Source organism: Lupinus angustifolius, chromosome LG12, assembly GCF_001865875.1.
Source record: "Lupinus angustifolius cultivar Tanjil chromosome LG12, LupAngTanjil_v1.0, whole genome shotgun sequence".
In the NCBI taxonomy this organism is placed as follows: Eukaryota; Viridiplantae; Streptophyta; class Magnoliopsida; order Fabales; family Fabaceae; genus Lupinus; species Lupinus angustifolius.
Genome location: NC_032020.1, coordinates 15,697,188 through 15,823,603, shown reverse-complemented (window position 1 = coordinate 15,823,603; position 126,416 = coordinate 15,697,188). Strand labels below are relative to the sequence as shown.

The 126,416-nt window shown below is 32.6% G+C and overlaps 13 protein-coding genes, 1 non-coding gene and 1 pseudogene across 31 annotated transcripts in view; 7 read left to right on the top strand and 8 right to left on the bottom strand.

Annotated features, from left to right (window-relative positions):
* LOC109361442 (pectinesterase/pectinesterase inhibitor-like) lies at positions 14,152-16,858 on the top strand. The gene is made up of 3 exons (XM_019606895.1): positions 14,152-14,773; positions 15,226-15,771; positions 15,966-16,858. The coding sequence occupies exons 1-3, from the start codon at positions 14,296-14,298 to the stop codon at positions 16,712-16,714; spliced, it is 1,773 nt and encodes a 590-aa protein (XP_019462440.1). The 5' UTR covers positions 14,152-14,295; the 3' UTR covers positions 16,715-16,858.
* LOC109362024 (RING-H2 finger protein ATL2-like) lies at positions 29,807-30,789 on the bottom strand. The gene has a single exon (XM_019607597.1). The coding sequence runs from the start codon at positions 30,672-30,674 to the stop codon at positions 29,964-29,966; it is 711 nt and encodes a 236-aa protein (XP_019463142.1). The 5' UTR covers positions 30,675-30,789; the 3' UTR covers positions 29,807-29,963.
* Positions 34,361-36,480, top strand: LOC109362882 (bifunctional epoxide hydrolase 2-like). Its single transcript, XM_019608949.1, has 3 exons — positions 34,361-34,904; positions 35,288-35,529; positions 36,026-36,480. The coding sequence occupies exons 1-3, from the start codon at positions 34,434-34,436 to the stop codon at positions 36,363-36,365; spliced, it is 1,053 nt and encodes a 350-aa protein (XP_019464494.1). The 5' UTR covers positions 34,361-34,433; the 3' UTR covers positions 36,366-36,480.
* On the bottom strand, positions 36,502-39,103 carry LOC109362883 (acylpyruvase FAHD1, mitochondrial-like). Of its 2 annotated transcripts, XM_019608951.1 has the most exons (8): positions 38,893-39,103; positions 38,639-38,804; positions 38,424-38,476; positions 37,753-37,815; positions 37,300-37,350; positions 37,059-37,176; positions 36,734-36,882; positions 36,502-36,672 (listed from the first exon to the last, which is right to left on the bottom strand). In XM_019608951.1, exons 1-7 carry the CDS (start codon positions 38,998-39,000, stop codon positions 36,767-36,769), a joined length of 675 nt encoding a protein of 224 aa, XP_019464496.1. In that variant the 5' UTR covers positions 39,001-39,103; the 3' UTR covers positions 36,502-36,672; positions 36,734-36,766. The 2 variants fall into 2 exon arrangements, with proteins under 2 accessions (XP_019464496.1, XP_019464495.1); XM_019608950.1 differs by having other exon boundaries at positions 36,502-36,882.
* On the bottom strand, positions 40,489-44,978 carry LOC109362821 (calcium-dependent protein kinase 10-like). The gene is made up of 7 exons (XM_019608855.1): positions 44,186-44,978; positions 43,782-43,925; positions 43,533-43,685; positions 42,494-42,609; positions 42,215-42,382; positions 41,265-41,495; positions 40,489-41,083 (listed from the first exon to the last, which is right to left on the bottom strand). The coding sequence occupies exons 1-7, from the start codon at positions 44,859-44,861 to the stop codon at positions 40,910-40,912; spliced, it is 1,662 nt and encodes a 553-aa protein (XP_019464400.1). The 5' UTR covers positions 44,862-44,978; the 3' UTR covers positions 40,489-40,909.
* Positions 58,186-68,497, top strand: LOC109362190. Of its 5 annotated transcripts, none has more exons than XR_002109377.1 (16): positions 58,187-61,177; positions 61,266-61,394; positions 61,475-61,666; positions 61,748-61,794; positions 61,914-62,220; positions 62,369-62,516; positions 62,603-62,815; positions 63,998-64,099; positions 65,198-65,394; positions 65,508-65,723; positions 65,799-66,074; positions 66,179-66,332; positions 66,424-66,557; positions 67,279-67,365; positions 67,444-67,620; positions 67,705-68,497. XR_002109377.1 is itself a non-coding variant. In XM_019607812.1 (16 exons), the coding sequence occupies exons 2-16, from the start codon at positions 58,496-58,498 to the stop codon at positions 67,528-67,530; spliced, it is 4,971 nt and encodes a 1,656-aa protein (XP_019463357.1). In that variant the 5' UTR covers positions 58,187-58,365; positions 58,452-58,495; the 3' UTR covers positions 67,531-68,497. The 5 variants fall into 5 exon arrangements, 4 of the variants coding, with proteins under 4 accessions (XP_019463360.1, XP_019463357.1, XP_019463356.1 ...); XM_019607812.1 differs by having other exon boundaries at positions 58,187-58,365; positions 58,452-61,177; positions 67,444-68,497; XM_019607815.1 differs by having other exon boundaries at positions 58,186-61,177; positions 66,430-66,557; positions 67,444-68,497.
* Positions 70,090-71,599, top strand: LOC109362193 (LOB domain-containing protein 27-like). 2 transcript variants are annotated; one of them, XM_019607826.1, is made up of 2 exons: positions 70,090-71,120; positions 71,316-71,427. In XM_019607826.1, exons 1-2 carry the CDS (start codon positions 70,327-70,329, stop codon positions 71,347-71,349), a joined length of 828 nt encoding a protein of 275 aa, XP_019463371.1. In that variant the 5' UTR covers positions 70,090-70,326; the 3' UTR covers positions 71,350-71,427. The 2 variants fall into 2 exon arrangements, with proteins under 2 accessions (XP_019463371.1, XP_019463370.1); XM_019607825.1 differs by having other exon boundaries at positions 70,095-71,120; positions 71,311-71,599.
* On the bottom strand, positions 72,472-84,230 carry LOC109362191 (zinc finger protein BRUTUS-like At1g18910). Of its 4 annotated transcripts, none has more exons than XM_019607819.1 (14): positions 83,827-84,230; positions 83,008-83,068; positions 82,739-82,896; positions 81,184-81,378; positions 80,763-81,112; positions 80,366-80,594; positions 76,963-78,647; positions 75,931-76,155; positions 75,671-75,808; positions 73,969-74,203; positions 73,819-73,878; positions 73,166-73,237; positions 72,957-73,067; positions 72,472-72,778 (listed from the first exon to the last, which is right to left on the bottom strand). In XM_019607819.1, the coding sequence occupies exons 1-13, from the start codon at positions 84,106-84,108 to the stop codon at positions 72,966-72,968; spliced, it is 3,792 nt and encodes a 1,263-aa protein (XP_019463364.1). In that variant the 5' UTR covers positions 84,109-84,230; the 3' UTR covers positions 72,472-72,778; positions 72,957-72,965. The 4 variants fall into 4 exon arrangements, with proteins under 4 accessions (XP_019463364.1, XP_019463361.1, XP_019463363.1 ...); XM_019607816.1 differs by having other exon boundaries at positions 72,472-72,665; positions 72,930-73,067; positions 83,827-84,229; XM_019607818.1 differs by having other exon boundaries at positions 72,472-72,782; positions 83,827-84,229.
* Positions 88,732-94,747, top strand: LOC109362192 (WW domain-binding protein 11). 4 transcript variants are annotated; one of them, XM_019607821.1, is made up of 9 exons: positions 88,732-88,981; positions 89,205-89,298; positions 90,831-90,916; positions 91,868-91,917; positions 92,000-92,060; positions 92,163-92,244; positions 92,362-92,750; positions 93,259-93,777; positions 94,236-94,747. In XM_019607821.1, the coding sequence occupies exons 1-9, from the start codon at positions 88,901-88,903 to the stop codon at positions 94,452-94,454; spliced, it is 1,581 nt and encodes a 526-aa protein (XP_019463366.1). In that variant the 5' UTR covers positions 88,732-88,900; the 3' UTR covers positions 94,455-94,747. The 4 variants fall into 4 exon arrangements, with proteins under 4 accessions (XP_019463366.1, XP_019463365.1, XP_019463367.1 ...); XM_019607820.1 differs by having other exon boundaries at positions 88,735-88,981; positions 93,253-93,777; XM_019607822.1 differs by lacking the exon at positions 88,732-88,981 and adding an exon at positions 90,389-90,444 and having other exon boundaries at positions 93,253-93,777.
* Positions 96,075-96,146, bottom strand: TRNAP-AGG. Its single transcript has one exon. It is a non-coding gene; the product is annotated as a tRNA-Pro (tRNA).
* LOC109362749 lies at positions 97,152-103,937 on the top strand (annotated as a pseudogene).
* LOC109362748 (AAA-ATPase ASD, mitochondrial-like) lies at positions 104,234-109,049 on the bottom strand. Of its 5 annotated transcripts, none has more exons than XM_019608755.1 (2): positions 107,759-109,049; positions 104,234-105,020 (listed from the first exon to the last, which is right to left on the bottom strand). In XM_019608755.1, the coding sequence occupies exons 1-2, from the start codon at positions 108,683-108,685 to the stop codon at positions 104,439-104,441; spliced, it is 1,509 nt and encodes a 502-aa protein (XP_019464300.1). In that variant the 5' UTR covers positions 108,686-109,049; the 3' UTR covers positions 104,234-104,438. The 5 variants fall into 5 exon arrangements, with proteins under 5 accessions (XP_019464300.1, XP_019464301.1, XP_019464302.1 ...); XM_019608756.1 differs by having other exon boundaries at positions 104,234-105,041; positions 107,780-109,048; XM_019608757.1 differs by having other exon boundaries at positions 104,234-105,064; positions 107,803-109,048.
* Positions 114,187-117,397, bottom strand: LOC109361471 (hydroxyproline O-galactosyltransferase GALT6-like). Its single transcript, XM_019606936.1, has 7 exons — positions 116,485-117,397; positions 115,843-116,075; positions 115,459-115,749; positions 115,249-115,377; positions 114,988-115,161; positions 114,509-114,616; positions 114,187-114,424 (listed from the first exon to the last, which is right to left on the bottom strand). Exons 1-7 carry the CDS (start codon positions 117,266-117,268, stop codon positions 114,215-114,217), a joined length of 1,929 nt encoding a protein of 642 aa, XP_019462481.1. The 5' UTR covers positions 117,269-117,397; the 3' UTR covers positions 114,187-114,214.
* On the bottom strand, positions 118,959-122,623 carry LOC109361723 (polynucleotide 5'-hydroxyl-kinase NOL9-like). Of its 2 annotated transcripts, none has more exons than XM_019607259.1 (8): positions 122,211-122,623; positions 122,075-122,108; positions 121,330-121,499; positions 120,997-121,180; positions 120,738-120,918; positions 120,436-120,535; positions 119,775-119,902; positions 118,959-119,273 (listed from the first exon to the last, which is right to left on the bottom strand). In XM_019607259.1, the coding sequence occupies exons 1-8, from the start codon at positions 122,473-122,475 to the stop codon at positions 119,190-119,192; spliced, it is 1,146 nt and encodes a 381-aa protein (XP_019462804.1). In that variant the 5' UTR covers positions 122,476-122,623; the 3' UTR covers positions 118,959-119,189. The 2 variants fall into 2 exon arrangements, with proteins under 2 accessions (XP_019462804.1, XP_019462805.1); XM_019607260.1 differs by having other exon boundaries at positions 118,959-119,255; positions 122,211-122,620.
* The window catches only part of LOC109362518 (transportin MOS14), a 12,960-nt gene continuing 11,262 nt past the window's right edge, over positions 124,719-126,416 (top strand). Inside the window, exons 1-5 of the mRNA XM_019608350.1 lie at positions 124,719-125,063; positions 125,427-125,504; positions 125,644-125,706; positions 125,952-125,999; positions 126,128-126,274. Of these exons, the coding sequence (XP_019463895.1) occupies positions 124,941-125,063; positions 125,427-125,504; positions 125,644-125,706; positions 125,952-125,999; positions 126,128-126,274 (459 nt within the window). The 5' untranslated portion in view covers positions 124,719-124,940. The remainder of the gene's footprint in view (positions 125,064-125,426; positions 125,505-125,643; positions 125,707-125,951; positions 126,000-126,127; positions 126,275-126,416) is intronic.

Below are 126,416 nucleotides of genomic sequence, written 5' to 3'. Positions count from 1 at the left end.
ACACCTAAAAGGACATATTCCTTATCCAAAAGGGTAAATAATACCCTGGGTAATACCAAAAACAACTTCAAAATTAAACACATGCCCTGGTTTCAAACAGTGGTACCAAGCTTGCCAAATAAGCTTGAGATGTTGATGCTTTGTCTTCCTAGTAAAATTATTCTTTTCAATTTTTTTGGTCAGAGGGAACATCTTAGGGTCTATTAGTCGGCAGAATAAGGAATTATTTTTGGTATAGCATTAAACACAGTGTAGGAATAAAATTGCATGCATTGCATTTTATCCAATATAATGTTGATCATGAAACGGATTAGGTTAGAACAAAACAGCTAAGTGCTTCAAGCTTCTAGTATGATCTATGAGTTGGAATAAGGAATACATGTGACAACTTGGGAGTGAGTTTCTCTGTGCTACTTGGTGAATCCAGACCCAACTCACCTAAACTTTTGCTTAAAAAGAATCTAATTTCGCAATTATACCTTGAGCTGATTATATTCATTTTCCTTCTCACTAGATAGTATATTTAGTCTATGTTTGCTGAAAATTTCGCCTTTTATTCATTGGTCATTCCTGTTTTATAATGTTTTAAAGAGAATAAAGATGAAGAAAATGAGATTGTAGTTGACACTTCCTTGTGGAATAAGTACCCTACAGCCTTCCCTTATTAGGTACATATTCTTAATCAAATGGTATATGCGATTCCACCCAACCTATACTGTTTTCAATACTTTACGTGTCCAATTTGTTTAATAAGAAAATTTCTCAGAAACTGGCCCCTAGCAACACTGAACTTTAATTTGAATAAGCTTATACTCTTATTATGCAGATATATTCTTTTTGGTTAAAATGGGGGTTTGTTTTTTAACCATGTTTCTAATAGTTTATTAGTAAGTGAATTATATATACTAGCGTGTCTATTGGCACTCTATGCAATTTAAATATAAGAAATGCAATATATGAACTTAATATAGAGAGTGAAGATATAAATAAGAGAATGTATTGAAAATTAATGATATATATAAAATGAAAAAAACAATAAAAAAAGTAATGTGTGAAAGTTTATAGTAATTACTAATGAGAGAGGTTACAAAAGATAAATTTAGAATATAAAAATTATGTTATTATGGATAATTACTTATTTTGACTTTATTAATACTAGTATGTACAGACACTTTGTGTCTGCCGAACAATATTACATAATATTATATATTTCATTTTTTATAATTAGAATATATTTGTTCAATGTACTTTATATTATAATTTTTGTGTGTTTATGATAACGTATAGTTTAAAGTGAGAGATGTGGTTAATTAATATGTTAGTGATGATTAATTAGGATTATATGAGTTTTTTGTAAAAATTAAATAATGTGAAGGGCAAAATAGGAACTAAAAATTGCACTATAATGGAAGTTACACTATATTCTACCTTTATATAGTATAGATATAGATTATAAGATATATATTAATGAAGGCCAGGTCATCAACTAATATTAACAAATACTTTTTATTAAGTGGACTATATATCTTATTAACTCTCACCTTGCTTATAAAATTCTAATTATATTAGTTCATTAGCTAGTTTTCCCTATGGAAGCTGTGTAAGTCAGTGAACTCATTTATTTAATAAAAAAATAATAAGTTGCATATGCTGATGTGTGTTAGAGTTTCAAAAATTGTATTATAGTAATCTTAAATTCTCAATCGCTTCCGGCATGCATATAAAAAATGTTATCAAGAAGACATATAAAATATGAATGGTATGTATATATGTAAGGTGTAAAAGACTTATATGAATGATGTACATATTATTAAATTATCAAGAAAAGGAATAGCCTCCTCTTGAAGGCCTAATATCACAAAAATCTGTTGCATATTTGTGGTGTTTATTACATTATTTAATCTGAATCAGTGTATTAAATTGTGGACCACACGATGCGGCCGCAATATTGCGGTTGCGGTGACCGTCGCAACTGCATCACACCGCAATTGTGGTGTGATCCTGATTCACAGTGATGCGACCGCAATAGGCCATGATGCAACCGATCAGACTCCATTTAGATAGCATTGGGCCACAATGGAACCGCATTAAACCGCATCGATGTCAAAAATATATTTTTTCTCACAAAATAATTCACACCGCAATGGTCACAATCCACATCGCAACGGTCATAATGACCACAATTACAATAACCACAACCGCTATCACGATCACAACCCAATTTAAAACTAATATGAATGAACCACCAATTTGGAGTCTGAATGGCAGATAACTCTCCTCAAAACCAATTCCTTGTACAAACCATTTTCCTTTAAATATTTCAATCAAAAGATAAATGTTCACCATTGATTTTAAATAATATTACTCTTAATCTTAATTAATTTGTGTGACACTGTTTAGCATGTACAGAAATATAAGAAAATGATTATTGGATAGTAGCCAAAATGAGAAGATGAGATTATTGAAAATTCTAGTTTCATTATGACACTTCAGTTTTAGTACACCAAACTAACAGGTACATGTAGTCCCAAAGATCCAGCTTCAGAAGACAGTTCATTTATAATTTGCACATCTTCGAGCTTCTTCCTAAACCCTAACATAAGTAACATACTCATATTTATATTAGATTATTATACAAGACACATGAACCAAGCCAGAACCAAAGTGCTTAATCTAACCACAACGAACTTGTGGTTTTCCCTTGAAGTAAGTAACATCTATTACACCACCAAATCTAGCAGCAACCTCTTTACTATTCATGACAGGCTCTTCCAACTCATCATGGGGCACTTGGACCACCCATCTTCCTTTTCTTGCAGGAAATACACCTTTTGTATGGGACCTTCTTGGTACTGATGGTGCACCATAGAACCTGTCAATAAGAGCAAAACCTTCCAAACCAATGTCTCTAAGGGATGCTGAAGGTGCCATAGATGATGAAAAAGATTGAGAGAATAGTATTTCTTTGTATAGATAATGCTTTATGTGTGTTTCTATTTGCTACAAACAAGACTGTGTTTCACAACTTTATATAGAAGCTAAAAGTGGTTCTTTAGCTTCCCCTACAATTGCAATGCAGCATGCATATGTTTAGTGGAACAAAGAATATTTATTTCTTAACTATGGTTAGATTAGAAATCAATCATTGCAGTGATCTATTCTAACTTTTGCACGCTTAAAAAATATATGAACTTTTGCTTTTTTAACGGATAGGCAGAATATATTCATATCTATCACCTGAGTTGTAGGCAATAACATTTTTTTGGACAATAATGGTGAGATAATATTTTATTAACTTTATGATGGGCAAAGATTTAGAAAACATATTAAAAAATAGATGATTGTTTTTCATTTGAATCAAAATATTGATCAATTATTATAGGAATATATGGGACATTTTAAAATGATATATGAAAGTAAATGAAGATGGTGTTAAATATAATATTTCAAATTTGCATGAGGTCAAACAAGTAACTTTTATGACACTTTTAAACATAATAATAAATATCAAAGCAAGTTCCTAAAATCATGGAACACCTTTGCTCTCTCGAAAGTTAAACGGACTATTTACTTCTTTTGAGATAAAAAAAATACTAATACACATTAGATTTTCTATTCTCATTTATTTTTGTAGGGGCCAATCTGAGGGACTAATAATTTTGCCAAGGATTAAATTGGTATATGATTTACTTTTTACTAATATATTTTTTATACCACTATGAGTATTTCATATTTTGAGCAAGGAACTAATCAATTTTAAAGTGAATAAATATCTCTCCCAATAAGTATTGTTCTCAGGAATTAAACCTTTAATTTTTTGGTCATCATAACGGTCTAGTAGAGTCTTACACCGTAGACATAACCTTGACTTTTTACTAATCTTTTTGACTTTTGCTAAAACTTTAACTTAAACGCACAATATTGGTTTGGGAATGTCCCAATTTTACTAAGCACTGCCTTATCGTCCAACTACTTTGATTTCTCCATAAGCACTAACATGCCTCATGTTTCCTTTTTTTATAAAATGTCTTATTTATAATTTTGGAGGAATAAATGTTTAAAGAGAAGACAGTTTCTATGTACTAAAAATATAACACATGTTATATCACAATTACTTATGTGTTAACAACTATTGACACATAATGAAAATATTATACATGAATAATCAATAATAGAATTATAATATAAAAACTTCATAATATCATAAATATTAGTCTCGTGTCTGATTAATTTATTGTTGTTAGCACCAAAATGTCACATACTTTTTTCTAACTTTAAAAAGTTGAGTTTGGTTCTTTCTATCGTTTTATTTTTTTACCACATATATAAAAGGGAAGGTTCTTCCTCAACATTTGTGCTTTTTTGGGTCAAGAAAAGAAGTTATAATCCTCTCTATTAATAAAGAGACAAATTTCACTTGCCTCTCAAGTAATAGAGAGAATCTTAACTCTAAGATAAGAGACACAATTGATACTATATGGGCCATAGGTTATTTTCAGCTCAAATTATTTGCAATATTAAATGGAAATACATAATAATTTTTTGTGAATATTTAATTTGGTCCCTTGAAATATTTTGTGTGTACCAAATTAATTTAAGGGCTAGTTTAATAAAATTTAAGATCTTTGAAAATGAAAATCAATTTAGACTTTTAATTTATTATGGACCAAATTGATAATATAAGTATCTTAAAAAGCAAAACTAGTGTTTCTTATTTTTCTTTCTTTCTTTTGACAAGGTTACAATATCCTAATCCAAGGAATTTGATGAATATGATACCATTTATCTTCTCTTCCTTCTTCTTTACTCTTTCGATTTCGATTAATAGAGAGATAAATATTACAAAAATAAAGGAAAAAATAATATAATAAAACTATTTTTCATCATTTTATATATAATAAAATATCACTTTTGTCATTAAAAATATAACAAAAAAATAAATATTTATTTCTTCATTACTCAACAAGATCATTCATGTGGTGACACAAGCACAATGACGAAGTGTTTCTATTTGATATTGTTAAGAAAGGAATAAGTTTCAAAGAAGAAAGAATAAACGATACTTTAATTTTAATTTTATGTAGTTATCATCATTTTTCTGTAATGTTCTTACCAGCAGATATTCTTATAAGAGATGATAATGAATACTTTTTTTTAGAAATTATATATATTATGTCACAGTATATAAATGTGTTAAAAACAAGGGTTTGAAGGATATCATTTCTCAATATGTAGAAACTTTTTTCAAAAATTTTGTAGTAGTATTCTTTATTAAGGCACTTAACTTTTGTGACAGTGAGCCTGTGACATTCCATTGAGAATAGCAAGTAGTAGCAAGAATTCCAAGGGTTCGATCGATGACAAAGTCAAACAGGAATCCTAACTGATAATTGAATGAATAAATTCTTTTGAAAATATTTTGTTGATACTATTAACTGTATTTTCTTAGCCCATCATGAATTATTATTTTTTGTACGAGAATGTCTCTTAATAAATGTTACTTACATAAGACTTTATACCTTTTAATCTTTCTAAGAATTTAATAAAATTTTATACAACTAAACTAATGATTTATTGGTCTTTAATAGACATCAAAGATAGGTAATATCTCATCGGATCAAATTTGGTAAAAGTGGGAGGGGCAAATTGTTATTTTTGGATTTATAAAAGTATTATATTATCATTTTTTATTATAAAATGTTATACCATTATATCTAAATAATAAAATTATCACATTCCTCTATTTTCATATATGATATACTTAACTCTATAGTATTAAAAATATCCCTCAAATTTGATATCACATACTTTGTCTCACTGTTGGGTTTATTCAAGTGTGAAGTCTCACATTGGATATGTAAGGAGGAGTGAAAGAGTTTATAAAAAGGAAAAGTCCATGGAACTAATGCCTTAAGGTTTTGGTTCAAGACGTGGTGTCTCACTTGTGACTTTTCCCATGCCCATGTAACAATGAAACTCCCCGGTCGCAGTCTAGGTCCAACACTCACCTGTCAAAGTATATACATATTTTGATTATTACATTGATATTTATATCTATCTATATCTTCTCTACATATTAAAGCAATGGGCTAACACAATTACTAAAATAGAATTCCATATGCTTGACAGTTACCATTTAAAGGGTTATATTTGTAATAACATGTTTTATTTGTTTAAAAAAATTGTAAAACGAAATTATGAAATGACAAAACTAAACATTTCAACTACTTCACATTTTTTGTTTATAAGGGACATTTAAGTCTTTGAGTGAAATTTTTTTCTCTCCATCAAGTTCATTTAACGCAAGAAATTTTTAAACATTTTTCATTCCATCAAATTCATTTAACGCAAGAAATTTTTAAACATTTCTCACTCCAACTTTCACTTAAATATCTATCTATATTCTATTTTCTATATTTCTATATATTATTAATGCAATGGGCTAGCACAATTAGTAAAATAGAATTCCATATGCTTCACACTTAGCACTTAAAGGATTATATTTGTAATAGCATGTTTTATTTATTTAAAAAATTGTAAAACGGAATTATGAAATGACAAAATTAAATATTTCAACTACTTCACATTTTTTGTTTATATGGGACATTTAAGTTTTTGAGTGAAATTTTTCTCTCTCCATCAAGTTCATTTAATGCAAGAAATTTTTAAACATTTCTCTTTCCAACTTTCTCTTTCTCTCCTAATCATTTTTCTTTTACTTACTTATTTTTACATATTCTTCCATTCAATTTTTAGACTCCTAAATTTCTATTACTAATATAAGTAAACTAATAATTGTATGATGGATGGCAAGTTAGTAAAGTAGTTAACAGGAACCTAAAACTAATTGGTTACAAAACCAATTGAAAAAATGATTAAATTAAAAAATAATTGAAAACCAAAATGTTATTTTTTGGAGATTGGTTATGTAAAAGTTTAGGTGTACATAAGTGAGTCTATAATTAAACTATATCTATATATTAATGCAATGAGCTAGAAAAATGACTAAAATAGAATTCCATATGCTTGACACTTAGCATTTAAAAGGTTATATTTGTAATAACATGTTTTATTTGTTTAAAAGAATTGTAAAATGGAATTATGAAATGACAAAACTATACATTTCAATTACTTCACATTTTTTTGTTTATAAGGGACATTTAAGTCTTTTGAGTGAAATTTTTCTCTCTCCATCAAGTTCATTTAACACAAGAAAATGATTAAATTAAAAAAATAATTGAAAACCAAAATGTTTTTTTTTGGAGATTGGTTATGTAAAAGTTTTGGTGTACATAAGTATGTCTATAATTAAACTATATCTATATATTAATGCAATGAGCTAGAACAATTACTAAAATAGAATTTCATATGCTTGACACTTAGTATTTAAAATGTTATATTTGTAATAGCATGTTTTATTTGTTTAAAAAAATTATAAAACGGAATTATGAAATGACAAAACTAAACATTTCAACTACTTCACATTTTTTATTTATAACGGACATTTAAGTCTTTTGAGTGAAAATTTTCTCTATCCATCAAATTCATTTACTGCAAGAAATTTTTAAACATTTCTCTCTCCAACTTTCTCTTTCTCTCCTAAACCTTTTTCTTTTACTTGATTATTATTACATATTCTTCCATTCAATTTTTAGACTCCTAAATTTCTATCACGAATATAAGTAAACTAATAATTGTATGATGGCAAGTTAGTAAAATAATTAACATGAACCTAAAATTAATTGGGTTACAAAACCAATTGACAAAATGATTAAATAAATAAAAAATTGAAAACCAAAATGTTATTTTTGGAAATTGGTTATGTATAAGTTTAGGTATACATAAGTGTGTCTATAATTAAACTATTTTTGATCAATGTATTTGTTGCGGTGTTAACCCACATTTTTATCACAAAATCATATAAGATAAAATATAAATTGAAAATAATAAGATAATGAATTTAGAATTTCCTTTACTAAAAATATAAATTGAGTTTATTAAAACTATTATGTTGATAAATACGTCCAATCTATATTTTATACTCTAATTAATATCACATGTAAGATCAATTTTAAAAAGTGAACTAATTACTAATTACACATTACCTAAATATTGAATCTATCAACAAAAATTAACGAAAAATATTGGAAAAAATTAATATTTACTGATAATAATGAGAATTAACGAAAATGATATGCAATAATTGTTTTTATCTATGAATAATAAGATTTTTTTAGAATAAGCTTATTGAAAAGGAATTTAAGTAAAGGCATTCTCTACTTTTACCATATTTTACCGCTTAAAATAACATTTATTTTATGAGTGTAACATATATGTACTATTAATGTAAAGATTTATACACAATTCATACATCATTCACTGTTCATTTGTATTATTTTTTAAAGATGCAAGAATGACAAAAAATGAATGATAAACAATGAACTAACAGTATATCAAAACTCTTACACTTTCACTTCATTCATTTTTTTCTCATATTTTATACTAATATTCAATTTTGTATCAAATTATAGTTAAATCATTTAATATGTATAGGTTGACTTTAGATTTCGTAATGATAGTTTAAGAATACAAAAATGAGAAAAAAATTAAGAAAAGTTACTCCAAATTTGTATTTTTGATATAACAAACATTTTGATTTTCTACAAAAAAATTTTATTTTTAGATTATTAAGAGTTTAGTTTTTAAAAAAACCATTCATTTTTAACACTATCATATCTTACACGCATATATAAAGATGACACCAATAAAAACAACACCAAAAGGAAAACTGATCTTAGAAGAAAATTTATTCAGATTATTTTAATAAAAAAGGTATATTGGTAATGATATGTTTTATTTGTTTAAAAAATAAAAATATTATAAAACGAAATTATGTTTAGTATATTACTGAAAAATATATATGACTTTATACTTATGTCTTTAGTATTGATGGAGATAATTTAAACATTTCATAATTATGGATACAATAAATTAATGTTACATGCAGACTCATTTATTATTATGAGATGATATTATTAAAATGAGTAATCCTCTATCTTCTGATACATTTGATTGCGGGGTTAGAAATGTAATTTGGATGAGGGATACCTGAAGCTAAAATCTAAACATTTTCCATTTTTTCTTTCGCAAACTTTTTTCTTCATCCAAGACTCAACTTATTTACCCGTGAAACCGATCGGTGGGTTCTTCGATGATATTTCCTTACAACTTTTTTATCATCAAAGCTTATAACTTCTATTTTTTGTATTTGAAGAGTTGAATAGTTAATGTTTCAAACATCTCATACTCACATATGTTTCTACACATTCATTCACTCAAATATATGTTTTTCATATATGTTCCTACTATATTGGGGTATATGGAGTTGGACACATCTTGGGAGATAAGATGTGCTCTCATACATTGGCTAATGAAGGTAAATCTAATGCACATGATTCTAATTAATCTAAATTGAGTTAAATAGCTAACGTTTATATAGTGTCATGTCTCAGGGTTTAAAATGATAACTCTGATAATATAATATTTGTTTAAATTTCATGGTTAGTCTTTATCTTTTATAGCATATTATGAATACAAAAATGAATTTAGAATTTATGGAGAGACTTTGCCATAACTAGTTGTAAGAAGAAAGTTGTCATTCACAAAAAAACATAAAATATAGATTATTAACTTCTTAGTAAAGATGATATTTTCTTCCAATTATTCGTCTAATTGAATTATAGCAAACACTTTTTGTTTAAAAATGTTTATGAGAAGAATAACATGTTTTTAAATGAAATTATGGCAAAATTATTCTACGCATAGATGAGAATAAATTAAAAAAAAATGTACATAAGGTTAGTTATGAAATTTAGATTACTTTCTTGAAGAGTCAATGACGATTATATATGAATGATGGATGATATAGTGAATATATAGAACTTATAATTGTTTGTGCATAAATTTTTTTCTCTTATAACATTAGTATTTTCATTTTAATGATTTATGGTGAAGTTTGATAGTTTTCATGTTTATGTAGATGTTAATGATTTAGTAAGGATATTGAAATGGACTACAAAATCACATTTTTCTTCTTCTCCCATTTAATTTAGAGTGTGTTGGGGCGTGATGTAAATAAATGGTTGTATTTTTTATTATTATTTTGGAAATAAAAATGTAGAAAGTGTGAATATTGAAGTAAATGAATATATCTATCACAACCGCTTCTATGGATTTATTTTTAGTTATTATTTTGAAAATAAAACTTGAATTTTTTGCACTTTGTACAACATATTTAGGTCTATCACAATATCACTCGCAAAATCTCAAATGTGTATATCACTCGCAAAATTTCAAATGTGTATATCACTCGTAAAATCTCAGATGTGTATATCACTCTTACATTAGATTTGAAAATATATAAAAAAAAACTCTATGTATAAAGCAAAAGACAAATAATTGTATAACTATATTGGAAATATAAGTATAATGCTCTACAAAGATATCTTTAAAATAATTACTCATGTTTTATAGTAGGCTCCTTTGGAAAAAGACTTTGAAAAATCAAATGTTCTGGAAATATATTTTTATTGTTAGGCTAAACATTTCAAAATGCAAGGTTAACTTGCACTGTATATTGTCTTAGTGACTTTACCAACAATAAATAATTCATATTTTTCAACAAAATCAATTGCTGAGATATTTGTGTCACAAATAAATAAATAACAACAAGTAGTACTTATTAGAATGACTTAATCATTTTATTTGAGATTTAAACAACTATTGATATATAATGTGGTTAAGATTCACATATGCTATGGAAAATACTAAGTCCATTACTATCTATAAAAAAAATACTATGTATAACCTTATGCTATAAGGAAAATTGGATTGAGATAAAATAAGGTCATATTTCTCAAGTAATTTTATTGTCAACCTAAATATTTAAAAATATCGGACAACTTGGTGATTCCTTAAACTTCATTTTATACTTCTTCCAATTTTAGTTTAAGTTGATCAATAAATATCAAATACCAGTTGCATATGTTAACACTTTTGTTTATCTCATTCAATTGTATTGCTTCAAATTGTTGATTATGAATTATTTTATATTTTTTACTCTACTATTTTTACTTATGTAAAGCTATGGCAGAGCAACCCATACGATTGTTGATCAAACCTACAACATTACTACTAGGATGAACAATTTATGCAATATAGAGCAATACTTGTATTAATAATTGAGATTGTTGATCAAATCAATGAATATGTTGTGAGTAAAGTTTCACGTGAATTTTTTTAAATGTCTTTAGAATTTCATTTTGTTCAACATAATACATTATTAAACATATACTAATAAGCATTCTAACGTATAACTATAGGAGAGGAAAATAAATATCTAAGTTTAGATTAAGTTGATATGTCTCATGCTAATGAAAGTGAAATATTCAACATACTAAATCCTGAATTTTTAAACTCACTTACAACCTCTTACAATGCTATTGAGGAATTTAGACTAATACGAATAAGTTTTCTAAAATCTCTAATATGTATTATAAAACTTATATTAAATTGTATTCTAAACTTTTGTTCATAGTAATTTATTTTTTATTTAATACAACAGGTTCTACACTATGTTATTTAACCACAACTCTAATTTATCATTTAAATACATAAACATCATCTTTCATAAAGTAATCATCAATAATTTTTTAATTTATAAATTACTTTTATACTATTTAAATAAATTCATGCAAAATATGTTATCATCCGTGCGAATGCACGGATAACCTACTAGTATAGTATCTAGGAACACAAAGTACAAAAGGTTTCTTAGATATTTTAGCAATATGAGATAAATTTGATGTCTTACCGATGCTTCACTCTTTTTTTGAAGGAAAAGAATTTAGAGATATTACTAATTTTAAAGGTAAAAATATCATTTTATTATATATAATGATAAAAGTATTATATTATATTATTTTTTACTTTGCTTTTTGCTTTTGATATACTCCTTTATTCGTATTAGAGATGATCTTCACCTCTCCTTTAACATTAAAAAAATAAAATAAACAATAATATGATTTAAATATTTGAGTGATACACTAATAAATTGTAAAGAAAACATGACTTATAAGTCAAACCAAATGATTTTACATCTTATAAATCATGACTTATAAGTTTATTTGCATCATTTTACATTATTAGCTAGTTAATGGATCAACAAATTTTATAAGAAATACCAATTAAATTAACTAACTTACTGATATGTTTTGAATAATAATATTACTACCTGATGGCACCAAACTCCCACTTTTGCAAAATAAATAAGATAAATTCAATGTCTCGTATTGTCATTTGCATTTTTTTCTTCTTCTAAAGTGGAAAATTTCCGCTTTTGGAACTTAGCTTGATTTACTACCGTTTTTTTAATGAGACAACTTGATATTTCTACAAGCTCAATCCATTTGAATCACTCATGATTCAACAATGTTTTTCATTAAGGAAATGTGTTAACCTTGATGTGCTCTGAAGTCTCGGCCTCAATTATATGGTATGATTTATAAATGTATTATATTAATCATTTTAATGTCAAATAGTTTTTGATATGGAATGATAATATGGTATTATAATTAAAGCCCTTCATCATGGGCTTTTTAGAACCTTTCCCCTTTTGTAGCGTAGGCTTATGTAAAAAGAATATGTTGGATGTCTTACATTGCCTACTATAGTTATCAAAATTGTATCATATTGTTTGGTTCAATCAAAAAAATCAGTCATTGTATAGATATGTTACAATGATTATATCAGTCATATAATCATAATGGTCAAAACTGATAATATTGATTGAAATTCATTTAAACCGTACTGGTCATATCAATTGATTTTTATTTAAAATTATAAGAAAATTATGAAAGTTACTTAATTTTTAGTGTAATGTTATTGTGGTGGATCAAATATATAATGATTACCTTTGTTTATACTTCTAAAATATGGGTTACCACCAAATCACACATGTACTTCTAACGAATAGTGTCAATAAAATTATTTATCACATTATTAATAATATATACATATATTCACTTTTGATGTTTAATTAGTGAAGCATCCACAATGGTGTAACAATTTTTCATTCTTAAATGTGTTCCACTGATTATTTTATATTTGTTTGCACATTTTAATAACTTCAACAACTTAAGCCAAAATCACTTCCAATGGTGCAACTCTATTTTTGTTCTTAAATAAACCTCATAAATCTATCCCACATTTATCTTCTTCTTCACTTTTACTTTATTTTATTTAATATTGATTTCTTCTTTCTCTTCTAACAATTTTTTTTTCATTTTTAATGATTCTCAAGTATAAGAAGTGTCTATTTTTGTTCATTATTGTGAAATAAACACAAGAACAGTTCTTCTCCAATTGTGAAATTGGAATAAAAACATTTTTATTTGACTATAAACTTAGTTTTTTTATCATTGTGGGTGCTCTAAGTATTAGTAACATTGTTATCTACCACAATCTTCATAGTATATTATATAGTTATTGGATTATTTTTTGTCATTGTCAGCTAATTAAAAATAACATTGTATTCCATAAAAGCAACATCTTGTTATAATAAAATATTCTTGCCTCATTACACGAGATGGAAATAACTTGCAACTTGAACCCAATCTTTAATATCACCAACTTACATGTAATAATTTCATAATTTGAAAGGTTCCTGGTTATAGCTACACTTTTTTGTGTAATATAATTTTGGTCGAGTGTAACAACAGATAACTAAATGTCATATAATTCATATATAATTATGTATATAAACCAAAAATATAATTTTACATTAAATTCGGGTTTTATGTTACTGCAACGGCCATGCATGCAAATGCAAGCGATAAGAAATGACCCCAACTTCCATTTTCCTGGCTCTAAAATGAGTGCACAATTCAAGGATCTCCACTAATCCCTTTTACCTTAACAATAAATAATAGCCAATGATTAAATTTCGGTTAATTTTTGCATGCCAAGTATAGTAATAAGAAACCTTCAGTCCATATTTTGTGGACATTACAACTAAACTCTATTTCTGACCTTTCATTCATGGAGAACTCTTGTTGTATAAATACTACCATCACCACAATGTTTCATTCAGACACAAGTTCCCGGGCTTTCAAATAAACAAAGGAGCCCAGAGGGACAAAATAAAATCATTGGGATTGAAAATACAAAAGGAGAAAAAAGAGTAAAAAAATAAAAATAAAAAATAATTTTTTTCTTTAATTAAGCTGTATAGAAATCATGGCAGGGAACCAAGAGGGTAAGAAGAAGATGGCCGTTCTCGGCGTGTCTGCGGTGCTTCTCGTGGCGATGGTGGCTTGCGTGGCTGTTGGTTTAAGCCGCGGCGGCGAAGGTGGTGAGGAAGAAACAAAGAGTATAGCAAAAAATCAAAAGAATGTTGAGTTAGTGTGCCAGGCAGCAGAATTCAAAGAAACCTGCCACAAAAGCCTTGCAAAAGTTTCAGAGAATGACACAGACTTGAAGGGGCTTATCATAGCAGCTTTCAATGCAACCGCTATTGAATTGTCTAACCAAATTAGCAATAGCGCCTTGTACGATGAGTTGGCCAAAGATAACATGACTAAACAGGCTGTGGATGTGTGCAAGGAAGTGTTGGGTTATGCTGTTGATGATGTTCACAAAACTATTCACACTTTGGATAAGTTTGATTTGAGCAAGCTCAATGATTATGCCTATGACCTCAAGGTTTGGCTCACAGGTAATGTTCATTATACTTTGTTAAACTAGAATGTAGACACTTTCTTTGGTTCCTTGATTAAAAAAACAGATCTAATTGGTTGGCTAAACAAATTATATATTTGTTTATCCATAAACAAACATGTTTGATTATTAAGCACACAACTTGAAGGGACTTCAATTATAAATAGAGTTCCTATAGTTTTAATCATTGGTATCTTCTCCATTTATATGGGGAATATATGACATTTTTTGGTTTCTAACAAAAGAATTGGTGCTTTGTTTTATAAATAACCTAAAATATGTGTCTCATACATATAATAGTGCTTAATTTATGGGTGTGTAAATGTGTAGAGGTGCTTTATTATAACATAAACATTGCACCAATGAAATTGTCTTATAAAAAGGGCAACATTTTTTCTTCAAATTTTCTCTCATTTAACTCTCTTGATCTATACACCCTTTTGAAAACAGGTACCCTCAGCCATCAATACACTTGCTTGGATGCCTTTGAGAACACAACCACCAATGCTGGTCAAACCATGACCAAGATGCTCAACTCCTCTTTGGAGCTGAGCAACAATGCCATTGATATAGTGAATGGGTTATCTCATCTATTCCAGGGTCTGAACTTGACCTCATTTACCACAAGTGTCAACAGTAACAGGAGGCTTCTCTCTACACCCACTGTGGATGCTGATGGTTTCCCTTCATGGGTCAGTGAAGGCCAAAGGCGTCTCCTTCAGGCTCATGGACTTGGAAACGTTAAGCCTAATGTAGTTGTGGCTCAAGATGGATCTGGCCAGTTCACAACACTCACTGATGCTATTAAAACTGTTCCAAAAAAGAATAAGACTCCTTATGTGATTTATGTCAAGGCTGGTATCTACAAGGAGTATGTTTCTTTGACCAAGCATCAGACCCATGTCACTATCATCGGAGATGGTCCTACAAAGACCAGGTTCACTGGCAACAAATCTTATAGGGGTGGTCTCCAAACTTATTTCACCTCTACCTTCAGTAAGTACCAAAACATCATCTCATAGTAAATAAAAAGATAAAAAATATTGTAGCATGTGTTTTTGTTTTTGTAGCACTTCCCTCTCCGATTGGAACGGAAAACTCTTCCTATTTCTTTATAGGACCTTCTTGTTTTTTTCTGAAAAAAGATGGTTCCTTCTGTATGTACGAATAACATTACTCTTAATCGATAGGTGTTAATGCCGCCGCCTTCACGGCCAAGGATATTGGGTTCGAGAACACAGCAGGACCTGATGGACATCAAGCAGTGGCACTTCGTGTGACAGCAGATAAGGCAATCTTCCACAATTGTCACATGGATGGTTTCCAAGACACCCTCTATACACAATCACAACGCCAATACTACCGTGACTGCCAAGTAACCGGAACCATCGACTTCATTTTCGGAGATGCTTTTGGTGTGTTCCAAAACTGCAAGCTTATCGTGAGGAAGCCAAATGATAACCAAAATTGCATTATAACAGCCGGAGGTAGAAACAAAGTTGATAGCCTTAGTGCTTTGGTTTTCCAAGGTTGCCAATTCACTGGTGAGCCAACCCTAAAAGCTTTGCCTGAAAAAATATCATTCCTTGGAAGACCATGGAGGAATTTCTCTAAGGTTGTTATCATGGACTCTGATATTGATGATATCTTCAACCCTGAAGGTTACATGCCATGGGCAGGGAGTGCATTTGAGAGCACATGTACCTATTATGAGTACAATAACAAGGGTCTTGGTGCTGATACAAGTAAGAGGGTTAAATGGCCTGGTGTTAAGGTTATTACACCCGTTGAAGCTGCTAATTTCTATCCAGGAAAGTTCTTTGAAATCGCTAATGTAACTCAACGTGATAGCTGGATCGTAACTTCAGGGGTTCCTTATGCATTTGGCCCTTACAAAATGGTGCCGCTCCCAAATCTTCCCATCAAACAGTTTAATTAAACTTCACTTTTGAATGTTGGGTTATGCTCTATGTAGCTATTTAATCCTGCGTGATCAATCACTGTCCCTTTGATGACACTAATTATTGTTAGTATATGATCAGTAAATCATGCAGTACAGTGCTATTTGTTAACTATTTTCTCCTTCTTTTGATTTTCATAAGCTTCAATGTAGGTTACAAAATATATGATTGTGTATCCTCACTGTAATGTGACCATTGGTGAGGAAATTTAAAGTAGGCACAATCTACTATATATGTAACAAAAATTACATAGTTAAACTTGGAGTGTCCTAATTGAACAAATATTATTACTGGGTTGATTATATCATTAATTAACTAAGTCATGAATTTTTTAATTATAACCAAGTTATTGTGTATTTGTACGGGGCAATAATTTTGTGTTGCATGGTCAAGAATACATATGTTACCTGTGCATTCGTTTGGTTAAAAATACACATGTTATTCGTGCATTCGTTTGGTTAAAAACACACATGTTACTCCTACATTCGCATAGTTATGGACATACATGTTACATGTGCATTCACATGATTAAGAATACACATGTTGCTCGTGCATTCAGATGATTAAGAATATGCATATTACATGCACATTCGTATATATATATATATATATATATTATTAATATTGTGTAATAATTTGATAACATAAAAAGAAATATATAAAAACACAAACAATGTAAATTAATTTAATTGTATGTGTTTTCTGTTGTAACTATTCAATCTTCATTTGACGTCTATATATCTATCATGTGCAAAATGTTTTCACATCTTTTGTATTATCAAGAACAATTATAAAAACCATAAGTTCACCACCAATGTATGACAGAATAAACATATATTCTTTAGTCAAATATAAATTTAACACAATCATGTATGTGCTTAAGAGATTTTCAATGTTATGCATTGAGTTTACATTATTAGGTTGGTATATAATTAATTAATTACTAAGAACTTGTTACCACCAATAAACCTCAACAACATTAGTACAATATGAAATATACATCTAATGACACATATGAGAGTCATTGAGAGATTTGAAAGCATGATGTTAACACATAATATATAGAGAAAAAATAATGATTGAAAAATGGAACTAAAAGGCCTAAACATTTAGAAAGTATAAAAAGTTGATGTTAATATTAGATAATTAAAAAGTGAACATAACATATCAGAAGCAAAACAGTGAATGAGAAAATTACAGAAGTTCTTAAGTCAACAAAACGTTTAAAAGGCAAGAAGCAAACCAAATGTAGGAGCAACTAAAATGCCCGTAAAAATTGAATATTAAGATGTATTCTTTACACGACCACATGTATACCCCAAGCCTAACCATTGAAGAGTATGAGGGAATATTAAATGATCTTTTAAATGACTTCTTAGTATTAATAAATAATATAGTATTACTTTGAAAACTTCTTAAAGTATTGTGTAAATTCTGAATTGTGAAAATGAAAAAATTAAATGCAATGAGAAATTGCATTAAATGAAAAAATGAAAAAATAATTCATGGTAGTATACCTAGATAGAAAAATAAATGAATTTTTTTATTACATATGCAATAATTAATTGAAAATATAATCAGCGAAAAATCTTGATTAAAAATGTAAATAATGGCGTCCAGAAAAACCATGTCTTCATCAATAGGATTCCAAGTACTTGAATCAATCAAATGTTAAATTTTTAAAATGGAACACTAATAATATAAATCAATAATGATTTAATTGGAAAATGATAATTAAATCACTAAATGTTTTAATTTCTTACCTTTGGGAACTAGAAAGTTGGTACAGAAAATGTTTTACAAAATATTAATTAATTAACAAAATGTTAATCGTTCTATAGTCTATATATTTGGTTGACTTATAGATACAATAAAAATTTATATTGTCCATTCTTAATATATTTTTTATGATATCTTTACTATTGTTACTATTTTAAATAGCAACATTTTAATATTAGAATCATATCTAAACTCTAAAAATGTAAACATAATGAACATTGCCTAAATTAAGGAATCAGAAATAATTCAAACAAAATATAAATCAAATATGTGTTACAATGCATACAAATTTGTATATCTTATGATTGTTTATAATATAATAAATGTAGAAGAATCAATTTTATTATCACGATTAAATCAAATTAAAGATATGACCTTTTTTTTAAGCCAAAAAATAATGTTTTTTTCCTTTAAGGAGCAATGATACAATATAGTTTTTGTAAAGGCTTTATTACCAAAAAACATTACCTTAAAAAAATAAAGTTTTATTTCTTTATTTGGAAGAATATTATCCTCAATAGATACATTATTATCTTTATCACAATTCTAGTATTCATTAACTTTAATAAAAATAATATTATTAGTATCTTTATTTTAGATTGTGCCTCATTATGTTTTATATAATTTGATATTTTTAATATTATGAATTCATACCATCATAAATATGAATATTTAAAATTAATTTTAATATCAATAACGTTAATAAATAAATGTTTACATATGAAAGTTATTATTATGTTTATATTATTTTTCTAATATAAACTATAACTTTTGTAGCATATACATGTTTGACTTAATATTTTCATTATTTGAATTTTGTTTTTTCATCTATGTTATTATTGAAGTTCTATTTCTATTATTTAGAATAGAATATGTTATGAGTTATACATATTTCTTATTCGTTATCTTAGAATTGAACAACAAATGATTATAAACTTATCTATAATGAACATTGTCTAATATTAAGAAATCAGAAATAACATTAATTGAAATTATATTAATATTTGAATTGGTCATTTTCTGAAGGTTCTTATTCTATTTTTTGTGGTTGATTTTATCTACACAGTAGAGATATAAAAAGACCTTGTTATATACTTTATATTATTCTGTTTGAAAATAGAGGGCATAAGATTTATAAAGTATTGAGAAACGCATCATTATCATATTAATTAAAAAAATTATCAATAAATTTATAATTCATTATTATTTGGCTATAAAATAAGATTAATTTTAAAAAACAAATTATTATTGTTTCACTCCAAAATAACTACAAACAAATAAAATTCAAAAACTATTATTGTTACTACTCTCAATAACAACTAACAAAAATTAATTATAGAAAATTATTAATATTATTTTTCTATTATATTTCTTATTGTTACCATATGAATACTACAATAGTGACATTGCAATATTAGAATCAAATCCAAATTCTAAACAAAATATAATTAAACAATAAATGATTATAAATTTATACTTATAATGAATATTGTCCAAAATTAATGAATCAGTGATAACTTTGATTAGAATTATACTAATATTTGAATTAGTCATTTTCCTAAGATTGCTATTTCATGTTAAGTTTAAAATATCAAATCATTTATTAGTTAAAAATATAATTGGTCACTTTCAGACCTAATAGAGGAAAATTTAAAATCGTAAACATAAATATTAAAATTTATAAATTTTGTTGGTTACAATTTTATAGTTACATTTCATTTTTTTACAATTCGAATTTTGTGAAATATATTATTACACTGTTACAATTCTAAAATTATGATGATTTCACTTTAATATTATATAACGTAATATAATCGTTCTACTTTAATATTATATATTGTAACGGTAGCACATTTATGATTCCTAATATAATAGATGCATGGTAACTATGAGTATGAAACAAGTTAACTTGTTAAGTGATTTATTGATTTTATATTAAATAAATTTTAAAACAACAACAATGGCCAATAAATGTTTCATAACATAGTGAACATATTAATTAAGCAATTTTGCACAACGCATAAAATCTCTCTCCTCAAATAAATGCAAATAATAACATACCTTAAATTACATAATTTTCCATCTTAGAAGATTTGATTCTACAACACTTATGGTCTTGAATGAATTTTCTAGTCGATCAAATTGAAAGTCTGACATACAATAGAATAAAAACCTAGAAGTACAATAAAAAATATACTCTTACATCAATATACAAATTATTACTCATCACAAAACGACATTAAACACAATAAAAATGATATTATCACAAAATGTAAACTTTAAATTTAAAGTTATGGTTGATTTTGTAAGGTAAAAAACATTTTTCTAAAATAATATCAAAATGACTATAAAGACACATACAATTTATTGCTATAGTTTATGTAGGGATGACAAAATGGGTTTGGCCCGACGGGCCAGCCCGTTTGGATAAGTATTTTTAGCGGGCTGGGTTGGGAGTTTTAGCCCAAAAGTCCATATTCAACCCATTTTGGAAGCCCGATTTTTAGACGGGTCATGGAGGACCGGGCTGGGCTGGCTCGGCGGGCCAACATTAACATTAAAGGTCATGTGTTTATCATGTTGCTCATTGCAATTAAGATTAAACTTTTAAAATTTTAACTTATCTTTGGATGTTTAAGCATCTAATTCTTCTTTCTCTTTGTAAAATGAACATTTAATGTCTCATTATGTACTTATCTATAATCTTCACTCTTATCCCATTATTATACTTGTTACCAGATAAAGTTGGAGTTTCACTGACAATTAGGGATGTTTGAATCAAATTTAAACATTTAATTCATTGAAATGAAAAATTGGAAACTCAAACAGAACTACTGATTTTGATTCCTTTTGGAAAATTAATTGAATTCGACTGAGTTTCAATTTATATTTTTAATATAGTCGAATTCAAATTAAATTGGGTAATATATATACTTTATTGTGATTGATTTATAATATAATAGTTTTGATTCTTATACACTTTTTAAAACTTAGGAGTTATAAGCTCTATTGTAAACTAGGAATCTAAAAGTTTAAGACTATGGTGGTTTATTGTTTAGAATTTACAAGTTTTGTACTAATACAATGTTATTATGAAATTGTGTCTTTTTTTGTGATTTTTTATTTTAAAGACATTTATGAATTGTTTGAATTATTTATTTTTGTCTAAAAACTTTAATGTGTTTTGAAAAAAGACAAAATGGGCCAGCCCTACCAAATATGGCTCGGGCTGACATTTTGAGCCATTTTAACAATAAGGGTCAAGCCGGGCCAACCCATATTCTGACGGGTCAAAGGCGAGTCGGACCGGGTCGACCCGTATTGCCACCCCTAATAATATGTAATATATTGTCTAATGCTTACTTTTAAACAATTATTTTTTCACAAATTGAAAGGAAATGATTAAAATACCAAATTGTCACAAACTATTAACTTCTCTCTTCCTTTATACCATTCATCGTTGTCGGTGTCATTTTCAATAGTTATATTACAACCTGGTTTCAAGATAATCCATATACTCATTTGTTAAAATAATGATTATTTTGAGTAGAAAATTCTACAAACAAAATAATATATGCACAAATATATAGAAAACTAACCTACAATAATGCTTCAATGGTGAACCAATAATAAGAGACATCATATCGAATACAATCCTCGTCACTGCCCTCATCATTAGAGACAAATCACTCCTTTAGTTATACTACAATAAGCACACACAAAATAATAAAGAATAGAATTTAATGCAATATATCTTCAATTGAAAAAATCAACGAACATATCTACATTCATAGAACCACTATGAAGTTAACTTTAAAATATTCTAGCAATAAAAAAAGAACACTTTCGAATGATAACTTACATCTTTGGTCACTAATAAAAGAATCTTTTGAAATGAAATGGAAGAAGAATACGAACCAAGAAGAGGAAAAATTAGTGGAATATAAGAAAAGTGATAAAATGAGGAAGTGAAAAAGAGAGAGAATTTTATGTTTTAGAATGAAATGTGAGAGAAAAATATGGAAGAATAGAAAACAAATGTGAAAGATAATGGGTTAGTATGTTAAATTAAAACAAATAGCAAAGAGAGTTTTTTATCTTATGTGTGAGGTTGTGCACTAAGACGTAGGGAACTTATAGAGAGAAAGTTTTGCATAAAATATTGACATGTATCCCTTTTGCATAATGTATTGACTTGTATCACTTGCTGACGTGACAAGAGTTATTTTTGTTATACAGTAAATAGATAGATAGATAAGGTATGAAATGATAACATTGGGCATGTTGGTTGATGTATTATATATCCAACATTAACTGTACAAAATATTCTCATAAAATAAAAAGAGAAATAAACCAATAATGATAGGCATCAGCCAACATATACATCAGAAATTACAAAACATCTTTTATATATGTCTTCTTAGGTAATGATAAACCATTGTTATTAAACTTGGTTGAATTCACTCTATCATTAAGTTATTGATCAAATGTGTTCAGTATAAAAACTGAATGAAACTGTAAACGAATTTGGTTCGGTTTGATTCATAGATAAATTCAGCTTCAGCCTTAACCAATTGAGCTCTTGATATATTTGCCCTTTCAACTTTTCTTCTGTAAACCTCAAGGCACTCTTGCTCCACATCCAACAGAACCTTCTCCCTCTCGAACTAATCTTCTCCAACTTCATCTATCCCATATAATCTATACCCATTTGATTGAAACAAATAAGGATTATATGAAGACATATATAATGTATGGAATAAATGAATCTCTTGCCTTTAATTGTCGAGCTTCTCATTCCAATTGGTGACCTGAACGAACTCATTTGATTTGATATTACCCTTCAGTGGTGTAAGTGGTGGGATTATTTGCATTGCTATGTTTTATTACTTGCATTTTATGGTTAGTTATTTTTTTACTTGTACTTTGTAAAGTAATATTTTTCTCTGGTAACCTTGGTAATAGGGAGTAGTTATTTATATTTTTATTTCTTTCCTTTTTGAGTTAGTTGATATAATGATATTAATTTTTTTCTTCATAAACATAAAGTTTAGTAAAATTATTATTTAAGGGTTTTGAAAGATTGGTAAATGGCTCCTACGGTAGTTTCTATTCCATTCCCTTCAAGTAGAAAAGTAGATGGGATTATAATATGAGTGTAAAATCTATATATTGGTAGTGTAAAGATTTATATATATGCATTTCATCATCCACCATTTATTTGGATTACTTTTTTTGTGAAGTCAATTATAATTAAATATCAATGACGGATGATGCAATGACAGTGTATAAAACTTATACATTATCGGTGTATACATCTTTTCTCTTATAATATATATAATAACTTATACATGTGGTCTACGGTCCTTTAAAATTACTATCCTAATTGCATTAAGAAATAAAAATATATTTTTCTGAATACGGGTGTGTTCCCAACAATAAGTAATTTCAAGTTATTAAATGTCATAAGTTACACCATCAAGGAACTTATTGCCTTTAATTAATTCTCATTGAAATTCTTTTTACACCATCAAGGAAATTATTTTTATAAAAAAACAGTATACAATTATAATATGAGTGATGATTCTATTCTAAGAGTAAGTTTTTAAAATTTATTTATCATCTTAACCATTAATTTTAAGGAAATCCAATGATTTTAATTAGTAGGTAGATTTAAATCATTAGATATCCATAGAATTAATGTCTATGATGAGGAGATCCTCACTCATATTGAGGAGGGATACACTTACTTCACATCCTAGCCATCAATTCTAGGGAAATCTAATGATTTAAATCTACTCACTAATTGAAACTATTAGATATCCCTTTAATTGATGGCTATGATGGAGTAAGTGGATCTATCCTCTTATAATGTTGACTCTTATTCCTCTTTGAGCAAAAAACCTTTACAAACCAATGTTTAATCTTATTTCTTACCTATATAATACATCGGTGTAATATTTATGCACTTTTAATGTAAAAATTTATACACAGTTTTTACATTATTTTTTTTAATTACTTTTCTTAAAAGTTAATGATAATTAAATATAATGCTGGATGATACGATGACAATATATAAAACTGATATATCGTAACTCTCAAGGAACCATGACTTCCTTCTTCTCCTTCTCTTCTTAGGCTTTTTTTTATGTTTCAGCCCATCTTCTTTTCTTTTTTTATGTTTTGAATTGCAAAGTTACTTGAAGACTTCTATCATCTAAACCAAGGTAATCTCACTATTTCTGAATTTTATAGTCAATTGAAAAGTATATGGGAATAAATTGAGGAGTTCACACATATCCCTAACTGTAAGTGCATTACACCATGTTCTTGTGGATTGTCCAATGTGTTAGAACCTATAGAAAACAAACCTATGTCATTAGGTTTTAAAGGGGTTAAATAAGCAATATGTTCATGTAAGATCCCAAATTATGTTATTTGACCCATTTCCCAATAACAGCAAGACTTTTGCCTTATTGACCCAGCAAGAAAGACAATTTAACCTCCCTATCCTCCCCAATATGTAAACAGAAACAAGAATTTTGAATATTAACTCTAGACCCGAGTCTCTGCCAAAGCCTATTAGCAACACTAATTATCCTAATTTTAGAGGCAAGGGGTTCCACTTATGGAGGGGAGGGCACCAGACAAACTAGACCAAATAGGAACCAACCAAATAGATTTTGCACCTTTTGTGAAAGTACAAATTATACTATTGAAACTTGTTTTCTCAAACATGGGTATCCCCCTGGATGTCAAAGTGGTAAGTCAACAAGAATGATTAACCATACACCTGGTTTTCCTCTGGATAAAAAAGATGATGATGTTCATGACCTTCAACAACCTCAATCAACCCAAGGTAAAAATAGGACCTTCACTAAAGAAGAGGTGCAATGGATTCTTGACCTCCTCCAACAATCCAAGAAGACAAGCCACACCATCAACTCTGCTGCAAACACCACCAACCCTCCTATCACAATAGGTAACAATAACTTAGAGTGGTTGCTGGACACATGTGCTACATACCACATAATGCATAACATTATTATTGTTTTGACCTATAAGTCTCTAGCACCTTTGTCTATCACTTTGTCAAGTGGAGACAAGGTCTCTACCTGCATTTCTGGGACAATGCATCTCACTACCTCCCTCATTCTAACTAATGTCCGTCTTGTTCCTGAATTTCAAGTTAATCTTATATCTATCCATAAATTGTTGAATGGTTTACAATGCCATTTGATTATTACTCAAAAGCAGTGCTTAATGTTGCAGAACCATACCAAGAAGATGATTCGTTCAGCTAGGCCTCATGAAGGATTATTCATGCTTAACCTTGTAGCCTTAAGACTTATGATGACTAACTCTACTTCTTCTAATACTAACATTGTGATTGATTGCTTATGGCATTTAAGATTAGGAACATAATTCATCTGCTTTGTCAATTTTGCATAAACAATTTCTTTTTATTCCTGTACAACTCAATCTAATCCTTGTGATGTTTCTCACATGTCTAGACAAAAGAGACTACCCTTTCTTAATAGCACCTCTAATACAATGCAATCTTTTGATATATTACATACTGATATTTGTGGACCATATTTTGTTCCTACTTTATTTGGCCATAAATACTTTCTAACTCTTGTTGATGATCACACTAGGTTCACTTGGGCTTTAGTTTTAAAAACTAAAGCAGAAGCTAGACTTCACCTCATTAATTTCATTGCCTTCGTAGAAACTCAATTTAATACCAAGTTGAAATGCCTAAGAAGTGATAGGGAGTTGAGTTCTTGATACATGACTACCTTGCTTCCAGGGGAATCATGCATCAAAGAACTTTGGTTGAAACCCCCCAATAAAATGAGGTGGTTGAGAGGAAACACCAACACATCCTCAATGTGGCAAGAGCACTCTACTTTAAATGTCACCTACCTACCAAATTTTGGAATTTTGCCATTAAACACTTTGTCTTCTTGATTAATAGAACCCCCACTTTCATGCTGCAACACAAGAGCCCTTATGAGTGTTTATATCATACCCTACATGTTTTGGACAATTTAAGAGTTTTTGGATCACTAGCTTATGCCACCACTCTTCAATCTCATAGAACCAAGTTTCAACCTAGGGTCATTAAGACTGTTTTTCTTGGTTGTCAAGAATGCACTAAATGACATATCTTGTATGACCTCAAATCTCATTCTATAGTTATCTATAGAAACACCACCTTTTATGAAGATCAATTTCCCTTCCAACACATCTCAAACAATACCCCTTTACCCATATGCAAATCCAACACTATTCCCACACCAGACCTCTCTGACCTACCCGACATTCCCTACCTAACAACCACTCCCCAACACTCTAGCCATACTGACCATAATGACCTTAGCCCTAGTCACCATCCCCATAGACACTCTACTAGAGTTAGAAAGCCTTTTTCTCATCTTTAAGACTACCATTATAGTCTCTTATCATCTCAATCCAACAATAACATCCCTACAACAGGTACTCCTTATCCTATCAGTTCTTATATTAACTATATTAATTGCTCTCCTTCATACAAGAACTTTTGTCTTAATGTCTCTATTGTCGAGGAACCTACCTCTTACAAGCAAGCCTTCATTATCCCTTGTTGGCAAAAGGTAATGCAACAGGAACTAGAAGCACTCAAACTCAACAACACCTGGTCTCTTGTTTATGAACCTCATAACAAATCAATTATTGGTTGTAGATGGGTGTATAAAACCAAATACTTGGCAGATGGGTCCTTAGACATATACAAAGCCAGATTAGTGGCCAAGGGGTTCACACAACTGGAAGGTGTATACTACTTTGAGACATTCTCCCACATGGTCAAGATCACCACCATCAGAGTCATTATAGCCTTGGCAGCTGCAAAATCTTGGTTCTTGGAACAATTGGACATTAACAATGCCTTCCTCCATGGTGATCTTCATGAAGATGTCTATATGCAACCCCCTCCTGGCCTCATTCCTCCTAATTCACCTATTGTATGAAAGCCACATAAGTCCCTATATAGACTCAAACAGGCTAGTTGTGAGTGACACACAATCCTATCTACCAAACTCATCTCTTTAGGCTTTAACCACTCCTCAGCTGACCAATCCCACTTTAAAAAATCCACAACCAACTCATTCACAACAATCCTTGTCTATGTTGATTACCTTGTCCTTACTGGTAACAACCTCTCTGAAATTCACTCTGTCAAAATTGTTATAGACAACTCCTATAAAATCAAGGATCTTGGTCACTTGCGTTACTTCTTAGGACTTGAAATTGCTAGATCCTCACAAAGCATCCATCTCAACCAACGCAAATACACTCTCTCACTATTAGAAGAATCATGCACATTGGCTTCTAAACCAGCATCTACTCCTTTTGAACCAAGGCTCTCTTCTTCAAGACCCCTCCTTATATAGGAGACTTGTTGGCAAACTCATATACCTCACCATTTCCAGACCCGATATCTCATATGTCGTGCAACAATTAAGTTTGTACATGTCTCAACCTCACACTATCCACCTCACAGCTGCCTTAAGTGTATTACACTACCTTAAAACTGCTCTTTCCTCGGACCTATTCTTTTCTTCTTCCTCTGCTTTGAAGTTTTCTGCCTTTGTTGATTCGGATTAGGCTAGTTGCCTTGATACCCGCAAATCAATCACTAGTTTCTGCATATTTCTGGGTTCTTCAATCCTCTTATGGAAAACCAAGAAACAAAATATTGTTAGTCGTTCTTCATTTGAAGTTGAATAACAAGCATTGGGCACCCTAGCTTGTGAAATACAATGGCCGCATTACTTCTTTCGTGATCTGCATCTTCCACCATCAACTTCCACTTCGGTTTATTGTGACAATCACTTTACTATATATCTGGCCCACAATCCTGTGTTTCACGGACGCACTAAACATAACAAAATAGACTGTCATGTTGTTTGTGAGAAAATCCAGCAAGGTGTTGTTCATCTTCTTCCAATTTCCTCTATAGATCAACTTGCCAATGCCTTTACAAAGCCTCTTCCACCTAAGGCTTTCAAACTCTTCATTTCCAAGTTAGGACTCTCCGATTTGCACCGCCCACCTTGAGGGGGTGTCAAAGTTGTACCTTCACTTTTAAGGAATCATGGCTTCCTTCTTCTCTTCTTGGGCTTCTTTTATGTTTGAGCCCATCCTCTTTTATTGTTTTGTTTTATTTCAGTTTTGGGCCTTGTGTGTTAGTTAGGCCTATTTCCTCTTATGGAAGGTTGTTTATGTTGATATTTAACAACCTTCCTTTTTTAGTTTTTAATTCAATTCAATTCTTTAAACTCATTTGATTCTATGAAATCTTTGTTACTTCTTTTGCTGCAAGATTCCATAAAAGAATCTTTACATCTTCTTTGCATTTTGTTCCTTCTCTTCTGCTGCATCAAAGAAACCAAGACTTATGGTAGATATTAAACATTAATACGTGATAATTAAAATCAATCAAAATGATTAAAGATTATTCTAAAAATATATAGTTTTCTTTCCTTATTGCACTCAATGATACATACAAATGATATAAATTATTCTGATATACAAAAATATAAAATTATATTTTTGTTTTAATAATTAATTACTTGACTAAGCAATCTTTTCGATAATCTGATCTTCATGCGGTTATTAAGGATATTGTTTAATAATATACGAATATGGTACTAACTTATATATCATAACCACAAAAACATTTTTTATATGTTATAACCACAAAATGATGGTGATGATCTTCATGCGACTAATGTCTTTCAATATTTTGGCATAAACTATTTTTTATATGTTATAACCACAAAAACATGGTAATGATTCTGACAAGATGTGTAATCGATGTTTAACCAAAGATTAGATGTGGCATTAAGTTAACGTCCTTTTACTACAAAATATAAATATGGATAAAATATATTTTTTGGTTAATAGTTCACAATTTCTTATTATTGTATAAGGCATGAATAAAAGTTAATATGTATACTCCGATGTCTTTGACATATATTCTACACTAATTTTTTTTGGATAGTTGAAAATAAAATTTATTGCTCTAAATCAACTCCATTTCCAACAAAAAAAATCTTCGGACAGCAATATCTTTTTCTTTTGAGGTAATGCTCTTGAAGTCAAAATAATTAATAAAAAGCATACAAAACACAAACCCATACATTAGTTAAGAGACATAGAACATTTTCGATCTCAAGTAAATGGCTTATCAAGTAAAGATCTCAAATTTCATGGAACCTTTTTAAAAGATAAGGATTCACCCAAATTAAAATAGTAATCAATAAAGTCATGGTTTTTGTTTTATTTCGAGTCCACGTTTGCATGTGTCATTACACTCTTAGTTACAAACAAAAAAAAACATTTGTGAAGAAGAGTGACAGCTACACATTCGAAAGGATAACGTTGGTGTTACGAAAAAAACTACTGAGTCTCCTCTCCTCCTTGCTCTACATCTGACGGCTCTTTACACTCCTTGCTAAAATTTCTCTTAAATGACAACTTCCGACTCAAAGTCGATCGAAACGACGTCGTCGCCGAGTCACAAACCGGCTCTAACGATGAAGAACGAACCAGCACATGAGTCTGGTTCACTTCTTCAGAGCTCGAACCCGTTTCCGATTCACAAAGAGTGACAACCACTTCAGCTCGAGTTTCTCCATCTGATGAATCCTCCACGTGGACTCTACAAAGTGGACATGTAGAGTGTGACACGAACCACATATCAATACACTCAGTATGAAAACTGTGTTTACATTTCGGCAAAACCCGGCCCGTTTCACCGTCTTCGAATTCTGATAAACAAACCGCGCATTCAATTGGATCATTGTTTTTGGAGAATGTGAAGACTGGGAGCGATGTGATCACAGAGGCTTTGAGGCCGCGTGAGACCGCCGTCAGTGTGGGGTCAATGTAGAAGAATGGGAGAGAGCGACGGTTGCGACGACTGCGGCTGCGGATGCGACGGAGAAGTTGACGATGACGAGCAGGTAGAAAGTATAACCGGAAATAGGCGTGGACGGAGAGCATTATGATGACGGCGATGAAGAGAATGACACTACAAATTAGCAACATTTTTCCATTGAAAGCATATTCAGCTTCATTCCCGTTGTCGTTGGAATCATCGTTTTCCATAACCGATTATTCAGAGCGTTTTAGTTGGAATGAATGGTTTGTTTTGAAGCTTGGAATGAGTTAGGTTAAGTTTGGGTGTAAACGTTGTTATTTATTTGCTGTGGTTACTCTTTTTCACTTCCTTTAATTAATTAATATAGATGAAGATGACACGTTGCACGCGGTTACTTAGTGGAAATGACTTATTTATCATTTGCTATCAGATTTATGGAAACTTATCTTGTAATAAATGTGTCAATATCCGGTTTGAAATCATGAGGAAATTGTGTTGAAGGCAACTTGAAGCTTCGTGACAAAATTGGATTGATGTTAGGAAAAATATCACTTTATTTTATAAATAAAAAGTATTTACGAATTAAAAAATGGATCTATGTTTATCTGTCTTCTTCCCCTTTAAGTTGAGTATTGTATCACACAAAGAGTTGTATTTCTCTTAAAGTGAGATGACAACTCACAATTTAGCATTGCATGTTGTCTTCAAATCTTCAAAATTAGAAATTACTTGACCAGCAAATATTTTACTGTCTAACAATTATGTTGTCTTGATTTATATTACTCATAGTAATATAGATCTTATCTTATGAAACATAACAAGAATAAAAAAGTATTTTCTTTTTTATTAGTAATAAATATTATAAGTAGATATAGTGCTAATATCTCCTCTGTCTGTAAGTGAAGCTGAAATCTAAATCTATGACCTAGCTAACTCCAAAATTGGGTTAAATTAAATTTTCTAAAACTTAATTACAACTCCAAAAGATCACAACCAAAAATTAAGGCACAACAATATTCGGTGATATATGTTTTCAACTTTAATGTCTAAAGTCAAATCCAACAACCATCTTTATGTGAGGAGATTTACTACTAACAACCATCTTTATGTGAGGAGATTTACTAGACCTCTTTATGTATTATTATTCTGATATATTATTAAGAGTTTAATATATACATATCGTCTGTATAAGGTTTCTAAACTATCAATTACATCTTTTACTATTAGTTTGTAAATAATAGATGATTTATTAATAATGTAAAAAACGCTTACACAATTACAGTATAGATATTAAATCTTATTATTAATTAATAATTTTAAATAATAATGAACATATTAAGGAAAAAAGTTACAGTGGAGATTAGTTTTTGCCCAATTTGATATTAATGTCAATAAAAACCATTTGACATGAATGCAATATAAATAAAAAGTTGTGCACAGATTTCAATTTCTAGTTTAAATATGTTTTGACTTCATCTAGAAACGTAGATTTCCATTTCTAGTTTTCAATCAGTATATGCTTCTTGCCTTCTTCACACAAAAAATCTCACAATATTGAAAACGTCTAATTTTATTTTAAATATTAATAATAATAAAAACAATAGTAATTACACTGACACCTATGAGTTTTAGTGAAATTATACAAATCATCTCTCCATTTTTTCTTGATATTATCTATCAAATATATTCACTCATCCTTTTTAGGTAAGAAACTAATCTCTTTCAGGGTTCGTGTTTGTCTCTCCCGACAAGTGTCGCTACATGAATCGAACACTTAATCTTTTGCTCATTCTGAGATCTAGCAGAGCCTTACACCACTAAACCAACACATTGTTGGTACTCCTTCCTTTTTTAAACTTACACAAATCACTCATAATTATATATTACACTTATCACCACTATATGAGAGATATGTGTAATTTCTTAAAAAAATGGTGACGAATGTAATTAAGTCAAACAAATATGGTATGTTGTAAAGTCAAGTTCAAATATCATAAGAGTGAATTTTTATTCATTATTTTTTGTTCGTTACAAAATGCATCATTAGCTTTAAAGACATATTGAAATCATTCTTATATTATATTGTAACTAACCAAATATTGAATAGGTATGAAATCTTATATTATTTTGATTTGTTTTCACAATATACTATATTTTGTTTTACTTAATCACATTCATCGCCATTTTTTGTTAAAGAAATTACACTTATATCTAATAAATGGATGATTAATGTAATACACGCATATAATTAGAGGTGATTTGTGTAATTATCAATGGTTGTTTGTATAAGTTAATTTAAAAGAAGAAAATGTAATTTATGTAATTTAACTAAAATTTTGTAAACTTTTTTTTAAGATGTAGAGCCACTATACATTTTACACATGTATGTTCATCAAAACGTCTGTATATGATTAGTTGTTGTGATTATTTCCTTTAATTTTTGTTGGTATTATCAAGGGTATTTCATCAACTTTTGAGACAAGGAATTAATTTTTTTTATGTTTATGACTATTTATTCTAACAAGTGTCACTTCCAGGAATTGGACATCTGATTTTTTGGTCACCTTAGAGATTTAGCGAAGTCTTACGCTTTCCATTTAATAAATAAATAATCAAAATTTTGAAAATAATAAATAATATGAAAGTAAAGAGAAAATCAAATTTTGTGAAATTAATAATTTCATTTCACTTAATTAATAAATAATATCAAATTTTGTTTTATATTTATCTTAGCATTTTCCTTTTACATATGGGTAAAAAGGAACATTTTTATGTTAGGTGAAATTGGATTTGGATCATCACTCATATTTGATAGATAAATACATATAAAGTTAAGAGAAATTTTGTATTATATGGTGCTTTTATCCTTTATATGGAATATAATGAAATTTTTATTTTAAATACAAAGGAAAAATTAATAATTAGTCTTTCAGTATTTAAGAGAATTCTTTTTCGATAAAATTATAATTTTAAAAATATTAAACACAGATTTAATAGGGATTTGCTAAGAAAATTGTTTTATTACAATTATATTTAGTAATTAGTTAGTAACTCGTGTAATGTACTGAGCGTAAATTTCAGTGTTTATTTAAATTATTATGTTAAAAAAATAATATGCTATATAATATTTTTATTTGAAAATTTTGAATTTGAAGCAAATTATCATACTTAATATTTTCCACTTTGCTCTATTTCCCTCACTAGCTTGCTTGCTATGGAGGAATGATACTGAACCGTTCCTCTCTGGCCACTATCGCAAGCGTTTACTCAATCAATTAAGAGCAAAAGTTGATATTTTGAAATAAGAAAATTATTTATCTTCCTAATACTTTATTTATTAATAATTATTCTATAAAGTTTTTATTGGGTAAGAGGATGTAGGTAGGATGAAATATTTTTAAAGTTCAACTATGCCTAGCCTAACCTAACTTAACCTTGTCAATTTAATTGGCCACATGAAACTTAGTTTTTGACCTGTTCTCCTCAATTAATTTCTTGGTTCACTCTAACACTTCACCATTAAAATAGTTTATATGGAGGGGGAAATGACATAAAAAAAAGTAAAGTAAAAACAACATACATTAATATTTATATTTTTTTTATTTAAAATAAAATTATATTTTTACTTTTAAAATATAAAAAAAAAGTCACTTCCTAGTCTAACTCGAATTAAACATAATTACAAGATTATTAGTAGGAATCAAGTGGAGCTCAACAAGTCCAAAATGGAACACTGAATAATATTATTCTTACTTCATTACTTCACTCGATGCTTTTCCTTTTAGGCTTTGAGCTATACTTTATTCTTTGGTAGCCTGGGAAAAAAGAAATAAAAGGTAGAGTTAGTTTCTAACCGAAAATCGGGTCGTGAAAGTTGGTGTCTCCCAAAAATATTTGGAGTCATAACAAAGAAACCCATGCTTTTATATGTTCCTTAATTATCATTTATGCATTGAAGATATTATTAAGCAACACAACATTTATACATGGAAGACGTAGTGCACAGAATAGTGAAAGTGAATGGCATAAACATGCACGTAGCTGAGAAGGGACAAGGCCCATTAATCCTCTTCATCCATGGCTTCCCCGACCTATGGTACTCCTGGCGCCACCAGATCACAGCTCTTGCTTCTCTTGGTTATCGGTGTGTGGCACCGGACCTGCGTGGTTTCGGTGACACCGATGTTCCGGCTACACCTAAATCCTACACAATCCTCCATGTTGTTGGTGACCTCATTGGGTTGTTGGATGCAGTAGCTAGTGATCAAGAGAAGGTGTTAGTGGTGGGTCATGATTGGGGAGCTATGGTTGCTTGGTCTCTTTGCCTATATCGCCCAGAACGAGTCAAGGCTATGGTTAACTTGAGTGTGGCTTTTTCTCCAAGAAATCCCAAAAGAAAACCACTTGATACATTAAGGGCTATCTATGGAAATGACTATTATATATGCAGATTTCAGGTTTATTCTAACTATTTTTAGTGTTTTGTTCTAAATGTCTGTTTCTTAACTGTATAACTTATTTGGGTAACATTTACAATGTTGTCTAGCAAATACATGTCACAACTCTTTGGTATAAGAACACAACACTAAATTTTTTAATCAACTACAATGTGTGGAGAGTTTTATTGTACACTTTAGCAAGACAACAAATGTTATCCTACAACTCATCTTCACATATAATATATATTTTTCAATTTTATCTTTAGATATGTCATATCTCAATATTCACTCACATATGTTTATGTCAATAAATATGTGGTTAATTAATTTGGATTTATATGGTCCTCAGTTTGAACATGTTAACTCTTGTAGTGGATGATGGTGAACTATAATTATTACAGGAACCTGGAGATATAGAAGCTGAGTTTTCCCAGATTGGCACAGAAAGAGTCCTAAAGGAATTCCTCACATACCACAAGCCAGGTCCACTTTATTTACCTAAAGGGAAAGGATTTGGACATCCAATTGATTCTCCAATTGCACTGCCATCATGGCTATCTGAAGAAGAATGCAACTATTATGCCACCAAATATGACAAGACTGGATTCACTGGGGCATTCAACTACTACAGGAATTTGGATCTGTATGTTAATCTTCAACTCCTATTACCTCTTTTTCTTTCAACTATTATCACGAGTAACATTAGTTGAACGTACACGTTACACATAACTCACAAGTATTATTTCTGTATCAATTTATTGACTTAGTTTAATCAGTACATAAGTTTAAAGGAAAGTACTTTGATTTCTCTTGAAATCTGTAAAAGTTTATTAAAAAGAGAAACACTAAAATCGTTCAACATTATCCACATGCTCGTCCGAAGTGGTGCACAAACCCATTTTATCTGTTTTAGATACGAGGCCCAATGTTGGTGGCGTTCACTCTAACGTTATTCTAGTTTTAGTAATATTGGAAAAAGAAATTAACAGGAAAACTCTATTATATATTCCAAAATTTGATGTTTATTTTTATTAATTAAATAATAAATTGTACACTGAGAAATGTGTTGGTGAAAGCAACAATTTCGTAATTTAAACTCACTTATTTTTGGGTCTATATTGCTTCCCTTGTATTTGTAGAAATTGGGAACTCACTGGTCCATGGACTGGTGCACAAATCAAAGTACCCGTGAAGTTTATTGTGGGTGATCTTGACCTCACTTATAATGCACCTGGCGCCAAGGATTACATTCACAAAGGTGGGTTCAAGAGAGATGTGCCGCTTCTTGAGGATGTTGTTGTAATTGAAGGGGTAGGGCACTTCCTCCATCAAGAAAAGGCTGATGAGATCAACAAACACATTCGTGATTTCTTTTCGAAATTCCAAGCTCGTCCAAGACGCCTTCCTATCATTTATGTTGGCATTGTTGTTGTACTTTTCTCTATCATCATTCAATTCTTATTTGTTAGGAGGATATAACATTACACTTTTTAGTGGTTATGTGTGTCAACAATGATATGCGATGGACAAGGGGCTAGTATGGCATGACCCCCTCTTCAGAATAATTTTTTTATATCAGAATTCTTGATATCTATCATTGGGCACACGCATTACTAAAATTCAATAGAGTGACCATATTCATTATTTTACACAATACAAAGTTACCACAACTTTCATGTGAAATGTCTAAAACAGCACTTCCAGTTAGATCCATAGTACCGATTCAATGACTGTAAATAGAAAACAAACTGATAAATTACTGGCATATGCCTCCTAAACTCCAAATTATGGAGTTTTTATGGTGTCACCCTCGTTTCTCCTCTGCAAATGATCCCTGGGTACAGAATCGAAGTACCTTATTGGGCAATAACAAGGCCATATCAAGAATTTGCAGGCTTATTTCCTTTTTCAACATTAAACTTTACGTCCACAAGGCCTGTGATGCCCGCGGTAATTGTTTGACCTTCTTTCACAGGACCAACACCCTGGGGAGTACCTGCACATCATTAATCTATGTTAGTATGGCAAGAGTCACAGAGTTTTCCCGGTTTAAAGTGTCTAGTAATGCATGGTTTTTTTATCAAAAATAAAATCATGTAATATGTGCTATTTAATGTAGAAATAGGAATATGTTGTTGATATAATTAGGAAGATGGGATATCATCACAGTACCAGTTAGTATCACATCTCCTTCAAACAATGTTATGACAGAACTAATGTGGCTAATTAGGAATGGAATCTTAAAGATCATGTCCTTGGTTGAGCCCTTCTGCCGGATTTCGTCATCAACCTACAACGAAGTAAATCCATTTCACTGCAATCAGTTTAAGGTTTCCAATGCAGCATTGAACCAATGCACACACAAAAACATTAGATACAACTAATAAAGAGAGAAGTATAAGTTATCTCAAACCTTTAACCACAATTCTAGATCATCAGGGTTTGGCACCTGAGTCTTGGGCAACTGCACAAAGTGGAGAGAAAAAATGAATACACTTGAAGAATATGACTTAAAATATAAGTAGACGAGCAAAATAATGTCTATGGGTGGCCACGACTTATTTCGTGAACAATTTTAAACTTCAACCAGAAGAAAAATGGGCATAATTGAATGCAGGACCAACACAACAACATGCATAGGCAGCTGGGAAAAGTTCTTCAATTGCAGAAGCCTCATATTACAAATATACAAGCAAGTAATATAATGTTCCCAGATCATGGGTACTAGTTTAAAGGATATCAATGGCTGAAATTTGTAGTATCATTGAAGTTCTTGATTCCTTATCCGGGGGGAACTCATTTCTCTAATATTGCATTTATAAAATAATTTCACATACAGTAAGCATCATAGGATACAATTTCTTACAATGGAACTAATTGGTGTGAAAGTGTCCTGGCCTTTTGCCAAAGTCCATGGAAGACCTGCAGACTAACGGTGAAAGGAGGAAAAGCACATCAATTATTAGATGATGAGAATAAGAGGTCTGGTTCACGCATACAAAACCATTTTAGCAGAATAATATAACACATACTAAAAGCAAAGGGAAATTGACACACAAATTATTTCATCCAGCTTACATCCCAAAAAGTTAAAATCCATTTGTTTTACATATTTTTTTGAAGATATTTTCTGTATCTTTTGGAGATTGGTGACAATAATTTTCGAGAAACATTTTCTGTTGTTTGGTGCAGCCTCCACAAAAAACTTTATCCAATGGGCTACATAGTCAAAGGAAAATATTTTCAAATTTTCATAGATCAAGAAACAACCTACTTGTCCTTCAAAATTATTCACGAAAAAAGTAAACAACAACAACCACGCCTTTTGCCACTCTGAGTTGGCTACATGAATCAAACAACATCTTAGTTTTCTATCTTAAATCATGTCTACGAACAAAGTACAAACCATAAACCTCTAAATTCATCGTAGTAATTATGCCTATAATCTTCCTTGCTCTCTCTCCTTAGTACATATTAATATTCCGTCCCTCGAAAATTCAATGTACTATAACACATGGAGACAAGGGGGAAACTTACCTTAGCAGCAGCTTGAAGGTCCCTAGCAGTCATATCAAGTGCAAGTGCATACCCTGTTATATATAACATAAAATCTATCTTACTTATCCAATTGTAAATAACCTAACTCACTAAGAACAACAACAATAATGATAATAAATATTGAATGAATGAAGTGAAAAAACAAATCCAGATTAAATTTAATGCTTCTATCACATTCTAAGATAAATATATACCAGCAACGTAATCCATGGCAGAGGATTGAGGCACATCACGAGCTTTCTTCCCAATCACAACAGCAAGCTCCACCTCATGATGCAGAGAACCTTCGTTGTGTGGAATTTTGATTGTTCCACCATTTTCCAAGTAAGACGACGTCGGTTTAAGAAACAAAACTGGATCCTACAAAAACGAATTGAAATTGAAATAGATCGATCGAATTGGAGTGATTGAATGGTTGGGAAGAGAGAATGAAAGGAGTGTTAGAAACCTTGGGAACGGCGTTGCCTAGTTCTTTAGCGTGAGAAGCGTAGTTTCTGCCAACAGCGACGATCTTAGTGCTCAATTGAATCAGATTCTGTAACGGTGTCGTTGCCATTTCCCTCTTCTCCCTTTCTACAAACTCTGTTGTGTTTGCTTTTTCGGTTTAGGACGAATCCGATTTTGCTACGACAATGTCAATGGGGCTTGTTTCATTTGGACTTCACTCTTTTAAAAAATATTATATTCTTCACTCTTATAAATAAAGTTAACTAATTTATGAAATTATTTTTGTTGATTTAAAAAATGAAATATTTTTGTAGTGTAATGCTCTACTGGATCCTATAATGATCAAAATGTCAATAGCTCAATTTCTAACAATGAGAATTATTGGAAGTAGCAAACATGCACCCTAGACTGAATTAGTTTATTAACCATAGGATAAGGAGACAATTCCTGACATCATCCTTTTACTAATCTTGTTACCCACAAGAATAGAACATATATCATAAAATGATACTTTATTTATTAATTATTGGTTTACAGGTAACGAAGATTAATAAAAGATTTAGTTGCCAAAAAAGATGATGTATAAGAAATTATTTCAATTAGATGATATATTGAAAACTATAAAGATACTTAAATTTGCATATATTTGAAAACATATGTTGAACACTACAAAGATACTTAAATTTGCTTATATTTGAAAACCAAAAAAAAATATTAAAGGATAACTTGGTTATAAATGAGTCCAAAAAGAGTATAAGTTAAGATTTTTGGTATTGTTTTTTAGAGAGATTCGAGATTATAGGAAAAATATTACCCAATTCACTTGTCATTTTATCCAACATTCTTCCAATTTTTAATGACTACCATTTTGGCTGGAAAAAATAGCCAACCAGTACGTTAGATCAGTGGGAAAGTGGTTAGTGGTACAAATAGTCCAAAAACAACATCTTTCAAAGGAGGACCATTAACGTAGATAATATTGTTAGGTATACAAATAGTCTATTAGAGTATCTATCTGATAATCTCATTGAATAGGAGGACCAATTCTTCATAAGTTTGACGTAACACGGATATGTTATCATAAATTATATCTTATTTTATAGACAAAATAATTAATGTTTAAATTTTTTAAATGACATAATATGTTTTCATCCATACAGGTATGTGGCAATATATTTATGTCAAAGTTGACGGCTGATCAAAACCACTTCGCTAAGCAAGTGACTGGCTATTGGTTTATTATCCTAAACGTTACCAATTAACTACGTCAACAAGTGTTCTCTGTTGTTTCCGAGTTTTGAGGGTCACGAGCTCAATTAAAAAAATATAAAAACTATCCTTATATGTCTTAATCCTGACAGTACTTTCTTCATATCTTATGATGAGAGATTAAGAGGTTCAGACGGAATCAGCTTAGATGCAACATAGATTCAATATATTTTTAAAACATTACCTGGTACATACCTGATGAATTTCTTGGTAATGCAATATATAAAAGCAATCCTTATAATATTTATTAAGATGTCAACATTTTTTAGACAAAGTTGAATAGACTTAACTTGTAGATAACTAAAACCTTGGAAATTCACGTCACCAATGAGACAAATCCTAACTAGTTTTCTGCAGATAAGTTAGAAAAATCACATTTATCAACTATCAAGGGAATTACCAAACGCAAAAAAACATGACACAGATATACAAAGAATGTTACATTTTGAAGGGTGCAGCATGTGCAGCCACAACTTTTGCTAACAACTTATAAGACATTTTTAGTATGGAATCCTCCAAAATATGCTTCAGGCATCTAACACCCACTCCAACTAACAAACCTAATCTACAACTCCAACTCCAACTCAACGTAGTAAATCAATACACTTAGAAAAGCACCAACCCGAACCTGCCCGAAACTAGCTTTCTTACACGGAGAGATTCCACAAAACCCATACATATGTCAGAATAGTAAGTGGCTTAGGAAACAGAAACTGAGTGAGTGCGTTGTGAAAGAAATTGCTTTGTACTCAAACAACTATAGCTTCACCACTCATCTCATCATGAAGCTGAAGTGAGCCGTCTTTCATCAAATTTATGCTCAAACTCTTGAATCTCTCCCTTGAATACTGCCTAGATGCTTTTCTCCAGTCAGTTCCAGTCTTCATCATCGCTACAAACTCATCATAACTGATGCGGCCATCCTGTGAACACAGAAAATTGGAAAATTATTCGACTCATAAAGAATGTGTAGGGTGAGTCTAAGAAACAGCAACATATCTGTTTTTGTTTTTGTTGCAATGGCTTTGTAACTAAGAAAGAAAGAACATGTGGAATGGAAAACTAAATAAATAAAACAATAAGTTGTGATCATGAAAGCTTAACCTTGTCAGTGTCAACTTCACGCATGATGTCATTCAATACATCAGCTTCGGTTTGTCCTGACTCGTCGGCTAGTGCTTCGTTTAGCTCGCCTAACTCAATATATCCACTCCCATCTTTATCAAAAAACTTGAATGCTTTGTGGAAATGCTCATCATTTTCCATTCTTTGCAAGTGAATCGTCACGGCCACAAACTCTCCATAGTCAAGTACTCCATTCCCATCAACATCAGCCTAAGCAATTGACAGAACATAAAAGTTAAAACCATCCTTGAATCACAAACTTATTGCAAATGTGCATCTACACTTAACAGCCTGACTTAGGTGTAATGGCAATTTAATTATTTTCCCTTTTAGATATATGAAGCTCCCTTCAATTGAAAATTGGTGGTATATGCAGCAACATAATTCAATAACAGCAAAAGGTTGCATGAGCTTTAGAGCAAGGTGAGGCATGTCTAGTATACTGGTACTGTTTTCGTTAAGCTAGGGCATGAGAAAATGAAACAATCTTCATATCCATATTGAAAGAAACTCAAGCATCATTACCTTCAATAGGTATATTTTAGGATTTATTTACACCATATAATCAAAACAACAACAACCAAGCTTTAGTCTCATTGGGTGGGGTCAGCTACATGCTTACGTGGATAGAACGATGCCATAACATATATCCTATGGTTTAAAAGTGGCATCTTACATTCTATTGTGTAACACAACACAAGGTCCAAAACCAATCAAGAAATATTTTTCTTGCTTATACCAATCATGCTACAGTCGGTTAAATATGAAAGAGAAAATCTCCATTCTAAGAAATCACGCAACATAAACTCGACAAAAATGATTCCAATGAGCTCCACTATATTGTCTATCAATCCTAGTGATAATCAAAGAACTGAAATCATATTAAGCAGTCCCATTATAAATGGTATAAACAATTTACTGAAGCTTACCACTTCCATCAGCATCTTCATCTCTGGCTCAGCCAGTTGTGAACCAACTTTCCGCAACCCAGCCTTCAGCTCCTCATATGTAACCTTGCCATCTTTGTCAGTATCCATCAATGTAAACATATCTTTGATTATTTCTACCTCTTCAACAGATAAATGTTCTGCAATTACCTGTAGCATTAATTCAAAGAAACCCAAATCACCAACATTTCAACCTCCTTTTACCTTCATCGTTTACAGAACTCGAGTCAACAATTACACATAAACCAAAGAGATACTAACCCGGAGAGCTCTCTTTTTGAATCTATTCATCATAGAGAACTGCTTAAGCCTTGTCCTCACAATATCTCCTAATGGAACATTTGAAGCTTTCTTTGCATTTTGTAGCCAGGAATGTTCTGTAACCAAAATTAAGGTCAGTAGATATTTCAGATAGAATCACTTGCAGGTAGCTTTATATAATGTTTGAAGACTATAACCCCTCTAGACGTAATAAACTACAAATACCATTTTCGGCTTCAGAATGAGTTTCTGGGGATGCGCAAATACAATATGAACCCAGCCCAGCTTATGAAGGACAGATACATTGGGGCAGAGAAGAGAGTTTTATTGGAATTTTGTCTATAAACATCTTATGTGGCTTGCTAGCCCAGGAAAAAAGGAGCCACCCGAACATGTCTACAAATTAAAGGTTCTAAATCGTATACTCTGCGTACCTTTAACTTGGTTAAAATAGATACTACTAAAAAAATAGTTTTAACTTTTAAGGTTTTCCTTTTGTATCAAATATTGCCCAAAATGCAGCACAATCGTATTTATTTCTACACAAAAAAAATTAATGCTTCTGTGCATGCTTAGGAATCAGTTTCTGTCATACCCGATTCCATACCTAGTTGCCTTATTATATAAAAAAATCGCCATTAAATTATTTTTTCTGTTTATAAAAAAGTTGCAAATTCGAATTTATAAATTAGCAAACAGACTTTTCACCTTAGACTAAAAACAAATAAATTAAAACTAAAGTGAACCTTAAAAAAAGTGAGAAGTATCTCCCCTTTCTTTATGAGGCTTCCTGCTCATGAGTTTCTGCACCATATTAATTAATATATGTAAAGATTCCATTCCAAAGGAATCCAATGTTTATGGGTAATATTTCATTTATGGTTACTTGAAGGCCGTAAACTGGCAAGTAGTTCATTCAAAGCCCAGATATGGACCTGTTTCTAGCATACTTTTGCATTAAATCCCAGATCACATGAAACCACAAGCAAGATGAAGAAGGTGAACAATAGAACCGTTCTTCTCATAGTAAGTGATTTACCTAGCACTTGCTGAGCCGTCAAGCGCTTCTTAGGATCAGGTTCCAACATCTGGCGCACAAGGCTCTTAGCACTTTCCGATATCTGAGGCCATGGTTCCCTCTTGAAGTCAATCACACCCCTCAAAATCGCTAAAGCAACCCCTTGTTCACTCTCTGCAACAAACAACAAACCAACCCAAAATCTCACTTACAAGAAATCACCACAAATCAAATACAAATTACAAATTACAAAACACAACAAATCAATACCTGCCCAAAATGGAGGAACCCCACATAGCAAGATATAAAGAATCACCCCAGCACTCCATATATCAACCTCTGGCCCATAATTCCTCTTCAAAACTTCAGGTGCCATGTAATAAGGACTCCCCACAATCTCCGCAAATCTCTCCCCTGAAAGTAACATAGAAAAACAACTCATCAAACACATGAATGTAACAAAAAAAAAACCCACATAGTATATCAATCTTAAACAAGACAGAGAAACCAAAATCAACAAAATTTAGATAAACAATTCATCTAAAAAGAAACACATAAATACCAGGCTTAAAACAAAGAAAACCCAAAATCAACAACAACAAAATTAGCATAACAATTCATTAAACATTAAAAAACCAACTTTTGTATTAAAATAGAAACCCCAGATAACATACCAGGCTTAAAGAACACAGAGAGTCCAAAATCAATAGCTTTAAGAACAGAATTCTCTTTCTTATTAGCAAATAGAAAATTCTCAGGCTTAAGGTCTCTATGCATAACCCCATTAGAATGACACATTCTAACAACCTCAGCAATAGTTCTAGCCACGTTCGCCGCCGCACGCTCACTATAGTGTCCACGTGCCACAATCCGATCAAATAATTCACCACCCTCACACAACTCCATAACAAGGTGAACGTTTTCTTCATCCTCATAAGTCGCTTTCAGCTTCACCAAGTTAGGATGTTCTGGAAGCGTTGACATAATCGCCACCTCACGCCGAACATCTTCGATATCTATTGCGGTTCGAAGCTTCCGTTTTGAGATTGATTTACACGCTAGTTGTTGTTTGGTTTCTCGGTCGGTGCAGAGATATGTTATGCCGAACTCGCCACGACCCAGTTCACGACCCAATACATATTTGTCACTGATTCGGGTTAAGTGAGATAATGGGATCAAGTCTTTAAGGACCCGGATCGGAGACGGTGAGTTTTTTGGGTCCTCTGAGAAGAGGTTGGGTTTGTTTTTCTTCTTCTTGGTGGTGGTGCCGCGGTTAGAGTGTGACTGGTTTTCTTCTACGGCGACTGCCACGTCAGCGCCTCCTCTAACGCATGCGTTGCAATTACCCATGGAGTTTTTTATTTCTTATTTTGTTTTTTTTTTTGAAGCTGTGAGTTGTGACTCAATGGTGAAAAGACCAGAGAGACTCAGACAGAAAGAGAGAAGAAGGTGAGCTGGGAAAAATATATTTCATTTTGGGAAGTTGGGTAATATTTGATTAATGTTTTATGTGTCTTTGAAAATAATAAAAAATGTTGTCCAAATTAAAATAATAAATGAGAATAAATTATTGAATAGTAAGAAAGAATGAAATTTTTGTGCACTACAGATATCACTTTTAGTTTAGTATACATCTTTATGTCATGAACTTATAATTGATAAAAAAATTATCTTCAAGGTAAAATTTAATTATTAAGTATTTTTTTTACATAGAGTGACATAAACTATGGGATAACAAATATGCTCCTTTTAACTTTGGTTGAGAAACTAATATTTTTAGAATAGGGTTGTTTTTAGATAAATCAAAAAATTGAAGTTTTGATTATTTTTGTTATTCAAATGTTCTAGCTATATTTTACACGACTAGACTAATATCCTGGATAATAAAAAAATGAATTAACTTAACATGGTTAAAAATAGCACAAATTATAAACGTACCAACTATTATTTTTTATAAAATATATGATTAGAAAATTATAAATTGTGCAATAGTATTTTTTTACTAATAACAATAACGAGTTAATTTATTCTATGTTGCATGATTATTTTTTCAAAAGGCCTATTAAACCAAACAGATCAACCTATTTAATTATATTATATAATTTTAATATAAGTAATATTATATACATATAAATATAAAAATATAACTTAAACAACTCTTACACTGTATTTAGGTGGAATCAGTTTAATTCTTCCATTAATCATAGCCTTGTGTGATTAGAACAATACCTTGTCTATAATTCGTAATAGTGTGTGAAGCATTGAAAAAGGTTTCAGATACTTTTTTTGACTTTTTCTATTTTTTAGGGGACCTTTGGTTTTTGAGCTCTTTGGTAATGGTACTTGTTCCACTGTGATTAAAGTTGTTTGAACTTTGAAGTAAGAATAATTATTCTTTAAAATTTAAATAATGGAACACTTTGTTTCATGAATCTCCCTTGTACATTTTCAAATTTTCATGCTTGGATATTAGAAGATTTATTTATTACTACTCACGGTATCTTTCATCTTCAGCAAAGAAATTAAAATTTTCAATGCAAATTGTTTCTCTTAGAAATTGAACCACAAAAAGAATATATTGTTAGTTGAATATTAGAAGATGATACATATTATATTATTTAAACGAGTATGAGACTAAGCAAAAAAATTGATGCACCCCAATTAAAGTTTGAGTTTAAAATATATGCACTGACAATATACAGTTTTTTATACTATCAATACATCATCCACCATTGATTTGAATTACTTTTGTTTGAGAGTCAATGATGATTGATAAATGAATTATGAATGATTGACTAATAGTGTACAAAATACTTAATATACATATTAAATCTTTAAAGTTTTTAAACTCAATGATCTATATATAATTATATGATTAAGATTTGTTATTTCTCACCTTCATAAAAAATATATAAACACTTGAGAAGAAAGTTTTTGGTTTAATTGGTATGATCAAACTATGTGTACGAATTATATATTATATATTCCATTTTATTTTAATCTACTTTATTTAAAGAGAAGAAAGTCGTCCGTGGTAGGGAGTATTCACACATATTAGTTGTTGGAGCTGTTCAATTGTGGAGGGTTAGGAATATTTTGACTTAATACCCGCAACAGTATACTTTTTTTGTAATAATATATGACAATCAAATATATTAAAGAGAAATATATGTACATACTAATATCATAAAAAAATTATCATTCATTATTTATACTGAATATTACATTATTTTAAAGATTGTAAAATCTGTATACTGACAGTGTAAAGATTTATACACATGCACATTATCATTCACCTTCATTTGGATTACTTTTTTTTTTGAAAAATCAACAATAATTAAACATCAATGATGAATGATACAATGATAGTGTATAAATCTTTGTACACTGTCAATGTATACATCTTTTTCTCTATTTTAAAAGTAAGGTGGGTTGAAGCAGTCATATTTGATATTATAATAATTCATGTAACTATTACTTTTAGGGCCTGAAATATACTCGAAAAAGATTATACTCGTACAAAACATGCATGTGAGTAGGTGTTGGCATTGAAATTCCAAGAATTTTGCTCTGAAATATCAAGCATGGCATATGCTAGCAGCACTGAGAGTCCTAGTTTAAATTTATTACATTCATCTCTGGTGCATATGCATAAGGTAATTATAATCCACAAGACCATAACCTACTAGTAACTCGATGATGAAAACAAATTATTAACATCAAGCCCAAGGAACAGAGATAAATTATTAAATATTTATTTATTTTTACTTTTTATTCCTTATACCAATTAATCATCTTATGTTAAGAAGTAATTCGTTTATTGATTAATGACTTGGTCCAAAAATCATCAAAATTAGTCACACTTGCCTACTAATTAATTAATGACTTGGTCCAAATTCAAATTTTGTTTTTACTATTTCTATACCGTCATCCCATATCCTTCTAGAAATTGGCTTCAATTTGACCATAACAATAATGCATTATACTAGGATCTTTTCTTTGCTAGGTTTTGTTAATCTCAGCTTTAAATAAGAAGTTTAAAGGGATAGATGACTAGATGTATATTAGAAAATTAAGAGAGCCAAGTGAAAAAAAAATATTTTTTCTGTCAATGAGTCACGGGAATCTTGGAAAATGGAAGTTTCTGTCGGTGGAGATGGAGAATATTTGCACCCTAGACGTGATAATAATTATGTGTCCTGATCCGATTTTTAGTTGAATATTGATTATATGACTTAGGAAGAAATTAAGTTCCATTTTAACCTATATTAAAGATTTGTAATGTCATAGTGTATTTTTATTAAAACATAGAAAACTCTTTAAATTAAAAAGTTGATCATGAATTGATGAATGTATAGTTGGCAACTTTATTAGGAAGTTAGCTATAGTGATCTGATTTTCAATTGAATAATGGTTGTCCCATTATTTAAGTTTTAAAAATCATTTGCTCTTAAAATATATACGACACATATACAAATGTTGAATCATATTATTAAATCTAATAACAAAGTTAATTAAACCTTTTTTAAAAACTACTTAACGTCATAAACTCATAGAGTTGCATTTTTCCTTTGTGTACATTGTTGCATTATGTTTTAAGAAAAAACTAAATTAAACTATGTTAGCTATGACCCACTTGATAAAATATTGTTACCTTATGTCACTATCAGCAAACAATGGTGACTTATTTTTCTTTTTTTACACAAAGGAGAAATGGTTTTATAAGCTTTTGTCAACATTGAAGGGTTGCTAAGTTGTTATCTATTTGTTTTCTTTGTCTTAGAAGTCAAAGCACAAAGCACACCCTCTTAACACAAAGAACACGCTAAGTAACTTCTTTATAAGACAAATGTTGGTTTTTCCTCCCATTACGACATATATCCTTTAAATCCTCCAATAAAATTTCGTAATATTTTATAAGGAAATATTTAATAAGAACATAAATAAATGCATCAAGAATTGTGGACTATTAAAAAAAATCAATGGTTTTTCTTTACAAATCTTATTTTTTTCCAATTTGGATAATTAGCTCTTTGAACCACCTAGAACTACAGTAGTCAATGCTTGGAATTAAGGAAAGGATCAATGTGTAATGTGTCTAGCAATGTTATACATATTGTCCACCAAATGTGTGTTTCACGAGTCACCTATTGCAATCTTCAAATCAGTCAGATATTAAAATAATATCAAGTGCATAAACAAATCAAAACATCTATCTATATATACATATATATATATATATATATATATATATATATATAAAGTGACTTAACTAATAACATATATCGTATAAAAACTGTGAAAATAGTAAATTATGATTTTACAACCATATACGATAATCATTCTCATTTTCTGATAACAATTATTCTTACCTGAATCACTCCTTATGATATGATACACATGTTCTTTATTTTAAAGCTTATGTTACACCGGTATCTCTTATAAAAATAATTAGTTTAAAATGATGAGATTGTACTTTCCCCCTTCTTCTCTCTAACTTTCTCATTTGTCTCTCAATATACTTGTTATAAATTTTGGTTAGTTTTCAATAAACCACGTGGGCATTATTAGTATGAATATGAATATGACTAAACAAGTAGTGGAGTCTTATCGAAGAATTCATATGGTGTCGGTATGTGAAGATATGCAACCAGGTGACACTAACAATCAGGAGAGACTAATTGCTCCAATATCATGTAAAGACTCACCAACAAATGAAACATTGGATCTTTAATTAAAACCTTAAGATCTTGAGTTTTATCATTCATAAATTCTTCCACTTATATCATCTAATGTATAATTCAATTTATCAAACTAGTACTTAATATATCAAACACATTGTTTGTGTTTAGATGATTTGGTGTTATGTGACAAAGAATTGGAGAAAATAGGGTAGATGGATGGTATAGACTAGAGAGGAATTGACATAACAAACTTGAACACTCAAGAAACCACATCCACATAAATTGGTTAATTAGATTGTGACTTGGGTGTTTTAAGACCACAATGTCTTCTTCAAAATGCTTATGGTTGATAAGAGAATGAAGTATCTTCTGATATAAGGAGATAAATTATCTCCTCCTGCCAGTGAAATCATGATATGTGTCATGTTTCATCATTTTCTATACAAATATTTTTTAAAATAAACAAAATAGCACACATGTCATATCTTTATTGGCTAGAGAAGATAAGTTATCTTCTAGTATGAGGAGATACATTATTCTCGGTCGATAAAACATGGATGAATAAGTCTCTTTTTATCCCATAAGAGAAAATATCTAATATCTTTAAGCTGCACTGGCATGCATGGTTTTCCAGTGAGACCAATATATCTTAGGGCGAAAAACTCATAAAAGAAACCAAAAGTTCATGCTTCGCGATGATTGTGTTGGGTGATAGGCTGGGTAAAAGAAACAGATCTTCTGTCCTGAAATCATCCCGTTTCCATGTCCCAAACCAATCACATCTCACCAAATCACATAAAAATGTTATATTATATGTTTTTTAATTTTTTTTTCTAGTATGTGGCGAATTTCCATTGAATTGGGACACAATGAGACATAGAAAAGTAAGACAGTTGATCCCTTCCTCGCAGAAAAACATGCAAACACTATTACACAACTCACACCCCAAGACCAGCTCAAAATCCATTTCCGATATTAAAATAATCATATTTTATAGTATCTTCTCAAATTAAATCAGGAGATAAATTATCTCATTTAACCCCTAAAATTATGGTATTTATAAAAATATTTCTAAAAACTACAAAAAAAATTAGTAAATATATCATAATTTTAATAGATGTATAAGATAATTCATTTTCTGGTATGAGGAGATATTTTATTCTCGTAATAATAAAAACAATAAATGGATTAATGTTATACTTTAATTTTTATGTAATATATATGGGTCGTTCAATAGTATAGCGCAGTCTAAATAGAGAGGAGACGCCGTTTTACTAGATACTTTATGTGACTGCTGGCAGTCTATAACTGCATGACCATACTAACATAAGGCCCATTTACTCTTTCACGTTTCTATATTTGTTGTTGAAGGAAAATAATCAATAAACTATTTTTTTGATTAAATAATTTCTTTTTACAACAGCTTAAATCAAAGGTTAATTGTTAAAAATAATATTGTTGTTGCACAACTGACAATAAATTTCATTTTGAAGTAAAATATTATTCTAAATTCCATTTTTTTGGATTTGTGGCTTATTTTTCTTATTTAGTTTGAACATTTATATTAACCTAGAGAAGTATTAGTGGGCCTAAGGAAGAAAAAAAATGTGAAGCCATTAATTTTTAATAATTATTTTATATATTAATGAATGAATCCATTTGTCAATTCTAAAGCCAGTGCAAACAACATAAGATTATGCATGGAACTATGGTGGAGATGAAAAAAGAATCATTTGTCTCGAGAAAATTCTATTATTATGTCTCTAGTCAATCAAACTTCACAATACTATCATGGTGGAAATTATATATATGATAAAACAAATTTAGGCCAAAGTTTCGAGCTCAAGCTTAATACCACACATAATTCTCTCATTTACCATAAATATTATACTAGCACACATCTAATTCACTTTACCAAATACCATGCATCTAGTCCGTCATTAAAGTATTATAAAATTAATAAACATGTTGACGAATTTCATACTCAAGTAAGCCATGTATTTCAGTTATGGTTCTTCACTTTGCTGTGGGTCAAAATTCCATTACAAAGTGAGATGTTTTATGCACATTGCATTTATCTAAGTTAATAACTACAAAAGTTATTTTGCTAAGCTCCACACTTTATATTTATGTTGGCCTAAACTGATTGTTAAACCAAATAGTTGATAATAGCTTTTTTAGTCGCTTAGGTAAGGTTTGCTTGGACTTGCATTTCACTCTCTGTCCTCAACCATTTTACTAGTTTGACAATTGTGTTTTTTATACTACAAATGGATTTCTTCAGGATGTGGAATTAATCATTTTTTGAATGTATAGTTGTATCTCTCAACAAGTATCGCTCTTTGTGAAGATTGTGAACTCATGATGAAATAGGATGAACACAACAAGTAGCGTTGAAGAAAAATGCAAAAAACGATCTTTCACTTATTGAACAAAAAACAGAGAATGTAAACCAAAATAATGCTGTGATCTTTTCTTGATAATTATCAATGCTTATAAGCGCCACTATATAACTACAGAGAAAGACACAAGTTTCAACCGAAACCATAACAGAAAAGATAAAAACGGAAACTTAACTAATAACGGTTAATAGAATTTTGAATTTCTTCTTTTTTTCTTCGTTGGGCTTGAGAACTTGTTGTCTTCAATAGACCCCCTCAAACTAGGCATGTAAATGTTGATAATGCTAAGTTTGAACAAGATGTTGTGGAAAGGTGAGGGAGAAAGAGATTTGGTAAAAATGTTAGCAAGTTGAAGAGAAATATAGATAAGAAGGAGATGAATGGTATTGTTTAAAACCCGTTCACAAACCACATGACAATCTATGTCAATATGCTTGGTTCTTTCATGAAAAAACGGGGTTTGCAGCTATATGCAAAACTGAGTTGTTGTCACAAAATATACTGACAAGCTTAGGATGAGAAATGTCAAGGTCGCGAAATAAGAATAGGAGCCATTGAGCTTCACAGGCAGCCATGACAAGGGCCCGATACTCAGCTTCTAAGGATGATCTAGAAACTGTATTTTGCTTCTTACTTTTCCAACAATGGTTAGGGAATATTTATGCCCAAGGATAGAGGGGATGGATATAGGTCCCCAAATATCAACATGTATGAGATAAAAAATATGAACAGAATTAGTGTTGTTGTTTTGAAAAGGCAGTTTTCTCTGTTTTGCATAGTGACACATATCACAAGGCTCATTAGAATTTCTACGCTGGATGAAGGAAAACTTTTTATTCAATATGACAAGCTTAATGTTTGAAGGATGACCTATTCTTTTATGCCGAATGTCATCATGATTATGTCTAACATTACTAACATTATTAATTTAGCTATTGTAATGATAATTCATGCCCTTAGAACTAATGATGTAAAGACCCTTTATGGCCTTAACTGCACCAATCATCCTCAATGTAGAGTCCTCCTGCATCACACATTTGGTGTTGGTGAAGGTCAGCTTGCAATTGAGGGCACATGTTAATTTAGATACAAATATGAGGTTAAAACTGAATTTAGGAATGTATAGCACATTGCTAAGGCAGAGATCATTAGAGAAAATTACAGTTTCAACAATATTACTCATTACTTCATTCCCATTAGGTAATCTAATTCGTATGGGATCAATCTTTCTAAAATATTGGAATTCCGATAAGGAAAATCAAACATGATCAATTGCTCTTGTATCAAGAACCCAACCTTCTGTATTAGTAGGGCAAATCATGGTTATATGAGTCATAGAGTTACCTGAATTAGAGGACTCAACATTGGTGATATGGTTAGTCACTTGGAGACCCGTTGGTTCCTTTAGTATGGCCAAAATAGTTTTGTGTTGTTCAGCTGTGAATCCTCCTAAATTGTCTTTAACATCTTGCTCCTCATTTCCGGTGTTGGAAAAATTGATGTTGCTATTTCTATTTATAGTTAGGAGGGAAGCCATGCTTCTTGTAGCAAACATCCATATTGTGACCACTTTTGTTGCCGAATGAACACATTTTGAAACTAGTTCCTCTACCTCTAAAACCATTAAGTTGTTCCCTCTTCCTATGCCATTACTTCCATTAGGACCAAATCCTCTTCCTCTGAACCTTCCTTTGTTAGAGGTTTTAGTAGAGTTGCTAATTAGGATCTTAGGATCCTCCAATGGATCAGACAAATTCAATTGTCTTTCTTGCTGAATTAATATAGAGAAAACTTTGTTCAAAGATGGCAGTGGATCCATAAACATGATATGGGATCTCATTGCTCCATACTGCTCATTCAGGCTCTTAGGAATATGATAATATAATCATATTCTCTATAGTTTCTGACCAAAGTAGCAAGATTGGAATCACAGTGAAAAGGACAAGAGGGTATAGGTCTATATTTTTTGAGTTCTTGCCATAATCCCATTAGGTGTGTATGATATTCATTGATTGATTTGTTCCCTTGCTTTGTGTTGTATATTTCTTCTTGGAGGTCACATATCCTAAACACATTCCCTTGATAGTATCTTTCTTTTAGATCTTCCCATGCATCAAGGGTTGTGTCCTTCCAAAGAACACTTTGCAATATTGATCTATCCAAAGAGTGATTGATTCATGAGAGGGCAAGACTATTGCACCTGTCCCGAGATGCATAAGCAGGATCATCAATGATGGGTCTTGAAAGAGTGCCATCAATTAACTGAAGTTTATTCTTATACTTTAGTGCCATCAACATTTCTCTTGACCAAGAGTGATAATTGGCGCCTGTTAGAGGAGGTGTTACCAATACCGTTGCAGGGCTTTCACTAGGGTGCATATAATAAAGGTTGGAAGAGTCATTAATGGGGTTGACGATGCTAACTGGCCATCTATGAAAGAGGAGAGGTGATATGGACAGAGGTAGGAAAAAGTAAAAGAATCAGAGAATTTAGATGCAAAGATGCTCTAATACCATCTTAGAAAAACAACATTCATTGGAGAAGAAGGAGGAGAAAAGAACACGATTAAAGAATAAGAAGAGAAAAATACTTCTATCTTTTTATTGATCTTGAAATTAATTGATTACAAATCATGATTACAAATCAAAAGCCCCAAAACAATTTATAGAAAAAACCTAACTAATGTAACTAACAAATCCCAACTGATTTACTAAAAATAGAAAGATTGCAATTACAACAACTATCACAACACCAAAACCCGATAAGCCTAATAATCTGCTACATTGATTTCATTTACGATCATAAAGACAATTCATGCCCTTATCACCACCTAGATCAATTCTATCCATGAGAGTGAACTTGTGGAGAAATTGATTATGAATGAAGGTGTTAGGTTTCCCTTTCGTATAATCAGTTCAAACAAGACTAAGACTTCTACTCATGCTTTGATGCAACTCCTTTGCTTTGTTGTTTGTTGAGGATTCTACATTCATGAATTGAGCTTGCAACATTACTTTGTCTTTGTTGCAACAATCAGATTGAGAATTTTGTTTCCTGCAATACATAGAAGCAATTAATCCATGAGTATAAAGTAAATTTAATAAGAACTTATAATATTTGACATTTATATAGATTACACAAAAAATCATTTAACCTCAACTAATAAATATCCTTTTCAATTATTCTATATTTATTTTGTTGCCTTAAGTAATTTCTCTACACAACTCAATTAGTCATCTTAAAATTACCTTTTAATAGAAAGATGAGTTATAAAATAGTTTGATGGTTAGGATAAAGGAGGTTAAAAGTGAAGTCTCACCAAAGAAAATATTAACATACTAACAATTGCTGATCAAAACAAACAAAACTAATATATCAACATATTAAAATTCAAAAAAATGAATTGACTTTATGAATAATTACTATGATGAATTCTCATTCCCGTTTGTAACTAGCCAGTGTTTTGGGAATTGCATGGCTATTTCATAAAATGCAAATAGGATATACATTATTAATTCAAATATAGTACAAAATGTAAATTAAATAATCAATATAAAGTTAAATATTAGAAAAGGTGAAATTAAAAAGGACATATGTCGTTGTATAAATGAGAGTACACTGAAATATTTAACCACTTTAAAGATAATATATTTTAATTTAGCATTCACATGAGTGTTTTTTATAAGAAATTTTGTTGTCCATAAAAATAAAAGAATTAAATGGAAATGAGTTGGGAAAAAGTTAATTATTAGTCTTGAAACTATTCTCTCTTAACTCAAGGACCTTAATTTCTGATAAGATACCTAAAATCAATATTTAATTCGAAAAATTACTTACCATTATGGTTCATGTTTTCTAATTTTAATTATTTATCATTTTCCTATCTATGTATAAATTTAATAATATGAGAATCATATATTAAACCTATACTTTAATCATGCAATAAAAAAAAGAACAATTCTTTTTTGATACTTCTAAAAATATTTCTCATCATATTTTTAGGTAAGAAATTAATCTTTTCTTATTTTCATGTATTCATTCTTGTCTATTTATTTCCATCTATCATTCTTGTCTATCTAATTATTTCCATCTATCATTTTTGTCTATCTAATTATTTCCATCTACTCATTCTGGTAACCATTAACTTAAAGAAAAAGAAATAGAGCTATGAGAATATATGTGATTGAGACTCAAAACAAAAATTGTAAAAAGTGATTAGAAAAATAAAGAAATATGTTGGGCCTATTTGGGGCAAAATTTTAGTTTGATTTCATTACTTCGTCCCCTATTTATAACTGCATCTTTCGAATTTTTATTTTATGCTAGTAAATATTCATTCTTTATATAATTCATTTTATATAATTAGAACATTTTTATTATGTTTAGTGTTTTTTTTATGTTATAATTTTTTATTAGATATAATTTATTACTTGTCATTAATTAATATTTTTGTAATTGTTATCTGTAATTATATAGTTTTTTTAGTAGAAATTAAAACATGTTAATAACAAAATATGAAAAAGAAATTATATCATAGTATCTATATATATATATTTATATTTATACTACTTATAAACGGAAAACATAAAATAACTACTCATGAAGTATTATATGTTTCCCTATTTAATTTTTTATAATTCATAATTTCATGTTTATCTATACTAATACCAATAAACATAAAATAATTATCCATGAAATATTTTATATTTTCTATTTTATCTTTTATACTCTTTCTAATTCATTTTCATCTACACTAATACTAATAAACATAAAATAACTACCGAGAGAGTATTGTATTTTATGTTTCTTTATTTTATCTTTATAACTTCTAATTTCATATTTATTTATACTACTTAACAAATGTAAAACATAAAATAACCACCACAAAATGGTGTAATTTTTTATTCCCTATTTTGTCCTTATTATCTTCTTATTTTTACAAAAAAACTATATAATATTATTTTCTTATTTTGCAATCATCAATCTTCTTAAGTGTAATTAAAAAATTGATCATTACACCAAAAAAGTACTTGATATCAATCAAATAAATTCAACTGTATATTACAAATATTTAATAAATAAAAAATATATAGTCGGAAGGCATTTAGTGCCTATCACAGTGCTAATAATTATAGAGGTTAAAATCTATGCACCGACAGTTTAAAGTTTTTTACACTGTCAGCATATCATCCACCGTTGATTTGTAATAATTTTGTTTGAAAGTCAATGATAATTAACATATGAATGATGAAGATTTACTGAAAGTGTAAAAACACTTACATTATCGGTGTATACATATTAAATCCATAATTATAATGTCATTTATCTATATCTATACCACTTATAAAGCAAAAACATAAAATAACTAACTATTCATGGTGTAATTTATAGTTCCCTATTTTACCCTCCTTATTTTCTATTTTCTACCAAAAAACTATATACACAATGTTCCATTCATTCACATTATTACTTAGTTTTCAAAAACTATCATCTTTATTACTTTTTAACCACATATTTTTAGAACATTTTAAAACCTCCTATTTGAATTAATTTTAAAAAAAACTGCATGTTAGTTACTTTTTCAAAAACTACAACATTCAAAGAAATTGTTGCCTAAATTATATAATTTGCAAGAATAACACATGTTTAGTTATTGTTCTTTCCACTACATTATTTTAGGATGATATTTCTAAAAAGACAAAGCAATGCACCAAAGGTATTTATTATATGTTACACACTATTATCATTTCCCATTTTTATTATCCATTATTGTATTTCTTTTTTCTTTCAAAGAAGAGACTTAACAATAACTACATTTCATGGTAATACAATATATTCCATGAATGAATACAATAAATAAATGTTCGTCATTCTCTTTTATTTTATACTTTATGTTAATGAAGTTATGTTGTTACATTGGTTAATTGTTAAAATGTGTTGTTCATCCAAAAAGTGGAATTGTTGGAATAATACTCATTAAATCAAAAGGAGGAGGATGTTTCAATCAACATAGATAATGCATTCACATTCTACTTTGGTGTTGTAATTGTTGGTATAACAAAGAAAATATTGAATTAGTTTTTTTTGTTATGGGCCCCTTCAAAAGCTCACAAGTCCGGTGAGTCAACTGATTTTCTATAATTGGTTCCAATTGAATCTTTACTCACCCGCATTGATGTTAATGAGAACTTTGCAATTTTTACTAACTTAATTGCTACTTAATTTATCTACATTTAAGAGTGGTAAATTTTATAATTTCATCTTATCGAAATATATTTATTATTTTAGTTTTTAATATAACTCTTACATGCTTACTATTAAATAATAGAATTGAATAATTACCTCAATCAAACATGTTCAACTCCAAATTATAATAGCTAACATAAATTATTATATTTGATATTTATATCATATAAATTATACATTATAAACAATAGGACAGCGCATCATGAGAGTGTATATCAACACATTAGTAAGTATAATTGACTGCAAATGAATCATGGATTATGTCCAATTGTATATAAATTTTCACATCATTCATACATATTACATTGTATAATTTCATTTTCCCCATCTTATATTCTCATTGTTGAAATCACAAATAATAATCTTCATTTTTTCAGTGTTACTCTCTTCTCCATCAAACCTCTCTTCCTGTGTGTGGGTAGGTGCTGTTGTTGCTCTCTCTTCTTCTTGATTTCGCCGCCGATCCTTCTCCACCACCGTCTCCGGCAACCACTCCTATCTTCTTCTAATTCCTCCACTCGGTTAGGTTTCTAATCCCTTTCTTAATTATTTATTCACTGTTTTCTCTCTCTCTCTCTAGAAACCTAACCCGCACTGAATATCTCAGATTATTTATGCACTTCAATCGGATTTGTATGAACTCAATTATTCATGGGGAACAAAAAGCGAAACTCTCATGCTCCGCGTTCCAAACATTCTCCGGCGGCTTCTCCGGTGACGCAATCTGCCATCGGCGGAGCCGCCGGTGTTCCCGAATTCGATTCTTTCATGGTGGTTTCTGATCTCATCATACATAACCCTAGCACTAAGATCGAATTGTCCCCTAACACTGATGGTTCAATTTACAACTCAATCAAGCTTGAATGTGACAAAGCCCTAAAGGCTTTTCGTCGCGGTAACCACAACAGAGCGCTTAAGATGATGAAGGATTTGTGTTCCAAACATGAGGGTTCCGCTTATGCTGGGTTCACTCAGCGAGTTCAGGGCTTTGTGTTGTACAAGGTGTCCTCGATTATGAACGACCCGGCTGTGAAGCAGCGGCATTTGAGGAATGCTGTTGATTCGGCAAGGAGAGCCACTGAGCTATCGCCGAAGTCAATTGAGTTTTCGATGTTTTATGGTAATTTGTTATTGGAGGCTGCGACTGAGGCAAAAGATTATGAGGAGGTTGTGCAGGAGTGTGAGAGGGCACTCGCGGTTGAGAACCCTAACGATCCTGTGAAGGAGAGTTTGCAGGATGAGAGCGAGCATAAATCGTCGACTATGGAGTCACGGATAGCATATGTGCAAAATGAGTTGAGGCAGCTGATTCAGAAGTCGAATATAGCATCACTATCGACTTGGATGAAGACTTTGGGTAATGGTGAGGAGAGGTTTCGGTTGATTCCATTAAGGAGGCCCGTGGAGGATCCAATGGAGATGAGGTTGGTTCAGAATAGAAGGCCAAATGAGATTAAGAAGGTGTCCAAGACACCAGAAGAAAGAAGAAAAGAAATTGAAGTTCGAGTGGCTGCTGCGAGGCTGTTGCAGCAGAAGTCAGAGTCGCCTCAATCTCCTAATGAAGCAGATAGGGAGGAGAGGTCATTGGACTCCTCATCAGGATCTGGTCATAGAATCGGTGATAGGCGTAAGTATGGGAATGCGAGAAAGAACGGATCTACTGATGAAAGTAGGAATTGGGTGCACTCATATTGGAATTCAGCGAGTATGGAAATGAAGAAGGAGTTGCTTAGGATTAGAGTGAGTGATCTCAAGTCGCATTTTGGGTCTTCAAAGGATACCTTGCCAAGAGATGTTTTATCAGAAGCTTTGTCCTATGCCGAGTCCAGTAAAACATGGAAATTCTGGCTTTGCTCTGAGTGTGATGAGAAATTTTCTAACCCGGAATCTCACAGGCAGCATGTTATGAAGGAACACATGCGGAATCTCTTTCCAAAGATGCAGAGTCTTTTGCCCCAAAATGTTGACAATGAATGGATTGAGATGATTCTAAACTGCTCTTGGAAGCCTCTGGATGTCTCAGCTGCAATTAGAATGCTTGTCAATAAATCAAAATTCAATGTCTCTCCATTCACCGAGGATTCATACTTCGGGCCTCATACCCAGAAATACCCTCATGCTCAGAACTATAATGACTGTTTTAAAGATGCAAGTGATTCTTTCCATGAGAAGGGAAGCTTGGGGTATAGTCTTCACAATGGTACAACAAAAGGCAGTGACAACTGTAAAATTGCAGGAAGTGATATTACAGAAGGTGTTGAAGATCAAGGATCTAAAGCCTACCCTTTTGCAGATAGTTGGCCAGTATCTGATGACTCTGAGCGTGCAAAACTTCTGGAGAAAATTCATGCAGTATTTGAGATGCTTATCAGGCACAAATTTCTTGCTTCTAGTCATCTTAACAAGGTCATACAATTTACTATGGGTGAGATACAGGGTCTTGCTGCGGGTTCTCTACTTTTAAACCGCGGTGTTGATCAAACACCAATGTGCATATGCTTTCTGGGAGTTTCACAGCTCAAGAAAATTCTCCAATTTCTGCAGGAACTTTCTCATGCTTGTGGGTTGGGTAGATATCCTGACAAAAGTACTGATCCCATGAATGATTCACACGATATCAATGAAGTTCCTGAGATCAAAGAGAAAATTGTTCTCAGTGGAGATTCGTCATGTCTCCTTCTGGATGAGTGTTTACTGCCAACACAAGTCACTTCTGGTACAACTCAGGGGTCTGTCTTGGATGATGTGACTGCCCCAGGTTCTCCTGATGGTATTTCACACAATAACGATGCTTTATTATCCTGGATATTTTCAAGTTCACCTATTGGAGATCAATTAACATCATGGATGCGGACAAAAGAAGATAAAAAGAATCAGGGAAAAGAAATTGTTGAGTTTCTCGAGAAGGAGTTTTTACAGCTACAAGGCCTATGTGAGAAGAAGTTTGAGCGTATAAGTTATGAGGAAGCACTTCAGACAGTAGAGGATCTTTGTCTTGAAGAAGGTAAAAAGAGGGAACATGGTGGTGAATTTGTACAGCGAAGCTATGAGTCTGTTTTAAGAAAGCGAAGAGAAGAGCTCACTGAGAGTGAAAATGATGTGACATATGTAAGCAATAGGTTTGAGTTGGATGCTATATCAAATGTTCTGCAAGAAGCTGAAGCTGTGAATGTTAACCAATTTGGCTGTGGGGAAACTTATGCGGGTGTGAATTCTCAATTATGTGACTTGGAATCTGGTGAAAATGGATGGAGAATGAAGGACTACTTGCATCAAATGGATGGTTGTATAGAAATTGCTATTCAGAAACTGAAAGAGCAGTTATCTATTGAGGTCAGTTGTTGACTATTGTCACATGTCTAAGATTCAGCAAGGATGACCTTTTGCCTTGATATTCTAACATACTTTATTTGCTTTGCAGCTTAGTAAACTTGATGCACGAATCATAAAAAATGTTACAGACATGCAGCAAATGGAACTAAAGCTTGGGCCTGTTTATGCCTATGATTATCGAGCAATATTATTGCCTCTGATGAAGTCATACCTGAGGGTATGTATTGAAACTGCTGAACAATGTGTTGTTGCCCCCACTTTCACTTAACTACATGTTCCTTTGTTTTAATATTTTAGGCGGTTTTGGAAGATTTGGCTGAGAAAGATGCAACGGAGAAGTCTGATGCTGCACGAGAAGCATTTTTGGCAGAACTTGCTCTTGATTCCGAGAAGGGTGTTAAAGGGGGAAGTGAGAACACAAGACATATGGAGAAGACTAAAGATAATAAGAAGAAGAATAAAGATCACAGAAAAACAAGAGGTTCAAAGGTGTTCATCATGCATGTTGAATTTATTCACTCATTAGACCATAGTCTTATGACAACTTACTAAACTTTCTATCTTTTTCAGGCTACAAGTGCTCATGGTCAGCTCTTGCTTAGAGATACAATTCCCGAGTGAGTATATTTTTCTATTTTCTTACGGGATGTTCATTTTTTTAAAATTATTTAGTCTTTTAGAGACACATTGACTTTTCTCAGAGCAGAAGTGTTTTTGATGTACTTTTCTGCTGCAGTTCCAATCCAGTTGCACCTAACAGTTACTTTCAAGATATTGTTGTTACCATGAATGGTGATGCCATGGAACATCAGGAAGAGGAATTTAGACGTAAAATTGAGCTAGAAGAGGAGAAAAAACTTGAAGAAACATTGGAATTTCAGCGAAGGATAGAAAATGAAGTCAAACAGAAGCACCTCGCTGAGCAACAAAAGAAATCATCTGGCACCTATTTAAAGGAAGTGGTGGACAAACTTCAGGATGTCCAGTTGGAGGCAGTTGCTCATGGTCCAGATGTGCAGGAACATTTTAGACCACATACACGGGTATGGATCTCTTTTATGTGTTTCTCCTACTATATGTAAGGGGACATAATTTTTTTGTTAATGATTAAGTTACTTCTAAAGATAATACTTTATGGATAAGAAGCAAATATTGCAGGAAACACACTTTTAAATTTGCACATTTTTTCAGGAGCAGTTGGTAAAGGAGAATGGGTTCCCAATCAATCTGGATATTATGCTTATCACCCCAGAAAATGGTTCTTTGGAGCCAGCTAAATCTTCAACTGATTCAACTGCCCAAAAGATTGGTTATTTGCATCAGTCAAAGGTTAAACAAGGTTGGTGATAATCATTTTTAAGGTCTCTCAAAATGCAGCATTTATTTATTCTGCGTTTGTGAATCATCATTTTCTGTGCTCTGTGGCAGATCTGTCTAATGGAGTTATTTCAGAGAATGGTCTTCAGTTGTCTGATAGGCGTCAAGGCAAAAGGCATAAACGACATAAGAATTCTGCCAGAATTGTTGATGAAAAGTTTGAACCAGTTGCGTCGGAAAGGGAGAATACCGAGAATACTCACACCGATTATCATTTAAGAGAGCAAGTTAAATCTCATAACAATCAAGATGCTAACAATGGTTAGTTTTAACCTTGCCCGAAGACTCTTCCCTTTAATGCCAGTTCAAATTAGTTCTTATCTAATTATGTTATTTTATTGGGATGTATTTTACTCATAGTTCTTAATAAATATTTTTTTATTCACTTGTCTTCTCTCTGCTAGTTTATGGCTTTATATATGTTTGGCTTACAAAAGCATACATGAATGCACAAAATTTGAAGAGGCTTTGATGACTCATGACGGTTTTTCTTGTTATGATCATTAGACATTTTATTTACTATTTAAGCTTTAGTTGCTTATCATCCATTTTCCAATGGTAGAACTGTGAGTTTAACATCTTCACTCAAACATATATTTAACCTTTTGCCAGCCCTAGAAAACATCCCAATCTTTTCATGTGAATGTGTACCATGTAGTTAGTTGACCACATCTAGTGGAACTAAGATTTGGTTGCTGTTTCTGGTTGTTCTCTGTCATCTTTGTTTTACCCTTTTATTCCAATAGTTAGATATTTTGCTTATTAAAAAAATACTCCCTGATTAATTGGCAATTATGTCATAACTGAAATATTATTTTTGTATATAAAGTTGGATTAGTTTCTTGTTTACAAAATGCACTTTCTTTCTATGTTCTCTGTTTCATCTCTGTCACCTGGATTATTTGGCGGTTCAGTTATATTCTATTAGAATTACCTATACCTGGGTTTATATTGTAATTGTCTTATACGGTATGGGGAATTGATTGCCAAATTTGGCTAAGAATAATGATCATTAATGGCCCTTATGTATTATCATTATTATTTTTGATATTATCTAAAGGTCTTATTTGATATGATAGAATGGGATAATGGTGTGAATTATATCTTCTCTGATAATGCTGATATAGATAGAGGTTTTTCTTCCTCAAGCTATTTTTCCTATTAGAAAGAAGTTTCTGGTCAAAAGATACTTATGTACTGTTTAGCTAGATTCTAAATCAGATATGATCGTGTTTAAAAACTCATTAGCCTTACTTGTGCTTCTTTTTTGTAATAATTATGTCAATTTGGAAGTTGAAAATGGTTTGTTGATGCAAAAAACTTATTTCAGTTTGTGACCTCAGTTGAAGTAATTTATAATTCTCTTTTTAATAAAATATATCTTTTGATTGTATTTTCTACAATATGAAATATTAATTTCCTGATGCTTGGATGTACCATTAGTGTGGGAAAACAATGGATCCATGGCGTTGAAAGAGTTGAAAATGAAAGATGAGGAGGAAAGATTCCAAGCTGATCTTAAGAGAGCTGTACGCCAAAGTTTGGGTATGATTTTTGCACTCCCTAAATATGTAGACTAGTTCATATTCTCTTATGCATCTAATGTGTTTTCTTATACTCATGAAATCCAGTTAACTGTAAATGACTCGAAGAAGGAAATGAGTTGTTTGGTAGTAGATTTTTCTGAATTTTTTTTATTCTGTATCCTGGGCTTGTTGCTTTCTGTTCTAAATTTAAAGCTGTGGAAATCAATACCTTACAGTGGACTAGTTAGTATTTGCACTTGGTCCAAGTACTAGGATATGGCCAGCATCCTATTTGGAATTTACTTCATTTACAACATGATGGATACATTCAGGTTCCTGACAAGTTAACATAGCATTAGAAGTTCTAGTATCTGGTCCAGTAATTAGGAGTTCAACTCCTGTTGCCTGTGCTTTTATGGATTAAATTAAATTTAAGTGTAAGGTAAGGCATGCTAGTGCATCGTCCAAATTTTATCCCAAAGGTTCTTGTGTGATGGGTTGACGGGTTCTGTCAAGATATAAAACCATCGTCAAGTCTCTACTTAACTGCATAAGCTTTTGGGATAGTTATTTGACAATATCTATGATATGGGGAATCGATTTGATAATTAGATTTGCATATCATTTGGTACAACAACAACAACCAAACCTTTATCCTACTAGGTGGGGTCGGCTACATGGATCGAACGATACCATAATGCTCTATCATAAATAGTTGCATTTATGACATAGAGTAATACCATTTGCTCTCATTGATGGTGTTTCATAGGTCCACTATTTGTTGTTGGTCTAAATGTTGGAACTGCATTTGCTATTTATAATTTTATCTACAATAAGTCAATAACTTTTTTAACGCTTTATGTGCTTTTGGAGGATTTAGTGACCACTTTCCATTCCTTTCCTTTCTTTTGCATTCTAGTACAGGCATTTATTTTATATTGGCTACAAGGAAGTTTGTCGTGGCATAAACTGTCCACTAAATCCTGACAGCCATGCATGCAATTGTTTTTTGTTTGCATTAAATTAGCTGTAATAATTTGTATCTTATGTGTTCACTTCCTCAGAGAGTAATGCAAACTTTAGTGAATCCCTAACCTTGTAAGGTTCTTCTTATCAGACACATATCAAGCACATGGCAAAGTGCCTCCAGTTTCTGGTTTAAGATTGTTGGAGAGAGCTTCCTCACAAGTAGATAGTTCTGGTTTTGTACTAGAGGAAGCCCCAACCGAGGATGTGAATGGAGCTACTTTGCTTGGTACTGGTCTGAAGAATGAAGCGGGTGAATATAATTGTTTTCTCAATGTTATTATACAGGTAGGTCTTCTGAAAGCCAATTTTTCAATGTTATTGAATCAGTTGGTTCACTTCCGCCTTGTTGGTGTATTATTCATAACCTGAAACAATTTCTTATCTCTGTATGAGCTCAGTCATTGTGGCATATAAGACGCTTTCGGGAGGAGTTTCTTGGCATATCAAGATCAGAGCACGATCATGTGGGTAACCCCTGTGTTGTCTGTGCATTGTATGAAATTTTTTCCGCACTGAACCTTGCATCAAAAGATCCAAGGAGAGAAGCTGTTGCACCTACTTCCCTACGAGTGGCTCTAAGCAACTTATATCCAGATAGTAACTTCTTCCAAGAGGTAACTTCACTGACAGAATAGAAATAAAGATATTTCTTCTGTGAACAATGGGATTAATGTACTGATATTTAACAGCTTCAGATGAATGATGCTTCTGAGATACTGGCAGTGGTATTTGACTGCCTTCATCGATCTTTTACTCGTAGTTCAAGTGTTTCTGATGCAGAATCGGTGGAAAGCAACTGCTTGGGATCTTGGGATTGTGCATACAGTAATTGCATTGCACATTCTCTTTTTGGAATGAACATTTTTGAACAAATGAACTGCTACAATTGTGGTCTTGAGTCCAGACATTTGAAGTATACTTCTTTCTTTCACAATATAAATGCGAATGCCATCCGGACAATGAAGGTATCTTTAAGAAGGACTTATTTTTTTAAACATTCAACAGTTTATGGAGTTCTGATTTTTGCTGTTGACAACCAATTATGCTCGATCCTTTCTTCATTTTCCAGGATATGTGTACTGAAACTAAAAGCTCTTTTGATGAGCTTTTGAATCTTGTGGAGATGAACCATCAGTTAGCTTGTGATCTAGAAGTTGGTGGCTGTGGCAAGCTCAATTACATCCATCACTTTCTTTCAACTGCACCCCACGTTTTTATGACAGGTGCCTCAATTATTTCGTGCTGAGTGTTTACTTTCTCACTCCTTTTTACACTTTTTATTTTGTCTTTTTCTTACATGTTTGGTGTTTGCAGTTCTAGGTTGGCAAAATACTTGTGAGAGTGTTGATGATATAAAAGCTACACTGGCAGCCTTGAACACCAAGATAGATATCAGTGTCCTTTATCGTGGTTTAGATCCTAAAAGCACCCACAGCTTGGTTTCAGTGGTAAGTATTTGAATGACAATATGTAAGGAATGTTAATATTTTAAATGCAATATAAGCATTTCCTAATTACAAATTATATTTTGAATGTTGGTTTTTACCCCAATTTAAAATGAAGCTGTTTGAAAATATGAAGCAATTTTTTTGGGGGTGGGGGAGCTGGAAGCAGCTTTACTTCATATTTGTTTCCTAATTAAAATTTTCACTTAATTAGCTTCAATTGAAGTCTTGAAAGGACTGTTCCGGACAGTGAAAAAGTTCACTTATCTACTACTTAAAACAAACATGGAAGACCAAGTAAAAACTTACAGATAAGTAATCTTCTTTTATCATGCCCCCTCCATATAATAGAGATTCGGCGACTGTCTAAAACAATCTTTACCTTTTCTTTGGGCTTAGGGCCGACTATGTATATAGCATCAAGCATGTATAGGCAGATTTTAAATGAACATGATTTATGATAGAACATTATGATATTGTTCGATCCATGCCCACCTAGTGGGATCAAGGCCTGTTTGTTGTTGGATCCTGTCCTCTCCCCCTCTTTTTCACTCCATTATTCTGTTTTTTATTACATGGTTAAGTGGCATTTTACTCCCTTTTCATATTCATACCATGTGGTGTTAGATCTAACATATTTGGAATGTGTACTTTGTTCAATGATGCAGTGGAATCCCGATTTTCTTCTCCAATAATGCTGTAATTTTGTTGTTTAAACTTTTAGGTTTGCTACTATGGTCAACATTATCATTGTTTTGCTTATAGTCATGACCATCGACAATGGATAATGTATGATGACAAGACTGTCAAGGTGAGTTGAATCCTTGAACAGATAAATATATCATGCTTTGTTGTTCTTGCTTTGCTTAAATTTTTCTTTCATGACCAGGTAATTGGTGGATGGGCAGATGTTCTTACAATGTGTGAAAGAGGGCATCTGCAACCTCAGGTTCTTTTTTATGAAGCTGGAAACTAGTTTCTGGTGGAGTTGATAACATCATTCGTCGACTGAAGAATGTTGAGTTTTGCATAGTTTGGCATCCAACTTGTGGCCCTGTTTATGCTGGTGCGTTTCTAGTCACACTGAAGTAATTTAGGCAAATAAAGCTGCAAGTTTCTGTGATGTCAACAAGTTTTGACATTGCCTCAGGTTGGGATATATAGCATTTCAAATTTGTGCTACAATTCAGGGTATTAGTAGGAACAACAGGTTCTCCAGGAGAAATGAGAATGATGACGAAAGCATTTTGTCTAACTGGATGACTTGAAGAGCCCAAAGACTGATGTTTGGTACATAGCATTGCTCATCATAATTGGTTGTTTTTTATATCACATCCGTTTCTTGAATCCATCCAATAAGCAGGTTTTGGTATTGCTAGAAGCACCAGCAATGCGCGAATTATATTAGGCTGCTTTATGATGAAATTAATTCCCCATTATTGTAGGGAACGCACAGCTTTTTTTAGATGGAAAATTATTCTGCTGCCGTCCCCACAAAAGAAAAAGGGAAAACACATTAGAGAGAATCTGTATAAGCTTATATACAATTAGATTTGTCAAAATGGCAGCTTGTTGCTACTATGGCTGAAAAAGGAGTGTGTCCTTTACTGAGATCTACTGGACAACTTTTCTCCCTTTCATGATACCTATGATGGAACAAGCTGCATGCCAGGATTTGTGTATATGACTGGAGCTCCCTTCCCTTCGATCCAATATCACTGTACTTTGTTCTTATTTACTTCCTTCACCTTATTTTATTTTAATTAGTATATGAGTTGTATCAATGAATCAAATTATTGTTGTAGATGGTAACTGTAGCTTTGAGTGAGGAAAAATTTGGGAGGTTTTGGCACAATTTTGTCCTTCACATTTTGGGTATAGTGGCAACTGAGATGGATTGTTATTATACTTCAGTTTTCTATATAGTAGTGATATATTGTCTATTGCAGCATCTCAATTTTTATTCTTCTTACGTTCCCTCCATGTTTTTATATTTTGCATGGAGGGAATGCTTTTGCTGTAGGTTGAGCTTCATGTAAATATTTCATTTTTACCAATTAAATGTTTTGGAGATTACCTTTGTCCGTTCTATTCTGTAGGTTATATTGTGTAACAGTATTTTTGAGAGGTTGAGTTTTTTATTATCTCCCATCTATTAAGGTAAATTTATTCTTCGACTAATTTTAAATCTTTCATCAAATGTATGAGAATACTGTGAATGTTTTATTGGTTGGTGTATAATCAAAATGGGAAAGGCGGAATAAGAAAGCTTTATAGTATTATTGTCTACATATTTTTGTTAGAAGCTTTATAGTATTGTCTACTAACTTAGAAATTCAAATATCTACTCACTTTTTTTAATTCACTTAGTGATTTTTGCCAGTTATTTTATCACTTTCATATGCTTGTAGATATCATAAAGATGACTTGAAATTAAATGAAGAAAGGCAAACAATACACTTTTTTCAAGACTTTTTACAACTAGCTTACTAAATTTTACCCAAGACTCACTAGATGACTACAAGAAATTCATCCAAATGTTTAAAAGTATATTCTTTGTAATAGATATCCTAAAACAATTTTAGAAACCTAACTCAACTTATGTGATGATTAAGTTCTAATTGTCATTAAAATAATTAAGTCTAATAATGAGTTAAATTAAAATAATTAAGTTCTAATTGTCATTTTCTTAGTTATAAAATTATTGAGTTAAATTAACAAAATTAAAGTTCAAATTGTCATTTTGTTTTATCAACTATTTATGTGCTTAGGAAGGAGAGAGAAAAATAATGCAAATTACTAAAAGAAGCTCTAGTTTTTTTTACAGACACAAATATCATGTTAAAAATGTCCCATTATTTGGTTTCGCATTATCTTAGTATGAAAAATAAAATATGTACGATACTAACAAAGCATTAAAGCCAAGTCATATGCAAAACAACTAACATTCCAAAAATCAACTATTTATGTGCTTAGGAATGAGAGAAAGATAATGCAAATTACAAAAATAAGCTCTAGTTTTTTTGACAAACACGAATATCGCGCTAAAAATATTCTATTTACTTCAGTCTTTAGGGTCTGCATTTGGTTTGGCGTTATCCTAGTATGAAAAATAAAATACGTATGATACTTCTAGTCTATGAGAACAAGGTATTAAAGCTAAGTAATGTACAAAACAAAAAACATTCCAAAATTAAACTATGTATGTGATTAGGAAGGAAAGAGAAAGATAATGCAAAATACTAAAATAAGCTCTAGTTTTTTTTTATAGACACAAATATTACGTTGAAAATGTCTCATTTACTTCAGTAAGGGTTTGCCTTTGGTTTGGCGTTATCTTAATATGAAAAATAAAATATGTATGATACTAACACTATACGAGAACAAGGTACTAAAGCCAAGATTACACAACAAACATTCCAAAAATGATATAGGAGAAAAAACAAGTCCTACAAAAACTTTCTACAACTCCCAAAGGGTCAAATCCCAAAATTAGAACCTTCCCTCATCACTATTGAAAGAACCAAATCCTTACACTTGGCCTCTCTCTTCAATCCCTTGTTTTACTAAGTCTTTCTATCCCCACAAGATCCGCATATTAACAAACAGAGCCTGCTAATGTCATCATAATGCAGCACATACATTTTACTGTTAATTAACAATCCCCTAAGTTCCACTTAAAAAATTTTCATCTTCATACATTTTATCATCCTGGAGTTTAGTCTTTTTTTCTCTGTAAGGGGACTCCAGCATCTGAATAGGTGGTGGGAATATGACCCTTAAGGGTGGCACAACCCAGGCCTGCGCGGCGTGCAAATACCAGAGAAGAAAGTGTACTTCTGAGTGCCTTCTTGCTCCATACTTCCCTGCAGACCAACCCAAGGTATTTCTAAATGTCCACAAACTTTTCGGAGTGAGTAACATTGTAAAGATTTTAAAGATCCTAGAGCCGGATCAGAAAAAAATAGCCATGGACTCTATCATTATTCAATCAAATTACAGGAGTAAGTACCCTGTGCATGGCTGTTGGGAAGAAATCTGCAGGCTGCAATATCAAATTTTGTGGGCGGAAGAAGAGCTTCAAGCTGTTTATCAACAACTCGAGACATGTAGACAACAACAACAAGCCTCCATGCCTGGTTATATGAATGTGACATCACAATTAGACTTGGGAATGGCGACCCCAGATACTAATGCCCTGCCACTCTTCGATCATAGTCCGCAGCCACAAACTTATGATGACACGGTTGCTGCGGTGGCGGCGTTGCCCGCAGTGCAACAACATTCCTACTCCAACAGCAACAGCGTCGATTATAGTAGTGTCGATTATAATAGTTCGCTTTACTTGGAATCCAAGGATGACACCACAAATCCTTTGTGGGTTCAGCATCATCCCTATGCAAATAACAACAACAATTCCATAGTAATGCAATCTCAGTTGGTTGCCTCACAGCAACTAGCCATCCAACATGGAACTGTTGAAGATTATGAACAGATGCATCCACTTTTTGATGCAATTGATGATAGGCAATCATACATTTACTCCAAGGAGGCTTATGAATCAAGGTAGATAATGACTTTTGATATAATAATAATTAATAATAAAACAATAGAACAAACAACTAACTTTAATACTCATCAAATAAGGTTGAGAGCTTAATGCAGAAATTACATAAAAGGAGTGTATAGTGGGCAATATAATCAATGTCCAGTAGAATGAAAATGCTTATATTTGATAATGTACATATTTCTGCAGTTCAGAAGAATCACTGAAAGATACAAGGAAGTGCACTGATCATTTTGCCAAAAATGAATTGAAGAATGCTGCCGCGTTCTTCAGCCTTACAGGGGTCAATTGACAAAGAAAAGATGCAGTGGTTTCCTTTCTCCTTTATGAATTGTTTTATTCTTGGTAAGCTTTTGAGTATTGAGTTTCCAATTCTTCACTTGCCAACCTTTTAAACAGAAGCATATGCTTTCCTTTGTCTATTAACTTGCATGGATTATGTAGAGGCAGAGAATAATATCCAAACTGGATATTTTCACCATTCTATACTGTATGTTTGAGCCTTCTTACCCACTAGTCCTCTGTACCCATTTAGCAATACTTAGATTGTGTAACATGCAAAAGAACAATTTGGGAGAAAATCAGCACAATATAGCACCATAAAATTTTGGGTGCAACTTTATATCTCTCCTTCTGATGTTGTAAGAAGACTGGTGTTAGAGGGTAGCTGTTGCCTATTTTTAATGAAAATCTTATACCTTTTTCTATATTTCAAGAACAAATTTGAGAAGGTATACTTTTACAGCTATTGATTGTGAAGTACAACAGCAATTTTTTCATAGCTTAGTGTTCCCAATTAAAATGCATTATCTGCATTTTAGAATTTCTGTTTTATTGATTTTACACTGATAAACAATCTTCAATTTTAATATTGGAAAAATGGCACCATTATCTACTTTTGATGTCTGTGCATAATTATCCATCTTCATTTATTCTCAGAATATGCAAAGTGTAGCATCCCTTTCAGTGCACTGCACCTCATTAAATTTGGGTTAACAAAGCTTTCGCTGCAAAATATGAAACATTATCACTCCTTGAGTGTTCTCTCTTAATGTTGGGATTAATGGACAAAGGATGTCCCCATAAGGTGGGGTTGGTTACATAGATTTAAAGATGTCATTGTCTTATATCAAAATTCAAATTTCAAAGACCATTTAGATCATATTGAAAAGATATAAAATGTGGAAAACTTATTTATCTCTTTCTTTTAAACTATCTCTGATGTCAGTTTGTATTGAACACAAATTACTCTCTATTAGTCTATGTTCTTCTCAATTAGGATCACACAATGAAAAATATATTTATGGTCACTGGTTGTGAATTGTGATCAACATCTCCTGCTCAAGCAAATATCTCAAAATCGATATTTTATTTATGAAGTTTTAATCTCATACATATTCCTCTAGTTTGACATTATATCTGACAACTTCTCATTGTTCTTGGGATTATTAGAAGACATAATGAGATCAATTTTCAGAAGTGTTCAGAAATATGATGAGTAGAAGGCAAAATCATGGAACTATCCACGCGCTCAGTTTTGCATGCATTTAATGAGTCAGCAGAGCACTGAAACAAAGGAGATAGCAAATATCTACTAGTAGAAAATTAACATGAGAAGCATTTCTTGGCTTTCAGACTTGAGATGCAATGATGATTCCTAATATTTTTTACAGCAACAGAAGAGTTTGAATCAATTAAGTGTTGGGTAACAACCAATTATTTTTTTACAGTGGAATGATTGTTTTGGCAATAACCTATAGAGACAAACATTAATAATAAAATACAATCTAACTTTTAAGTACAAAAAAGCTTGAGATGCAAATATTTATGCTCACAGTGAAGAGTCATAGAACTCTGGTGTTGTAGGAACCACAATAAGGACATTTGTGGTAAAGCCAGTGGAAGGGGGCTGCTCCTTTCTTTTCACAGTCATTACATAATATAACCTGCAGCTCTTACAGGGTTAGAGACATGCATTTTGGAACACCAAACAAAACTGAAGTTCAGTAAATGAGACTAAATATAAGAAAAATAGCTGACAAACCTGAGTTCGACCCAAAAGTTCTTCAGGAACTTCCTCTTCAGCCAATAATGCATCTAACATGTTAAAATATACCTGCAAGGCATTCTGATGGCTTTAGAAAAATGATTATCTCTCAAGATAAATGGAGCACAGAAAAAAATGTCAAAAAACAACTTGCAATTCAGCTAATTCAAATAGGCAAATTGAGTTTTTCCGAGCACATAAAATGATAATAGATAAGAAAATGATAGAATAACATAAACAAAAAATAGGGAAGATGCAAAAAGGACCTTCTATGCTATTGTATCTTCATCCTTAATGAATTTTTCCCCCAGTAAAAGTACATTTTTGGACTCTTAAGGCAGATATTCAAACCGGAGAAGCATTGAAGCCATTTTTCATAACTGTTGTAACAATCTGTTGGTAGGAGTATTTTTTGTGTGTATAAATATCTCCAAGAAAGTAATTTCAAAGTCCTTCAGAGATTTTAGTATTCCTAGTTACAGCATTGGTTTCATTTCAAATAAAGTAATTCTATATTCCTGTAAATTTGAAAGTTTTAATAGGTGTGTATAACTACGTAATGCAAGTAAAACAAAATTCCATGGTAGAATCTAGAATGTATTTGCAGCAAATATGTATAGGATATGTGATAAAGTTAAATATTAACTGACCTGCATGTCGCCAAGCGATTTGCTACATATTGGACAGGTATAGTTAAAGCATGTATATTCCTGTAAGTAATCAGAAATATTACTAAAGTTGTCTCTGTACTAACTGCATTTTTTTGTGTGTGGGTTGGATGGGGGGATAGAAGGATGTACCTGAAAACATGTTGAGTGCATGACATGTCCACATGAGAGGGCTTTCACAGGAGAACAGGATGTGAAGATGTATTCATGGCAAATTGGACAATTACCATCTAAGTGTTTCTCTCTGCATGTATGTACCATAAGAGAACGAGACATACAAGCATTGCAATTCATACAGTGAAAGTAGTCAACACCCAAACCCTTTCCAACTCGGCACAGGTTACAATAAGGACAATGGTAAATTTCCCTGTTGAACATTTCAAAATAAGAGGTTTTGCAGTATAGTTTTTCGTTTAACTGATTAAATAAGTGCAGGAACAAAATTTGAAAGCTTAGCATAAAGATAGAATAGTTGGATAAGTTGACAATGCATAACCTTCATGTACGATCATTTTCGTTAATTAAGAGTGTTGAGAATCCTGATATTAATTAGATGATCTTGTATTTATTTTATTTGATTAGGTTTGTCTATATGATTTAGGAATCATATCTTGTAAGTATTTCTTATGATTTTGTTCCTCTGAAGTTACGGGATTCTCATATTATAAATACAAAAAGGCCGAGTGCACAATACACTCAAGCAATTTAGAAAACAATTTGTCCTTTTCCAGTAAGAGAGAACTTGAACTATAGTGAAGCTAGGATTCTAAAGCCTGCTATCCGTAGAGAGGAGGAGCATTAAGACTACATTTATTAATCACAATCTAGGACAGGATGCTAACTGCTGGCCCAAGGGTTTTCCGCAATTAACTTTACCTATTAAGCTTTAGAAATGTCAACATATCGGTTTGAACAAATCAAGCACCCTCACATTTGCGCAACTATGTGAAATGATCTTCCCAAGACTGTTGCAGTGTTACAGTCATCTCAGTGCTCCTCAATCCCCATCTTAATTGAAATACCAACATATTTGTAAGGCTTATACAACACTAACATTATGGCATATAGTAATCGAGTGGCGGACTTCTCTATCTGTTACACACACTTGTATGGTGAAGGATAGAATATAATTTAATGATGCTTAGGTAATCAACATCTTGTATTGTATTCCAAATGTATTGGGAAGATTAAGTTAAGTATTATTTAAGATATACAACCATTCTTAAACCAATGAAAACATCGTTATAAATTACAATATTAATATAGTTATATACAGGTTTTGGACTTGATCCAAGTGAGTTAATGGACATGGTTCTTTGCATTTGTGGGATTCAGTGCAATTGGTTTTTCATATTGGTGTATTGACCCCTTAAATTGTATCAAGAACTGTGTAAGTGTCCCTCATAATTCTGTCTGAGTCATCTGATGTATATGACTTGTGTACCACTTGTACTCATTGATATATATATGTGTGTGTGTGTGTGTGTGTGTGTGTGTGTGTGTGTGTGTGTATATGTTATATACATACAGCTTTTTGTTGGAAAAACAGGGATATTAACATTCTCAACTGCAGTTTTACTGCTTCAACTGCACTTTGATTGACTGTAATTATCTCCTCAATTTATGGTATTCAAAGTATGAATAAGAGATTAGCATGCAAGACTGTACACAATTTCTCTCACTCTTTCAACAAATATTTTATTGTATGGATACTTCAAAAAAATGACCAGCGGATTGAAAATTAATAAATCATGTACATATATGTACTTAAAAATGAGTATCCTTCTAAAAAATAGAGTTAAATTATATAAAAAGACCAATTAAGCTACGTTACCTTTCATCTTCAAATAATTTGCAGATCGCGCAGTAATATTTTGCCATGGATAAGTTACCGCATGAAATGGTTGAGCATGTGGCACTAATTGGTTGGATCACCAAGCACTTCATGCACATCATCTTTGTAATAGATTTCCTACAAATATTTAGGCAATTGGTTCAAATATACAACAACCAACAACAACAACAAAGCCTGGGGTCGGAAATTTAGGAAAAATAGAATTCATTTAAAATAAACTGAATCCATACGATTCTTACCTGTCAATTGAATGATCTGGTTCTGATACCTCGTTATGGCAATGTATGCAGGTATGAAGTTGGTTGCAGCATGGAGCAAAAAGCTTACAGTTCCTCTTGTAGTGTTTGCAACCATAGATTAGTTTGAGAGGGTCCCTATAAGATGGATGCTTCCCAGGAAATTCCTGTCCATCGCTATTCATATTGACTTCTGTAGAAGATATCTGCTGACTAATAATCCAACGGCTGAAATTAAGTAGAAGACGATGTTAAACTCCACTAGTGTTTGGCCAGAATAGGGATTAGAACATATTAGTGAAAGCTTCAAGAAGTATATTTATTTAAGCAGGGATACTCCATCTGCTCAAAATTTGTATGCTAATTTCTGTCAAATATAGATATCAATATAATATTCACCAGTGTTTGGATAAGGGATTTTACAATCCCAGGAATATAAAAAGAAAAGGAAGCATATCAAACCACTCAGAGGCAAGAAGTATGGAAGTGATAGAGAAAATAGTGTTGAGATTAGAGGTTGATGAAGGATTTCAAGATTCCACCTCCTGATGTGGTATTTCAAATACCTCGTCTTGGGTGAAATAACAGCTGACTAAATTCCAAAGAAATTTTGAAATTCCTTAACCAGAAGCAGGATGTATGGAAAAATATGTTAAATACCCTTGTCGATTATTTTTACCTGGAAATAACTTATCCAAACACACACTTATCTATGTTGCAATATCTCACCGAAAATTCATGGGTATTCAAATACAATACGCACATTTGACTCTCAAGATGTGGCATAATTCATTGCGTTCCAAAAATTCCATAACCTTGCCATTGAGGCGTGTAAAGATTAGCTTATATTGCACTAAACAGAAACATTTCAGTCAAAAACTCGGCATTTTGATTATTATTATTTCAATAGCAAAATAAGCTAATCCAAAGGCAAACACACTAAAACTGACCAAGTATCATGGCAATTCTTAAATGGTTACACCATATTTTGAGGAAATGAAATAAAACACAAGGAAAACTAAAAATATGACCAACCTCATTAGCAGGTTCTGTATTATGTATGACTTCTTCTGAGGATCTAAGCCAGAGTCACGAGAGACCCTTCTTACTGCCATCTCCAAATCATCTTGACTCAGTTTAAGTAGTCGATCATAATGCTCAGACTTGTCAATCAATTGAAAAGATTGGCCATTATTGACCAAATTTGTGATATCTGTTACTCTACTGCGAGCATGTTTTTTGCTATCATGGAATTGGTTTGTAAATTTTGAACATTCATTATTATTTTGTTCTGCATTGTGAACCTTAACTTTGCCATCAATATTGTAGTTATACGGGTCAACATTATCACCAGTATGATCCTTCTGAAACAAATTTATGCTTTTGTTGGGAGAGGATTCTTCTTGTATTTCATTCAGAACTTCTTCAGACAAATATTTGGATATCACCTCCAGTGGGTCAATGGTTGGTAGAGGGGTGTCATTTGATCCTTCTGTTGCCTTAGCTATAATGTACCCGTCCCACCATTCACCTAACCATTCATCAAAACTTGTGTTTTTAGTAGCCATGGACCATAAGAACATTGCAACATGCTGTTCTTCCGGTGTTAAAGATGCCATTAGCCAGGGTATCATATCTTGTAATATTTCTGCTTTTATTCTTCCAAGCATGCATCCTATAATCTTCTCTTGCTCCTGAATCGAGAATAATTCCCTAATCATGGGCCAAATTTCTATTTCCTCACGGTCCAGATGGTCAGAAAGTAACTTATGCATTGACTTGCACATTTGTTGAAGCTTCCTGCATAAATGATGATGCCTTAGCATTATATTCTCCCTTACATTTGAATCAATGGTAGAAACTGAAAGATGTAATTCAGACATCTTATCAAGGACCCGGGATACTTTATTGAAGTGCTGATCATCAAGTTTGTGATCAAAAGTGTAAGCATGGCTAATGTTTTTGAGATTACCCCCTGCCTCCAAGGCTGGGAAAACCACCTCATCCTCTGCATCAGTATGGATTTGGTGAAGAAAACATATGAGATGGAATCTTTTGCGGAAATCCATAAGCAACTTGGCATTTTGTTCTAACTGAGCTGAGCCAAGAACAAGGTAATCCAAGTCTTTCCTGATAGCCTTGTGAAAGAAAAATATTAAGTCAATTGGTTTTGGATCACCAAGAAAGGAAATGGAAGAACTATTTGCTGCATGGAATCTAGAACTCTGGTGTAACTTCCCAACTGTGGCAGGGAAAAATATATGCAGATTAATTCCAATGGAGTACGGTGTCTCATACTTGTATGAGTTGTTGGACCCAGAAGATGAGGAATAGGACAAACAATTCTTGCCAGAGAATTTATTAGGCTGTTGGTCAGAATTTAATAAAGAAAATTCAGACCATTCCTTAATTTTCTCAGGCAAGAAAGACCATCTACTTTTGAACATATGCTGCAAGTCTTGTCGGAATTTCTCAATGGAGGTTTTACCTGTATAACCAATGCAGAACCATTCATGTAACAGTGATGAAAAAGCTTCACAGACAAAATGGTTTCCTTTCTTTATGTAATACAGAATGGACATGGATTCCTTTTCAGACAAGTGAGCTGAAAACCAATTTATAACACATCTAAGTAACCCAAGTGGCATCATTTGCAGGCTCAAGCTCAAAAGTCTCTCTTGTATTCCATTTCTGCAGTTCTTTTTAATGACAGGAAATACCTAATAAAAAAATGTGTCAAATAGCAAATATTTGATATTCTATTCTTTAGCATCTCTTTATAGAGGAAGTACAATCTGTTGATAAATATGGAACTATTGTATACCCATATATTGTAACTTTCAAGGGAACATTCAGATGTAATCTCTTGTTACTTCTTGCTCATCTCTTCACTAGGAGCAAGAACCACTTCATTATACAGAGAACTTCATAAATGAATCTATCATTGCAAATGTAAAGGCTTATCTCATTGCTTCATTTTTATGGTGATCATACTTGTTCTGTCAAGAGGGTGTGTTAGAAACCCAAAATTATAGTAGGAAATGTGGTAGGTAGGCTAGTATTAGAGAAACACACGAACACATAAGATTGACTATTGTGCCAGAGCAATGCTCCCTCAGAGGATTTCTTCTTCCTCCAAACACTGACACATTACATAAAATGCAGAATGAAAAACTACCCTTGCACACCCTTCCTAATAATACACATAATCTACACACAAATTTCCTTATAATTGGTAACTACCCAAATTACAACACAAAACTGCCCTTACAGATGGAAAGTATTATGATTTGGTTATTGTGTGTGTGTAGTGCAGACCACACATGATATTTATAAAATAGGAAGGGGTTACTCGAATAGTTTATAATAATTACAATGATTTGAAATTAATGTGTATCAGTTTCTGATTTGCAGATGTGTCATTTTTAACACTCCCCCTCAAGCTTGTTACTTGATAATATATAAATTTTTCTTAGCACCCAAAATCTTTGAAAATGACATTAAGGTTGGAATCTACTTCTAGGACAGAGGCAGAGCAAATGCATCTTGAACAAAGACGAAGCTAGTGCATCCAGGACAAGGATGGAGCTATTCTGAGTCATTACCAAAATAAATCACCATCAGAATATTCATCAATGGGAAAATGAGTCACTACTAATATTTTAATAGGAGAGGAAACATCATCATAACGATCATCAGTGAGAAGAGAAATCCACAGTAGTATGCTTCGCCAGTGGGTGAGGAGGCACCCCCAAATGATCGTCAATGTGAACAACCACTAGTATGGTGGTGGGGATAGGAAACACCACTCAAATGATCATCAGTGAGAAAAGAAGTCACTAGAGTGATCAATTAGTAGGAGAAGAATGGCATGATAAACAATAGAGAAGAAGCGAGCACTAGAGTATAGCCAAACACCACAAGATCTAAAAGATTTATCAAGAGGATGACAATACAATGGTCATGTTAGAATATATTAATGCGTATCATTTTCTGATTTGCACATATGCTCAATGTGCTATTTCTAACTGTAACTATCTAAATGACTAATTTTTTTTGTCTCTCTTAGAATACACATATTTAATTGCTGTCCCAAGATTAGGATCTAAGTTTCTATCAGGGTGAGTCGTAACACAACAGTGGTTGCTTGTAACTTAAGGTCACGAGTTCAAATTCTAAAAACAACATTTTCGCTTATGAGGGAAAGGCTGCATACATCTACTGTCCTCATATCACCTTATGAGAGCCTCAATGACCAGCCTCTCATAATTTTAAAGTTACACAGCTTCAAAATCGCAATATGTGGGTGTTTCATTTAACTGTTTTATTTGAGGATAAACTGAAAGGTTAAGGACCATCATCATATATTACTAATATAGTGTTCTCCTGTTCCCTACCTTGCTTGATAACGTAAACAAATAGTGATTAAAGAGTATACCTCAGTTTCTTGAAAAGCAAATTGTTTTTTAACTCCGGATATAAATGATTCGAGTTTTCTGCAAAGCTCCTCCACAATGTTGCACAAAGGCATTCCACTTTCCAAGTTACACAACAACTGCTGTAAATCTTCAATGTGACTTTCACAAAGAAACTGTTCGCTAGACTTGGGCAACCAGTCATAAGCAGGTTTATTCAGTAAAGGATGAAAAAATGTCTTCTGAGCATTGCTGTAATCAGAAAGTTATATTCAGAAATTAGACAATTGAAAAGAAGAATGGTAGACATTTTAGATAGAATATAAAGGATTGACCTTCAGGAACTTCAGCAAAAGATCATGGTTAAAATAGATTAATTAGATTAAACATGAAAAAAAAGGAAACACTCAGAAGTGTTACCTGTAAAAGAAGAGGACATCTGCAAAGAAATTTATTTGGATAACTATTGCGTCTAAATTCTGAAAACAGCTAGAGTTTCTTATTAGATGAAGTTCCTTCAAAATTTCTTTCAAATCTTTCTTGATGGCCTCATGCCAAAGTTGAAGAACATTAACCTGGTTGACCCCATCTTCTATTTCTAGGCCATTCATTTTCATCCAACTGGAAGCTTCTATCGAATTCTTATTGCAAGAACTCAACCTAAGTGGTCTTTCTATATGTAGGGAACCATCAGCACATTGAACTTCTTCAATTTCAAAATAGGCCTCACCGAAAGTATGGTTGTTGCTTCCAACCCAAGAAACCAAAACCTTCAGTTATATTTGAATTAGTAAAAAGGCAGGAGCATTTAAGAGACATTAAGAACTGAACTGTGGCCTACCTCTTGCAGTGCTTTCTCCATTGGTGCAAGTTCATTTAAACACTGAGTGACTTCTGTTTTTTTGTCTGCAGAAAGGAAGGAAACCATCCATGGCAAAAGTTCCTCTAGAAACATTATAGGAACACTACATATGAATTGCCACACAAGTGAAGCCTGTTCTTTAGTAGATAATTTCTGCATCAACAGAGGAAAAACCTGCAGCAGTATACAAATTTGATAATGGGTGATTGACTATCAGAATTAAAAAAAATGTACAAATACATGCTTGTGCAAAGAAGACAAATACACTAGAGAATATGGTATCAAACTAAATATGGAGGTCATAAACTAGTGCTTGTTAGCTTGTTTTACTCCATCATACATTGCTTGTCCTCATGTCCTGCGATCAACTTCACGATTCTTAGATTTCCTTAACAGATAATTATCATTAACAACATAGATGTCCAAACAATTAATTGCTGGATGGATTAACTTTACTAAGAAATAAAAGAAAGGTAAACTGTTAGAATATCTGAAAAATCCAAATTTATTTTAGGGATAATTCTGTTAACTTATTTTTAGGAATCTTATATTTTTTGAAGTCTTATCTTATCCTTAGGGATTGTAAAATCTTTAATGAGTTTTTTGTTTTGTTACTTAATTAGATTAGGAGTCTAGTATTAGTATAAATAATGAACATGACACGCTCTGGGTAAAATTTGAAGAACACAGTTGGATTTTTCTTCTTCATTTTACCCTTTATTTTTAGTCTGCTTTCTAATTTTTTATATTTATAACATCTGGGAGCTTAGTAAGGTCCAACTTAAGGGAGACTGTTAAAATACTAGTCCAGACTCCAGATTCGTTATCATATATTTTAATACAAGTTATATACTTATGACTGTAGTTAACAGCAGTTGATTAGCTCTGTAATTAGTCCTGGTTAGCTTCTGTACTCGGTACATTCAGAATATAAATAAATAAGATAGATACGACTGTGTGAACAGAATATGCATACTCTATTTCAATGTTTACCAACATACAGTAGTTCACTCAAGAATCATCCTAGATCATCTTCAAAGAGTAATCATGCTAAATTAGTAGTAGTGTAGAACTGATCAATTCAATCAAATTCCAACCCTTTGCATTAATGTAGTAAAAGACATGAGAGAGCAATGACTTTCTTTTGAGAAAAAGAAAATTGCTTGAAACTCACATTCCTTACAAGATAATCAGTGCTTAACTTCATGTTGCAGCTGCAATCAGCATCATAACCCATATTGCATAAGAAAGACAGAACCAGCATAGAAATTTATTCTATATGAAACAAAATATTAATTCCTTAACAAAAATGTTCATGTCAACAAATAAATGAAATGCATTTAAACTGTATTTAATGAAGCATGTCTTTTATCATCAAATTAGAATCGATGTAAAATAAACCAACAAAAGCAAAGTCAAGAGGACAAAGTAACCATGTGTATGCATTATTTGCATAAAGTGTAATGAGGAAAGAACATAAAGTATAATATATAACAAGAGTAACTTTTCATGAATCACAATATCAAAAAGATACCTGCTTTTCTTCTTTCAGCATATTTTGGTTAATGGAGGTTTGCAAGATGCCAATACTGTACAAAAGTTCTTGGAACAACTTTGAAAAATTCTGACTAGGTCCCATGAGCTCATCCAAGAAGTGAAAGATAGAATCAAAGAGTTCCTCGGTGCTGCTATGTTCAAGGGAATATGTACATGCCACATTTTTGACATGTATATCTAGTGCAAGGAAGATAACCTGTCAAAAAAAATTGAAGTTGCATTCAAAGTCCTAACTCCAACTGCTATGTTCAAGGGAATATGTACATGCCACATTTTTCACATGTATATCTAGTGCAAGGAAGATAACCTGTCAAAAAAAATTGAAGTTGCATTCAAAGTCCTAACTCCAACCTTAAATGGACAACAACCACAACATACATTCACCCTATCACAGTTTTGCTCATAGTTGCATGATTCTCTCATTTACGCTATGAACCAGTAACCATATTCATTGTACCGGGCTACCGCCGTGCCTATCACGGGTTCATCATAAAGAATGTCTTATACAATTAATAAAAAAAGTGAAGTGATAAACCGTGTAACAAATTAACCACATAATTATGACCGCAACAAGATGACTGTGGTTTTGCCCACACATGTACTTGCAGATATAAGTCTCACCATAAATAATACGAGACTGTCAATCAACACAGCAGACTCAGTAAAATTAAGGATGAAGATTGAAATTACGTGACCTTGGAAGCTCAAATTCCTCAAACAGTCAAACTAATTGCACTACAATGTTTATAAGTAATAATTATGAGTGTAAAATTTATACATTGACAGTACAAAGATTTATATACATACAATCTATTATGTGTAATTCATTTGGATTACATTTTTTTTTTAAAAGTCAACATAATTAAATATCAATGATAAATGATGCAATGACAGTGTATAAAATTCATACAATGCATACATCTTTTTCTCAATAATTATATATACTCTTTTCTATACAGCTCAAACAATAGCATTTGAAATTCATGATACTTATATTGGAAGTTACAAGCTGCTTTCATAATTTCTTCTTTCAAGTAACATTTCGTAGTTATGATTCTAACTAACCTCATCTTCCGCAGCGCAATGATACTTTTGAGCTAGTTTAAGAAACTGGAACCTACTTCGAAGCTTAACGATCGTTTCTCGCCTTCGTTGATGTTCATCCTCCAACGACGCCGTTTTGGCTATGCGACGAAGCAAGCGTAGTTCAGAACGCAAAGCTTTATGAAAACAAACAAACAAGAGTATAGGAGCATCGACGAGTCGAACTCGCGAGAGAATCTCCGGCAAGTCCACATCATCATTCTCCTCCTCCTTATCGGACTGTGAATTATCGCCACCGTCCATATACGGCAACAATCACCATGAACCGCGAGAAAGAGCAGAGGGAAATTGTGATTGAGAATAACGATGAATTTATAAACTCTGGACCTTATCATTTTTAATTGAGGAGACAAATTTGGAATTGATTTAAAAAAGAATGTGGGGACATAATATGAATAGGTATGATGTATTTATTTGGTGTTGTTGGGACACAAGTTAGAAAGAGACGTTGTAACTTACGGCCAAGAGCGTTTGCGTCTGGATCTTGGCGCTTCTTATATAAGAGTGGCATGAAGAGTGCCTTGTTCAGTCATTTATTTATTTACTACTTGTAAGTTGTAACTTGTAAATAATTGAAACGTAAACAGGACGCGCTCTTAAATAATGTCTTGCGCGCTTAACATGGCTTGAGTAGGTAAATTAACGTGACAACATCATTGTTATCGTGACAGGGGAGAAGATTCCAATTTTGAACCGAAGAATGGTCAACTAATTCAATAGAGACTTTCTATCCCAAAAACTTTGTCTATCTTCCTATATTCATCCAATAAATATATACCATGTAATATAATTTTATTTTTATAATTTTTCTATTTAATTGAATAATACATTTTAATTGATTCAGGACACGGATAAAAAATAGCAGATTTCCTTCCCAACTAATTTATTTGCTCTTGTATACTTATTATACGCCGTAGTATAAGCATAAGACTATACTAGATTTCTCTGAACACTATAGTCAGTTATATATGGAATTAGTTCTTTTCTCTTATGATAACGGGTTTCGTTAATTATATCAAAAAATTTAATACGGTTATTATTTTTAGTGTTTAAATAATATTACAATTTTACTGTTATTTTTTTAATTGATAATATAATAATATTAGAGTTTTAACAACAACGGAATAAAAGTAGTCAACATTTTTAATATAAACAAATCAAAAATATATTATATAAATTATATAAAATGTGTAAGAAAAAACATCATCTTCTTTTATAAAATAAATTACATGTACTGCTGCACAGCACTTATTTCAGTGATAGAGAAAGTTTTCTTCTTTAGTATTGTTTCACGTTTCTTGCTATGGAAAAGTAATTTATCTGATTTGTCTTCCCAACTACTATTCTCTTCAACTACTTAATTCTTCAAGGGCCTATAAGTTGCCTCTATCCTATGCCAACGCTTATTATTAGTCATTAAAAAATAAGTGGGAATAATAAGAATATTAATTACTGCTTAGAGTATAAAATTGGTATGTAAATTAAGGAAAGTAATGAACATTTTCATTCTTATTGAATATTATCTAAGATCATATTAATTTACCGTTAAAACTTAAACATTCGAGGAAAGTTCAACAAACAACTAATCTATTAAAGGGGAAAGTTTCATAGTTTAAGTAACATATGAGTTTGTTATTTTACATAGATTCCTAACCTTTACCCTTTAGAATTTAATATTGTTTAAATATATTTTCAGTGCTTGAAAATATAAATAATTTAGATTTTATTCCCTGAATTACGTTTCTTCGTTTTAGACCTTGCTTTAGCTGGTCTTTTGATTTTTAGTCCATGTTCATTATGTGTCAGTATTATAATTGATATTATCCCGATTCATATAATGCAGATTGATGTGCCATATCATCATCAAAAATATGTTTATATAAGCAGTAAAACTAAAAACATACATTGTATTTTCTAAAATAAAAATTCTATACATTTCGAAGGGGGTAATATATTTAAGTCCTTCTCTATAATAACTATATGAGTCGTTGGGGTGATAAAAAGATGAGTAAGAATTCACTTACTCTAATAATAAGTTTAAAAAATTTATTGTACATCTCAGTCATCAATTCTAGATAAATATAAAAAAATATAATGATTTAAATTTATTACTGATTTAAACTATTGAATTTCTCTAGAATCGTTGGCGATGTAAAGTTGTTGGATTTCTATAGTTGTAAAAGTTCTCTTTCATATTGTTTTGATTTTTTTTAGTGTAGCACAGTATTTCCCAAAGGAAGACAAATATAATTAATGTTGTTATTCATATAATATTTTTTAATATTATAATTGTAATTTGTATATATTATAATTGTATAATGATCAAGATACTGTTTTTTTTAGAATTCAAATTTTCGTTATGTGTATACGTATTACGTGGGCTCGAATGATTATAAAAGTCATAGCGATTGACTTGATTTTGGGTCACGCTAATGGCCATGTCCATGCTTTCATAGGTGAGACTCAGTGCTAACTACAACAGTAAACAGTTAGCAAGGGCAAGGCTTGTTCCATGCTATACCTAAATTTTGTCTTTAAATGAAAATTCTAAAATTTGATACTGGGACTTGGTGAGTGACTCATGCCTCTTGTTATATAAATATTCAAATTAGCCAACCAATATTAGTTCAAGGAAAATAATATATTCTCTTACTAAATTCTCCTACTCATAAAAAAATGACATATGTTACAAGTTGATACTTTATTTATTAATGATTGGTTTACAAGTGATATATGACAATCTTTTATGGGCAGGAGTGATAGTTCATATATTTGAATCCAAATGTTATATGATGATTGATAGAGAATATGTAAGTGTGATAAGAATATTGAGTTTCTGGTAGTGAATCTTTATATTAACAGAATTATTAATAATACACGTCCTTTCAGTTCATGTGTAGCCACGTTCCTTGTCCCCTTGCGTTTTTTTTTATTCCTCGCATTTTCATCTTATAGCGCGTGATGCAACCATTGAAAATGAGTTATGAAGTTATCTGGCTTAATAACATCATGGGTGGTTGATTCATTCATTCACATACTATATAGTCCCTACTTTTCCTTGAGGAAACATTTACTGTCCATTCATTTATGTCACTCCGTACTCACTGTAGTAGCATACTTTATATGATGGTCAATAAATTGTTAAATTACTAAATACTAAAATCAATTTATTTTAAATTTCATTTTTATGATCACAAGATCAAGTAAAACGAGAGATGTTCTCTAATTTTTCTTAATATTTAGAAAACCAGATCAAAGTGCCCAAAAGATTTGAAACTTTATGACATAAACACAATAGTCGATATTGTAGAATAATCTTGACCATTGATAAAGATTGTGGGTTTGGTTCTAAATTTATTTACTTTTTTTTATTTGAAAATTTATTTTTTAGAAAAAATTATATTTTAAGATATATGGGTTAAATGACCGATACGCATAAATGTCACACTAAAATAGATTACTGATAAGTATGCATTATATATTGACTTACATATTTCACCCCATTTATCTTGTTTATATTATAATATTGCCTAATTTTCTTATGATGTTATATGCCACTAAATTTTTTATGATGAAAAGTTAACAAACACACAGATTTAGTATCACCAGAGATGATGTGATTACTTTATATAAAAAAGATGAAAAAATGTACTATATAGGACAAAAATAATTATTGTGAAAAAATATATGAAAGAAAATCAATTTGGATAGTTTAGCTATGCATGGTCATTTGGATAGTTTAGCTATTCATGGTGATTTGTAAAGCCCTTAAGCTAAATACTATTGTCCTGTACACACAGTATTTAGACGTATTTACAGTTCTTGGCAACCAATTTTGTTGAGCTGGATCTCAATCAGACATATAGGATTATAGGTATTAGATATCAATCCTCCAATTAACATGCAATGAGTCAAGCTCTTTTGTAGTCTCAAGTCGACTCAACTTTTTATTGAAGTTAAGCTATTTTCTTGTAAGGTTATGCTTATTGTCATGCATGTATGGCACCAAATATGAATCTTATGTTACTTTTAATTCATTTAGTGGGTCAATTTCATTATTGTGTCTAGGCTTTGTACAAGAACAACAATCCATTAAATCTTCATCAAACACCTCCATTCCCGTTAAATTTTTCTAGTGTGTATCTCAATCGGTTAGAGTAGATGTCACTTATATCAATATAATATTTATATGAGGAGATATTCACTTATTCCTAGAGAAAGTTTTTAAAATTTATTCCTTATTCTAGTTATCAATTCTATGAATATCTAATGATTTAGATTTACTCACTAATTCAAATCATTAAATTTCCTTACAATTGATGGTCATGATGAGAAGTAAGTTTAAAAAACTTATTTTGTCCCTATTTATATTACTTTTCACTTTTACTTCTTATCTTATATAATTATAATTTTTTTTATATATTTTCTCTCAACTTATATTTCTCATATTTCATATTATATCACTAATCATTTATATTTCTCTCTTCTCCTCTTTCCCTTCTTATATACTACATCATTTGAGAAATGATGTATATAAGTAAGAGAAAATATTTTTAGTATTCAAATGTTGCTTTTTTCTGGTTTTTTTAAGGCTTTAAGCATTACTAAGAGCAAAATTGTTTTTTATAGTTTATATATAAAGTGTGTGTGTTTAAAATATTATTTAAATAAAATCAAACTGTCAAATTATTTATTTCAAATATGAGATATTTGTTAATAATTATTTGTATAATTATCTAAACATCAATCAGTTACCAATTACTGTTTTACAAAGTTTATGAAAATGGGCCAAGGGCTTGTATTGGCAAATCCTGGGTTTTTATTTGACTATCGGAATAAATAAATAAAAACAAAATTCGGAAAATATACAGAGTAATGTGAATTGTTAAGTTAGTGCGTGAAAGTATCGTAATTCCATAAATCGTTTCTATTCATTCTCTCTCTAGCCCTCTCTCTCTCATCATTATCCCATAAATCGTCGAGAAGAAGAAGATAAGAACAAGAAGGAGATTCTGAAAGAAGTTTAGTGTTCAAGATGAAGACTACGAAGGGTGGCAAGGTTATGAACCCTACCGATGCTTATCGAAAGGAGCTTCGTAAAAAGGAATTGAAAAGGGTATATATGCTTCTTCACTTCCCTTTTTTCCAATTTATTGATATTTGCCCTAATTTTTGTCTTACGGTATTCCATTCCACAATCAATTAATTGAATACATGTTGCATAATTTGTGTTTTAAATGTGCAAATAGTAGACATTTCAATGAATTGAACCAGGCTTTACTCATTGAAGTTTATTTTATTTTTGTTCTGTTTACTGATATTTTGATTTTGACTAACAGAATAAGAAAGAAAGAAAAAAGGTGAGGGAAGTGGGGATCTTGAAAAAGGATCCTGATCAGCTGAAAAAACAGATTGATAACTTGGAAATGATGAGTGAGTCTGTCATCCTTTACTAAGGTCTTTGCAGTTTGCACTACTTGATCAGCTACCTGTTATAGTTTTTGAATGCACCTCTTAGTATTTGAAATCGTGAGAACTGATTTGCAGTGAGTAGGAACGACTGTCACTTGTTGTAGTATCGATAAGACTCACTGAATCATTATTATGTTTTGATGAAAACCAGTTAGGCAAACACATAAATTATTACTTCAGCTGCTCAGCATTGTAGAAAAAATGTCAAGCTCATAGTTACATGGTTCCCTCATTTTTCATGAATTGGACGTACTGCATGCCTGGTTCTCTATAAAATAAGTCTTGTAATAATAATGTAAAAAGTAATGAATCACATATAACTAGTTACTGTGCACCAGAAGTGCTACCATGAACCATGCAACTATGGTCAAGCTAAAATTCCTGACTTTTTTTTTACACTCCAACAAGTATGACCATGGCATCCAAGTCTGTAAGAAAGTTATTTCAAATTCCACCCAACTGTGTGTGATTGTGCTGTATCGCAGAGGAGTGGATTGGATTAGTACCTCCCCCGATGCGTTATTTTGTGTTGGAGTAGATGGTGGTTGTAGGGAGTCACGGCAATAGTGGCCACTCTATTTTTAGGGTTGAAACCTTCTTAGCTGCTGCATTCAGTTGATGACCCATGGCTGCTTCACGGGTTTTGGAGTCGGGTTGGTTTTAATGGGCATTAGCTTATTAATGGGTTATTGTATTTAATGGGCTATTGGTTGTTGTTGTTGTTGTGGCTATTGGTTTTAACTGGCTTTAGTTACTTCAAAGGATGCTTTAGTACTTCTAACAGTGCATTCTCCTTTCCAATTAGCATTAGTATGTTTATAAAATATTTTCCAAAGGAATAATTACAAATTTATGTAATATTTTCCACAATTCATCTTATTTTTATTTAGTCACATGATTTATAAGAGTTATTTATCAAAGTATCTAATATTTATTGACAATGAATTTGGAAAACTAATCAGAATTGACATTCATTTTATGTATTTTCTATTTTTGAGTATTTATATGTATATTGTATAAATTAGTTATATTTCCCTATTATTCGTTGTAGCAACCATCCTGCTGTCTCAATGGAGCATGTACAAAAAACTGTCTTTATGCACCATGTTGAAGTTATAGTGATATGAAACTTAAAATGATTATGTATTAGCTTATGCGTACAACTAGATGGTCCTAATGTAAAATCATATTAGTACATATTGATATACAAGGAGAATTGTCTCAGAACACAATTGCATTTTAATCAGTGCACTAACTCAATCGTGTGGTGCAATAGGGCTTTGTGTGGTTTTCTGCATTGAAGTGATGTAGCATTTATATGCAGGATGACTTTTCTTTAGGGGCCCGGGCTGTCTCCACAATCACATATATGGATTAATTAATTCATTAGATTTGTTTGCTGGGATATATTAGTATAAATTAAGTGCAATGTGATTATGTTTTTTGGAATCTATTACCTATTCAAATTTATCTTCCTTTGTTGCTTGTGGCAGAGGCTGATGGTGCTTTGGATAAAGCAAGAAAACACAAGAAGAGGCAACTACAAGATACACTTAATCTTGTAATAAAGAAAAGGAAGGTAAACTAGTAACTATAAATTATGTGTTTTATTTTTTTGTCGGATCACTTTTTTATTTTATTTAATATTCACAAACTTTCTGGCACTTTTGTGCTTTCTTAATTTTTTATAAAATAATAAACAAATGACCAGAAAACAGTGATAACTGATGTCTATAATTCTGGAACCAGTGTCCAAGTTGTTATGTCTGAGTGAGACTTCGAAATATTTCAATACCCCAACAATTTTAGAGAAGATTTCATGTCAATTTTATTTCCCATCTTTGAAGGAGAAAAAGAACCCTAGTGGATGTCAGTTAGAGAGTATTTAAATCGTAATCCACCGCAGCATTGACCAATGTGCCGGTTATGCTGCAAGAGTATTCTTGCGTCTTTATTGTCTTCAGTCTCTTTTTTCTTGACATGATTAAAGACCACATGTATAGTGGTCGCAACTTTAATGCCACTGAAAACTAGTTGCAACAAGCACATCAGTTGATGTACAATTCATGTATGTAGGCAAGTACCATTTATAGTAGGTAAAGCCTCTTGGGGTTGGACTTGTCACAATCTGTATGTGGTAGTTTTAGTTTATCTTTTCTCCTACCAATATAAAGCCTTGTGAGTTGATAGTTACAGTGTGTAATTGGATTATTATATTGAACAAAATCTGTAATGGATTAAGTTCAGACTTCAGAGAAAGACCCACTCCTTTGATTGCAATTTAAGTCTTGTGTTGTGTGGTGAAAGACCAGAACTTTATGGAATATTCATGAACAGAGTTTGATAGTAGCTTAAGCTGCCTGGATACACACACACTAAAAACATAAAAAAGAAAGTAACATAGGAGAGGAGTTGATAGAAAACAATTGTCTTTGGCATTCGGACACTCCACCCAACTGTATATTAAATTTTTTTGGTAAGTATTTTTAAAAATACTATTATTGTTGATCTAACCAAATCTCTTTGACAGGAATATGAAGAGAAAATGAAGGAGAAGGGTGAAACTCCTGTTATGTTCAGGTGAATAGTTATCATTTTTTAAGATTAATTTATGCCCAATTTGTGTTTGTGTAGTTTTCACATTTTAGGATCTTTTGGGCAGTCATTTGGGGCCTCCTCGAAGAACTGCAGAAGAAGAGAGACTTAACCACCCAGAGCCCGAGGTAGGACTTAAGTTGTTTGTGTGTTAGAATGTGTTTATTATTTCCTTTCTTTCCCACTTTCTTCCAAAAATATAACACTTATGTAACTGATTTTTACTACAGGATTCAGTTTATTACCATCCAACATTAAACCCTACTGGGGCTCCACCACCAGGGAAACCTCCCATGTTTAAATCCTCTATAGGTATGCTGAAAATCTTTTTTCATATCCATTTGATAGTGTTGAATCAGGGATCTAGAAATGAATAAATTATGTTGGCTTGCCTGATCTCCTTAGACAACTTTCTGTGCTGAAGTGCAGGACCCAGAATTCCCTTGTCTGGTGCTTCATCCTCCACAACGGAGCCAGAAGATGATGCATTAGCTGTACCTCCACCACCTTCGGCACTGCCTGAGGCTAGCAGTGTGAGTTTAACAGATGGTGCTGTTTTGCCTTCATCTTTGCCTCTGCCTCCTCCACCTCCGATGCCTCCAAAGCCTGCTACCGCTGTGCCCTCATCATTACCACTACCTCCTTTGCCGCCTCCACCTCCTGGCCCCCCACCTAAAGAGCTAGTTGCAAATCGCACTGTTCCTCCTCCACCTCCACCCCTACAACAGTCTCAGCCGCCTCCACCTGGAACCAGTGAAGCTGATGAGAGAAACCAGCCTGCATTGTCAAATGATCTACCATCCAAGAAACCTGGTCAGGTAGGTTTATTTCTTTTCAAATGCCATATGCTTTCTGTGAAGGTGTGAAATGATGAAATTGCAATCTGATAGGAGCAGTATTGATGGACAAGGAATTATATATATGGAATATGGAAAGCGAAGAAGCAGTGGTGCTTTTGTGGATATTTTATCTGAAATGATATGATATGGGGATACTGCTATTTTTCAAATTCTTGGATCAGGGCGAGGTGGGGTATATTGAATAAAAATTCAGAACTGTATTTGTAGATGCTCACAAAAAATATTAAACTATATTTCATTTTAATAATAAGCATGAAAGTTAGACAACTTTAAATGCTATATTTCATTTTTGGATTCAGACATGCCTCTGGTTTTTGTGTATCCTGCTTCATAGACGACAAGTTTGTAGTAGATACTTAACAATTACCAAATGGCAACACATTATATTTGAAAGTTTTAAACCTAGGACTCAGTCCTAACTTAAGTTTCTTTCAGCAGTGACATTTTTTTTTAAATGTAGGTGCAGCTTCCTCCCCCTCCTCCACCAAGTCGGATGCCACCACAATCTGGTATTAATCATTCTGATGGTGCTATGGTTGCTTCTGACAATAAGAATTCTCTGTCAAGCCACGAGATCCCGAAAATGGTTCCTGGGCCACCTCTTCCAATGCAACAACCTCCTGTTCCAGGAGCCCCATCAGCTCCTACTTTACAGCCTGATATTTTACCCCCAGGAATTTCTCGCTTCCCGCCACCCCCACCACCACCTGATATGAGGCCTCCTTTACCTGTGGCAGGACTACTGCCTGGTCAGGCACCACCTCCAGGAATGATGGTCCCCTCTATGCCGATGCCACCATATGGTCCTCCACCTGGTCCTCCTCCAATGATGAGACCACCACTTCCACCTGGTCCTCCTCCAACCTTCCAGGAAGGTTATTTGGCTATGCCACCTCCTCCTCAGAAACCATCATATGTTAAATCTGCTGCTTCTACCGTTGTTAAAAGGCCATTAGCTCAGCACACTCCTGAACTTACAGCTATGGTACGTTGAATTTTCTTTATTTGTGTTAGTTTTGTTGTTATTTTGACTCTTCCATTTTATTCTTTTCTCTCAATTTCCATATCTCTATTAAGTGCATGGTTGTTTTAGCTTAATTTTTAAATGAAAACAACTTCTCAGCTAAAAGTTCTTCCAGCGGCATTTTGATTAAAAGCTTTTCTGAGCATAACATAAGCTACTTCCAACATGCAGTAAATTAGTCATAGTTGAGACCAGAACAGAATAGCCTATTTGGTTGTGCTTAGGCATGAAAGCAAAGGACAAAATTTCTTATAAGAATATGAATTTGCCCAAGGAAAAATTGCTGCTAAATAATTTCATTTAGCTGTTTTGCCAAGTTGTTTATGAATTATGACTACTGGGAACTTGAATGAGTTGTTAATATTCAAATTCCTTGCATGTTATTATTCTAATCAAGTTTATATCATGTTTTTGGCTAGGTTCCTGCGTCTGTTAGAGTGAGAAGAGAGACGGCAATGGCTAAAACAAAACCAAAACCACCAGTGTCAACCTCTAGGACTGCCACTGGAACACCAGGGCCAACCATTGTAAAACCAGAATCAGTGAGCTCGTCATCAGCTCCAAAAGCACCAAGCATTGATGACTCTTATACTGCTTTCTTAGAGGACATGAAAGCCCTTGGTGCACTTGATGGTTGAGATCACTGTTCAAATGAAGATTGCATATTTTATGTTCAACTGACCCTCTTCGTGACTCAATTTTTCATTCTTGATGACAGTATTTAAGACACTGTATACCCTAACTGTTCTTGCTCCTAATTTATCTCCATTACTATCCCCTTCTCCTATTAGATAAACATGACTATTTCTGCATCCATTTATCATTTACCATAGCTGTACAGATTTTCCTTTCATTCATGTGTGCAAACTGTGCGCTGCAGATTATGTAAAACTTACTCTGAAATCTAACTTATCAAATTCTATTGTGATGACTAGTGTATCTAACACCGTCAATTCTTTAATACTAACTTATGCATGATTTTTTATCTTTGCTACCTGAAGAATATACTAACAAGTCTAGATCTGATGCAATTAGTTGCAAGTTATTATTTTTTTTTAATGAAATTTGAGTAACCATGTTCTATTTAGTAGTACCTTAAATTCTAAATATTTTTTATGTATCTTAGACGATAGTATAATCCGTATTCTGTAAGAAATTGTGACTCAGTAAAATTAAACAATTTGATGTGTGTTGTTGATTATGAAAAAGTAAAATTCCTTGTGGAATCATTTAAAATGTATTTTCTCCCTGGGAGAAGTTCAAACTTCAAAGAATGCAATTCGAAATTTGTATGATTTGCAATCTATTGAACAAATTTTAAAATGTGTATAAAGGAACATAAATTTTGGTTCATGTGCAAAATAGTTTTTCACTATTGGAAATACTCCTAACTTTGTATGTTGTGTGACTTGATCATTAAACTTTAAAAGTGCCTTAAATTGATCCAAGATAACTTTTTTATACAACTATTAACGTTTCAAATTTAGATGGTGACTGACTATTGGTACATGGACTAAATTTCAGATTTCCTTTGCACATTTTGAATCGAAAAACTACATCACACAAAATTAAAATTTTGGTGTTTTTAGAATCCCCCATTTCGCATATTACTTAAGCAAGTTTCTGACTTGAAAGCAGCTAAAAATAATTTTAGGTTTAATTTTGATATTAACATTGACAGGTTACATTAATTTTCATGGTATACTTTAAAAGAAGTTGTAAACATCCAGTATAAAAAAAAGGTTAAGCGTGATGGTAAACAATTCAAACTTTTAAGAGATGGGCAGAACTTATATATGATATTTTGATTCTTGTTATCATGACATCGTATTTTGTAATTAGTGTCACATATTGGTCTATAAATTGCTTTTTTTCGTATATATTACTCGTAAAATAGCGTTAGATATATGTGAATGTTCAAATAGTCACTTAAGTTTAAGTTGCAATAATAAGATTGTTTTATTGGTAAGAATATATTGAATCACTCATATGCGAAATAAATTGGGTCAAATAATATGACAAATGTTTTCGACTTACAGGTATGTGAGGTTCACCTCATTATTTACTGTTCTGTATGTTATAGTAAAGGAGCACGTCATTATTTACTACTTACTAAGCACATAATATATTGAATGAAACATAAGTATATTGAAATCTATTGTCGCTTTGTTATTGACTTGAAGGCTTGAAAGTTTTTTATGAAGAGTTCAAATATAAGATAACAATCATATATAAGTTCTGTTTAAAAAACAAGGAAAGGGGCATTCCGAGAATTGAACTCGGGACCTCTCGCACCCTAAGCGAGAATCATACCACTAGACCAAATGCCCTTTTGATGCCCTTTTGATGCTATGTAAATTATAATTATTATATAAACCAACTTTGTTTCACAGGAAGCTATTACTTAATCAGAAAAACAAGAGAAGATCTTCAAATTTATTAAACTACCCACATATTAGAGCTTCCATCCATCTCAAGTAAGCTTTTATGCTGGTGCTATCTTTACGGGTCTTAGAGGGAAAGATTATGAGTAAAATGAAGAGAAAACATGCATGCTTCCATTCACACATGCAAAAGACAAAGGTAGATGCAGGATTAACAAAACATGGTTAGTCATCATTACAAAATTATACTTAGTCATCATTACCTCACTTATTTTTGTATATTAATACATTAGTTTTAGATTTATGTATAATATACTATTTAGCCTTACTACTAGATTTCAAACTTTGGTGTAAAAGGACATTGATTTACAAAGGTTGTTATTGTTGTGTTTCCTTTCTCTACCATGCTGTATATAAACTCATACGGCCATATGCACTGAAGAAAACCGAGTACCAAATTTATGTTACCCCTGCAAGGTTAAGGACTTTAGGTCAAGCCAAGATACCAAGTAACAACCCCATTCCATAGGACCATAGGGTAGATGACCTTTGTATTTCAGGGATTGGAGTCGAGTTTTATAAATGGTTATTGTATTGATATTTAATCATATCGATGAATACAAATGAATGTTTTTTTGGTTTCCCATAGGTATCCTTGCACTGGAGGTACTGTTTGAACCGAGAACATCCAATGTATGTGGGCTAACTCTCCCAACAAGCATTTTTTCCATCCAAAAGACTTGAACCCGAATTCTTAATTAAGGGAATCAAGCATGGACCCAATGCACGACCCAATACCCCCTGGTGAATACAAATGAATGTGATAGTGAATAAATCTTTCTCTTCCTCAGTCTCACTATTATCTAGAGTCCATTCACTAAATTTGATTTCTCTCTCTCTAAATCTAATGATCCTCTACATGTAATCCTCACATAACTACTACTTCCCTTTCATCTCTCTCCACCATGTCCCAAGGATCTCTTCCTTCTTCTCCTTCCGGTTCCTGGTGAACTCCGATCCTCGCCGTCGCCATCGCCGGAACCCAATTCTCAAAACCACGCCCCAGATTCCGGAAACCACGACGTCGCAACCACGTCCACCACCACCAGGAGGAGCAACCGCCCAGCCCGCGTGTGCGCTATCCGCGCAGTTTCTCGACTCTGCTCGGCTTTGCAGAATCCTCCGGCGACTGAACGGAAAGCCACGAAGAAGGAGAAACGGCGAGAGTACTCCCAATCTCCGTTGCCGTCGCCGCCGCCACAGCTCCAACAATGTAGCAAGGTCTTTACACCGCTGGTGGAGCCGCCCATGCCAATGCAGTTGCCACGGTGGAACTTACGGTGCATGTGGGAGTTAGCTTCCATACTCAATTTCTTGCATGTGAGGTTCAAAGTTGTGATCTTTGAGTTAATGGGGTTCTTATGCAGTGTCCAGTTATTTGAAAGTTTGAGTTTTTTGTTGTTGTTTCAGCTATTTAGGCCTTTTTTGAATATCTCATTAGAATTCTCTGCTGAAGAGTTTGAATCAGCTCTTCTTACCCCTAATGACACACTCGGTGATACATATGCCTTTGCTCAAGGTTGGTGCTTTTAGTATTTTCTTAGTTTATTGTTGTGTTATCCTTTTTTGCAAGTTTGTGGCATTTTTCTTCTCTGAATTTAGGTCCCAATCTTTGTGGGTAGAGTTTGTTAGTTCTTATTGTTGTGATGTTTAATTAATATTCCATCATTGTTTTCCTTTCCTTTCTATGTTTAAGTTTATCTACTTGCAATGATTATACTTCGTAACTTTTGCAGCTTAAAATCCCAAATTATAGTTAGAGGCTGGTTTTGTTTTGTGAGTATATGTTGTTAGGAGTTTGATGTGGTTGAAGCAGAGTATATGTTGCATTAGTCTTATTTAATCTTAGTGCAAGCATATATGTAGAGTTGTAGACATATCTTCTGGGGATATCTCTGACAAAATTGAGAGCTTTCATAAATGGTCAAACTCAGATGATAAACTTGAGGAATGGTCAGCAGTAGGGATGAATCTTTATTCATTGGGGTATTTGGCTTTTGTAATCTGGGAATCGGTGGAAGGAACAAAATACCGAAGGCTTGCAATTTTTGAGTTACTGGGTACATTATTAATTGATGACCTAACGATGGACTTGGCAAATATGATATTCTGATATGGTCATTTTTCTGAGACTGCATTTCATGTTTGATAAAACATTATGGTGTTGTTCGATCTGCCAACTCTACCCAGTTGGACAATTTTTTTACCTGTCCTTGTAATTGCAAAACTAATGCTGGTCTGATAATAACATTTACTAAACCTTTTGGTAGGCAATCCCTCCTATTACACGAATGACACTCACACAGGATACTTGGATAACCGCGTTATGCAGGAAATTGAGGGCTTGGTGGCATTGGGTAATGACATCCTTTTAGTCAGCAAGCTGATATTTGATGACATGTATTTTATAATTTCTAGGGCTAATAAGACGATGAAACTCAAATGCAGGTTGCTGATGGTGATCTTCCAATTGTTGCTTCACAAGGGTAACTATTCATGCTATATGTAAACTCAAACTTGAAGTAATGTATATGCTTCAATCTCCGCCCTGTCATGTTATCTTGAGAATTGGAAATACCATTCACTTGATCCTGGGGTTCGTGTTGCCATCTCAAAAGCATTATGTGACATTCGTGTTGACTGTTGAGGTACTATTAATGTTCATCTACCTATATCTTACATTCTTTTAATCTGAAATGGGTGAACTTTGATATGGTAGGATGAGGTCCCTCCACTTGATGCTAGATTAAATCTTAAAGACTTAAAGGATGATTATAATCAGTTCATTATGCTGAGCACTGAATTAAAACCTATTGTGTTCTATGCATGACATTGTCACACTTTATCTATTTTCGCCTTGTTCTGTTGACCCTCCCGTTTTTGGCTTATTTTGTCTCGCCCCTTATATCTTTTGTGTTAACAGATTATTTATGCATGTGTATTTTACAAGGGTGTGATAATCAGCAACAAGAGATTGTCATGTATTACAATTCACATAGATGTGTCGCAATTTGATATTTTCTTTCTACGACTTCTGCTTTTAATTGAGTCTCCTTCTTCCCCAGTAATTTTTATTTTTTGGGGGGTAAAAGGAAGCAGTTTAACAGACCTGAATATCAAAACCCCAATGTGTGCATACACATTTCCGCATAGGCAGTAGACAAACCATTCAGGGCCGGACATGGTCTTGCTCTGATTACCGATTAACCCTTTTCTAATGTACCAGTGAGCTCAAATTTGACTAATATTTTGCAGCAAGATATAAAAAGTTATATTGTCAACTCACTCAAACACAGTGTTCATCTTTCAACATTCCGTAAAGAGCGTGTTGGAGGTGATTCACATGATATCTCTTATTGGTAATTTACTTTGCTTCCACTTCATCAGATCCCAATTTTGGATTGTTTTATTAGAATTTTTATGTACATCTAAGTCTGTTTGTGACGTTATTCATTTGAAATTTGATTAGTACAGGTATGAAGATGACCCAACAATTGGTCATAGGTTGTATCGAGAAATAAGGAAAACTAAAGTGGTTCAATTGAAGAAAGCGAAAACAAGAGGTTCCAGGTTCTTTCTGATACATCATACCAATGGGAAGCAGTTGCTATCAATTTTTATAAATTTCAAGAAGTTTCAGTATGTTACTGAAGCTGGTTGATGAATGTTCATGTTGGATGTCTTGCTTCATTACATATAAATTTGATCAATTTATTCGTTTGCTTACACAGGACAAGCTTTTCTCAAGTAAAAACAGAACAGAGGCTAATATGGGGAAAAAGCTGAAGATAGACATGCTTCCTGAGATTGAGAAAGATCATAAGGTACTCTATGGTTGAGAAAATTGACAAGATAAGGGCATTCCCGATAATAAAATAATGCATCTCCTCATATTAGGAGATAACTTATCTCCTTAACCCAATGAAATTGTCCCAACATGTCATAAAATGTTAAAAACTAAAAGAAAGTTATAGTAAAAAATAAATCATTAAATTGTGACTGAATCAGAGAAGATCTCTTCCTCCATGGTTGGCAACTTGGCACTATCCCCTTTACCCTCCTCTCCGGTGTACCTCACCACCAAAAGTCCACAACACCAGATACTCAGTCACAGTTTCTGGTTTTTGTTTCCCACGCCCCCTTCGTGCTATTCAGAATTGTTGCGAGCTACGCAACCAACAATTTATATCAAGTCCCTAAAATTTTGTAATTACAAAAGCCTTTGCTCATTTTCTTTATTATTATTATTTTTAGTTTCTTTTTCAATCTAAAAATATGGGTCACATGTTCGCTATCTTCACCTCCCTTTTGGGATTGCAACGGTGCAGCCATGGAACTGCCATCACATTATACTCCCACAAGGAAGTCGTACCACTTATAGTTTTGGTATATGTTCAATCAGAGGAAATGGAGGTGGATCTGGTGCGACGGTTCAGGCATAAATGGTGATTGTGACTGATTTCGGGGACAATTACGACGGTGGTGGTTATGGTGGATTTACGTTATCAGAGCATTAGGTTGCGATGATGGTTGGAAGAAGCTCCATGACGGTGCTGGTTATGGTGGATTTGCGGTGTTGGTGGGGAGGGGAGGTCGTAATAGGCAAGTGGTGGTGCCTGTGTGTTGCTGAAATCGTGGCATCATGCGACTGGAGATGGGGCAACAAAGGGGAACAATGGTGTTATGATTCTGGACAGCGACAACAATTGGAGCATGATGGCGGTAACATGGTGCTAAAGGTTTGTGGATGAAGGTTCATGGGGTTTGTTGCAAATTGCAATGGGGTTAAGCGTGAGTGAATTCTGAGTTTTAGATAAAAAAAGATAGATGTCCTTACTTCATGGGGTTAAGGAGACAAGTTATCTCCTGATATAAGGAGATACATCATTCTGTTTCGAGAATTGAACTTGAAATATCCATTTTTTCTTGGTTTATAGTCCTCAGAATCTTAGGGCGTTCTAATTTGATACTAAATTGTTTTGTATTTTTGCACAGAGAAAGGAGAAGTTGCTGAAAAAGCAACAGAGACAAGCACTTCTTGATACTTACATGGTTGTTGATAGGCTTCCTCACTTCGTGATAGGAAACCAGTTACCTACACTTTTGGTTAGTGCCAAAATGTTTCATTAATTCATTACAACTGGAGTTAATTTTCATTGTATTGTAGTTGATGCCTGCATTGCTGATTGATGTAAGTGTTGTAGTTGGCTTTTCATTCTACTGTTCTTTTTGCCAGATTCACTATTATGTCCTGTGTATTACAGTATTAGACCATACTTCTTTCTTTAAAAATTGGGTTTTTTGTGAGTGTCTTTGGGCCCAAGATACCTTCTATTTTTTGAACCACTGATTGCTGGATCCACTGACCCCATATCAACTAAATGCTTCTTGTGGAATATCTGGCTTTAGTAGTACACTTTAGGGATTCACCCTTCGGATAGGGGTTGCAAAGTATTAATTTAGAGATGATGTACTATGATTTTCTGATGGAAGCTATTTCTTTTTGGATAAAAAATCATCTGATGTCATTGTATGCCATGCTAGGCCCCACATTGTCTTTAAGTTATGTTGGTTCAAGACCCAAAAAACCAAAGTCACATTGGTTGCATCCTACCTTGATAGTGCTGAGGAAATATGGAAGTTCATAAATTCAATGTTACATTTTTATGTGACATGCAATTTTATACATTGAAATTCTGTTTAAACTATAATTGTGTCGAATTATTATTTTTTACAGTACAGTGCAATGGTTTGAACCTATGATCTCTGGCAAACTACCCAAACCCTTTGCCCCTAACCCTCTTAATGGCTTTTTCAAAAAAACCTACATGCCTGATTTTCTTTTCAGTAGGACAGGAGTCTTCTTACTTATCCTGAGTATCCGTTGTGTGCTGATTTTTCACCATCCTAACTTTTGAAATTACTGTGATTGCAGATGATTACAACCAGTCCATCAATGAGGCAATTAAAATAATCAAGTATGTGCTTATATCATATCCTCCTATCTTTTTTTAGTGTTTTTTTATAAGAGAAAAATGTTGGACGAAGATGGGCCAACCATATTCTTTCACTTATAATCTGTAGTCTGTACTGATGGTAAATATATCTGTCTCTTCTTTTTCAGACAGAAACAGGCATCCCCTGAACATAGGCTCCGGAGAGAATCAGAAGCAAAACATGAAGCCTCCTTGACTAATGGTAAATTGAGTGATCCTTCACATGCCCCCGAACATCAGAATTTCGGTACGTCATCTCCAAAATTGTCTGACTCTGATTATGATGAGGAAGAGCATCAAACTGATGTGTTGGATCGAAGGCGTGTAGTTTTAGTTTCTTTTAAACCCGTTCCGATTCCCTCTATCTAATTTTCACAAATCATTTCATTTTAACATTAGCAATCGTCTAAGAAAGAGACCTACACGGTATTCAGAGAAAGAATTCATTGAAGAAGTATTAGACGAGGCAGACTTTGACAGTGATGATGATATTGTTGGAGAAGCAGTATATGATGAAGAATATATTGAGAAGCATAAGCAGAGAAGGAAGCTTTCTAGTGGCTCTGAAGGAGATGAAGAATATCAGTGGGATGTAGATAACATCGAAGAGGAAGAAGAAGAAGACTACGATGATGATGATGATGATGATGATGATGATGAAGATGAAGGTTCCTCAAGCATCAGTGAGGATAGTGACAAACCTCATAAAAGTAATCAATTGCAAGGGCGTACTAGGAGGGAAACTAGACGTAGGTCAGTGGACGAGATGCAGTCAGGTATAAGACGCAGTAATAGGTCAACGAGAAACCGTATAAACTATCAGCAATATGAGGTGTCAGAATCCGAAACAGAATTTATTAAACCAGATACGTCCAATGTGTCAGCTGATCAATCAGATGCCAGTCAGAATGGTGAATATATGATGGAAAGTGAAGATTCTGATGACAATGATTTTGAAGATCAAGAAATGAAAGTAGAGGATGAGCCTGCTACTACTTATCCTGAGTAGAAGATAATGAACAAGATCAAAATCCTGAAAAACCAAGTATTCCTGTTCCGGGGGGAGTTGAAGGTATGGGAAAGAGACGTTTCCTTGATCTAAATGAACTTGCCCCTACCTCTGGTTTTGATGATGGTCCAAATATAATCACGAAAGATGAAGACACTGATTACTGAAGCTCCCCCTTCTGCTTCAGAGCAGGTATGAGACTGTTGTTTTCTCAGGGAAGCCAATGTGTATGATAATATATAGCTATAGATTTTGTTATAAGCTAGAGGAAGTTATGACCAGGTCTTTTCCAATGGTGCATGATTTGTCCGCCAGAAACAACATGATACTGAGTTATGTTGATCAGATAAAAAAGGGCAGTTCAGTGCACGAGACTCTCATTTAGTGGAGTCTAGGAATGGTAGATGTACGCAGTCTTACCCTCGCAAGCAGAAAGACTGTTTTCAAGATTTGACTTGTGCCCTCATGGAGTCATGATCACTAAGCAATAACCTTACTGTCGTGTCAAACTCACACTTATTTTATTTCTTCTTTTTAGTAACTTTACATTCAAAGGGTCTACTCTACAAAATGAATGAGAAATTGTTGGGGTTATTTAGCCCATTCAATTCATGTACAATAACTGTTTAATAGGTACTGTAACTTATGACATGGCTTTCAAATTATCAAGTCCTGTAGTTCTGCTATTCTTCCACTCAATGCTGATCAACAATCAGCATTAGAGCACTTCGGCTGAGTCATGGAATGGCTCTATTCATAATCTGATCGGATTATGAACTATTCTTTTAATATTAACCATATTGACTGAACATGCCAATTTGTCCCATAAATGTAATTGTTTCAATGTTTAAATTACATTTTAGGAAAAAAGAATAAGAGGTTAAAAGCAGGTCCCCTTAACAGTTAAGTTACTTTGTTGAGAAGAAAGTTTTGGCCGGAGAATTATGCCATTTAACTATAAATTTTGATAAGTCTCCAACACAGTTCAAAATTATTCACTAAAGTAAGAGGATTTGGTTGGATGACAAATATTTCAGATACTGTCACAATCTGAACCAAACCAAAGCACTGAAGTATACTAATCTCTACTTTTGTTCGACTTAGAGCTCACAAAGATAGATACATCATATATAATACTACTATATAACAAGAAATGTGCCTAAGGTTTGTCCCTCAGGCCAGAATTTCTTTTACACAACCATTTTCCTTGATGTGACTGCCATGCTTGAGTTTCTCATCTTGATTGATGGGACTATTCTGTTTCAGGCTCAACAGTTCCTCATCTTTTGTAGCCTCAAGTGCTTCAATCAAGTTAGAAAGACACTTATCTGCATCATCCATATGAGACTTTGGCATAAGGTTTTCAGCAACATCAGCTGGTGTAATCTTAACCTCACTTATTAGCCTCTTAATTGTGTCAAACATTGAATGAGTCTCAACCTTCAAGTAATTATTAGCAAGCACTTTAAACCCTTCAAAAGTACAATAAGAAAGCTCAACATGCTTGTCCATTCTACCCCTTCTGATGAGTGCTGGGTCAAGCTTCTCCACATAGTTAGTTGTGAAAACAATCAACCTCTCCCCTCCACATGCAGACCATATCCCATCTATGAAATTCAATAGCCCTGAAAGTGTCACTTTGCTGCCACTGCTTCCTTCTTCCTTCATTTCTTTCCTTAAACCGACTTCTGAGTTCAACTTATCACTCTCATCATCTGAAAACTTATCTCCCTTTTTCTTCCTCTGGCCTGTAAGATCAAGTGAACAATCGATATCCTCGATAACAATTATAGACTTACTTCACTTATAATCTGTAGTCTGTACTGATGGTAAATATATCTGTCTCTTCTTTTTCAGACAGAAACAGGCATCCCCTGAACATAGGCTCCGGAGAGAATCAGAAGCAAAACATGAAGCCTCCTTGACTAATGGTAAATTGAGTGATCCTTCACATGCCCCCGAACATCAGAATTTCGGTACGTCATCTCCAAAATTGTCTGACTCTGATTATGATGAGGAAGAGCATCAAACTGATGTGTTGGATCGAAGGCGTGTAGTTTTAGTTTCTTTTAAACCCGTTCCGATTCCCTCTATCTAATTTTCACAAATCATTTCATTTTAACATTAGCAATCGTCTAAGAAAGAGACCTACACGGTATTCAGAGAAAGAATTCATTGAAGAAGTATTAGACGAGGCAGACTTTGACAGTGATGATGATATTGTTGGAGAAGCAGTATATGATGAAGAATATATTGAGAAGCATAAGCAGAGAAGGAAGCTTTCTAGTGGCTCTGAAGGAGATGAAGAATATCAGTGGGATGTAGATAACATCGAAGAGGAAGAAGAAGAAGACTACGATGATGATGATGATGATGATGATGATGATGAAGATGAAGGTTCCTCAAGCATCAGTGAGGATAGTGACAAACCTCATAAAAGTAATCAATTGCAAGGGCGTACTAGGAGGGAAACTAGACGTAGGTCAGTGGACGAGATGCAGTCAGGTATAAGACGCAGTAATAGGTCAACGAGAAACCGTATAAACTATCAGCAATATGAGGTGTCAGAATCCGAAACAGAATTTATTAAACCAGATACGTCCAATGTGTCAGCTGATCAATCAGATGCCAGTCAGAATGGTGAATATATGATGGAAAGTGAAGATTCTGATGACAATGATTTTGAAGATCAAGAAATGAAAGTAGAGGATGAGCCTGCTACTACTTATCCTGAGTAGAAGATAATGAACAAGATCAAAATCCTGAAAAACCAAGTATTCCTGTTCCGGGGGGAGTTGAAGGTATGGGAAAGAGACGTTTCCTTGATCTAAATGAACTTGCCCCTACCTCTGGTTTTGATGATGGTCCAAATATAATCACGAAAGATGAAGACACTGATTACTGAAGCTCCCCCTTCTGCTTCAGAGCAGGTATGAGACTGTTGTTTTCTCAGGGAAGCCAATGTGTATGATAATATATAGCTATAGATTTTGTTATAAGCTAGAGGAAGTTATGACCAGGTCTTTTCCAATGGTGCATGATTTGTCCGCCAGAAACAACATGATACTGAGTTATGTTGATCAGATAAAAAAGGGCAGTTCAGTGCACGAGACTCTCATTTAGTGGAGTCTAGGAATGGTAGATGTACGCAGTCTTACCCTCGCAAGCAGAAAGACTGTTTTCAAGATTTGACTTGTGCCCTCATGGAGTCATGATCACTAAGCAATAACCTTACTGTCGTGTCAAACTCACACTTATTTTATTTCTTCTTTTTAGTAACTTTACATTCAAAGGGTCTACTCTACAAAATGAATGAGAAATTGTTGGGGTTATTTAGCCCATTCAATTCATGTACAATAACTGTTTAATAGGTACTGTAACTTATGACATGGCTTTCAAATTATCAAGTCCTGTAGTTCTGCTATTCTTCCACTCAATGCTGATCAACAATCAGCATTAGAGCACTTCGGCTGAGTCATGGAATGGCTCTATTCATAATCTGATCGGATTATGAACTATTCTTTTAATATTAACCATATTGACTGAACATGCCAATTTGTCCCATAAATGTAATTGTTTCAATGTTTAAATTACATTTTAGGAAAAAAGAATAAGAGGTTAAAAGCAGGTCCCCTTAACAGTTAAGTTACTTTGTTGAGAAGAAAGTTTTGGCCGGAGAATTATGCCATTTAACTATAAATTTTGATAAGTCTCCAACACAGTTCAAAATTATTCACTAAAGTAAGAGGATTTGGTTGGATGACAAATATTTCAGATACTGTCACAATCTGAACCAAACCAAAGCACTGAAGTATACTAATCTCTACTTTTGTTCGACTTAGAGCTCACAAAGATAGATACATCATATATAATACTACTATATAACAAGAAATGTGCCTAAGGTTTGTCCCTCAGGCCAGAATTTCTTTTACACAACCATTTTCCTTGATGTGACTGCCATGCTTGAGTTTCTCATCTTGATTGATGGGACTATTCTGTTTCAGGCTCAACAGTTCCTCATCTTTTGTAGCCTCAAGTGCTTCAATCAAGTTAGAAAGACACTTATCTGCATCATCCATATGAGACTTTGGCATAAGGTTTTCAGCAACATCAGCTGGTGTAATCTTAACCTCACTTATTAGCCTCTTAATTGTGTCAAACATTGAATGAGTCTCAACCTTCAAGTAATTATTAGCAAGCACTTTAAACCCTTCAAAAGTACAATAAGAAAGCTCAACATGCTTGTCCATTCTACCCCTTCTGATGAGTGCTGGGTCAAGCTTCTCCACATAGTTAGTTGTGAAAACAATCAACCTCTCCCCTCCACATGCAGACCATATCCCATCTATGAAATTCAATAGCCCTGAAAGTGTCACTTTGCTGCCACTGCTTCCTTCTTCCTTCATTTCTTTCCTTAAACCGACTTCTGAGTTCAACTTATCACTCTCATCATCTGAAAACTTATCTCCCTTTTTCTTCCTCTGGCCTGTAAGATCAAGTGAACAATCGATATCCTCGATAACAATTATAGACTTACTAGTTGTCTCAATCAAAAGCTTCCTCAGCTCAGTGTTGTCCTTCACTGCAGTGAGCTCCAAGTCATAGACATCATATGCCAACAAATTAGCCATTGCTGCAATCATAGTGGACTTACCTGTACCAGGAGGGCCATGAAGAAGATAACCCCTCTTCCACGCCTTCCCGATCCTCGCATAAAACTCCTTACTCTTGCTGAAAGTAACCAAATCCTCAATGATCTCTCGCTTCTTCTCCGGTTCTATTGCCATTGTTTCGAATGTCGCGGGGTGCTCAAACACAATATGGCTCCACATAGTTTGCTTATAACTTGGCCACTTATAACCAGGACTATTGGTGTAAAGCTTCCTTTGCCTGTTCCTCAAACGAATTTCCTTCCCTTCCCTCATCACATGTTTCAAATATGAACCAGTGATTATGTCTCTATACCTCTTATGAAAACTCAGCTTATAAAACCTCTTCTCTTGTTCTTGATAATAAGACATGGACCTTGTTTGTGACATAACCTTGCTACACACCCACCAAACTTTCACACCCTTATACTCATCAGTTACTCTCTCATACTCATCCATGGTTAAAACCAAGTTGGTGCTATCTTTTCCCATCTCAGCTTTCAGCCTCTTAGCGCTCTTCGATGTGTTGGCACTGAGGTATGCCTCAACAGCAGCATATGCATCACTTCTCTTCAACCTGTCTCCCAAGAATTCATGGAAGGAGATTCTAATATAAGGGTAGAAGTATCCCATGATATTGTGTGTGTACTTTTCAACGAAACGCGTTACCTCGTATGGACAGTATTGGCGTATGATCGCCCACACGAACATGAAACTGGCTAAGGTTGACCCCATTGTTGTCCACATCTCTGTCATCTTGAATTGCATCATTTTGTGTTGTTGTTGTTGCTGCTTTGGTCTCTTGGTCTTGGGATTTTATTGAACTCTCTTTGTGTTGTTGTTGGTGCTTCAGGTAGCTTATAGAACAGAACTATGTAGTGTAGCTATAAAGTGGCACTCAAAGTTGGGTGTTTGTGTTAATTAGTGTATGAAAAAGTGAGAGAAAGTGGGTTGGATGAGAAGGAAAGAAGCAGTGTTTATAAGCAAATGAGTCAAATGACACTACCAGTTAATGACACACACTAGCAGTACCAAATAACATTTGTTTAAAGTAACCATGTTGCTACTTGCAACATGCCAATACACCAAGTCATTTCATATCTGCATAATTTTTATTATCTCATTTTACACTCACTCATTCAGATAATATATCATGTCTGAGTTAGATACCAAGAGCAAAGGTTGCTGTGGGCAAGCTAATTCTCTGTATTAGGAAACGGATGGGGATCACATATTCTGATTCATGCTTCACTTTGTTTTCCAAGCTAATTATAAAGTTTCGTTCAATATAAAAAATAGCATTAATATTTTAATAGTATTTTGTAAAGTTTGATTGACTAGGATCATAAAGACAAAAAAATTTAGGGAGAGAAAATATTGTCATTAGGAAACATGTAAGTTTTAATGTCATGCATCTCACTTTCACACATTTGAGGCATTTTCCATTCACAACTAATATTATGTGTATAAGACTCTTACCTAGTAGAGTTTAGAGATAATAAATGTATGTATACTTACCTTTGTAAGTGGATAAATTAATTTCTATGATTTAAACATGTGATGTATTGATCACTAACCAATAACATCAATGTTGTGTAGACGTACCCTTAAAATGTAAGGATTAAAATAATAAAACATCCATAGACTAAAATCAAAATTTGATATATTTGTAGGAATAAAAAACATGTTTAAAGCTAATGGGAGGTGATGTATTTTTTAAAGTATAGAGTGCAATTTGCTCATCATATATATTTATAGTTTAAAAAGAAAAGATTATGATATAAGACATGTGTCTCCAAAGAATGATTTATACCCAGCATTCTTTTTTGAAGAGAAAAGGACAATTAAGATAGAATATTAGGTTCCATTAAGTTCACTGATTTGGTGGGACTGTGTGGAGGACGGTCCACGTCCCTGAAAAAATATATGCAGTGATTCACAGTATTGTATGTTTTTGTGTCTTATTGGATATATGGAAGGAGAAAAAATATCTGAAACTGAGCAACCAAAAAATAAAGAGAAAATAATGTATGTATTGATAGTGTAAGATATTTTTATACTGTCATTCATCATTTATCACTGATTCTTAAATAAGAGTAACACAAAGGAATATGAATAATGCAGTGTATAAATTTTTATATTAATATTAAACTGAAAAACAAAAACCAAATTGTGGCCCCCTGAAGAAGGTTTTCCACTAAAGACAAGGGTCACTCTCAATTGAAATTGGGTACTTGGCTGTCAATGTGGGGTACTCAACATAACACATAATGGGGTCCTTCTCATTGCTCACACTAGTTCATTTATTTCATATAAGACTTGTCATTTTCCTCAAGTTGTTGAAACATTATAACACAAAGACAATAACAATTCAAGGTCATAAAGTCATGCCACTAATACTTTCCAAATTAGATACATGTTACATGTCTCTCTCTAGCTCTTAATTTACTCAAACATTATTGTTAGGCATGTATTTTATAGTTGTCTTTACAATCATCCACTAAGCATTATTAAACTAATTGGAATGTTCAAAGAGCCCTTATTATAATGACCCAAAGAGCCCTGAGGTCACAAATTTAAAGCCAGTGGAGATTACCTACAATGGTTGAAATTTTACATTATGGAACTTCACATATTTTTCAACAATTTGTACCAAAACATTGATTTAATAAAAATAATATATTCTCCTATAAATCATCTTATATCATACAAAAGGAACATTTATTATAAAATGGTATTTTGTTTATTAATTATTAGTTTATGTGTAGGAAAATTTGTATTTTGAGGACTATATGGCAGCAGAATCTTATCCAGGTATTGAAGTTATTATTATCATCATAAAAGCAGTACTACACAGTAATGTGCATGTGATATCTCATTTTTACCTTTGAAATCTGAACAGGCTGTGTTGACACTCTGGTTTTATTTTTTAGCTAATGGATGAAGTAAGGTAAACCTTGTAACAACAAAAGAAGTGAATCAAGTTCTCAATTCATACACCAAACATAAGACACCTAATTCATATAACATCCAACAACTAACTTCACCTGTGGGGACACACCTATTTTTGGTGGAGTGAGTAAAAATAAATATTTGCAACTTTGTATTTCATTTTATGATAATGCATTTTTGGGAAAGATTGGATGACTCGGAAATATTGTAACTTTAGTGACTTTAATAAATTTATATACCCTTAAATGAAAAATTAGACAACTTCATTTTTAAATTGTATTTTAATTCTAATTTCCTAAAATCAAAATGTATATTGTTAAGGGCTTTGTGATATCACACAATTCATTCTCTACCTCTAAATCTATATCTAAACTCAGCAATTCATTCTCTACATTTTTTAAATAGATACTGTGATATCACAATTCACTCCCTAGCTACCTCTAAATCTATATTTAAACTCACCCAATTTGCACCCTACATTTTTTTAAACTAGAAACTTGTGGTATCATGTGTATTATTGTGAACTAAACATTCAAATATTATTTTTTGCATATCAAATTTTGCATTGTATTAGATACTATCTTTATTCTTTACTTCTACCTTTTTATATATACATCTCAACAATAACATCACAAAAATCAAAAAGGAAAACTAATGCTAAAATATTTAATGAACATAAAACATTAACCATAGTAAAATAACTTTCATAGGATGAGAATGGTTTTATTGATAGGGACACCTTCAAAAGTGTTTATGACTTCTGATTAAAACGAACTATACATTTTGGAGAGCACATCTGATCTGCTGTCTCACGCTTTGTGTCACACATGTATCATGGATTTATTATTAGTTAAAAAATATTTAATAATTAAATTTTAACTTAAATATATTTTTTCTGACCAATCACATATCCATGAAACATGGACTTGGACGAAGTTATTATTATATATCCACACAGAGCAGTCCCTCTCAATAATAATTTTGCATAGCATCAATCTGCAGCATCAACTGTGGTTGTGGATTTCTCAGTAGCTGGATGGTAAGGGCCAAGAACTGAACAAGTAGACAAAAATTACAGTCATTATCACTTGCGTGGCAAGAACTGAAGATGTAGACACACCTTCCACTATTATATTTGTTTTCAGAAACGAATCATATCACTTTTCCAACTCCTCTGTATTGTTAAAAAAAGGTGATTCATTTATATTTTATTATTATTAACTATTCTAAAAAATAATATAAATAAATGATAGATGATATAACTGTATATAAATCTTTATGTTAATGAATATATATTATTGTTAAATATTTTATTCCGAAGTATCATTCATGCATTAGTGTATGTTAATATAGTTTATTAGTCTGGTCATGTATCAAGTTAGAATGAAGATAATATATGTTTTTACACAACTAATCTCTTAGAGTGTTTTTATTAAAAGATTATTTAAAATGTTAAAATGATACACAATTTAAAATTACTAAATGGTGTAAAAAAACTAGCACAATTTGATTAAAAAAAATGAATTTAATTGAAATTGAAAATTACATTAAAAAAGCAGAAGAGTAATATAGTATAAAAATATCATCGTTTTATAAAACATTCAAAAACTTGTTATTAACTCATACAAAAATGGTGCTCATTGTCTAAAGTAATGGAATTTTGCTCCTGCTGGCGCCTTATTTTTTTTTAGATATGGATCTTCCTTAGTGTTGTCTTTTTTTCTTTCTAATAATGTACACAAAAAATGGGATGGAAGGGAGAATAATGCTTCTTTAAATAAGAGAATCAAAAGGAAAGGCGATTAGCCAGAAAGTTCGATTGTACTTTTGCTCATTTTTAAATGTTTCTATTTCAAACATCCCGTGATTCTCAAACTTGTTCAACGTTACTTTTCTTATAAAAAAATTCAATAGAACAATGGAATCTTTGGCATCTGTGATTGTGACAAGTTTTGTACACTTGGCAATTAACAAAAAAGAGTCATGTACACTTGTATGGATAATAAATTCCTCTAGAAAATAGTTATACATGGCTATTATAATATATATCATTCATGTTTAATTATGATTGATTTTTAAAAAAAATTAATACTAATAAATGAATATAATATATTATAATTTCTTAGTTATGAATGAACAGTGATTGACTTATCATGTTACTTGTAATGGAGGCTGAAATGGAAACGTGCAACAGCAGTGAAAGTGGACCATTTTCATACCCTGCCTTATCTTCTTCTAACGCTTTTCCGCATCATGATTTCATCTTCTCCAACCCTGTCTCTTTGGATCTGCATTGGACTCTTCATTCCCTAAAATTTTCTTCAAATCATCACCCTAGTTACTTGTAAGACTCCATCATAATGAATAGGCTGGTTTCACTTTTTCCATAATATGAATGCCACTGGTTACAAGTTAAGTGAAAATTGACATCATCTCCCACGTTTGATTTATGTCAAATATCATGGTTTCTTATGCTCTAAGTACCTAAGAAATTTTGGGCTCATATCTTGACGTATATTCTACTGTTGATAAAGGTATGACAGAATCTCACTCAAAATTTGCTCTAATATTATTCCTACCCTCCCCCAATGCAAAAACATACAATAAAAAATCACAAGTTGACGTTAGTTTTTGGGGGATATAAATAAAAATATATGAAATCCAAGGTATAGGGAAAATGGTTAATACTTAGAATCTTTTGGGACCGTGAATGCGTTAAGGTGGTCTTGCATATTTTATGGTTTTTCTGAGCAGTAGTTCCTGAAAAATATATGCATTAATAGTATGTAAATTTTATACATGTTTGATACAAATTAAAATAAAAAACCTAAGTCGACTGCTTACAATGCATGGAATTAGATCAGATAGCAAACATTTATCCCAATTCAAATGGTTTCACTTGCCAACTTCCCACCATACTTTAAACCAATTTTTTATTCACACTTTTGTACCCAGTATTATATTTGATCAAAATATTCTGGACTTGTTATGATACGAGTCTAAAATCATTGCCATGCATGGATTGATATAATAGTTTTACAACTTTAAATAATTTATTCAGAAATTAGATTTTTATTTATAAATTTATCAAAACTAGTAAGATAGGATATTACTATAAACTAAATTACGCAGCCAATGGGGACGGCAAATAAAGAATTTCTATTACCAGTAAATAAATATATAAGGAATTCAAAGGGCCGTTTATATTTTATACAGGGCTCTCCTTTTAACTATCCAAGCTCCACTGTATATATATACACTTTTGGAAGCTAAGCTATGACTGCAAAATCAGTTTTTTCTTTGTTCCTCACAGAATTGAATGATAGCAACTTATATACCTCATGGTTTTCATCTCATGTTGCAGCACTGAGGCCTTATTTGCATCTTCAATTTTTCCCACAGGCACATCATTTGCCTAGGTGATTGGTAATGAGCTGTATAGTAGTCTTCTACACAACCAAATTGGCAGAACTTGAAGCTATGAAAATAATATACTGGTTTTGTGGTATTAAATTGCTCTACCCACATTCCCATACTCACATCTTCCATCTTAAACAACTGCATAAACAAAAAAAACATGAACAAATTCAACCATAATGGATACCAGGTGAGAAAATGTGCAGGCATTGTGAATTCACTAACCCTTAATCTTTGCGCCTCAAATTCGGATATGATGTTTCGTGCAATATCAGAAGACAATATATAACCCGGCCCGTTAGCATAAGGTGGGTAAGCCTCTTCTGGCCACTCCTGAAAACAGAAGGCAACCAAAATATAATTAAATACAACAAAACTGTAATCCCCAAGAAGTTAAATGTGACAACAGTGTCAGTAAAGAAGCAAGGGGCCTAGTTAAATCAATCATAACTGGTACCATGCAGATAAAAACAAGGGATATCAACTAAGTGTTAACTATAAAAAAATTGGGGACCTCATGACTTATTGCATGACACAGTAGACAGAGGGAAGGAGAAGATAGACAGTTTAGACAATTTTTAGGCTATAAATGTACACAGATTGTTAATGGAATCATTAACAACTAAACTCATAAAAAAGAAAAAACAATCCAAACAACGGCCCTTCCTTAAGAATGAAAAGGCGTTGCAACTGTTTCTCATTACCTCGTATGTCACAGCCCATTTGCCACGGCGCAAGGGTCTGTGATGGTAATTTATGTTCCCAATATAAAAGCTTATAGAATCTGGAATCATCTTTGCTTGAGCAATAGCAGCATCTACTTTTACAAAAGTGTCATCATCACCCTTCATGATATACTTCGCAGGCACTGTGTGAACCTGTGAAGAATGAAGCATATCTTAATATATCCTTGAAAATTTCTTCCTCTTTCAAACTCATTAGTTATAAAACAATAGACAACTTACCCCATACTCACATATGGCCACTGTTTTCAACACAACAAGGTCATAGTTATCCATGTAAGGCACTATAACAATATCACCAAAATATTCTGCTTCTTTCTTCAACTCTGCATTAACTTCTTTCCTGTGGTGCTGAAAAAACATTCAGATGTTCAGAATAGCTGTGAGGAATAAAATAATAACCATAAAAAAAGAAAAGCTTGTCACCATTACCAGTGCTACAAAGAAACGAGCCACCACTTTCGAAGATTTGATAAGTGTATGCTGCATCCACGACTTCCTTACCGCCATCCGCTCAGCAAAATGGTTTCCAGCCGAGAGAATGCCAATTAACAATTCTACACCAGAGGCAGGAAGTGGTGGGGGGCGCCATTTGTTTTTGAATTCAAGACTCTGCTGTGGGAAAAAACTAGGATGGGATGAAGGCAATGAGGCAGCAAATATGGAGTGGACATCAACGTCTCCCTCCAAAGTAAATCCAGTGGCATCCTCAAGCGTAAAGCCCTGTTCAAATTAAAAGGTAATGTTAAGAAATTTAAGCAAAACCTGACTGAAACCCATCTCCAGGTTAATAAAAGTAAAGGATATATCACTCACAGTGTGGTAAGGAAAAGAGATCACATGCCTCCCATCAATATTAATGTGATAGCCCTCTAATCCAGCACTAAGAGTAAGAACAAATAGCTTGCCCTCAGAAAATGGGAATGGCCAGTCAACTGTTACAGTTTTGGTCTTGCCTATTAGTCTATTCAACCACCATGCTGACTTAGACTCCTCTGCATGCCTATCATCACCCCCGATCCACTTTTCACACTTCGCTAGCCCATCCACTGTATCCAACATAAGGAATCGCTCAATTTAGTGCAATCAGAAACATAAAGAATAAACCAATACTATACATGCATATTGTGTCCAATTTTATCCTGTACACTCATAGTAGCATCTCTAATTGTGTATATTAATCATCAATGATGATTTTAAATCGTGGTCTTCAACCACAATAGTAGCCACAATATTTCAGTTATGGCTATCTTCGCAATTGTAGTAATCACAATTGTGGCTGCATTTGTCTGTAATAACGGTAAACGCATCTGCGCCAACAATTTAAATAGATTTACATTAAACTTATTCTCTTGTTGGCTTCTGATGATATACGCAATATTATTCGAAGGCCATAGTTTATGCATACAACCTATACAATGAGTTGTTCAAATCATATTTCAGTAAATAATTAGTTACCAGTATCTGCATCAGCTCTGGATTTCCAACCATCACAGCGCAACGCGGAACCCCACTGCATCCTATAACATGTATTAAGCTCAATCACAGGCTTCTCACTCCAATCTCCCTTCAACCTCGGGTTAAAATGCAATATCCTAGGTGGTTCTTCACCATCCTCCACCACCTTCAAACCCTGCAATTCCATCACAAACTGAAAAACCTTCCACTCCTTCTTCTTCAGCGGTTTCCCAACCACCGTTATGTGCGACCCCAACGTCAACCCACACGGAATCCCCATCACACTGCCACGTGTCACAAACTCCGACCCCGTAACCGTTATCGATCTCGGACACGAAACGGTTACATTCTCACGTTTCTCACCGACGCCGTTTCGAAACTCCCCTGATTCTAACTCCTCCCAAACCCTCTTCCCTTCTATACAAGCATTCCTAGCCAAATCGTAGAAATCAGAGGATTGATCAGAATCGAAAGCGTCGTCGAGTGCCAAACGCGAAACGACGACGTTTTGAATCGTATCGGTGCGTTTAGGTGAAACTGCAGGATTGTATGAAACGCGCTGAATGGGGCGAGTAGGAGCATGACGCTGTTGTTGTTCTTCTTCTTCTAGAAGACTAACGCGTTTGTGAGATTGAGGTGAAGCGGTTTTGAAAACTATGGGAATTTCAAAAGTGAGTAAAAGTACATATAAAATTGCAACTGCGATCAGAATCTGAATTGAACGTTGTCTTGTTAATGACATGAATGTGTCAAATTTTCCTATTCTATTGTTACCTTTCTTCATCTATCAATCTCTAATTTTGGTAACAACTTCAATCAAAGAGGTTATAACAATAATAATAATAAAAAGGGAATAAGGGTTTTTAATTTGATTTTTTTTCCCAGGTTGGTGATGTTAATGGATTTGATTTGGTCGTTGTTGAATGTGATGGGGTTGTTGAATTGATTTAAGCTACAATGTTGATTGTGATGATGAATCCTAATTTTAATATCTAAACGTTTGATTGTGATGTGATCATCAATCCTAATTTTATTATTATCTAAGCGTTATTTTCAGAAGTTGGTGTAACAATTATTAGCTATAACTTAAATACATAAATATCTCTGTGTTGATGGTGTAACAATTTAGTTATAACTTAAATGTATAAAAATCTATGAAAGATGGAAGATAATTTGATATGTTATGAATAAATTGTCAAAAAAATTAGTTGTTTATATACTACTACTATTTTTAGTTTTTTACTATGTTCCCAACGTTTCTTCATAGTTATTTCCATAAGCAAATTGTGAAGACTTGCTTTTAATTTTCTTTCATTTTTTTGATGAGTTTAGAAAATACATAAGAATATATGATACCAAATTAAATGAAAAATAAAAATAAATTAATTAGTTACCATAAAAGTTTCTACTTATAGTTGAAATAAAAAAAACGGTTTATTTCAAATCAATTAATTGTGATCACGGTTACTGAATTATTAATTGGAATCCCTACTGTAATACGCAAAAGGCAAAACTAACGAGTGAGGAAGCAACAAATTTATAAATGCTCACATTATCCTTGTAGGTTTCAAGCTTTGGCTCTTATCCTTGGGAGCTCTGAATCATTCTCTGACATGAACTCGAGTTGTGAATCACACATCTTTCTTATAGAAGAAAGCTTCTTGTGATTGCGGCGAGATCCCAAACATGAAACATTTTTCTTATGAGCCTCACATATGGAAGAATCATTGTAATAAAAATGAGGAGTTTTTAAAATGATTCATTCTGGTGCATAGTCAGCAAGGTATTTTCAAGTCAAAGTAATTGGCAAAAAAATGCTAGAATCTCATCAAGGAAAGTAAATATTAAAACTCATTCAAGCATCATGCAGAACGAGTATGGGAACCTTCCTAGTTGTTCTCAACAAAACGGGTAAATGATGTATTAGCCATGTTTGGTTTATACAAGCAGAGTGCAAAGGACAGGAAAAACTAAACTTAGTGAAATTCTTAGTGCTTTTGAAGGTTAAAATGAAATGAAAAATGGGTGATGGGAGCTCAGAAGGTGGTGAAATGAAGAAAGAGAAAGAAATCACAACATTTATTTATCTTTGTCTCTCTCTCCCTTCCTCTTTTGCATTTGCAATTGAGAGAAAACAGTGTTTTATTTATTTGGAAACAAGTGTAGAGAGAGTTTTGGCTACATTAACTTTTTTGGGGTGACATTTCATTACATTATTTACATTCAAGATTAGAGGGCATTGATTTTTTGTATTATAATTTAATCTTATTGAGGAACGAATGAAATCAAGAAGTGCTTCTAATCATTAGTCCCATACTTCCGTGGATAATTTAAGAGCTAAAATATGGCATCATGACAGAGCCTATGGCTTGGTAGAGAATGAAGCTTAAGACATTAGTAGATTACCATTAACATTGAAGTACAACCTCATTAGTACAATTGTTAACTACAAAGATATTTTGGCATAAGCATAATAGTTAATGTGTTCTACCGATCTAGTCTAGCTCAAAGTTGAACTACACTTAAGAATTTGGTCTTGTGGTCCTTTATCCCAAACAAATTCCTTTGTTTTTATATAAATGGGGAAAGAAATATTGTCAGTGAGAAAGGCAGTATCTATAATGATTATATAAATTACAACCACAAGTTTCTTGCTGGAAAAGGAACTATCTATAATTGATAATATTTATAAGTTCCCTGCCAGCTCAAGAAGATACTTCGCTACCATTCAAAGTATTGGCTGACATGTAAGGTGATATGCATCCTTGGACCTGAAAATCAGTCATTTTCTGTATATGAGCACATTCATCAATCATAACATTATAAAAGGGAAATAGTAAAAGAAATATCTTCATCAATTTCTACCCTCTCAGTCCCCCAGCCATAAGGAAACACAGGTAACTACAATCTGTCCATGTTCAAAACCAATCCACCATCCCATGATAGGAACACTAGAAACAAGGACAGATTCAGAAAACATGAAAGGCTAAATAACTTACAATATATATGGAACAAATATTTTTTTGTAATTTTATATATATATATATATATATATATATATAAAATTAGACATTAGTTGTATAAAATAGAGTCAAGAAGAGCAGGAAACCCGTCATTAAGTAGAAATTATAGCTTGCTTTTCAAATATTTAAAACACCACATTTTAACAGCAGATTATCAAATCAGTAAGAAAAAATACAATGAAGTCTTTTACTAACAAACAATAAAGTAACTGTGTTTCTATAAGATAGTGGTAGGAAAAGGCAAAAGAATATAAATGGATCACATACCTGCAATAAAGAAGTAGGAATTTGGATATAACCCTGTAGTAAGAGGTTGACTTTTTCCAGAGAACTTTGTGGCACGGGTGTAATCACAAAGAGTACACCTTTGAATGTATCGATGCCTCGTACAATACCTGAATCATATGAAATTAAGACATGCACGCTCATTTAATTAATTTTTTCAAGACTATTAGAAATACATGCATGTATAGCAATTAGAAGACTAGAATGCGGCATGAATGCATGATTTTCTTATTCTTTGTCTTCTGCATTTGTGGAAGTATGATAGCCTAAATATAAAATATATGAGAGAACCCTTGAGATGTTGCAACCAACAAGCATATGGGAATCTAACAAACTGATGCAGTATCCTGTGACAGTATTGGTGCATGCCATATTGCCTCCAAAAGGTTTGAAGTTGATATCAAATTCAACATTCTCTTGATAATAATTTTAGTATCTCATTTTGTTTAGAATATAGTCAAAGTTTCCCAAACAGGAAGAAATGCAATGAGTAGTTTGCTCATTTGCAAAACTGCTGCCATCTAGATTGGCTTTTAAATTTGATATTTCAGGTTAGAGCAGCATTGCTATGTCAAATTAAAACGACCCTCTGTTTGCACAGATAGATAGAGAGACAAAAATTTTGAATTTGGTGGTTACATACCAAGACCAACAGACCAAGGGAAATTTTCAGAATCTCCAGAATCAACTGCTAAGCCAACAATGCTAGCATTCAAACTGTAGAATATTTCAGAGTTCGGGACCTGCAAAAATATAGCATGGTTAGAACATTAAAATGTTCCCTACTTTATATCATATGAATAAAGCATATATAAAATGTCCACGTTTTAAAAAAAGTTATATAAAAAGTTCTAAAGTTCAGAGTGATTTTTTAACTGAAATGAATAGAATGCATAGAATGGCAGAAGTCCATTTGACTAGATAAGATGTCAAATTCAAACTAACCTCACAGTGAAGATGTTTGATCTTGATGCTTGCAATGGGAACTTCACAAGGACGGTGAGAGGTCAATGCATGTGCAAGTTCCTTGATTGTGGTAATATTGAAATCCCTGGGAAGACACTGCCTAAAATAAGCGGTTATTCGTAAATCACGCAAGAGACGTGCATCCTTCTGAACAAGTACCCTGGAAAAACAAATAAGGATATTCTGTGATACTCAATCCATGAGAATAGAAAAGACCAATCATTAGATTTAGGCTTACGATCTATTGAATGAATCCTGACGAGCAGAAGTTATCTCGACTAAGTTGACAGTTCCATCATTTCCCCCATCTAACCAGAATGCTCCAGCAGGCAGATTCTTATTTTCAGCAGATATGTTTATCTTAACTACGTGTGTTGGACCAATATACTTCAACATGTCCACTAACATAACATAACCAACACCTGATATGCAAGAGAAATGAAGGTTTCATTGAAATTATGATATATTATCACTAATCATATAAAACAATGATTGATGTGCAGTAAAGATGTACATGCAGGATTAAAAGAAACTTGTCAGCTTAATATAGCTGGAAAAAAAGTGAGTTTACCCTTCACCCAGCCAGAAGTGTTCACGATAAGAGGCAACTCAGTCATAGGAGGATTTTCTCCCTTCTCTGGCATGCAATACTCTTTTCGATAATAATCATACAAGGCAAATATGTACTTTAAGTAAGTTGATGGATCTCTTTTTGAAGAAACATCACCAAAGAAAAGGCATCTGTTAGAGGATGACATAATAAGGCAAGCAAGTCAGACACATTTTTATTCAAATCATTAATGGATAACTGCTCATAGTCATAGACTCAGAGAGAACAAACAGACACAATAACTATCATCCACTTTGCAGTCTACAAAACAATGAAACAATTCATAACAATGGACCAGAGTCTCTTAAAAATATCAAAAAAGAAAGGAGAGTGCCTAGGACCTTAAGACATTTACAGTATCTGCCATTCATAACAAAAGAAATAGTAAAATAAGGCAAATCCTAACAAAAGATGAAAACTATAATTTTTTTATTTCTACTATAATTACATCGATTTTCAATATATTTTTTTCCTTATGTGGTTCCTTAATTAGTAACTAGCAAGACACAGTAAATAATGAGTTAAATTCTGATGCATTAACTGTAAAAGAATACACCATCAATCATTGATTACTGTACAGTGACTTCAAATGTAGAGTTAGTAAGTGTTTATCCACCATGAACGATTTAATCTAAAAATATATCAAATTCTTACTCACTTAACTCAATAATGTGATCATTAACAATCTATAAAAAGTAGTTCTTACCTCTCTGGTGTTTTCAGGCACGGAATCATCAAATCTACACACACAAACATTGTAAAAAACATATTTCAATAATTAAAAAGAAATTAGAAGTAACAATGCATTAATATAAATTATTTTTTATAGTTTGAGTGAGTACTTGGTGTTAGTTCATGAAGAACAGTTAGTGATAGAAAACCAGGAGGGGTAAATTCGGGTTGACCAACATCAGTATCAAGATAAGCAACTTTCTTATATCTTTGTAGCATCACGTTGAGAATATGGCGGGAAAATGTTGTTTTACCGCAGTTACTGGGGCCGCAAACGAGAACAATGGGAGATGGCGATGTGATTGAATCGTACGCAATGGAGTCTGCTGCAAGTGACCATTGCTCTGGAATGTATATCTCATTCTCTGCTTCCATTTTCAAACTCTTATGATTCGTGATCGCTGTGTGTTTGTGAAAATGCACAGTGCTATGCGCCAAGTTTTGTGGTTGTGGACAAGGAAATAGTGCGCGTAGTTCTAACTGTCCTGTTTTGAACTTTTGATTTTTTATGATTGAGTCATGCAAAACTTTCCCTGTTTTGATTTTGATGATTGAGTCATGGAGGATATCTCTTGTCCTAGTCATGGCCTTTTTAATGACTTGAAAAAAATATATTTAAATTAAAATTTAATTTTTGAGTATTTTTTTGATTATTTATAGCTTATGGCACTTGGAGTATATTGATTATGAGACAACAGATGCTAAGTTGATTTGTCCTTTTCTTCCAACAACCACTCACTATCAGGAGCAATGCGTTTTTGTACTTGGTGAACTACTCTCGAAGCCTGATTCAGATGAGTTTTTGGGCTGAATATTAGGCTGTCTTTTTTAAATAATAAAATAAAGGCCCAAATGGTTTAGTGAAATGACAACATTGGGGCACATTTTGCTCCCAAGAGTTATTTGCAAGTTTGATTTTAAGGAATGGAGTGAAGTTTGATTATAACTTTTAGGGTTAGTTTGAGAGATGGATTTTGGAGGAAAAGAAAAAGTTTGGGAGTCATGAAATGTTTCATGGTTACCAAACCTTCCCTTTCCTACTATTCCTCTCTAAAATCCAACTCTCAAACTAACTCTTAAGGGAGAATGGAGTGAAAGAAAGGTTTTAGAGGCTTGAAATATATTTATAAAATAATTATAATGCTTTTTATTTTTTCTCTTTCCCTCTATAAATCAACTCGTAAATGGACTTTAAGAAAATATTGTTGCAACACTAGATACTAAATAGGATGGACTAGATGAGTTAATGGATTCAAAAATACATGCCAAAAATGAGTTTGAGAAGACATATGAGAGATTTTTATATCATTCAAGTAAAATATTTGATAAATTAAGTCAATATCTCTATTTGGTTAGAGAGGATATTTTGAGAAGTTTCAATTTTATAAACTAGTTTAGGAAATCGATTAAAGTAATTTATATCAATTGTTGAAATTTTCTCTTTTTTTACCGGCTAATATTGGTAATCACATGCAAAGTTGTTGAAATATCATAAGTTATTAGGTCTAATTAGATTATTCAAATAATACTTTATTTAATGTAATTAACACAAGTTGATTGCTCATATGTGCAACTTTTGATAATGAAGTGAAGGAAATCAATTGTAAGTTAATAGTAATATTAATGTAAAAATAAGACACTCTTGAATTGGCTAGTAATCGGCATCGAAAAACAATATATGAAGGATAACATGAAACTATAAATAGGCTTCGAAGTATAATTCTAAACAAAAACTTTTTAATCTGTAGAAAAAAGATGAAAAAGTATTTCACAATGACTCAATCACCTTACCTTTTTATTAAAAAGGTCTAACATAACATTACTGAGTGATAAGGTCAAGTAATACTTGTAAATTTTCCTCTCACAAAACAAAATGACTATTTTTCTTCATAATATAATGGAGTTACAGATGTGGCGGAAAATAAGAAGGCATATCTACCAATAGTTTCATTATTCACCTCTGTCCCCTCTTTTACCATAGAGAGTATATGAGCAACGTGACTCCCTTAGTAATTAGGGCAAACTAACCTCATGAAAATGTTCACCAAAGTGTACTGAGAAAACCTTATCTCACTCTCATTAAGCATATAAGAAAATTTACTTATCTACTCTAAGTCAGTGACTAGAATCCTTCTCGTCCACTCTCAACTTGTAAACTTCACGGAGCTTACAAATATGCATTATTTATTTGTTAAGTGTTGTTTTAAGTCACTTATCAAATTGTAACAAAACATTCATCTACAATTTTTTTAAATCTATATATTAAACTGATTTTATTGTTGTTGTAATCGAAACACCAATCAGTAATTAATTATGCCCACAAGCCACTGCTCAATTCCCTATCCCTTTCATATTTGTTCAAACTTCATAATTTCAAGCAGACATGCGATGGAACAAAAAAGAAAAAAAATAAAATAAACAACAACAACTGCATTCTGTTGAAGCATCCTCGTCCAAAGTCCAACCAGGATTCACACATTGACACCGTAAAGCGGGCCCCAACTATCCAAACAAAGTAATCAACCGCCACGTGTACACATCACACGCATTTCATCGCTTTCAAAAGATCAAACGGTTAAAAATCACTTTCTCGCTTTCTTATCAGAGTTATCAAAAAAAAAAAAAAAACTTTGCAACCCTTCTTTCCTCACCGGGCGCCAAAAACACCCCTTTTGTCGCTATATGAGATAATAACACACACTCCTCACACTCTTATTTCAAAATCGTAGTGCCGAGAAAACCCAAAATCGAAAAAAGCGTCACTAAATTTGAGAAGTTTCAGCTTCCGTTTCATTCTTCTTCTACATCGCTGCTTCGATTCTTTTCGATTCGATTGAAGCATGGACCTTCAGAACACTGTCAAAGAAGCCCTAAATGCACTCTACCATCACCCTGATGATACGGTTCGTATGCAAGCCGATCGATATCTTCAGGATTTTCAGCGCACACTCGATGCGTGGCAGGTGAGTTTTTCTTCAATCGTTTTTTCTCTGCTCTCAGGATTCGTTTCATTTGTGTTTAGTCATTTTTTCTTCGTTTGGATTTGGTTATAATTAATGAGCTGAGAGTTTTCGTTTTTTGATGCTGAAATTTCTGGTGATTGTTTTGATTCGGTGATTTTGTTGAATTTGGAGTTGCGAGCTTTGCTATATGTTAACGTTATCTAGATGTGTTTGGAGGATGTTTCTATTTATGTGTTGTTTGGATTTTAAGGAGATGCGTCGAAATTTAGGGCTTCCTTTCTATGTTTTTAATTACGAGCTAAGTAATTCAATGCAGAAACACAATTTCGAACATGATTTTGTTCATGGTTTTAAATTTTGCAGGTGGCTGATAATTTGCTTCATGATCCTAATAGCAATCTAGAAACATTGATATTTTGTTCTCAGACCTTAAGAAGCAAGGTAGCTCCATTTTTCTTCTACTTCCTATTTTTTAGTTAATGCTTGTGCGCGTTCAAGATTGTTAAATGTTTACTTACCCTGAAGGTGTTCTTCTCCTCATTCTTATTGGTTCTTGAGTGACTGTTTTTGTATGACTTAGGTACAACGAGACTTTGAGGAGCTCCCTTCTACAGCTTTCCGGCCATTGCGCGACTCATTAAATGTGAGTGTTTGTCTAGCTGTTAATATTTTGAACACCTGCGCATGCTTATTTTAGTCTGGGAGGCACAACTTTATGTGTTCACAGAACTGAGGACATAATCACCTCTTCTTATCTGTTATGCGTTATAAAATAGCTTGGTCTATGGAGAACTTTTTTATTATTTATTTTTGGCAGCCTTGACCATTCAGATGCTCAACTAGATACAGTACTTAATATGTTTGTTTTCATTGTTATTTTGAACACAGACCTTACTAAAAAAGTTTCACAAAGGTCCTCCAAAAGTCAGAACTCAGGTATCGCATAGAAGTTTCCTGAACTCTTCCGTCTTTTTTTGCAGACTATTTTATTGGGTATCTTTGTACGTTTTATATGGAAGTGTAAAATAGCTGAATTTATTGTTGCAAAACATCTGCAATTGTAGATTAGCATTGCAGTGGCCGCATTGTCCGTGCATGTGCCTGCACAAGATTGGGGGGATGGTGGTATAGTGATATGGCTCAGGGACGAGATGGATTCCCATCCGGAATATATACCGGGATTCTTGGAGTTACTTACAGTTTTGCCAGAGGTGCGTTTAAGCTGTTGTACGAGGAAATTTACATATTAATGAGACAAATGTTGGATATTTATGTTAATAAAGGCCAATTTGTTTTTTATGAAGTTGTCGTGTTGCTGTATAGTATTTTATGTGGCACTCAACCTCATACAAC

Excerpts from the sequence above, each read along its gene's own strand:
- LOC109361442 (XM_019606895.1), top strand. The coding sequence starts at position 14,296 with ATGGCAGGGAACCAAGAGGGTAAGAAGAAGATGGCCGTTCTCGGCGTG. Across the intron at positions 14,774-15,225 it reads CCTCAAGGTTTGGCTCACAG|GTACCCTCAGCCATCAATAC; the intron begins GTAATGTTCATT and ends TTTTGAAAACAG. Across the intron at positions 15,772-15,965 it reads TTATTTCACCTCTACCTTCA|GTGTTAATGCCGCCGCCTTC; the intron begins GTAAGTACCAAA and ends CTTAATCGATAG.
- LOC109362024 (XM_019607597.1), bottom strand. The coding sequence starts at position 30,674 with ATGGAAAACGATGATTCCAACGACAACGGGAATGAAGCTGAATATGCT.
- LOC109362882 (XM_019608949.1), top strand. The coding sequence starts at position 34,434 with ATGGAAGACGTAGTGCACAGAATAGTGAAAGTGAATGGCATAAACATG. Across the intron at positions 34,905-35,287 it reads ATTATATATGCAGATTTCAG|GAACCTGGAGATATAGAAGC; the intron begins GTTTATTCTAAC and ends TAATTATTACAG. Across the intron at positions 35,530-36,025 it reads TACTACAGGAATTTGGATCT|AAATTGGGAACTCACTGGTC; the intron begins GTATGTTAATCT and ends TTGTATTTGTAG.
- LOC109362883 (XM_019608950.1), bottom strand. The coding sequence starts at position 39,000 with ATGGCAACGACACCGTTACAGAATCTGATTCAATTGAGCACTAAGATC. Across the intron at positions 38,805-38,892 it reads TAGGCAACGCCGTTCCCAAG|GATCCAGTTTTGTTTCTTAA; the intron begins GTTTCTAACACT and ends TCGTTTTTGTAG. Across the intron at positions 37,177-37,299 it reads ATCTAGAATTGTGGTTAAAG|GTTGATGACGAAATCCGGCA; the intron begins GTTTGAGATAAC and ends ACTTCGTTGTAG.
- LOC109362821 (XM_019608855.1), bottom strand. The coding sequence starts at position 44,861 with ATGGGTAATTGCAACGCATGCGTTAGAGGAGGCGCTGACGTGGCAGTC. Across the intron at positions 43,926-44,185 it reads CTCTGTGTTCTTTAAGCCTG|GGGAGAGATTTGCGGAGATT; the intron begins GTATGTTATCTG and ends TGTTACTTTCAG. Across the intron at positions 43,686-43,781 it reads GGTTCCTCCATTTTGGGCAG|AGAGTGAACAAGGGGTTGCT; the intron begins GTATTGATTTGT and ends TGTTTGTTGCAG.
- LOC109362190 (XM_019607812.1), top strand. The coding sequence starts at position 58,496 with ATGGGGAACAAAAAGCGAAACTCTCATGCTCCGCGTTCCAAACATTCT. Across the intron at positions 61,795-61,913 it reads CTTAGAGATACAATTCCCGA|TTCCAATCCAGTTGCACCTA; the intron begins GTGAGTATATTT and ends TTTCTGCTGCAG. Across the intron at positions 62,816-63,997 it reads CAATCAAGATGCTAACAATG|TGTGGGAAAACAATGGATCC; the intron begins GTTAGTTTTAAC and ends ATGTACCATTAG.
- LOC109362193 (XM_019607825.1), top strand. The coding sequence starts at position 70,327 with ATGACCCTTAAGGGTGGCACAACCCAGGCCTGCGCGGCGTGCAAATAC. Across the intron at positions 71,121-71,310 it reads AAGGAGGCTTATGAATCAAG|TTCAGAAGAATCACTGAAAG; the intron begins GTAGATAATGAC and ends ATATTTCTGCAG.
- LOC109362191 (XM_019607819.1), bottom strand. The coding sequence starts at position 84,108 with ATGGACGGTGGCGATAATTCACAGTCCGATAAGGAGGAGGAGAATGAT. Across the intron at positions 83,069-83,826 it reads ATTGCGCTGCGGAAGATGAG|GTTATCTTCCTTGCACTAGA; the intron begins GTTAGTTAGAAT and ends TTTTTTTGACAG. Across the intron at positions 73,238-73,818 it reads AATCGCTTGGCGACATGCAG|GTATATTTTAACATGTTAGA; the intron begins GTCAGTTAATAT and ends AATGCCTTGCAG.
- LOC109362192 (XM_019607820.1), top strand. The coding sequence starts at position 88,901 with ATGAAGACTACGAAGGGTGGCAAGGTTATGAACCCTACCGATGCTTAT. Across the intron at positions 90,917-91,867 it reads TTGTAATAAAGAAAAGGAAG|GAATATGAAGAGAAAATGAA; the intron begins GTAAACTAGTAA and ends TCTCTTTGACAG. Across the intron at positions 92,061-92,162 it reads TTAACCACCCAGAGCCCGAG|GATTCAGTTTATTACCATCC; the intron begins GTAGGACTTAAG and ends TTTTTACTACAG.
- LOC109362748 (XM_019608755.1), bottom strand. The coding sequence starts at position 108,685 with ATGATGCAATTCAAGATGACAGAGATGTGGACAACAATGGGGTCAACC. Across the intron at positions 105,021-107,758 it reads ATATCGATTGTTCACTTGAT|CTTACAGGCCAGAGGAAGAA; the intron begins CTTACAGGCCAG and ends TGTTCACTTGAT.
- LOC109361471 (XM_019606936.1), bottom strand. The coding sequence starts at position 117,268 with ATGAAGAAAGGTAACAATAGAATAGGAAAATTTGACACATTCATGTCA. Across the intron at positions 114,617-114,987 it reads AATGGGCTGTGACATACGAG|GAGTGGCCAGAAGAGGCTTA; the intron begins GTAATGAGAAAC and ends TTCTGTTTTCAG. Across the intron at positions 114,425-114,508 it reads TTGAGGCGCAAAGATTAAGG|TTGTTTAAGATGGAAGATGT; the intron begins GTTAGTGAATTC and ends TTGTTTATGCAG.
- LOC109361723 (XM_019607259.1), bottom strand. The coding sequence starts at position 122,475 with ATGGAAGCAGAGAATGAGATATACATTCCAGAGCAATGGTCACTTGCA. Across the intron at positions 122,109-122,210 it reads TCTTCATGAACTAACACCAA|ATTTGATGATTCCGTGCCTG; the intron begins GTACTCACTCAA and ends TTGTGTGTGTAG. Across the intron at positions 121,500-122,074 it reads TGCCTGAAAACACCAGAGAG|ATGCCTTTTCTTTGGTGATG; the intron begins GTAAGAACTACT and ends ATCCTCTAACAG.